Source organism: Chrysemys picta, chromosome 22, assembly GCF_011386835.1.
Source record: "Chrysemys picta bellii isolate R12L10 chromosome 22, ASM1138683v2, whole genome shotgun sequence".
Lineage (NCBI taxonomy): Eukaryota > Metazoa > Chordata > Testudines > Emydidae > Chrysemys > Chrysemys picta.
The window spans coordinates 7745235-7886855 of record NC_088812.1 but is presented as its reverse complement, the minus strand read 5'-3'; the positions used below and the strand labels follow the sequence as shown (position 1 = coordinate 7886855).

At 57.6% G+C, this 141621-nt stretch overlaps 1 protein-coding gene across 1 annotated transcript; it reads left to right on the top strand.

The window, feature by feature from the left end:
* Window positions 1–38222: 38222 nt before the first annotated feature.
* Window positions 38223–136256, top strand: LOC101935740 (adhesion G protein-coupled receptor L1). Its single transcript, XM_065576221.1, is given in 26 exon segments — window positions 38223–39302; window positions 70221–70556; window positions 77721–77900; window positions 85147–85360; window positions 92117–92226; window positions 102826–102843; window positions 111374–112174; window positions 113302–113616; window positions 114139–114242; window positions 114579–114764; window positions 116086–116124; window positions 117141–117324; window positions 118402–118524; window positions 118605–118810; window positions 119237–119407; window positions 120006–120215; window positions 120570–120790; window positions 122394–122460; window positions 123328–123419; window positions 123681–123849; window positions 124114–124242; window positions 124579–124675; window positions 125753–125881; window positions 126376–126393; window positions 127659–127810; window positions 127812–136256. Coding segments are annotated over 25 exon segments (4710 nt in total). The 5' UTR covers window positions 38223–39302; window positions 70221–70408; the 3' UTR covers window positions 128439–136256.
* Window positions 136257–141621: the final 5365 nt, after the last annotated feature.

Here is a 141621-nt window from a genome sequence, read left to right as displayed (position 1 = left end):
CACACCCGGCGGTATGCTAACTAATTGCCACACGTGGCCCTACGATTATAAACCACCATGCACGGCCCTCTCTGGCTCGCCCAAGGCAGGGCTGCCAGGGCCTGTGAACAAAGCCGCCAGAAGCAATGGTGGAAGCTGATCCGCAGCGGCCGTCTCATCCATGCGCCCCTGTGCCGCCGGCGCCGGCTGTTCGCTCTTTGCACCTGGCACCGGGAGACCGATCAGCCCCAGCACACCAGTGAAGTTATTTTGCTGGTAACCAAATTCAGGAAGAAAGACGTTGTCCCCGCACCTGCCTCCGGCGCCGGCAAGAGCAGATACCCGGAGGCACTAATTAAACCCCAGAGCACCAGGGGACCAGAGAGACACTGACGACAGCCCCAGACAGAATCGCTGCTCCCAGGGAAACTGAGGCAGGGAGCAGGGAAGGGACTTGGCCCAGGTCCCACAGTGAGACTGTGGCAGAACCAAAAACAGGACCCAGATGACCAGCTCTCCCCCACTCCCCAGCTCTAACCACTAGGCCCCACTGCTCTCCCTCAGCTGGGACTAAAACCCAGGAGTCCTGGCTCCTACTTCCCTACCTGCCTCCTTTTCTGTAATCTCTGAACCTCTCTCCACTAGAGTCACAGTGCAAGTGCCCCAGCCACGTGCCCAAATCCCACACCAGCTCATCCCGCATCCTAAAACACACCCACCCACACACGCCCTCCACACACACACACAGAACACACACACACACACACACACACACACACACACACATGCAAGCACACACATTCATGCACACGCACCCCCTCACACACACTCACACAGAGACACATACGCACACCCACACACTCAGGCAGACACACACAGAGAGACACGCGTGGACCTACAGACACCCCCCCCACACACACACACAGCTGGGGCCGGTTCTGACTGGGTCTCAGGCTGTGGCAAGAGTGGGAGACTTGAGACAGGACAGCTGGGTTCTCTCCCTGCTCTGGGACGGGAGTGGGATCTAGTGGTTAGAGTGGAGGGGGGCTGGGAGCCAGGACACCTGGGTTCTCTCCCTGCTCTGGGAGGGGAGTGTGGTCTAGTGGTTAGAGTGGAGGGGGGCTGGGAGCCAGGACACCTGGGTTCTCTCCCTGCTCTGGGAGGGGAGTGGGATCTAGTGGTTAGAGTGGAGGGGGGCTGGGAGCCAGGACACCTGGGTTCTCTCCCTGCTCTGGGAGGGGAGTTGGGTCTAGTAGTTAGAGTGGAGGGGGGCTGGGAGCCAGGACACCTGGGTTCTCTTCCTGCTCTGGGAGGGGAGGGGAGGGTCCAGAGGCTAGAGCAGGGAGTGGGGGTTGGCTGGGAGCCCGCTCTGGGGCTGGCTGAAGGATAATGGCCCCGGCCAGGAGAGGTTTCAAGGCTCCAGCCAGACTGGGCTGCTCCAGGGGAGGGCAGTGGGGGACCTTGCCAAGGCCAGCCCAGAGCAGGGAGCCAGCCGCCCCCTCTGCCCTGCTGAGTTAGGCTGATTAGCACCTGCCAGCCCCATCCCACCGCAGGGGCCTAATCGGTGCCGGCAGCACGGCCGCCGAACCCTGATAAGAGCCTGGCAGTGGATGAGCACTGGGCAGCATTGTCAGCAGGGCCAGGGCTGCTTGGCATCTGCCTGCCCGCGGGACGGCTGCCTGCCTTCTAGCCCATCTCGTGTGCCGCAGCTTGACTGGGGAGCTGACAGAGAGCGAGAGGAGGGTGGGGGAGCGTTGGCCCGTGGCTGCCCCGCTGCTGACCCCGCACAGCATATGGAGACAGCTCCACAGGACTCCTGGGTTCTATCCCCCCTCTGGGAGGGGAGCAGGGTCTAGTGGTTAGAGCAAGCAGGGGCTGGGAGTCAGGACACCTGAGTTCTATCCCCAGCTGTGGGTGGGGAGTGGGGTCTAGTGGTTAGAGTGGAGGCGGGTCTAGCTAGTCAGGGCTCTTAGCCCCCAGCCTCCCACCCAGCCCTGGGCTCCTCTAACTCCCCTGAGAAGGAAGAGGCAGGATATTCTGTTATCCAGCCTGGGGAGCTTCCGATGCCCTTCACTCTCGACCCACAGCCCCCTGATCTCCAAGCTCTGGGTTCACTACCCAGCTCTGCTGGTGCCCCTCAATCCTGACTTGCAGCCCCCTGCCAGCCCTGTGCTCTCACTGGGGATCAGTGATTTAACACCGCACCCCTCTGGGACGTGGAAACAGCCGGCGCGCCCCAGCCCCTGCACCGGCGTCCTGCTGTCTAGAAGATTTGCTTCTGTTTCAAAAAGCCCGATCGGCCTGGAGCGGCAACAGAAACCTCCAAGCCGTGACCCCCGAATGCGACTGATGCAGAGACGAGGCTGCAGACAGCCTGGGACGATGGGCTCGCAGAGGTGTGAACGCACCTCGGGGAGCCTCCCAACACGTATCTCGAATCCTCGTCGCTTTCACCAAATTGCTCGGCTTGGAAACATTTAAAAACCAAGGGGGAAAATGGACCGGCTGGGATTCCTCTGTTCAAATCCACTCGTCCTTCACTTTTATTAAAGAATCGCTTGGTAGCATCGAGAAATACTCACAAGGGAAAGGAAAGGCCAGAGGTAGCTAGCCCACTGGAGCCCCGAGCTGGGTCAACAATCCCTCCCCAACAGGGCCCACCTGGCCAGAGCCCGATGGCTGTTACCATGGGTCATAGATTCTCCCTGTCCAGCTACCCCACTGGGCACCAAGACAGAGCCCTCCCTGCCCCCAGCAGCCCCACTCCGCTGGGCACCATTGCAAAGAGCCACCCAACTCCCAATCCCCCATCCACATGGCCTGGCCATTGTCCCTGGTGTTCAGTCGCTCCATCTGCAGGAGCCGGCTCTGTGCCTGGCAGCACCACCCAGGATTTGTCTAGAGTCAGCACGTCTCGGCCCCATCCTCACAGCAAAGGGGCGGTGGGTCATAGAATCTCAGGGTTAGAAGGGACCTCAGGAGGTTCTAGTCCAACCCCCTGCTCAAAGCAGGACCAATCCCCAACTAAATCCCCGAATCCCCCCCCCTCAAGGATTGAACTCACACCCCTGGGTTTAGCAGGCCAATGCTCAAACCACTGAGCTATCCCCTCCTCTCGTCCCTGTCGGGGACTCGTTACATCTCCCATCTCCTAGACAGCAGTGGTCCGGCGTCTGGGCAATGAGGGCATGGAGAGGCTGGTAGCTGAAAGAGAGTCTTGGCCTAGTGGTTAGAGCTGGGACTACGGACTCCTGGGTTCTATCCCTGACTCCAGGAGGGGTGTGAGGTCTAGTGGTTAGAGCAGGGGGGCTGGGAGCCAGGGGAAGTTAGGAGCCAAGACTGCTGGGTTCTCTTGCCATGTGTTAGACTCTAAAAAACCTGTCCGGCCTTTGCTTGGTGACCTCCCCCGCCCATCCTCAGTGTGTGGGACAATAGTGGTGCCCACTCACCCCAATTTACTGGGGATCTGACCCCAGCTGTAGGAACTCCCAGCCCCATGTCTGCCCGGCCCCTGCTCAGCAGTTATTTCTGCCCCCACCCAGCCCCCAGCTTTTTTAAGAGCAGGTTGGACAAACACCTGTCAGGGATGGTCTAGATAATATTTACTCCTGCCTTGAGTGCAGGACCTCTCGAGGTCCTTTGCCTTGCTCATTGCTGAGATGCAGCCACCTCTGGGGTGGGGTGCAGGGGCTGTTTATACAGGGACCCCTTGCCCTATGCTGAGATGCAGCCACCTCCAGGATGGGGTGTGGGGGCTGTTTATACAGGGACCCCTCGCCCTACGCTGAGATGCAGCCACCTCTGGGGTGGGGTGCAGGGGCTGTTTATACAGGGATTTATACCAGGGCGCCTGTGATGAGAATCAGGCCTGATGCCTTTACAAGGGGCTCATGGAAGCTTGTGTGAGGAGGGGGGCCAAGAAGAGCCGCCCAGTTTTCTATGATTCTATGATTCCCCTCTGCTCCTCCTGGAGCCACTTCTCTCTCCACCCCCTAGGCCTGCAGGGCTGCAGCAGGTTCTCCCCTCCCCTGAGGGGTCAGTTCCAGGGGCTTTGCAGGTGGGTGCTGTGTGGGGGGAGGAGCCAAGATCCCGTCCTGTCCCCCTTGCTCACAGGAGGGGAGGGGGGAGAGGGGGGTAGCCGCCCTGAGCTGTGGAGCTCCTCAGCTCCCTCCTCCCCCACTCCCCTCCCAGAAGAATGGGTTGGGGTTGCTGAAGGGAGGGGGAAGGGAAGAGAGAGAGTGCCACAGGCAGCAGCTCTGATTGGCTGCTCAGCCCCAGAAGACCTACAGGTGATTTTCTGAAGCCCCTCCCCGGAGGCAGCTGCACCTCAGTGCCCTGCGAGGGATCCCTGTATAAACAGCCCCCGCACCCCACCCCAGAGGTGGCTGCATGTCAGCGCCGGGCGAGGGATCCTTGTATAAACAGGCCATGTGCCCCACCCCAGAGGTGACTGGATCTCAGCCCAGAGGAGTGCTGCACCCTGCCAGTGTGGCTTGACTATAACTGCGGGGCGGGGGGAGATATTTTCTCTCCTTAGCCTACAAGCCCACCCTTTTAACTGCCCCTCCCCCAGATAAATGGCAAACAAAGGCCAGGGGGAGCAATAGCTCAGAGCATCTTGGACCTGGGTGCCCCGTAATTCCCCTCCCCCCCTTGATGAAAGCCCAGGTATTCCTTTCCCAAGCCCACCCCATTAGGCAGCTTCATCACAGTATTGGCAGCTCGCGCTGTAAATTTTTAATGCAAATAGCAAGCTCCGATCCCGGGAGAGACCCCGTCCATTACCCCCCCGGCGAGCCAGCAGGGCTAGCCCCGAGCCGGAGACTCCGTCAGAGAGAGCAGAAACCTGAGGCCTAGACAGCGTGGGACTCGGGGGGCGGGGGAGGCACTGAGGGGAGTGTTGGGGTGGAACGCAGCAGCTGTTTATCCAGGGATTCCCCCACCTGGTGCTAAAATGCAGTCAGTTCTGGGGCGGGGCGCAGGGGCTGTTTATACAGGGATCCCTCGCCCAGTACTGACATGCAGCCACCTCTGGGGTGGGGGATGGGGGCTAGGATCACTTGCCCATTGCTGAGATGCAGCCACCTCTGGGGCGGGGCGCCGGGGCTGTTTATACAGGGATTTACACCGGGATGCCTGTGATGAGAATCTGGCCTGATGCCTTTACAAGGGGCTCATGGAAGCTTGTGCGAGGAGGGGGGCCAGGAAGAGCCGCCCGGTTTCTTGAGTGGAGCAGGGCAGTGGCACATCCGAGGAACAGATTTTGTCCTCAGGTTTGTCCTGTATCAGCTTCTCTCCAAATTGTGGAGTGACCTGACAGGATCCCGGCTTCGCTGCGATTGGCTGATTTGTGTATCCAAATTTGCATTATCTGAGCTTCTGCTATTATGGGGCATTGGACTGAGCGAACGGGGGTGGGGGGGCAGCCATGGTGGATGGGGCAGGTCATGGTGATGCTCTAGGGGCCCTACGAGAGACAGCAACTGCTGCTGGGGGGGGAGGGATAGCTCAGTGGTTTGAGCATTGGCCTTCTAAACCCAGAGTTGTGAGTTCAATCCTTGAGGGGGCCATTTAGGGATCTGAGGCAAAAAATTGGTCCTGCTGGTGAAGGCAGGGGACTGGACTTGATGGCCTTTTAAGGTCCCTTCCAGTTCTAGGAGATGGGATATCTCAATTTTATTATTATATAATTCAAGAAGGATGCTGATAAACTGGAGAGGGGTCAGAGAAGAGCCACAAGAATGATTAAAGGACTGGAAAATATGCGTCGTAGTGACAGGAGCTCAATCTATTCTGCTTAACAGTGAGAAGACTAAGAGGTGACTTGATCCCCGTCTGTAAGTACCTACATGGGGAAGGGCTCTTCAGTGCAGCAGAGGAAGGTCTAACACGATCCAACGGCTGAATGTTGAAGCCAGACAAATTCAGACTGGAAATTAGGTGAACATTTTTAACAGTAAGACTAGTTACCATTGGAACAGTTGGGGAACAATTGATTATAAGAACATAAGAACGGCCATATTGGGTCAGCCCAATGGGCCATCCAGCCCAGTACCTGTCTTCCAACCGTGGCCAGATGCTTCAGAGGGAATGAACAGAACAGGGCAATTATCGAGTGATCCATCCCCTGTCATCCAATCCCAGCTTCTGGTAGTTGGAGGTTTAGGGACACCCAAAGATGGGGTTGCCTCCCTGACCATCTTGGCTAATAGCCATTGATGGACCTGTCCTCCAGGAACTTATCTGATTCTTTCTTGACCCCGGTTATGCTTGTGGCCTTCACAACATCCCCTGGCAATGAGTTCCACAGGTTGGCTGCGTGTTGTGTGAAGAAATACTTCTTTATGTTTGTTTTGAACCTGCTACCTATTAATTTCATTGGGTGATCCCTGGTTCTTGTGTTATGTGAAGGGGTCAAAAACACTTCCATAGTCACTTTCTCCGCACCACTCCTGGCTTTATAGACCTCTATCAGATCCCCCCGTAGACATCTCTTTTCTAAGCTGAACAGTCCCAGTCTTTCGTCTCTCTTCTTATACGGACGCAGTTCCATGCCCTGATCATTTTTGTTGCCCTTCTCTGCTATTTTTCCAATTCTAATATATCTTTTTGGAGATGGGGGCAAATAGAACTGCACCCAGAATCCAAGGTGTGGGCGCACCCTGGATTCATAGAGCGGCATTGTGATATTTTCTGTCTTATGATCTATTCCTTTCTTAATGATCCCCAACATTCTGTTCGCTTTTTTGACTGCCGCGGCACATTGAGTGGATGTTGTCAGCGAACAACCACAATGTCTCCAAGATCTTTCTTGAGTGGTAACAGCTAATTTCGATCCCATCGTTTTGTATGAACCGTTGGGATTATGTTTTCCAATACGGTTACTTTACACTGATCCACACTGAATTTCAGCTGCCATTTTGTCACTCAGGCGCTCAGTTTTGTGAGATTGGGTAGCCGGGTGGTCACCCCGCGCCGGTCCAGCGGGGTTAAAAACAGCCCATGAGAGGGCTGGGGCTGGGGCAAGCAGGTCCCTGGCTGAGTGGGGCCACGCCCCAATTAAGGCTCAGCTGGTCCTATAAAGGCCGGGGCAGCCAGAAGCCCAGACAGTTCTCTCTCTGCTTTAGAGAGAGAAGGGCCTGGCTGTCTGGAGCTGAGGGGTACCTGAGGGAAGCAGGGCTGAGGGGAGGCTAAAGATGCTGGGGAGCTCTGGCCTGGGAAAAACCCCAGGCTGCAGGCCAAGAGTAAGGCCAGCTAGGTACTGGGGCTGCAAAGGGACAACCCTGGGTAGACAGAGGCAGTAGGTCCAACCCCCCCCTTGCCAGTGATGAGTGGCTGATACTGCAGTCTGCCCCAGGGAGCGGGGGCTTGATAGTGACTGGCAGTGGCCTGGTACTGAGGCGAGGTGGGGATAGTGGGTGGGGGTTCCCCAGGGAGGGGAGACCCAGATTTGTGGGGTACTGCCAGGGGGCAACATCCCAGTAATAGGTGTCCTGGGAAGGGCACGGGGCCAGAGGAGAGGCGGATCACTGGCCTGCAGAGGGCGCTCCGGACCTGGACGAGCTGATTCCCCGAAGCAACCAGTAGGAGGCGCTGCTGGGTGAGTCCGTACCTCTACAGATCCCTTTATAGCTCTTCACAGTCAGCGTTGGACTTAACTAACTCGAGTAATTTAATATTGTCTGTAAACGTTGCCACCTTACAGTTCACCCCTTTTTCCAGATCATTATTATTATGCTGTACAGCACAAGTCCCAATACAGATCCTTGGATGGGGTAACTAATTTACCACTTTTCATTGTGAAAACTGACCATTTCTTCCTACCCTTCGGTTCCTTCTTTTAACCAGTTACTGATCCATGAGGGGACCTTCCCTCTTATCCCATGACGGCTTACTTTGCTTAACAGGCTTTGGGGAGAGACCTTGTCAAAGGCTTTCTCAAAGTCCAAAGATACTATAGCCACTGGATCCCACCTGGCCGCATGCTTGTTGACCCCCTCCAATAATTTTTAATAGATTGGTGAGGCGTGACTGCCCTTTCCAGGAGGCCCTAAGCTGAGACAGCCCCCCTCAAAATGCAACAGGCAGAATGACTAACACAGCCTTTCAATCATTTACAAGTGTGACGTTAGAAATGTTGACATTAAAGGTCCCCATATCGCTCTTATTCAAATACAAAATAAAGGTGGATGAAGAATTTGGAATGGCCGTGCTTTAGTCCTTTAATCTACTCGGTTATAATTATGGATAATAAATGAGTTTTGATGGGGAATACTTATGCCCAGGCCTTGATCTGGCTCTGACATATGCTTTGTTGCACCAATCTCTCTCTCTTCCTTAGCCTGGTTTAGTTAATGCTTATAGCTGACAGGACAAAGGGGACGTCTGTTATTGTGTTGGAGAGGGTTGCCAACTTTCTAATCGCACAAAACCGAACGCCCCTGCCCCGCCCCTTCCCTCAGGCCCCGCCCCAGCTCTGCCCCTTCTCTGAGGCCCTCCCCCGCTCGCTCCACTCCCTCCATCGCTTGCTGTCCCCCACCTTCACTCACTTTCACCGGGCTGGGCCAGGGGTTTGGGGTGTGGAAAGGGGGTGAGGGCTCTGGCTCTGGGGTGAGGCCAGGTTTGGGGTGGAGAAGGGGGCTGGGGCAGGGGGTTGAGGTGCGGGGGGGGATATGGACTCTGGGCTGGGGGTGTGGGCTCCGGGTGGGGCCAGAAATGAGGGGTTCAGGGTACGGGAAAGGGCTCTGGACTAGGGCAGGGAGTTGGGGTACGGGGGGGTGAGGACTCAGGCTGAAGGTGCAGGTTCTGGGGTGGGGCTGGGGATGAGGGGTTTGGGGTGCAGCAAGGGGCTCTGGACTGGGGCTGTTCGGAAGGTGGGAGGGGGTGTGAGCTCCAGCTGGGGGTGTGGACTCGGGGCTGGGGATGAGGGGTTTGAGGTACAGGAGGGGGTGGGGGTAGGGAGTTGAGGTGCGGGTTCTCGGTGGCACTTACCCAGGAAGTGGCTGCCAAGTCCCTGCAGCCCCTAGAGGCATGGGTGGCCAGGGAAGTTCCGTGTGCTACCCTTGTGCCCGCAGGCGCCACCCCGGCAGCTCCCATTGGTTGCGGTTCCTGGCCAATGGGAGCTGCAGAGCCGGCCCTTGGGGCGGGGGCAGTGCACAGAGCTTCCCTGGCTGCCCAGGCATCTAGGGGCTGCAGGGACTTGGTGGCCGCTTCCAGGAGCTGCGTGGAGCTAGGGCGGGCAGGGAGCCCATGGCGCCGCCAACCGCAGCTGCCAGGGTCCCTTTTCGGAAACCGGACCCCTGGCAACCCTAATGTTGGAGCATTTAGAGAAAAGGAAGCTAACCAGCCCCATCAAACACACAAAATGTAACAGTGAACGTCCCCACGCGGAGAAGAGGAGGAGGAGGAGTGAGATGACATGAAGATGTTATGACATAAGCAAAGAGCAAAAGGGATGTACACTGAAGCTTGCGTGGGCATTTTATACGGCGTTAGGTAAGACACAATGCTTAACGCTGCTCGGAGGAAAGCTAATGAACATGGAACGTGAAAAGGTACCAAAAGCAAGTGACGAGGCCCCAAGTTGGAGAAATACTGGAACAGACTGAATGAGGCTGAAGGAGCCACCAGAAGCCAAGACGGAGACGACCATCATGAAATGCAGGGGAGTTTTTCGGTACGCTGGAAGTTGGGTCCCTACCTTGTCCTGTCTTCTGTTTATTGTCCGGCATAAACATATGTTCAGAAATAAGTGACAATGATTCGGTCTGAAACTTTCTAAATAAAAATGGAACCTGATTAAGCCTAAACGGGGTGGACTCCTGACTCAGTTTCCCACTTTGACACCTTACAGAACAATTTGCCAAGGGTTGTGGTGGATTCTCCATCACTGACCATTTTAAAATCAAGATTGGATGGTTTTCTAGAAGATCGGCGCTAGGGATTGTTTGGGGGAAGTTCTGTGGCCTGGGTTATGTAGGAGGTCAGGCTAAGCTGATCACAATGCTCCCTTCTGGCCTGGGAGCTTAGGAACCTATAAGTACCACCCTCAACCTAGGGCAACTCCCTTTGAGCGAGCAGAGGACAGGACACCTATAGGGGATCCTTTCCCCTATGGCTACTATATTAATTATTATAATGTATGTGTATTACCATAGTGCCTGGCACCAGGGCCCCATTGTGCTAGGTGCTGTCCATTATTTCTTAGGTGTATTACGGTAGCACTGGCAGCCCAGCCGTAGCCCAGGACCCCGTTGTGCTGGGGCTGTACAGACACAGAACAGAGTGCACAGGCGTCTCTCGGCTCGTGTGTGACGGAGTGGGGCTTTTTCCTTGTTATGTTGTATGTGAGTCTTACTGTTTTGCATGAATGCGGTGTGTGCCTCAGTTTCCCTGTGTATTGCACCAATGTCTAGGTGGTGGGAATAAATGTGTGTGACTTTTGTGGGGGTCGCTCCAGCCTGCCTGCATGGATGCTATGGCCTTTGTAACCTGAGACCCAGGAGGGGGATGCAACCAGGTGACTCTTGGCCGGGAAGCGAGACAAAGACCAGAGGAGGGGCAATGGGCAGGGGCCAGGCAGCTGGAAGCGAGTCAGTCTCGGCTGACTTGGAGCTCGGGGGAGGCCTGAAAGTCACTGATTTTCTGTGTTAGCAAGTTCTGCCGTACGCTGTGTTCCTGTCCGATTAATAAACCTTCTGTTTTACCGGCTGGCTGAGAGTCACGTCTGACTGCGGAGCTGGGGTTCAGGGCCCTCTGGCTTCCCCAGGAGCCCCGGCTGGGTGGACTTGGTGCAGGAAGCGCACGGTGTGGAAGGGGATGCTGAATGCTCCGACATCAGACACAGGGAGGTCGAAGCTGTGTAAGCTTCTTGCCCTGGAGACAGTCTGCTCAGAGCAGGGCCGGCTCCAGGCACCAGCGAAGGAAGCAGGTGCCTGGGGTGGCCAATAGAAAGGGGCGGCACTCTGTCCGTTATTGGGGACGCACGTCCCAGTCTTCGGCAGCAATTCGGCGGCAGGGACGTCCGGGTCTTTGGTGGCAATTCAGCGGCGGGTCCTTCAGTTCCTCTCTTTCTCTTCGGCGGCACTTCGGTGGCAGCTCAATCAGTGGTTTTTTTGTTTTTTGTTTTTTTTGGGTTTTTTTTGCAACTTGGGACAGCAAAAAAGCTGGAGCCAGCCCTGGCTCCGAGAGGAGGCTCCCGCAGAGTCCTGACTGACTTCGTATGGAGTAGTTCCAGAACATCACCCCGGTGACTCCATGACAACTGGTGGCAGCGATGGGATAAACTGAACCCCATGGACAGGAGCATCCTGCAGTAAGTGATGGGAGCAGGTTACGAAGAGGCGACCATAGCATCCATACAAGCAGCTGGAGCAACCCCAACAAAAGTGGGGAAGAGCAGGCGGTGTGTGTGTGTGTGTGTGTGTGTGTGTGGCGAGCAGGGGCAGGGCCTCAGAGAAGGGGCAGAGCCAGGGCGGGGCCCAAGGGAAGAGGCGGAGCAGGGGTGTTCAGTTTTGTGCGATTTTAGAAAGTTGGTAACCCTCTCCAACTTAATAACAGACGTCCCCTTTGTCCTGTCAGCTATAAGCATTATCTAAAGCAGGCTAAGGAAGAGAGAGAGATTGGTGCAACAAAGCATATGTCAGAGCCAGATCAAGGCCTGGGCATAAGTATTCACCATCCAAAGTCGGTTATTAGCCATAATTATAACTGAGTAGATTAAAGGACTAAAGCACGGCCATTCCAAATTCTTCATCCACCTTTAATTTTTTTATTTGAATAAGTGCGATATGGGGACCGTTAATGTCAACATTTCTAACATCACACTTGTAAATGATTGAAAGGCCACGTTAGTCATTTTGCCTGTTGCATTTTGAGAGGGGCTTTCTCAGCTTAGGGCCTCCTGGAAAGGGCAGTCACGCCTCACCAATCTATTAGAAATTATCAGAGGGGGTCAACAAGCATGCGGCCAAGTGGGATCCAGTGGCTATAGTGTCCTTGGACTTTGAGAGAGGCTTTGACAAGGTCTCTCCCCAAAGCCTGTTAACAAAGTAAGCCGTCATGGGATAAGAGGGAACGTCCCCTCATGGATCAGTAACTGGTTAAAAGACAGGTTTCAGAGTAGCAGCCGTGTTAGTCTGTATCCGCAAAAAGAAGAACAGGAGGACTTGTGGCACCTTAGAGACTAACTATTTGTTAGTCTCTAAGGTGCCACAAGTCCTCCTGTTCTTCTTTTTTTGGTTAAAAGAAGGAACCGAAGGGTAGGAAGAAATGGTCACTTTTCACAATGAGAACTGGTAATTAATTACCCCATCCAAGGATCTGTATTGGGACTTGTGCTGTACAGCATAATAATAATGATCTGGAAAAAGGGGTGAACTGTAAGGTGGCAACGTTTGCAGACAATATTAAATTACTCGAGTTAGTTAAGTCCAACGCTGACTGTGAAGAGCTATAAAGGGATCTCACAAAACTGAGCGTCTGAGTGACAAAATGGCAGCTGAAATTCAGTGTGGATCAGTGCAACGTAATGCACATTGGAAAACATAATCCCAACAGTTCATACAATATGATGGGGTCTAAACTAGCTGTTACCACTCAAGAAAGAGATCATGGAGTCATTCTGGCTAGTTCTCTGAAAACAGCGACTCAATGTGCCGCGGCAGTCAAAAAAGAGAACAGACTGTTGGGGATCATTAAGAAAGGAATAGATAATAAGACAGAAAATATCACAATGGTGATATATAAATCCAGGGTGCGCCCACACCTTGAATACTGGGTGCAGTTCTATTTGCCCCCGTCTCCAAAAAAAATAAATATATGAATTGGAAAAAGTGCAGAGAAGGGCAACAAAAATGATCAGGGCATGGAACTGCTTCCGTATAAGAAGAGAAGCGAAAGACTAGGACTGTTCAGCTTAGAAAAGAGATGTCTACAGGGGGGTCTGATAGAGGTTCTGTAAAACCAGGAATGGTGCGGAGAAAGTGACTAGGGAAGTATTATTGACTCCTTCACATAACACAAGAACCAGCGGTCACTCAATGAAATTAATAGGCAGCAGGTTCAAAACAAACATAAGGAAGTATTACTTCACACGACACACAGCCATCCTGTGGAACTCATTGCCAGTGGATTTTGTGAAGTCCACAAGCATAACTGGAGTCAAGAAAGAATTAGATAAGTTCCTGGAGGACAGGTCCATCAATGGCTATTAGCCAAGATGGTCAGGGAGGCACCCCCATGCTCTGGGTGTCCCTAAACCTCCAACTACCAGAAGCTGGGATTGGATGACAGGGGATGGCTCACTCGATAATTGCCCTGTTCTGTTCAATCCCTCTGAAGCATCTGGCCACGGTCGGAAGACAGGCACTGGGCTGGATGGCCCATTGGGCTGACCCAATATGGCCGTTCTTATGTTCTTATAATCAATTGTTCCCCAGCAGTTCCACTGGCTAGCTATTCTCACTGTTAAAAATGTTCACCTAATTTCCAGTCTGAATTTGTCTGGCTTCAACATTCAGCCGTTGGATTGTGTTAAATTCTCAAACTGGGGGTTGGGACCCCTCAGGGGGCCATGAGGTTATTACATGAGGAGTCATGAGCTGTCAGCCTCCAACCCAAACCCCGCTTTGCCTCCAGCATTTATAATGGTGTTAAATATATAAAAATGTGTTTTTAATGTATAAGGAGGGTCGCACTCAAAGGCTTGCTGTGTGAAAGGGGTCACCAGTACAAACGTTTGAGAACCAGGGTGTTAGACCTTCCTCTGCTGCACCGAAGAGCCCATTGTTAAATATTTCTTCCCCATGTAGGTACTTATGTAGATCAATCTCTGATAATTTTCATATGACTTTATATTGTGCCTCTTCATATAACCTTGTGGTGGGTCTACCCACGTGTGACCTCTGTTTTCATGGGACTTTGTATCAAAGCCTCATTTAGAAACTTTGCATTGCCCTTGGTATAATATTATAGAAGAAAAATTTCTTTTTGCTAGCAGTAGAATAAGGGCTCTCCTCCCCCCCCCCCCCCCACTCTTAATCAATTGCCCTGTTGAATGAATGAGGTGTGGATGAGCAAGGCATGGAAGGCAGCACCTCCAGACAGCCTCAACTGTTGGAGATGGGCTGGGAGCCAGACCCAAGAACAATAAAACGTGTCAAGTGGGCTCATTAAAGACAAGCAGACATACCAACGGCCTCGGGGGTTAGAAGCAAACACCTTCTTTTGGAAACACCCTCTTTGCAGCATTGGGACAACACTCAAAAGAAAGCAGCACAAAGGACCAATGGACACAGACACAGTGTTTGAATCTGGTATAGATTTGCATAAGAGGAAAGCTGCTATAAAAGTGAGGTGTCTTGCAGAGGACCCCGGGTCTCGTCTTGTCAACATGGGAGCATCCATCCAGATCGGCAGAAGCCTGGCTCCACCCCCTCCCCCATCTAACTCACCTGGCCAGTGAAGTTAAGGGGAGCAACTAATTGGTAACAACAAGACGGAGTGTGTTTGTGTGTGTGTGAGTGTAAGTGTAATATATTATATGCATATAATACAGTGTTAATGAATACATGTATTACTAATAAATGTGGCATTTTGTCTTATTCCCCCTGAAAAGATCCTGTGCAGTACTTTAAGTACAACACTTACAGATGGGGATCAAGTCACCTCTTAGTCTTCTCACTGTTAAGCAGAATAGATTGAGCTCCTGTCACTACGACGCATTCCAGTCCTTTAATCATTCTTGTGGCCCTTCTCTGACCCCTCTCCAATTTATCAGCATCCTTCTTGAATTGTGGGCACCAGAGCTGGACACAGCAATCCAGCAGCAGTTGCACCAGTGCCAAAATCAGAGGTGAAATAACCTCTTAACTCCTTGAGATTCCCCTGTTTATGTACCCCAGGATTGCATTAGCCCTTTTGGCCACAGCATCACATTGGGAGTCATGTTCAGCTGATTGTCCACCACGACCCCCAAATCTTTTTCAGAGTCCCTGCTTCCCAGGGGAGAGTCCCCCGACACTCTGTGTTCCTAGATGTACGTTTATGATCCCAGCTTCCCAATGAACCAGATCACTCTGTATCCGTGACCAGTTCTCTTTGTTGTTTACCATTTCCCCCAATTTTTGTGTCATCGGCAAATTTTATCAGTGATGATTTTATATTTTCTTCCGTGTCATTAATAAAACCCTTAAATAGCGTAGCGCCAAGAACAGATCCCTGTGGGACCCCACTAGGAACACACCCACTGAATGACGATTCTCCGTTTACAGTTACGTTTTGAGACCTATCAGTTAGCCAGCTTTTATTACATTTCGTGTGTGCCAGGTTAATTTTATATCCTTCTAGCTTTTAATCAAAATGTCATGCGTTGCCAAGTCATTTGGCTTACAGAAGTCTATTACGTCAACCCTATTACCTTTATCAACCAAACATGTAATCTCATCAAAAAAAGATACCAGGTTAGTTTGACAGGATCTATTTTCCATAAACTCATGTTGATTGACATTAATTATATTACTCTCCTTTAGTTGTTGTTTAATCGAATCCTGTATCAGCTGCTCCATTATCTTGCCTGGGATCCATGTCAGGCTGACAGGTCTGTAATTACTGAGGTCATTCCGTTCACCCTTGTTAAATACTGGCACAACACTAGCTTTTTTTTTTCAGTCGTCTTGAACTTCTCCAGGGTTTCAAGACTTCCTGGAAATCAACTTTACCAGTTCAGCAAGCTTCTCAGCCAGCTCTTTTAAAACTCTTGGACGCAAGTTATCCACACCTGCTGATTTAAAAATGTCTAGCTTTAGTAGGTTCTCTTTAACATCCTCCTGAGATACTAGTGCAAAGGAAAGAGTGTTATCATCTGATATGACTACATCTTCTATTTTTCCCAAATATGGAACAGAAATATTTATTGAACATATCGGCCTTTTCTGCATTATTATTGACAATTCTACCATGTCCATCTAGTAATGGACCAATACCATTGTTAGGATTCTTTTTGTTCTTCATATTTAAAAAAAAAACTTTCTTATTGTTCTTAACACTGCTGGCCATAGAGTGTGTCCCTTTGCTTCCCTTATCACTTTTCTACAATTCCTAGTTTCTGATTTATATTAATTACCAGCAACTTTCCCTTTCTTCCACTTGGTATATATTATCAGAGGGGTAGCCATGTTAGTCTGGATCTGTAAAAAGTGACAAAGAGTCCTGTGGCACCTTATAGACTATGCTCCAATATGTCTGTTAGTCTATAAGGTGCCACAGGACTCTTTGTCGCTTTTGGTATATATTATTTTTTATAGCTGCCTTTACCTTCCTGCTAAACCAGGTCATTTTTTTTTAACCAACACAACCTTCTTCCTCGATTTGTGGCGTTTTGAGCATTTCATAAACAACTCCCTATTATCATTCAAAAATTTCTGACTAAATTCTTCCCCCCCAACTGATTTGGCTCATTTGTTTTCAGCTTTGTGAAAGTGGCTTTTTTAAAGCACCATGTCTGGAAATCATATAAATGTGATCAAGTCAAGCTTGTACCTAAGAGATCATTAATTTTTAGTTCTGCGAGCCATTCCTCTTCGTCTGTGAGGACAAGGTCTAACACAGAATTCGTCCGTGTTGGCTGCAACACTTTTTGAGTTAGGAAAGTGGCATCTAGAATGTTTAGAAATTCCAAGGATGTTCTAGTACTGGCAGCATGAGACCTCCAGCATGTGTCACTCAAACTGAAGTCTCCCAGGACCATGCCGCTTTTCCCCCTACACCTTGTAGGTAGGTGTGAACTGGTCTGTAGCAGACACCAACTAATACCCCCTCTTGTGCACCATGAGGACGTTGATCCAGAAGCATTCAGGAGCGTTTTCTTCCGCGTTATCGGTGACTTAGAACCAGGTAATGCCATGTTTGCCATAGAGAGCCTCTCCCCTTCCCCTTTCGCCCACTCGACCCTTCCTAAATAGGATGATTTTAACATTCCCACCCTGGGAATTGCCCCTCGAGGTTTCAGTAATAGGAACAAATAAATGAGCAATTCTCATTCCTCTTGTTTGTTACCCAGGCTCCTAGCCTTGGTGCACAGGCAAGTCAAGAACTGCGTCACTTCGTGTCCTTTGGTTCCTTTTGGTACCAATGACTGAGCAGTAGAGAAGTCTCTCCCCACCCCATCCCCCGGGCGCTGCGTCATCAGCACCTCCTGGATTCACTGCAGAGACAGTCCCCCTACCTCTGGGGCTGGGCGGGGCTCAGGGTGGGTGATGTGGATTTCAGCCAATTGCTTCTGCGCTCCCCTCTCCCAATCCAGGTCCCAGGCTGATCCTCGGCCCAGCCAGGCAGCCCGGCTGAGAGATTGAGCTAAGCCCAAAGAGTAATTAAGTGGGGGCCGTGGTGGAACCCTGGAGCGGTGACCCCTTGTGCTGTGACCCTGTCCTAGCGCAGTAGGGAGGGGCCTGGCTGATGCAGGGACTGGTGATCTCCAATGCCACTTCCCCAGGCAGGTGCTAGGGGGCGCTGTGCTATGCAGCGTGGGGTGTCAGGTTGGCACTAGGGAGTGCTGTGATGCAAGGAGTGGGGACTCCGTAGGGGGTGCTGTCATGGCCCCACCCCCACCCCGCTGCTGTCTGTAGCTGAGTTGCAATCCCTGGGCACTGGTGGTTATTAATGATCCCATGCAAAATTCAGGGACCTGCCATGGCAGCTAGACCCTCCTTAGGATGCGGGATTGTCCCTTACTTTCTGTCTGAAGCTGTTTCTGTATCTGTTAATCAGCTGCTGCACCCCACCCCAGAGGTGGCTGCACCTTAGCTGTGGGCAACAACTGTATAAAGAACCCCGCTGCGCCAGCCCAGATTTGGCTGCACATCAGCGCCAGGCAAACAATCCTGCTCTACACATACTGTGCTATGTCTGGGGGGGGGGCTAGTTCCTCTCTTCACTATTGGAGTAGAGAGATCAGATGAGGATAGATAAATATATACAAGGGTGTGACTAGATGGTGGGGGGCAGGGAGGGATGGATGGGTGTGGGGGAGGTGGACAGGGGCGTGTTGGACGGATGCAGATTTGGATCTGGCTCCCTTTATGCCCAGCCCCCCAGCTCAGAGAGGGTGGGGGTGCAGATAAGCTCTTCCTCCCCCCCGCCCCACATATGGATCAGAGCCAGGCCCAATCCTCCCCCTTCCCATCTTTGCCCGGCAGCCCCCTCTCCCCCCTTCTCCCCACAGCCAAACCAGCCTGCCTTTCTGGGAAATCGGCTAGGCCAGCAGCGCCCCCAGCAGCCCCCCCCCCCCCCAAGCTGGCTCCAGTGCAACGTCCCTAGGCAGATCTAATATCTAATCCCCTCCCCCCCCACCCCCCGCTTCCCGTAAATCACTCGTCTCTGGACAGCGCGGGGCTTTACACTGCAATGGGGGTGGGGGGAGGCGGCAGCCCCATGCTGGGGAGGGGGCTTGATGGATGGGGCTATTACTCCACAAGGGGGGAGGCTATGGGGGGGGGTTGATTGAAGAGTTTAATTAAAAAGAAATAGAGACATCTCCTGGCGCTTTCAGCTTCTCCCCCCCACACTGCTCCCTCGACCACCGACTCTCCCCCCCCCCCGGCCGCTAACACCCCCCCCGGCCACTAACCCCCCCTGCTGCTTCCTTGGCCACTGACCATTAACCTTCCTCCCACTCCACCAACACCCCCCCCCCACATCCCAAACCACTGACACCCCTGCTCCCTTAGGCACTAACCCTCCTCCTCCCCCCACGACTCTCCCAGCCCTTAACCCTCCCCCCCACTGCTCCCTTGGCCACCGACCCTCCCCCATCCCCAGCCACTAACCCCCTCCTCGCATTTGCTCCACTTTGGTTTTGGGGGCTTTCTTACTATGGGCTTATTCCTAGGCTGGAAGCCCAACAAATGCTGACGCGTGTGTACCCAGCAATGCTGCAGTCACGTGGGCTCTGGTGGTGCAGAGAGATTGCCAGCGCCGGCCACAAACTGGATAGACCATCAGCCCCCGCTAAGCACCTAGCCAGAGACCGTCAGGGGGCTGTGTCTCTTGGGGAGTTGCCAGGATGATGCCACAGGCTATAGGATTTCACCCAGGTACCCCTGTATTGAGCCCGACAATTTGTGTGTGACTAATGCACCTGCCGGAGGAGCAGCCAGTCTGGATTGGAAGACCCAAGCGATGGCGAATCTACCCTTTCCCTGGGAGTTTTGACTCCCTCGGCCACGACACAAACAGATCACACCCTCCTGGCATTGGTCAGGCAAGCGACATGACTTCTGCTTTTGTGCTGCCAGGGGTAGGCCACCTATGGCACGCATGCCGCCTTCTGCACACGAGCTGATTTTCAGTGGCACTCACGCTGCCTGGGTCCTGGCCACCGGTCTGGGGGGCTCTGCATTTCAATTTAATTTTAAATGAAGCTTCTTAAACATTTTAAAAACCTTATTTACTTTACATACAACAATAGTTTAGTTATATATTATAGACTTAGAGAAAGAGACCTTCTAAAAACGTTAAAATGCATTACTGGCATGCGAAACCTTACATTAGAGTGAATAAATGAAGACTTGGCACACCACTTCTGAAAGGTTTGCCGATCCCTGGACTACACGGTTTGTTTCATCCCCTCATCCTCCCTTCCAGACCCGGTTTGTTGTGTCCTGTCTGACACCTAGATTGGGAGCTCTCTGGGGCAGGGTCCACGTCCACACAGCACTTCGCACCTTGAGGCCCCAGTGCTTGATGGACTCATTTTTAAAGACTTGTGCTGCATATGCATCCAGAGAACACCCTCCGAGGTGCAGTCTCAGGTGCCCTGGGACAGTGTTTCTCAAAAGTCATGACCCGGGGGGGAGGCGGCATGAAAGGCAATTGAGGGGGTCGTGAGGGGTTGAAAATATTATAGCAATCTGAAGCAAACACAGTCTGGCTACCAACCCCACACTGGTGGGGCAAGGGTTAAGGAGTTGCTCTGGATGCAGGATGCCATGTCCCCTCCCTCTGCTGAGCATGCTCTCCATGGAGGGAGGGTTCAAAAGGGAGCAGCTTAGCTCAGTCTGGGCAGATCGAGTGGGGGAGCAGTTGGGTGCTGCAGCCTTCTGCAGAGAAGCAACCAGGGCTCCAAGAAGCCAGGACCGGGCCTTACGGCCAAGCCACAGCATGTCTCTCAACCACGGGAGGCTGACCCAAGGACAAGGAATCGCTGAAGAGAGGGGAAGATGCTCCGGGGAGTGACCTGAGAGGGCTTCAAGGGGAACCTCAAGAGAGACACTTGGTGCAGACAGAGGAACAGAAGAGGGCTAGGAAGTGACCCAGAGAACAGGCTTAAAGGTGCATGTCCCTAGGCCACGTATTGGGACCATTGTTTGAAGTACCATAGGTTGGAACCTGATGGAGCAGGGTAGGCCCGGGTTCCCCTACTCCTAGCCATGGACTCTAGCTGCTAGGAGAGGCAGCCACAGACTCTTGCCACTGGGTGACACTCACTGACTCTAGCCACTAGGCAAGGCGGCCACTGACTTTCAGCATAGGGCCACATAGCCCGGAGTGTCACCACCATGCAGTATTGTCGGCCTTGGACACAAAACCCCCTGACACTCCCCCACTTCCTACACACCCTGACCCTTCAAGGTAAGTATTGTCTATCAATGTCACAAAACACCCACAAAGAAATTATCTAGGCTGATCATTGTTACTATGTCAATACACTTTTTTCCTTTTACTTCTATAGTAAATATATGGGCAGGTCATGAAAATTCTTGACTTTGAATAAGATGTTGCCAACCTGAGAACCACTGGACTAGAGTGTCTGTAAGGAGAATAGGATGTTAAGATAGACAAATCAGTAGGCCAGTTGTTGTGTTGGCCTTAGAAGATAAAAGGGGAGAAATGGAACTTGATCGTATGGGAAGCCCAGGAGTTATTAGAAAGTCAGAGCAACTTACATCCTGGGCTAATTGTTATTGCAGAGTGCGGATGTGCATTGATCCCTGACATTTAAATGAAGCCACCAGGCATGAATATCGTCTGACGATGACCCTTGAAGGAGCAGCAGGTCAAAACCACTCTCCGTTCCTAGCTGTCTTTTGGCAAGTGGCTGGAGATAAGGTGACCTCTGAGTGAGTGGCTTTGAATGCCCCCTTTGGCTGGCATTGATGGATGTGAGGGCCGTTTGGTGTGAGCTCTGCCCCTGCAGCATTTCACACCAAACACAGTGATTGTGGGGGTCATGTAAGGATTTACAAGGTGAAGGTGTTAGAAAGGGAGGTGTTTTAATTTGGGTTAAGGATCTCAAAGAAAATGATGTTATGCACATTTTCTTTTCCAGCTGACAAGTGGGCTGTAGTCCACGAAAGCTTATGCTCTAATAAATTTGTTAGTCTCTAAGGTGCCACAAGTACTCCTGTTCTTCTTTTTGCGGATACAGACTAACACGGCTGTTACTCTGAAGCTGACAAAGGGAACTTCAAAAGAATGAACCATATTGGTTTAATCCAGCTTTTCCAAAAAGTTTGGAAACCAGGAAAATGAAACCACTAGTCCAAGCCCACTACGTGTTTTTAAAGACCTACTTTTCCTAATTTATACATCTCTCATGTCCTCTCCTGCCATGGCTCCCCCTTCACACCTCTCCCCACACCTTTTGAAGTACATCTTTCGGCAGATGATCCTCTCTCTTCCATTCTTTCCATCAACAATGCAATGGTTAACATGCATTGAAATGAATGGAGAAATTCATTCCTTAGTGCTGTTGTTTCAGGCTCTCTTCAAATTCAGGCAGTCAATGCAGCAGTTACATTCACTTCACATTATGAAGGTTTTCTTCTCAACCATAACAGCTAGAGACTTTTTAAAAATGAAAGCTGAAATTCTGGAACATATTTGAGAGGTCTGTCTGCTCCAAACCTCCTCCCCCTTCTTAGAGAACTCCCCACACTTTGAGCAGTGCTGGCCCAGCCAAAGCTATCTTATACTGGACATGAATTGAGCAAAGATGGCCTAGTTACTGAATGAGATTAAATAGGCAATAGCTAAAATGCCCCCTTCATATCGCAAAGTCAAGCTACAAAGATTTATAAAATTGATAAGCTAGTTGTAAAAATCCATTCCAAACCTAATTCCCTTAAGTGAATTGATAGACAGTGATAAGTTTCTTGGAGGACAAAATATTTCTTTCGTTCGTTCGTTCGTTCGTTAACTAGAATTTTGAAAATTTCCAGTTTTCAAAACTAACTTGCCTTACTTCAAAATGTTTTTTTAAAAAATCTAGTGGAAAATTTGGAAAGTGAAAATCAGATGTTTGCCGTAAATAAATAAAACCCCAAACAAAGAAACAAAAATATCCAGTCGACTGAAAATCTCATTTGAATTGGTTAAAAATTCCTGGAGATTTTCTTTTTCTTTTTTTCCCCTTTTCTTTTCTTTTTTTTGGGTCGGGGGGAGGGGGTATTGGTTTGCTATTTTCCAGCCAAATGCTGAAACACAATCCAACCCATCAGTTACATATGATCCAACCATCTCTCATGATTTTATCATCAGTCTCACAATAGTTGGTGCTTTTTTAAAAATCCCAGCGGCTGACATTGGGGAATTATATAAGACTCTTGGAGAGGAAGACTGGTCCAGTAGTTAGTGCATTAGCTTTAGAGTTAGGAGACCCGGGTTCAGTCCCTGAACGGGTGGTGACTTTCTAAAGTGCCCAGGGGGTACTAGGCCCTGCTCTGCCCCCTCCCCTGAATGCTGCGTCCCCAGCCTCCTGCATGCTGTGAAACAGCTGATTGGGGGAAGCACTGATCTGCTGGTGCTGGGGGAGTAGCTGATAGGGTGGGTGCTCCGTACCCACCATTTTCCCCTGCAGGTGCTCCAGCCCCAGAGCACCCACAGAGTCAGCGCCTATGGCTCCCTCCTCTGCCACAGACTTCCTGTGTGACTTTGGGCAAGTCACTTAGCCACTCTGTGCCTCAGTTTCCCATCTGGACAATGGGGATAATAGCATTGCCCTGCCTCACAGGGAGATCCCCGGAGAGAGCTCTGATCTGAGGGTTGTGATTCAAATGCAGCCGTGGGAATGTTTGGCTGGGGATGACTCAGAGTGTGAAGGGACCATGGTGATCATCTTGCCTGGTCTCCTGCACGTCAGAGAACCTCACCCCCACCACACACGCTCCTGGAATAGACTGGAACCTCTGCCTGAGTTACTGACGTCCTCAAATCCTGATGTAAAGTCTTCCAGTTACAGAGAATCCACCATTTACACTAGTTCAAACCAGCAAGTGCCCCGAGCCCCCGGCTGCAGAGGAAGCGAAAAGCACCCAGGGTCTCTGCCAGTCTGACATGGGGGAAAATCCCTTCCCAACCCCAAATCTGGCGAGTTAGACCCTGAGCATGTGGGCGAGACCCAGCAGCCAGACACCTGGGAAAGAATTCTCTGTGACTCAGAGCCCTCCCCATCCAGTGTCCCATCTCTGGGCATTGGAGACACTTGCTCATAGCAGTCGCAGATCAGTTACGTGCCATCGTAGGCCGTCCCACCATCCCATCCCTTCCAGAAACTTCTCAAGTTCAAGTCTTGAAGCCAGTTTGGTTTTTGGCCCCCACGGCTCCCCTTGGGAGGCTGCTCCAGAACTTCCCTCCTCTGGGGGTTAGAAACCTTCGTCTCATTTCAAGCCTAAATTTGTTGCTGGCCAGTTTCTAGCCATTTGTCCTTGTGCCAACGTTGGCTCTTAACCGAAATCACTCCTCCCCCGCCCCCGGTGTTTGTCTCTCTGATGTATTTATAGAGAGCAATCAGATCACCTCAGCCTTGGTGAGGGGGACTTTGTGACTCAGTCCTGGGCAGGGAAAGATTCCTGGATCTAAGCCCCACAGAGCCGGAAACGAATTAGGGACCCCCCCCCTTCCAGATCTGAACACCCGACAACTTGCGGGGGAAGGGAAGGCTTGGCTCTGGGCGGGGACATTGTCCAGACGCAGTGCCAGACTCTGAAGCACTGAGGTTTTGGATGCCCATTCAGCTACGGATCTGTGCCCCAGAACAGGGCACACCAGAAATTGGGGGGGGGGGGATTTACAGATTCTAACCCCAGACCTAGTCTGAGCCCAGCTTAGCATGGGCCGTCGGGCTGCCCCGAATTGATTCCTGTCTGACCTGGGGCAGACCCTTGAGAAAAAGAGCCCGTCTGCATTTAGAAATTGGCCAGGATGGGGAACCCACTGGGGTTCCTCCGTGTGGCTGGGGGTCTGGACTTTGCAGCTTGGTCCCAACCTGTGAGGCTGAGGTGAGAGTCGGAACCAGAACCTCAGAGCCCAGCACGGGTCGGGTCTGAACTCAGCAGCTCAAGCCCGTCTGTGAATGGGACAGATGCTTCCCCCTCCCCCTCGGTGACACGAAATGAATTTAGCCCCTTCCCCCCCCTCCAACGCCCTGCTCTGACCTCACTTTTCTGAGCTAACCCTTCCCCAGCATCACCAGTTATTACAGCTGCCCCCTTGCAAAGCCTCCCCGAAGCCTGCCCCCTGGTGGCAGAGCTAGGAACTGAACTGTAGTCTCCTGGGTCCCAACCCATTGCCTTAACCTGAAGACGGGCCAGCCAGCCACCTACTCCTGTGGGGAGCTGGCCTGACAACTCACCTACTACTGACCAGTCAAACCCATCAGGTCACATACATCCCTGGAGTCCCTCCAGCATGCAGGAGCAGGGGGTGGGGGTTGGGACTCAGCACTCCTGGGTTCTGTCCCCAACTCTGGGTGGCGAATGGGGGTCTAGTGGTTAGAGAAGTGGGAATGGGAGTCAGGATTCCTGGGCTCTCTTCCTGCCTCTGGGCCTTGACCAAGTCCCTCCCCCGTGCCTCAGTTTCCCCCACACTGAGCTCCTTCTGGTGCTGAGGGACTTGTGAGATTGAATTAGTTATCATTTGTCAGGTGCTTTGGGACTCATCTGGAGCCCCTGGCATTGTGTGCTGAAGGAGACTCCCCGTTAGCACTTTGCTGGTCTGATTCCCTTCAGTAGGGGTCACCAGTCACACACACACACACACACACACACACACACACACACACACACACAGAGCAGGGCTCCTCACCTCCAACAGGGGCAGCAGTCTCTCTCTCTCTCTCTCTCTCTCTCTCTCTCACACACACACACACACACACACACACACAGCTTTTCTCTCCTAATCTTTCTACTGACAAACCAGATCCCCATCAGGACTCACAGCGGCGCTGACCAGGCCTGGGATTGGGGCCCTGGCCTCTGGGTGCTGGGGACGGCCCCCAGACACAGCCACTGGCAGGTGGCCCTGAATTCCCAGCGGCGAAGGATAAGGAGGGATGGGCTGAGATCAGAACTGTAGCTTAGCGTCAGGGCACCCATAAACCCGTCCCTGCAACTGACCTCTCCCTTCCCCAGCATGGGAATCGCTGGCTCAGCCCAGTGGGCTCATCTTAGCCCAGTTCACAGTGCCTGGGACCAGCTGCTTGGAGGCAGGAGCTTTGCAAGGATCTGTGGAGCCTGCCCCAAAGGGAAATTTCCACCCAAGCCCCAGGAGTTAGAGGAAGACTCAGGTTCCTCCAGGACTCTGGGTCCTACTTTCAAGCTGTTCTAAGTCTGACTGACCCCCACCGAAATGTCCCAAGTTTTTCAGAATCCGTCTCGGCTTTTGTGCTCCGGAGAGAGAACAGAGGGGCCAGTACTTAGAGCAATAACCTACCGTGCGGGAGACCTGGAGTCGATTCCTTGCTTTGCTTCAGCCTGCCTGGGCAAGTCAGTCAATCTCTCTGGGCCTCAGTTTCCTCCTGTGGGGCGGAGGTGGTTTCCCCCCTGCGTATGGCGGTGGGGAGAGCAAGGCTGGAGTTCAGCGTCCAGTTCTGGTATCCGCCTTCTAATAAGGCCGCTGCAAAACAGGCGAGGGAGCAGAAAAGAGCCCCCAGAGCTGGAAAACAGGCCTGCCCGGGAGTGACTTCCAAGAGCTCAAGCTGTTTAGCTGCTCAGAAAGAAGCTGGAGAGGTGACTTGATTACAGCGGCTAAGTACCTTCATGGGGAGAAAATACCTGGCGCTAAAGGGCTCTTGAATCTAGCCGAGAACGGCAGAACGAGAACCGGCCGCCGGAAGCTGAAGCCAGACTCATTGCCGTTGGAAATAAAGCACCGGTTTTTCACGGGGCGGGCAATTAACCATTGGAACGACCCGCCAGGGAGCGGGGTGGCTTCTCCGTCCCTGCAAGTCTCCAAATCCCTCTGGACTGCCCTTCTGGGAGGTGGGTTAGCCACACACAAGCCACTGGGCTCAGCACAGAGGACTGGGGGCCCTTCCTTGGCCTGTGCTAGACAGGGGGTCAGGCCTTGGAATCTACCCCCCGCCCCCTGAATCTGTCCGAAGGGGCTGAGAACACTGGCCACCAGGAGCTGCTGGGAGGGTAAATGCGTTATGGGTGCTTTGCTACTACGGTATGAGGAAGGAGCTCCCAGTGGTTAGAGCACCAGCCAGAGACTGGGGTTCATTTCCCTGCTCTGCCACCGTCTTCCTGCATGACCTTGGACCAGTCATTTAGCCTCTCCATGCCTCAGTTTCCCCACCTGTGCTGGTGGGATAACAGCCCTGCCCTGGCTCACGGGGGAGGGGTAAATACACTGAAGATTGCGTGAAGTGCCTAAATACTGTTCATTCATAGATTGCAAGGCCCCTGAGATCATCCAAGTGGGACCATGTGCAGAAGGCAGGTCCTCGCACTTCCTGGGATTCATTCCCCCTTGAACCGGAGCAGAGCTTTCGAAAAACATCCCAGGGATGGAGGATCCACCACAGGCCTTGATAGATTGTTTCTGGGGTTAATTATGAAAATTGTGGTTGCCATAATTTTCATTCCCACTGCTGAGAGTTCTGGTGGGATTTGAGTCCAGGACCAGAGGCAAGAGCCATTCTCCTAGACCTCTAGTGGTGGTGAGTTCCACAGGAGCCCAAACGTATCTCCCCCGACTCAGTTTTGAATCTTCAACCTTTCAAGTTAATTCGACATTATACCACGATTCAGGGCAACTAGAAGAGCACGAAGCCCATGATTATTCTGCAGCCCTTTATCCCGTCCCCTCCTCTCTAGAATAAACAGCCCCGAGCTCTCTCCTCCCTTATCAGCCCCCATCTCTCCATCACCCTCTAGTTCTGCTACATTTGCTAAGATTTGTAGCAGAACTACAAATCTTGTAGTTTCTGATCCTGCGAGCAGCGTGTGGCACCCGTGCTGATGCTCCGCCCCTTTAAAGGCGAGCGGCAGTGAGGAAAGAAAATGAATTTCTGCCCTGACGTCCTTTCAGACAGGAAATGTCTCCCCCCCCAGTCCCAAATGGTATTAAGAGTAGACATAGCAGCTGCATGCTGTCTGATTTTGCTGGGGGACGCGGTGGGGTGGAGTGGGAGCTTTCCCGGATCTTCCCTACTTCTTTCCATCAGTAGATCTCAAAGTACAGAGGAAGCCAATATCATTATCCCCATTTACAGATGGGGAAACTGAGGCACGGGGCAGGGAAGTGACTTGCCCCTGGTCACCCAGCAGAGCAGACCAGGCACAGTGCCCCGATCTCCTGCATCCCAGTCCTGTTCTCTTTCCACTAGGCCAGGAGGCTTCTCTGCTCTCTTAACCAAGAGGGTTTTTTCTCCCAAGCATGCGCCAGACGTTTCAGTGCAACGGGCCGCAGTGAAAACAACCAGAGGGTTTTGCAGAGTCTGGGGAAATAAATAAACAGCTTCAGTTTGTAATGACCCAATCCTACATCCCAAGCGGGATGGATTTCCTAAGGTATCTCTTTCGGCTGTGAGCTCTTGTCGTTATCCTGAAGGCCAGGGCTTGTTTCTCATGACCTCGGCTTCACCTCGGTGGGGAATCAGCTCCTGGAAGCTCCTCTCTGAGCCCCATCTCTCCAGACTCCAGGGCTCTGAGCTGCTGCAGCCCAGGCTCACTCGTATGGTGCGAAGAATTACGACCACGAGACCCCATCTCTGCCTCCTGCTCCCCCTGCATTGCGGGCTCCAGCTGCCTTAGTTTCCAAATCTTGATTCAGCCAGCTAAGTTCACTGGCATCCAGCCGCCTTTCTCCACCACTGGCGCAAGAGCCTGCTCATCAGATGCGGCCTCCATCTCTTATCTGAAAACATCTCTTTCCCCCCTTGGTCTCCCGCCCCTGACTCTGGTGACCCATGTTAGAAGCATGTGGGGCTTTGTCCCCAGTTAATATCTGTTCCCTGTAAGAGGATGACAACCTACTCTTACGACAAGTGAATGGAGTTAATCCCTTAGCTCAAGGGGCCTTCAGAGCACTCGGTCTCAAGGCCCATCCCTACTGATAACTCACGAGTCAGGCGGGGAGGCATTATAGATTTTTTTTACTTTTCAGCTTTATTACATTAAAAAAACAACAACCCAGGACACTATGTTAAAAGGACATTGAGGTGGCAAAATCAAGGGCTCCAATGTTGGGAAATGCCACAATTAAGGCTGCCTGGTTAACCTTAACTCTGCCCCTGGTGCATATACATTGTGAGACACTTTCACTGGTCCCATGCTATTCTTTTCACAGGGCCCTGTGTCTTCCACGGCACAGGATGGGCCGGGCTCACTGAATGATTGGCTATTCCAGATTTCTTTTTATCCTCATTCAGTATGTGGCCCAAGTGGTGTTTACCATCACCGTGCAAACCCTGCTCTGAGGACAAAGTGACTAATGTCCTCCTGGGCTTCTCTATGGCCTTGCTCTTCACTGTGCTTCACAAACTGTACGGCCCTGCCACTAGCAGGAGCTAAGACACAAGCTTTGCCAAGGGGTTTCACAGCTTTTTGCTAGGCAGCAGCAGAGGTACTGAGACTCAGGACTCCCGGGTTCAATTCCCAGTTCTGGGGCGGGGTGCCCTCTTGGTTACAGACTCTTCTGCCCCCGCCCCACAATCTCTCCCTATCCCCTGCTGCTCCTACCCCCACCCAGCTCCTGCTCCATCTCTTCCCCTGCTGCTATCCCCCCCCCCCGCTGCAGCCCATCCCCCAACTCCCCCGGTTGCTCCTGCCTGTTAGCACCTACCTTGTTGTCCTGCCCTTATGTCCCGTCACCCCCTCTGCTTCTATCCGCCCCAGCCCCCTGCTCTTGCCCCTCCCCCTGTCTAGTTCCTATTCCCCTCCCCCACCTAGGGTGACCAGACAGCAAGTGTGAAAAATCGGGACAGGGAGTGGGGGGTAATAGGAACCTATATGTGAAAAATCGGGACAGGGAGTGGGGGGTAATAGGAACCTATATAAGAAAAAGACCCAAAAATCGGGACTGTCCCTATAAAATCGGGACATCTGGTCACCCTACCCCCACCTCTGCCTATGTCCCCCTCCCAGCTCCTGCTTCTAACCCCGTCTTATGCCAGATTTCCATCCTCTCTCACCCTCCCCGGGCTCCTTACCCCACCCCCCCACCACCCCTACATCTCTTCCCCTCTCCTTAACCTCCTGTGTTCCAATAAGGCAGATTCCCCCTTCCCCTCTTTGCTGCCTGGGCACCAGCGGGGGGCGGGGGAGGGGAGAGGGGTTGGATAGCACAGGCTCCCTGCTCTCAGTTCTGGAACCCGGAGCAGCCAGGAACAGCAATGGCAGGGAAAGTCCGGCTCAGTGCCGTCAGGTCAGGCCTTGGAGCCTAACCAGTGTCTACTGAGCATGTGCAAATGGGGATTTTCAGACACTCCTAACTTGGCCAGATTTGGGTGGATTTTCCCAGGGGTGGCAAAAGGCACCTCCCTGGCCCCAGGACGAGTCCCCTGCCAAACATCCAATCCCTGCTCCCACGCGGGGGGTGCGAGGCCTTCTCAGTGAGACACTCCCAGGAATTCTTTTAACTGGGGCAAAACAACGTGTCTTCCCCTAACCTCGTTCTTGGAAATGGCTCAACAAATTTAGCTGAAACTTTCCGGAAAAATTCAGCCGTGGGCAGACACCCAGCTTGGAGAAATTCAGCCCAAAGGGTCGAAGTCTGGCAACATTACAAACATCTGAAAACAGGTCTCAGAAAGGAAAGTCTCAGCAGCCCTAACTATAGGCACGGCTGGCGCTGTCTATAATTTTTGGACCCTATAAAGACTCCAGTTCACTCCCCTGAAATCCAGCCCAGGTTTTGTGCCATTGTGCCTTCGTGCCTCATGCCCAGAGGAGTTGTCTTGAGGAGGAGGAGGATTTATATGGCAATAGCACCAGAAAGCCTCAGTCATGGAGAAGGACTCCAGGGTGCTAGGTGCTGTACAGTATTTATTAGGTGTATTGCGGTCGTATCTAGGCACCCCAGTCATGGACCAGGATCACACCATGCTAGGTATTGCACATTTATTAAGTGTATTATGGTAACACCTAGGAGCCCCCCTCTTGGACTGGGATCACACTGTGCTAGGCGCTGTACAGACACAGAGCAAAAGATGGTCCCTGCCTGAAGAGCTCCCATTGAGCTGGGGCACCAAGCACTGGATTGGGACTCAAAAGACCAGCATTCTATTCCCAACTCTCCCAGGGACCATGGGCCAATCACAGGCCCTCCCGTGCCTCAGTTTCCCCACCTGTAAAATGGAGATAATGATACTGACCACCTTTGTAAAGCACTCTGAGACCTACTGATGGTAAGACCTAAGAAGTGTTGCTATTCCACCTCCTCTCTGCTCGCAATGCATACCCAGCGAGAAAAGCTATGGTTGAAAAACACACATTGATTAAATAATGTCATTAGCCAATTACATCTGCTAGGTTTCTCCCTGTTCTCTGGCTTTGTCTTCCTTAGCTAAAGTACAGAGTGAAGAATCACTATACACTGATGAGTTTTGTTAGCCAAAATGGCATGGAAAGCAGATAAGAAATCACAGAAAGCAAAAGGGAGATGGTTAGGTGATCGGTGTTTACAATATCAAAACTGAACTCTGCATGGGAAGGTCCCGTTTGTCAAGAGCTAATAAATCAGTTCCATTTGTTCACGGTCTTGGCACAATTCTGTTACACAGACAAACTTTGGTTCCACTTCTATACTGCTCTGGCATCAACATGAAGCTACGGAGCTTTAAACGTAGCTCCAGTATTTAATTCGGGCCAGGGCTGAGCCCCAGAACCTCTAGGTTTGGCAGTTCAGAGCCCCGGCACCTCTGGCCTTGCTGCAGCAGTTATGAAAATAATTTTTTTTTTTTGCTTGAGCTCCAGCACCTAATCGCTTGAGCGTATTTCTTTATTTATCTCCAGTCGAGCTTAACTGCTGATGCAATTCCGGCACTGCCCAGGCCAGTTCCACCAAACAATTCGAAAGGAGAATTTGGAATTTTAGACAAGTTTCTAACCGATCAAAACATGTGACTTCAGTTCAGAAGGGCCATCTCTAGCTGATCCTTCTAGCCAAGTCGTGCCATTTATACAGGCCCAAGTTTATTACACCTTAATCCAAAAATCCACGCAGGCAATCATTTTGAATCTATTCTAATTTCGCTGGAATTTCCCCAATACCGGGTGCTTTTATGCCACTTTAACCAAAGTTTCAGGCGGAGGTAAAATCTTGATCTTACATGTCAGTTCCTCTGAGAAGTTGTCTAGGAACTGACAGCACCCTTTATACCAAAATCTGTGGGACTTCTAAACTGAAGTCTTAGAACTCATGGTTTTTTGCAGTAACTTTTGCTGTAGGGAAGCCCAGTTTCCTATTATAAATTGGCTTAGCTAGGGCTTGTCTACACTACAGGTTATGTCGGTATAACTTCTGTCGCTCAGGGGTGTGAATAAGCTGCGTCGCTGTAGCACTTCTAACGTAGACTGGCCACTAGTGTAATGAGTTTCTCCCAGAGTTCTCAATTAGCGTAAGTTCTAGACATGTGTGAGTGAAGTACAAGCACACGGCCTGCATTCAGACAGCTGTCATTCAGGTCCGGCTTCTCAGCAACGTTATTGGGGGGGAGGGATCGCTCAGTGGTTTGCGCATTGGCCTGCTAAACCCAGAGTTATGAGCTTAATCCTTGAGGGAGCCACTTAGGGATCTGGGGCAAAATCAGTACTTGGTCCTGTTAGTGAAGGCAGCGTCCCTTCCAGTTCTATGAAATAAGTACAGCTCTCTCTCTATATATATATATGTTTAGCTTAACATAACGAAGTCATAGAAGATTAGGGTTGGAAGAGACCTCAGGAGGTCATCTAGTCCAAACCCATGCTCCAAACCCATGCTCAAAGCAGGACCAACACCAACTAGTCGCTACTTAGGGAAACAATACATGGATAAACACTGCTTTGCTACATCTCAGTTGGAGCTGGCAGGGTGGGCTGCCTTTCAGGGTCACTGTTGTAATGACTTGAGATTAGAACTGGGCAAACGTTTTCAACCAACCCTTTTTTCCGGCAAAAAATACAGTCAGCCACAGCAAAATGTTTCGGGAATTCATGCCTCCTCCTTCTCCTCCTTGGCGCTAAAGGTCCTGGAGGTTCTAAGCAATCTGCCCCAACCTCCTGGTGTCAAGGGCATTCAGTCAGGAGACAGCCGATCTGCCTTCCCTCCCCACGTGCTGGAGTCGGGATTGCACTCTGGTTCCTAGACTTGATTCTCCACAGGCTTCCCATAGTTCCCTATTAGAGCTTCTACACACCTGACTCGCCAAGAATTCATCTCCGCACTTCCTTTTCGAAGGTGTTTAGTTGGCTTTCTTTCTTCTTCCTCAGTGCCCAGGTCTCACATCCATAGAAAACAGGTCTCATATAATGGTTGGGGCTAGCTGAAGTTTGGTCTTTTCTCAGTAGCTGTCTGGCATTCATTTCTCTAGAGAAAAGTAACACAGATTCCTACTGCTTCAGATTGTTTCGGGACCCCCCCCCCCAAAAAAAAAACCCTCTAAAAGACAAACTCAGAATGTTTCGTGTCGACATTGTCTAAATAAAATCTTTCCATTCTTCGACTTAAAACAACTTTTCATGTCAAAATGTCCTTTACATGCCTTAAAAAAACTATCCAACCCATTTACAAATGGTCAGAATAGAAACAAACCGTTCCAGTTTTGTGGCAAGGAGCCATTTCGTCCAGCCCTGAAATGAATTTTTTGCTATTTTTCCATTTGCGGGAAATTGCAAAACAATTCAGTTTCCGTTTGACCCAAAAGGATTTCGTTTCAGCTGGAATTGACGGCTAAACGAAAGGTCATTATTTGCCCGGCTCTGCTTGCCGCAGGAAGTTCCTTCGGGTGATTCACTCAAGGTGTACATCTGGACTCTCTATACTCTTCACAGATTTCACAGTGGTCTTCCTAGATTGGACTTTGAAAGACAGAGTTAATCGGATGCTTTTCAGTGACAAGACTTTAGTTGCTACCCAGCAGGGGGCAGTGTCTCTGGCCAAGCCATGATGGTCCTGGTCACAGGGTCTCTGGTCCATGTGTTTTGGTTTCAGAAAGCAACCGGTTGAGCAAAACAGGGCATTTCTGGCAGAGCGCCTGGTTCCTCTTCTTGGCCAAGCTACTGTAAGCCAAGCAGAATGTGGCCCTGGTGAAGATCTGAAATGTCCACCCAAGGTCTGAGTTGTGTCCCTCCTCAGAGAGAAAATGAGTACCTCCTTTGTGGCTTCTTGCAACATTGTGTTTGAAAGACTCCAGTATTGTCATGAAAAAAATTCTCGGTGGGTGTAGGAGCGTTTGACCATCCGTTGGACGTCTGCTGATTAACCTCCAGCTGATTCCCACGAGTTACTTCCTGTGGGCCCCTCTGCAGTGGGCATCTTTGGCCAGCTCTGCACGACTCCGTGCTTTTTCCGTCGGCACTCCTGGCTGTCTGCAGATGGGTCCCGTTTGAGGTTAGCGGGTCTCTTCCCACTCCTGGATGGTTCTGTCTTGGTTTAGTAGCTCCTCATGCAGCCACATAAAGTCATTCGACTCAATTGTTTCATCAACAACAGGAAATAACAATGAGTGAAACACAAAACAGCTCTTCACGCCTCTGTACCAGTATGTGAGGATTCCCTCTGTACCCGTATGCCAGAATTCCCCCCTGTACCAGTATGCAGGATTCCCTCTGTACCGGTACGCCAGGATTCCCTACACCTCAGTGTTGAAGTTAATAAGTTCACTTCCTATATGAAATTCTCTCTGTGCAGCTGCCAATCATACAGATCAGGCTGGATAACGTTTTGATGGGGTCACCTTTAAATATTTACACTTCACCTTGGCTTTTCGACATACTACTTGACTGTATCGGCTTCTTTAATACCAAACACCTTTCTGAAATATATCTCTCTATAGACACACCTCTGATGAAAAGTAGCTACATCTCTAACCGGATTCGTTCAAACTAAGCTTTAACCAAGGTGTGGGAATATATCTATATATTTTATATATATATATGGCAGCTGTGTATCTCAAATGACAACGGGGCGAGCAACAGTCCAGGTCACTTAGAATGTCCAGCTGCAGCATCGCGAGTGGCTAAAAAGTCCAATTCTCGAGTGACAGCCTGTGCCCCAAAGCGAGCAAGCATATGGCGCAGGGCCAGCGGATGAAGCCGGAGCACAGGGCCGATGCTACCATTAAGGCAAACTAGGCGGTTGCCTAAGGCGCCAAGATTTGGGGGCGCCAAAAAGCAGTGCCCCCAATTTTTTTTACAGTGTTCCTATGTGCAGTGTGCTCGGGGAGGAGGCGGAGCAGAGGTGAGCTGGGGTGGGGACCTGCCACAGGGCTCCCCGGGGGGAGGAGCTGCCATGGGGGGGGGGGTCCTCAGGGCGGAGGGGCGGGGCGGGGAGCTGCCGCAGGGCTGGGTGGGGGGGCGCAAGGTGGAAGTTTCACCTAGGGCAAGAAACGTCCTTGCACCGGCCCTGCCGGAGCATACAAGCGCTGCCAGTTACACTTTCCTCTGCTCCCTTCACTTTCGTCCATCTCATCCACCTCTCCTCAGCCTCTTTGTCGTCTTGGTGCAGCACAGCGCTCCAGTGGGGCCTGTGGCGTTATATCTAAGGTATCTTATTGATCACTCCTCTATTGCGAACGATTTGCAATCCTTTTTGGGATCAGGTTGCCTGGGAAACTAAACTTCCCTCCCACTGACTGGGTCTGGTACCGTAGAGGATGCCTTTAGACAGCTTTAATTTCTGATGTAGTTTCTTATATCTTAATGGAGTCCTTCTCAATTGATTTTATCTGGTAATAAAATGACACCTTATGATGCTCACCCAGCACCGCTCGGCTTTCTGTGTCTTTATTACACATTGATGGGCACAAAGTGTATAAAACAGAAGAAAAAGATAACGGAGGAAATTACTTTGCAATTTAGCAGGAGTTTGTGGTTAACCCAGCTGTTATAGTCACCCCACCTACATCTCCTTGAATCCCTTCTCCTGGAATCTGGGCCAGGTTTTCCCTCCAGGCAGCCACATCCTGTACATGTGCAGGTTAGCCTCTCTTCTGGAACATCTGCCCTGCCATATGTCTATGGGGTCACCCAGGACTGGATTATCCTTAATCTCTTCATCCGGAGCCCAATCTCCTGGGATCCAGGCCTGGGTTTGCCTTCTCCCAGCTGCCAGTCCTGTGACTTTGCAGGGTCTATTCCTTAATGGAGGTATCCAGTCCGGATTTTCACTCCTTTTCAGCACTGATCAGGTGTAGTTTTCCCCCATCCATTCCCATGTTGTACAATCCAGATCAGGTTTTATTGCATCCTGGCTGCTACTCAGGGGTATCTGCAGCCTACACTCCAGCAGGTGGGGTCCAGTCCAGGTTTTGTCTCCTCCCTGCCTCCCTCAGGTGTCTGTGTAGGTCTCCAAGGCTGGGAATCCAGGCTGGGACCTGTCTCCTCCCCATGGCCAGCCAGGAGGAGTCGGTTTATTCTTTGTCCATTCCCATGCTCAGAAATCCAGTGCGGATTTTGCCCTTTACCTGCTACAGGTGTATTTCCCATGTCCCTTTCCATGGGTGATACTCGGTTCGGTGTTCTGTGTCCCTCCTCCATCCCCACCAGATGTATTGCTCCTCCCCCCTTCCAGAGATAGCATCCCAGTCCGAGCTTTCCCTCCTTCCCCTTCCCCCCAAGTGTGCCCCTTCCCTCCTTCCCCCTCAATCCACCCCAGCTATTCCCTCCCTGGGTGTGCCCCCCTCCTTCCTCCCTCAATCCACCCCAGCTATTCCCCTCCCTGGGTGTGCCCCCCTCCTTCCCTCCTCAATCCACCCCAACTATTCCCTCCCTGGGTGTGCCCCCTCCTTCCTCCCTCAATCCACCCCAGCTATTCCCCTCCCTGGGTGTGCCCCCCCCCTTCCTCCCTCAATCCACCCCAGCTATTCCCCTCCCTGGGTGTGCCCCTCCCCTCCTTCCCCCTCAATCCACCCCAGCTATTCCCCTCCCTGGATGTGCCCCTCCCCTACATCCCCTCCTCAATCCACCCCAGCTATTCCCTCCCTGGGTGTGCCCCTCCCCTCCTTCCCCCTCAATCCACCCCAGCTATTCCCCTCCCTGGGTGTGCCCCCTCCTTCCTCCCTCAATCCACCCCAGCTATTCCCCTCCCTGGGTGTGCCCCCCTCCTTCCCTCCTCAATCCACCCCAGCTATTCCCTCCCTGGGTGTGCCCCCCTCCTTCCCTCCTCAATCCACCCCAGCTATTCCCTCCCTGGGTGTGCCCCTCCCCTCCTTCCCCCCTCAATCCACCCCAGCTATTCCCTCCCTGGGTGTGCCCCTCCCCTCCTCAATCTACCCCAGCTATTCCCTCCCTGGGTGTGCCCCTCCCCTCCATCCCCTCCTCAATCCACCTCAGCCATTCCCCTCCCCGGGTGTGCCCCTCCCCTCCATCCCCTCCTCAATCCACCCCAGCTATTCCCCACCCCGGGTGTGCCCCTCCCCTCCATCCCCTTCTCAATCCACCCCAGCTATTTCCCTCCCTGGGTGTGTCCCCCTCCGTCCCCCCTCAATCCACCCTAGCCATTCCCCTCCCCGGGTGTGCCCCTCCCCTCCATCTCCTCCTCAATCCACCCCAGCTATTCCCTCCCTGGGTGTGCCCCTCCCCTCCATCCACTCCTCAATCCACCCGAGATATTCCCCTTCCTGTGTGTGCCCCCTCCTTCCTCCCTCAATCCACCCCAGCTATTCCCCTCCCTGGGTGTGCCCCTCCCCTCCTTCCCCCCTCAATCCACCCCAGCTATTCCCTCCCTGGGTGTGCCCCTCCCCTCCTTCCCCCCTCAATCCATCCCAGCTATTCCCCTCCCTGGGTGTGCCCCCCTCCTTCCCCCTCAATCCACCCCAGCTATTCCCCTCCCTGGGTGTGCCCCTCCTTCCCTCCTCAATCCACCCCAGCTATTCCCCTCCCTGGGTGTGCCCCTCCCCTCCTTCCCCCCTCAATCCACCCCAGCTATTCCCTCCCTGGGTGTGCCCCTCCCCTCCTTCCCCCCTCAATCCATCCCAGCTATTCCCTCTCCCCGGGTGTGCCCCTCCCCTCCGCAATCTACCCCAGCTATTCCCTCCCTGGGTGTGCCCCTCCCCTCCATCCCCTCCTCAATCCACCCCGGCCATTCCCTCTCCCTGGGTGTGCCCGCCTCCGTCCCCCCTCAATCCACCCCAGCCATTCCCTCTCTCTGGGTGTGCCCCTCCTCTCCATCCCCTCCTCAATCCACCTCAGCCATTCCCCTCCCCCGGGTGTGCCCCTCCCCTCCATCCCCTCCTCAATCCACCCCAGCCATTCCCTCTCCCTGGGTGTGCCCCCCTCCTTCTCCCCTCAATCCATCCCAGCTATTTCCTCTCCCCGGGTGTGCCCCTCCCCTCCATCCCCTCCTCAATCCACTCCAGCTATTCCCCTCCCCGGGTGTGCCCCTCCCCTCCATCCCCTCCTAAATCCACCCCAGCTATTCCCCACCCCGGGTGTGCCCCTCCCCTCCTCAATCCACCCCAGCTATTCCCTCTCCCTGGGTGTGCCCCCCTCCTTCCCCCCTCAATCCACCCCAGCCATTCTCTCTTCCTGGGTGTGCCCCTCCCCTCCATCCCCTCCTCAATCCACCCCAGCTATTCCCTCCCTGGGTGTGTCCCCCTCCTTCCCCCCCCAATCCACCCAGCCATTCCCTCTCCCTGGGTGTGCCCCTCCCCTCCTCAATCTACCCCAGCTATTCCCTCCCTGGGTGTGCCCCCCTCCTTCCCCCCTCAATCCACCCCAGCTATTCCCTCTTCCCGGGGTGTGCCCTTCCCTTCCATCCCCTGAATCCACCCCAGTTTTTCCCGGCCCCTCCCCTACCCTCCCCTCCCTCCCCCCTTTCCCGGACTCCACTCCGGCTTTTCCTCCCTCCCCTCTCGCTGAGCCCTTGCGCTGAATGAAGCCCCTGGCCCCTCATTGCTCCCCGGTGCCCGGACCGTGCCGTGCCGCGGGGCGCTCCGCAGCCGCCTGGCCGAAGGACGGAGGGGGAGGCAGAGGGGCGCTCGCACCCCACCGTACGTCCGGGCCCGGCGGCTGCCAGCTGCCTGGGGAGAAGCAGGCGTGACCTTCCGGCCAGCTTCCCATCCCCGCCGCCCGGGACCTGCCTCCCAGCCCGGCTCCCCCAGCTCCACCCCGGGGTGCCGGCGGCGGAGAGGCACCGATCGCGGGGCTACCAAGGGGGCGGAAGAGCGCGGAGCTGCGCCGCGCCCCCCTCCCGGCGCTGGGGGGACGGTGTAGGAGCCCAGCGGCTGCGAGGTTCCGGAGACGGCGACCCCCGAAGGAAGATTGCCGAGCAACCCCCCCCGATCCTCCCCCCTGCTCCGTGGAATTGCGGGGTCCCCCCCCACCCCGCAGCAGCCCCGCGTGTGCGCGGGCAGGGCTGGCGGGGCTGATTTCGCTTGCACGCTGGTTCTCCAGCATGCCCGGACTGCCTGTCACGCGTGGATCTAGCCAGAGACGCCCCCTCGCCGCGCTGGAGCGGACTGGGCGCCCGGCGGAGACTTCCTGAGAGCCGGGGGGTTTTGAGGGGGGGATCGGGGTTATTCGGAGGGGGGAGCCGGCTTGGACTATTTTTCTCCCCCTTCCTCTGTTGTATTTTTGTGGGGGGGAGGGGATCCGTTTGGAGAAGCATCCAGCGGGGAGGAAAACAAGCCACCCGAGGACACCCCCCCTCCCCCGCCCCTGCACACTGCAGGGCAGAGGACCCGGAGCGATCCGCGCCAGGTTGGAGCCGACCCCCGAATCCAGCCCGAGCTCGGCAGACGCGACCCACCGGTCTCCATCGCTCGCTCCGATTTCGTAACACCTTGTGGGGGGAGGGCGGGGGGGGGGGCGCGAAGGAAAGCGAAATGTCTCGAGCCGGAGTGGAATAGGACTAGCTGAATGGAGCAGCCCGCTGGAAGGAGAACTGAGGCTGGATCGCTAAAGGTAAGTCACTGGCTTGATTGTTTCTCGATTGCTGTGTGTGTCTGGGGGGGGGGCGGGATCTGACAGCCCCCCCTTCCAGGTAAATAACCGATTCATTGACCCTCTCTCGCTTTGATTCTGTGCTAAACTGCAGGGAGATGGGGAGGGGGCTGTGGGGGCAGGAAAAGGGGGAGAGGGAGGGATGGGGAGATGGGAATGGCAGAGCGTTCAGATCTCTGGAAATATGGACCCCCCCCCAGCGCTCAGATTCCCCCCTCCCCAGCTGGAATCGGGGGGGGGGGGGGCGCTGTCATCTGTTTGGTGTTTTTTCCCTCCTCCTGTTTTCCCAGACAGGGATCGTTTTGCGCCAGTCCCCGGGAGAGGGAAGGGGGGGGGGACACGCTTCCTAGCAGCGATGCTCGCAGGAAGGGATGCATCCAAATCTCCCCCCACACACACACCTTCCTCGGGAGAATTGGTAGGAGGGGAGGGGGGCGCCCCTGTGTCTGATCTGTGGGTGCAGCAGACAAAGCCACCTGCCCGGCACCCCGCGATCCGCTCCTACTGCAGTATTTTCTGGTGTGTGTGTGGGGGGGGGGGCAATTGCCCCTGAGTACCGTAATCTCTGGAGGGGGAGGGCAGGAATCATTCTTCCAGCTCTGGGTGGCTCTCGATCCCCTCTCGCTGCGGGGAGGTGGGGCGGGGGGGGGGCAGGGATAGATGTAGATACAGAACAGCTCTGACAAGGGATTGGGGCAGCCCCCCCCCCATACGTGTCTTTATGTAACGGGCTTTATCGGGGGAGAGGGGACACATTTTTTTCATATGTATCCTTCCAAGATGGTAGGATGCGGGCGGAATGGCTAATAAGGGAGGGGTGGGGGCTGTTGCCAGCCATGGGGTGGGGGAGAGCTGTGCCCAGCACCCAGCCCTGGGGCCAATCCCGACTTGAGGGGGGGAGGGCTTTGAATTGGCCACCCCCTTAAAATGGGGTGGGGGCGCCCCTTTATTCCCCCCCTCCCGGACCGGCCTGTGTGGCTGAAACCGGGGCGGCCTCACCTTTTGGAGCGGGGGAGGGGCCCGATCCTGCTCCCCTTATCCGAGGGGGGGGGGGCTGGTTCTGCTCTCTTCCCCTTCCCCCCCGCCCAGTAAATGGGGAAGGGCCTCCATGGTGCGGGGAAGAGTCGTGTCACCCCTGGGAAGGATTCGGCCCCCTTGGCATGTCTCAATCCGGATTGACGTCGGAGTCCAGCAGGATCCGGCCCAGAGAGAAGTAAACAAAGCGGGGAGGCGGTTAATACAGAGAGATCGGAGCCCCTCCTCCCCCACTGCACCCGCAATTATATCCCCTCCTTTGCCCCCTCCCCAGCACAAAAGCCCTAGACCCCCGTGTACGCCCCCCCCCCCCCCGCAGCCTTGGCCCTGAGATCGGTGGCGCGTCCGACGTGGGTGGGGGTGGGGTGCGGGGGGAGCGACTTCTGCAGCCGTGGCCGTGTCTGTGTGTGGTGGTGTTTTTTTTTTAAAGGATCGAGTCCAAAAATTCCGCCGATGGTGGGGAGGGGGGACGAGCCCTGGGTGGCTTCTTTAAAGCCCCTTTGGGTTTGGGGGGAGAGGGTCCCCGGATCTCCGCTCGGTCCATGGATCCAGTGCACCCCGCTGGGCCGCCTCTGCTGACCTTCCCCCCTCGATTTGGGGGGGGGCAGGAGGGAAAGAAACAGGGCCCATAGTTCCCCCCACACACCCTAAAGCGGGGGATGGGACGCTCTCGGAGGGGGGGGGGGGGAGCTTAGCCCCAAGGCGAGGATGGCTAGCAGGAGGGAGAGAGGGATGGAGGGAGAGAGGGATGGAGGGAGATGGATGAGTGGACAGAAAAACCTGTTACTATGCTGTCTCCGGATTCCCTCCCTCCCCGTGTCAATTTCACTCCCGTGCCAGCCCCCCACCCCCGCCCCAGGTTAATGGCAGTTCCTGGATTTCGCCCCCATCTAGGATCTCAATCCCCCTCCCCCAATTGCAAACGCCGCCCCCCCCTTCCCACCCAAAATCAAATTCGCCCTGGGTTTTCATAATAAAATGGCGATTTGCTGGCGGATGGGGTGGGAGTAATTGCTTCGGGGGAGAGGAAATTGAGTATGGGGGGGTCATCGTCACCCCCCCCACACACGCACACCCTAACGAGGAGAAGGAGGGCATGGGATGTTGCAGGAGGGAGCTGGTTGTGGGGGTTGTCCCTTCCCCATCTGCTGGGGAGGCGGTGCACCCCCCACCAATCTGTGCATGGGGGGCTCCCCCGGTGGAGGGGACCAATGCCCCAAGATGGGCACACTGTTGGGGGGGGGGGAGCTACCCAGTGCCATGCATTGGTCTCTCTGGCTTTCCCATCTTTCCCTCCCTCCCCCCCAACAAAAGCCTTAAAAATAGCCCCTGGCTTCTCCAGCCCCAGGGTGGTGGCCGGGGGTGGGCAGATGCCTCTGGAATATTAACCAGGCAGCAGGGCTCGGACCCTGCAGCCGAGTTTGCTGCTGGGGGGAGGTTCCTTTGGGAGAGAGGTGCTGACTTTTGTCCCACGGGCCTGGCCACTGATCAGCCCCCACTCAGGTCATGACCCCCCCCACAAACTGTCCAGCTCTGGGCAATTTGCTTTCTGCCCTGCAGGAAAATTGTGCGGGGGAGGGGCTGCTGGGCCAAACTCCAGCTGGACCCCCACCCCCACCCCCAGGATGCACAAGGAACCCCCCCCTCCAAGCTGGGAAGTGAATGTAACCCAATAATTTGCTCCTTGCTTCAGAGGTTATTGCTGGGTCTCAAGGTGCCCGCAGAGATTGGGGCTGGCTGACCCCATTGCGCCAGTCCCTGCCCTGAAGAGCTCCCAGGCGGAACAGACGGGGAGAGGACAGACACTTCTTCCCATTTTACAGATGGGGAAACTGAGGCACGGAGCTCGCTGCAGGGACTGGCCCAAGGTCATGCAGGGAGTTAGTAACAAAGCCAGGATGTGAACCCACAAGTCCTGACTCCTGGCCTGGGGTCTTCTTCCCCCATCCCCTCCTACTAAGGCTTTTGGCGTGTGGGGCAGGGAGGGGGCTCCCTGTGGGCTGGGTTGCCCCTCGTGCCCCCAGAGTGGGTCACAAGGACCTTCTTGCTGACTGGGGACCTTGGGGGAAGGGGTAACTAGAGCCTCCCCCCAGGAGGTATAACTCACAGAGTACCACCCCCACCCCTATGGGAAAGTCCCATCTGGCCTGGCAGAGCTGTTTGGGGGAAGGGTGGGGAGGCTCTGACCTTACCAAGCCCCCCTCCACCACATCTGGATCAGTCCCACTGGTTTGTGGGGTGGGGAGAGTTCATAGGAACCGGGATCTGGATCAGACCTGTGTCGGGTTCCACAGAACCAGGGAGGGAGTAGAGGCCTATTTTATCCCAGAACTTTGAGTAGGGAGGTGTCCGGATAAACTGGTCCCCAAGCACTGCCCTTGCTAGTTCTGGAGTCCCAGCTCCAGACAGCCAGGACTCCTGGGTTCTCTGCTCCCCACTCTGCGGGGCGGGAGGAGGGGCTGGGGGGTAGAACAGGGGGAGGCTGGCAGCCAGGACTCCTGCAGTCGGTAGCCAGCGGGGGGTGCAATGGGTGGGCAGCCCCAAACCGGCAGAGGAGTGGAGGTGCCAAAGCAGTGGTGTCTAGCGGTTAGAGTGAGGGGCTGGGGGCCAGGACTCCTGGGTTCTGTCCCCAGCTCTAGGAAGGCAGTGGTGTCTAGCGGTTAGAGTGAGGGGCTAGGGACCAGGATTCCTGGGTTCCGTCCCCAGCTCTGGGAAGGCAGTGGTGTCTAGCGGTTAGAGTGAGGGGCTGGGGGCCAGGACTCCTGGGTTCTGTCCCCAGCTCTGGGAAGGCAGTGGTGTCTAGCGGTTAGAGTGAGGGGCTGGGGGCCAGGGCTCCTGGGTTCCATCCCCAGCTCTAGGAAGGCAGTGGTGTCTAGTGGTTAGAGCACTGGGGTGCTGGGAGCCAGGACTCCGGGGTTCTATTCCTGGCTCTTCCGAGGCCACCCCAGCAAACTCACATGGCTGCCAACCAAAGGGCTGCACTTCCCGACTGACGCATGCCTGCTGCCCCCCCACCCTTTGAATACACCCCCCAAACTTCCTTCCCCTTCACAGATGCCCCCCAGCCCCTCAGTCTTTAGGACTCTCCCTGCACCATGTGACTCCGCTGTGAGTGCCAATCTCTGCTAATCCCTGCCCGGCACTGCCTGCGAGTGTAGCTGGGACCCCCCTGTGCCAGGTGCCCTGTGGCAGCCATAGGACTCCCCCCACCCCCGTCGGGTCACTTTCCCTTGGTACCACGAGCCGTGGCCTGTCATAGCAGGGGCCACTGCACTGCGCCCCCCTCCCGGCGCTGCTCCAACTAGTGGCATCGCCAAGGCACGGCTGAGTCAATCACCCATGAGGCTGCTGGACACAGACAGACCCTGTGGTCCCCTCTGGCCGCCCAGCCTGTGCTGTCTGGTGTTGCCATTAGAGGACTCCCCTAAATGCCAGAATGGACTCAGCCATGGAGGGTTACACTACACCCCTGTCAGGTCCTTAAGTGACAGGGTCTTGCTTTCATGGGCGGGGCTAAGATTGGCTCCTCCTCTTGGGAACTGTCCTCTGGCTGGGGAGGGAGGTGAAAACACCCCCCCCCCACCGCTCCTGTGAGTTGAAGTAGGCAGTGCGTGTGCCCTGCTGCCGCCTCCTACCAATCACGTCCCTGCTCCATGCCTCAGTTTCCCCTCATGGACTGTGAGCTCTTTGGGGCAGGGCCTGTCTTTCACTCTGTGTCTGTGCAGCACCTGGCACGACAGGGGCCCTGATCTTGGTCTCTCTAGGAGCTGCTGTAATAATAATAATTCCAGCTGTGGTGGCGAAGTGTACATGAAGCAGAGGATAAAAGCCCTACTACTGCTGCAGTGAAGGGCAACTCCCCCATTTCGCTTGGGCATCTCGATAGGGCTGCGTTCAATGCCGGACGTTTGCAGTGCAGCCCTCCGAGCCGCATAAGGTGGCACTCGGAGTTGGGCAAACATCGCCACCCCCCTCCCTGCAGGGGGATTTAGGGGCTGAATTTCCAGTGGGAGCTGGGAAAGAGGGGAGCCCTCCAGTGCCCAATGGGTTAATTGAACAAGGGAAAGGAAGCTTGGTTGTCTGGTGCCAGTTCACATGCAGAAATCGCCATCCTGTTTTAGATCAGGGGCCCACCTAGCCCGGTATCCCCTCTGTCACGGTGGCCATAAGGAGCCCCCTAGTAGGGCAATTCTAGGAGCGCCTGGCCCCAGGGAATATTTCCCCAGATAGTAGGTAGCAGATGGCTCAAGGCTGTAGATCCCTGCCCAGTATCTTGGTTCTATTTTAAGCCTCGTTATTGTACCATTGGAGAGTCTCCTATTCTGTATAATTGTCCCATTCTTCTTGGGACCCGGCGTTCTGGTGGCAGTGGGTTCCACAGGCTGCCCCCCTCCATGGTCCTGGGCTCCATGCAGGGGCTCCTGGTGGATTCTCTGGCCTGGAAGAGGTCAAGAGGTCAGACTGGCTGGAGCCTGGAAATCTAGGACTTGGGTTTGCCGAGGCCTTGAGAATTTCATCCCCTTATAAAATGCACTGGGTGTTTTCATCACAACCCATGTCCAGCTGTCCGGCCCGAAGTGTGGGGAGAGGGGCTCCCGTGGGGCAGGCTTTGGTGTAGCAGACAAGCGGGCCAGGCCCCCCAGCTGGTGTCAATCAGCCGCCACACCCGGGTTTACACGGCCTGAGCGTCCGCCCATCTGCTTTTCGTGCTGCATCCGCCCGGGCCGGGGGCTGTCCTCCGGCCAGAGCCTGCGCCCACGACCTGTTGTAGTGAATCCACCCCCACCCCCGGGAACGCCCAAAACAGACATTGCAGAAGGAAAAAAAACCCAGGAGCTAAGAGTCCTCGGCCTGGTCTCAACCGCCTTCTCCCCCGGCCCTGAACCATCGGCACTGGGAAGCCAGCCCCGATGCCCCACACGCCCGGGCCGGGGGGTGGTCATGCCACAGTCAGAGCAGGCCGTTAGCACCCCAGAGCACGGGGAACGGAGGGATCCCAGCTGGATACCAACCCCCAACCCACACCCCAACACCTCGAGTCTTCATGGCCGGGGGAGACGTTTGATGCTTTTCTATCCCCCCCGCCCCCGGTGGCTGCCATCCAGGGCTGGTTCTGCAGGCAGCCAGGGGCAGGAGGGAGGAGACCTTGGGGGTGGTTGGCAGAGGCGGTGATTTTAGCCCCAATTCCTGAACCCGGGGGCCGATCCGCTCCTCCCTTCTTTTCATTGTTGTTATTTAGCCGGCGACAGAGCGGGGGCGTCTGCCACCGGTTTCTGGAGCCGCACTACCTGCCTGGCGCCCAGCTCCGGCGCACGGCGAGAGACGGGGGGGTGGGGGGGATATTTCCCAGTGGGCCTCCTGCGGTAGCGCTGAATGCATTACGGCCACCTCATCTGCTTATGCACACACGTCTCCGGGGCGGGCGGGGGGTGAGCTCCTGCCCCTGTGCCCAGGGAATCACAGGTTTGGAATCCCATCGGGGTGGGGCGCCGGGGGGGGGCGGGATGGAGCATCAGACAGCAGGAGAGAGACAGAAATTAGGGATGGGAGAGAATTGCTGGGCTCTGCCTCTCCACTGATTTCCCCATCGCCATGTTATCGGCTCGCTAGTGCCGTCACACCTGGGTAGGGGAGGGGGTTGGGGGGGCGGCAGCACCCCCTGGCTTGAAGTGCTTTCCATCACGTACCGGGTTTACAGTTTGGTTCAGTGGCTCTCAGCACCCCCACGATACAAATTGTTCCAATGCCATTGCCCCCCCCCCGATCTCTGTATCTATCCATCCTCCCTCACACCCCTCAATCTCTATCTATCCATCCCCCCATCCCGCCCCACACTCCTCGATCTCTGTGTCTATCCATTTCCCCATCCGCCCCCACCCCTCGATCTCTGTGTCTATCCATCCCCCCCAGACCCCATCTCTGTATCTATCCATCTCCCCATTCCCCGCCACACAGCCTTCAATCTCTATATCTAGCTATCTCCCCATTCCCCACCACACCCTTCAATCTCTGTGTCTATCCATCTCCCCATCCCCCCCCACACCCCTCGATCACTGTATCTATTCGTTTCCCCTCTGCCCCCACCCCTCGATCTCTGTGTCTATCCATCCCTCATCCCCCCACACACCCCGATCACTATATCTATCCATCCCCCCCATACCTCCCACACCCCTTGATCTCTGTTTCTATCCATCTCCCCATCCCCCCCACACCCCTCCATCTCTGTATCTAGCCATCCCCCATCCCCCTCCACACCCCTCGATCTCTGTATCTATCCATCCCCCCCAGACCCCATCTCTATATCTATCCATCTCCCCATTCCCCGCCACACACCCTTCAATCTCTGTATCTAGCTATCTCCCCATTCCCCACCACACCCTTCAATCTGTGTGTCTATCCATCCCCCCCACCCCTCAATCTCTGTATCTATCCATCTCCCCATCCCCCCCACACCCCGTCTCTGTATCTATCCATCTCCCCATCCTCCCCCACACCCCATCTCTGTATCTATCCATCTCCCCATTCCCCACCACACACCCCTCGATCTATGTCTAGCCATCTCCCCACATCCCTCAATCTCTGTATCTAGCCATCTCCCCATTCCTCCCTCACACCCCTCGATCTCTGTATCTATCCATCCCCCCACACACCCTCATCTGTTTCTATCCATCCCCCCATTCCCCCCCACACCCCTCGATCTCTGTATCTAGCTGTCTCCCCATCCCCCCCACAGCCCTCGATCTCTGTATCTAGCAACGCACCGATTCCCCTACCCCACCCCATCTCTGTATCTGTCACCCATCCATCCCCATATACCCCCATCTATTGCTGTACCCAGATAGGGTGACCAGACAGCAAGTGTGAAAAATCGGGATGGGAGTGGGGGCTAATAGGCACCCATATAAGACAAAGCCCCAAATACTGGGACTCTCCCTATAAAATTGGGACATCTGGTCACCCTAGTACCCACCCTCAATGTTCTGTTGGAGGGGGCATTGCCTACATCGGAGGGGGGGGTGGAGCAAGGTGTGGGTCATCCTGTTACAGCAGGGAGAGAAGGAAATGGGGGGCTTCACCCCAAATTTGCTGATGGGGGTCCCCCCATCTCTCCTCTGGTGCCCCTAATCTGCTGCCCTCAGGTCTCACACTCTCCCCCCGATAACGCCCGTGGCTGGGATGTGGTGGATCCCAGCTCGGGATCGGATCTCCCGGACACTAGGGGCTCCTTCAGATAGCAGGGTCCGGCAATTTACCCCAGCAAGGGATCTGCCCTATTGACTCCAATGGAGCGATGCCCATGGACCCCAGCTGGGGATCTGGACCCATTGACTTGGGATGAAACAGAGCCTTTCTGAGCTCCTCCCCCCGTCAGTGCCCCGTGGCCCTCCCACCCCTGAAACCTGCCGCTGGCAACACTTAGGTTCCAGCTGAGATCAGGCCCCGTTGTGCTGCCGGGCGCTGCACGGAGCCCGATTTCAGGGGCCCTGCTGTGCCAGGCGCTGCACGGAGCCCGAGATCGGGGGCCCCGCTGCACCAGGCGCTGCACGGAGCCCGAGAATGGGGGCCCCGCTGAGCTGGGTGCTTCACGGACACACAATGAGAGACAGTCCCTCCCTGACCCAAAGAGATTCCAGTTTAAACAAAGGGAGGATTATCCCCTTTTGTAGGTGGAGAAACTGAGGCACGGAGCGGTGACGCCTCCGGTCCAAAGTCACTCAGTGAGTCAATGGCAGACCCAGGAGCTGAACCCGGACCTCCTGAGTCCCAGCCTAGCACCACAAGACCTTCCCTCCTCTTTTTCTGAGCACATGGCCCTGGCAAGATGCTTTAGCCCATTGTCTTTCCCGCCTCCCCCTCCGCAGGCCCATGGAGCAGAGCAACAGGCCCATCTTGCCCGGTATCTGGTCTCCACGATGGCTGGGGCTGTCGCCTTTCTCCCAGCAACTGCTTCAGGCTCTCTGCAGACTCAGGCAGGCGCTGACACCGGTGACCGTGAAGGCTAGACTCCGGTGGCGACATTCAGATTGTGACTCTGAGTGACCCCAGAAGTAGAGGCCCTGGGAGCGGGCCCAGAGCTGGGGATCTGGCCCCGTCGACTCCAGTGGAGCGACACCGCTTTACACCCACTGGGGATCTGGCCCGTTGACTGCAGTGGAGCCAGGGCTGGGTTACGCCAGCCGGGGCCCTCCCTGCTATGTATGTCTAGCGGTTGAGATGAGCACCACTAGACAAATGGCTGAGATGATTCTTGTCTCTCTGCCATTTTCCATCATCTCTCGCCGCTCCTAATTCGATCCTCCTCCCCTCCCCCTCTCCATTCCCCTGTCCCGTCCCCCCTGCCCCTCTGTAGTTCCTCCACACACCCCTCCCGCCCCCTCCCTCCAGCTGCGGCAACCCCTGCCCGTCCAAGGCGGTGGCTAATTGATATGATAACCCAGCGCAGACTTGATTAGGGAGATAATTGGCTGGTGCCGGGCCGGGGAGCACGGTCTCCGTTTAATTTGGTCGGAGTCCGCGGGGGCCGTGAGAGTTTGGAAAAAGCCCTAATCGAATTTCCGGCCCAGCAAACCCAACCCCTGCCCTGGGCACCGCACTGGATTCAGCCACTCGTGCCTGGGCCCAGGAGTGGCTCTGGGCTGCGTGCAGCAGCCCCCTCTAGGGGCAAGGGCTGGGGGGCCAGAGCCCTGGGAGTGCTGCTTCCTGGAGGACGACTCACCTGCTCGGGGACTAGGTGATTGAAGGTTCGAATCCCGGTTCCGCACTTGGGATTTTTCACCTGCCAGCTGTGACTGGCGCAGCTTCAATCCAGCTTCCTTTTGGCTGCTGGTGTGTTGTCCCAAAGCCAAACAAGGAGGTACAGCTGGGGACAAACCCAGGAATCCTGATTCCCAGCCCACCCCCTCCCCTGCTCTAATCATTAGACCCCACTCCTCTCCCAGAGCCGGGGATAGAACCCAGGCATCCTGACTCACAGCCCCCCCCCCCACTAGACACCCCCCCCCCCCGAGCCAGGGGAGAACCCAGGAGGTTCACATAAGAGGATAATAGCCTACTACTGCTGCCAGTGAACAGAGTTCCCCCTTTAGCTGGAGCAGTTGAACCCTGCTGGGACTGCTGGTTCGCATTCAGGGCTTAGATCTTAATATTAAGATCTATTAGGGGGGTGCCAGCCACAGGCACTGAGCGAGAGAGTCCTGGCCTCGAAGAGCTGCCAGCCTGAACAGACCTAGGGTGGGAGGAGAAACTGAGGCACAGAGCAGGGAGGGGCTTGCCCAAAGTCACCCAGGCAGCAGCCAAGCCAGGAATAAACCCCAGGTTTCACGGCCTAGCGTCCCCGCCCACTAGGCCTCGCAGCCTGCCTGCGCTGCTTTGTGCCTGCGTTGTCTCAGCGCTTGGAGGGGTTAAGCTAAGGCCAGCGGCAAACGTAAACACAGCCTCCACCGAGCACAGATCCTGGTGTCCCCCAGAGTCCTCCACTACCATTCAGCTGGTGACGCCGGCCCTTTAAGACTCCATGGGTCACTGAGTGGCAGGGAAGCCTGTGAAGCAGGACAATAAAAGCGAGGGGAGTCCCCGCAGAAGCCAGCCTGGGGGCTGTGTATTAACGATGGTTAATTAGCAGCACGCGGCCCATCGGAGGACCCCAAAGCGCTTCTCGGATAGGACTGAGCCAATCCCTGCGAGCTCAGAGTCAGTGCTGTCGCACGGGGAGGGAAACTGAGGCACGGGATGAGGAAGTGACATGCCCAAGGTCATGCAGCAAGGCACAGCTGGCGAGGGAACCCAGCAGCCCTGATCCCCAGGCCCCCCGCCCCCAAAATCACTAAACACCACTCCCCTCCCAGAGCTGGGGATAGAACCCAGGAGTCCTGGCTCCTCCCACCACCACGACCCACTCGACTTCATTCACATCCACTGTTGGGATAGAACTGGCGGCTCCTGACTCCAAGCCCATCCAGATCTAACCACTAGACCCCTCCCTCAAGGCAGGTGTGGAACCCAGGAGTCCTGCCGGCCAGCCCAGCTCCCTCTATGTATTCCCCTCAGGAGAGAGGCCACCCCTGCCACTGAATCGCAGACCCTGGCCCCACACGGCTGCCCCCAGCTTCCCACACCCAGACGCCACTCGAAGCCTGGGAATTTTCCCACCATGTTTGAGGCTGACGTGAGAGACCAAATTCCCCCAAAGCCCATGAGCCCTTCCTCTCTGAGCGGTACCGGTGTCTAACACACCCCGAACCCCTCAGCCGAGAGCCCCCACACCTGGCCCCTACTAGCTCACTGCTTGAGCTAAAGGAGGAACTCCACCAGCCAGTAGGAGCTGTAGGCTTTTATCCTCGCTGTGGAGGAGCCACTAGGGGGCAGGTTCTGTGCTGGGTTCTAGAGCTTTTCTAAAGCCGCCATGGAATTTTGGGGGTGTCCCAGAGCAGGGGGCACCCAGCTGGAGACCCCCGGGCCTGATCTCTCAGGGTGCTGACACCAATCCATGGTACGTTGGTATGAGCGGGGATGAACTGTGCCCGGCCCCCTGGTGCTGAATGGGGGAGATCACAGCTCAGGTTGGGGATCCCATGGTTGAGGCACCCCAGGATCCTTTACCCTGTGCCCCCCCACCCCCGGCAAAGGGGTGCAGTTGTCCCTGTTCTGTATCTGTAGCCATGATACCATTGTTCAGAGCCATGGCTCCTTTGTGCCCCCGGAGCAAGCTGGCAGTGGAAGGCTGAGCTTGGGAATAGGCTCTGGGCTGGGATCCAGATGATTTGGGGGCAGGTCCCAGATCTGCGCCACCCTGGCTGGGTCACGTCATCGCTCTGTGCCTCGGTTTCCCCATCTGACGAACGGGGCAACTAATCCCTCCTTTGCCTGTTGAGATGGGGACGGGCTCTCCCTTCCAAGCTTCCAGCGGTTGGCTGTGCCGATACAGCTGTGCCGCTGTCACAGCGCTGATGTGGCTATGTTATGTCAGCGGGAGGGAGCTCCCCCGTCGGCATCATAAAACCAGCTCAACGAGCGGCGGTACCGTCTCCCGCCGACACGGTGCTGTGCAAATGACCGCTTATGCCGGCAAAACGTATGTCACTCGGGGGTGGTTTTCACACCCCTCAGCAACAAAAGTTTTGCCGACATAAGTGCTAGTGTAGACATGGTCTTAGTGTGTGCAGCGCCCAGCACAAGGGGGCCCTGATCTCGGCTGGGATCTGTACAGCACCTGGCACAAGGGGGCCCTGATCTCGGCCGGGATCTGTACAGCGCCTGGCACAAGGGGGTTCTGATCTCGGCTGGGGTCTGTGCAGTGCCTGGCACATGGGGGCTCTGATCTCGGCCAGGGTCTGTACAGCGCCTGGCACAACGGGGTTCTGATCTCGGCTGGGGTCTGTGCAGTGCCTGGCACAAAGGGGCTCTGATCTCGGCCAGGGTCTGTACAGCGCCTGGCACAATGGGGTTCTGATCTCGGCTGGGGTCTGTGCAGCGCCTGGCACAAGGGGGCCCTGATCTCGGTCGGGGTCTGTGCAGCGCCTGGCACAATTCGGGGCCCTGATCTCGGTCGGGGTCTTTGCAGCCCTTGGCACAAGGGGGCCCTGATCTCGGTCGGGGTCTGTGCAGCGCCTGGCACAAGGGCCCCCTGATCTCGGTCACGGTCTTTGCAGCGCCCGGCATGGTGGGGTCTTGGCCCATGACTGGGGCTCCTAGACACAGCCCCAGCACAAAGAATCACTAATAATAACAGCCCAGAGAAGGGGTGGGGCATGAGGGGCTCCGTGGGGGATGGGCTCCCAGGCCCTCACTCTGGGAAGCTGTCACGTCCCCTGTGTGATCATTTCAGCCCCGGCTCCTGCAGCAGTTCCCTCGCTGTGACTTTGCTGCGGCTGGGGACGGTGGCGTGGGGCGCTCGTCCCGTCTGCGCTGACGACGGCGGGTCTCTGAGTCCAGCGCTGCCCGCATGGTGTGGGCAGCCATTCGCAATCCAGTCGCGTCCCCGCCCCAGGGCATGGCTCGCCTGCCCACACCCTCCTGTGTCACAGCCACAGGGCCCTGCCATGGGCCTGGCGGGGCCCCCGGGCGCAGGTTCGCTCCCCTGTAGGGCGGGTTCTGGGCCCTGTTGTTGGATCAGGAGCTAGGAAGGAACCAGCCAGATCTGCAGGGTTGTTCCCCACTTCCTCAGTGTTTGTAGGAGCAGTGGAGACTTTCTCCCCTCGTGACTTCCCAGGACATTCATTAGGTGTATTATGGTAGCATCTAGAGACCCCAGCTGAGATTGGGGCCCCCTTATGCCAGGTGCTGGGCAGACCCTGCCCCAGAGAGCTGACAGTCTAAATAGACAAGTGGTGGAAGGTGAAACTGAGGCACAGAGAGGGGAAATGAATTTCCCGAGGTATCTAGCAGGTCAGAGGTGGAAACAGAACACAGGTGTCCTGAGTCCCAGGCTACTGACCCCTGGTGCCTCCTTTTGTGAATGGAGGGAGAATCTCTGTGTCTCATCATGTCAGTTTCAGCCCTGTTGCATCCTGGGGTTTGTAGTTCCCCGGGGTTCCAGGCATTAAGTTTCCAGCAGGATGAGGACAGTGCAGAGGAAGGGCAGAGTTAAGGGTATCTGGGCAACCTTTGAACTTCCCATTTCCACCCTTGACCTGGAGCATATCGTCCACGGGCAGCTCTGAGTTCGCTGCCCACTGCAGCCACCAAGGGGACAGGCATTCGCCCAGTGTCAATCTTCAGTCCCCTCTAGTTGCCACTTGGCACAACAGGACAAGAGCCTACTGCTGCAGCTGGGTGGAGGCACCTATCTGTTAGCTCGTGATGCTGGTGGTGCTTTTGGGGTTCCAGGCTTGCTGACGACCCAAGCAGGGAGCAGCCTGGCATCGGCAGAGCTCATTAGACCCTCTTCCTTCCCCCCGGCCTGTGAGCTGAAAGCAGGGATCCCGACCTCCCAGGCCCTCGCCACCTGCCCCCACCCTTAATGCCAGATTCATTATTTAAAAGCAGGGTGGAAAGAAGAAGGAAAGCAACCTTCATTATCATATCGAGAAAATTACCCCCATCCCCCTAACTAGCAATTTTCCTGCCACATAGTTCAGCGCTGACTAGCCCATTAATTATAGAGATGAAAAATCATTTGGAAACCAGGAAAGGAAACTAATTGGCTCTTCCCCCAGCTCAAACGAGCCGGTGCTAGCGGGAGAGGGGAGCAGGGATCCCGGTCACGAGAGGGTCCCGACGGGGTCTCCTCCTCGGGAAGATTTCTTGAGACTCTCCCTTTGCTCGGAGCAGTCTAGGGAGTATGGCATGTGGTCAAGAGGAAAGAGGGGCCTGTGGTTAAGGTGTGGGGCAGGGGGAGAGCTGGTTTCACTGCCCTGCCTCAGGATGACCTTGGCTGAGTCAAGTCACCTCCGTGCCTCAGTTTCCCCATCTGTAAAATGGGGATAATGGACCTTCCTTTGTCTATTCAAATGGTGAGCTCTTCAGAGCAGGGGCTGGCTCTGACTCTGTGTCTGCAGCGCCCGGCACAACGGGGCCCTGATCTTGGTCGGGGTCTGTGCAGCGCCTGGCACAACGGGCCTCTGATCTTCATTGGGGTTTCTAGACGCAACCGTAACGTGCATAACAACAGTGGATCTGAACCAGCCTCTTGGTTTTAAGACAGCTGGAGTCTAGGTTACCGAGCATTGGCTGAGGAGCCAGGACTCCTGGGTTCTACTCCTGCTCTGGGAGGGGAGTGGGGTCTAGTGGCTAGAGCAGGAGGGGGCTGGGAGCCAGGAGTCCTGGGGTCTTTCCCCAATCTGCCATCGACGTGCTGTGCGCGCCAGGGCCTGCAGCGTGGTTTGCCCGCACCCCACCGGCCCTATTGCCCTGCTCTGTGCCAGGCCCCAGCGCCGAGCGCAGATGCTGACCCCACAGGGCCAGGTCCCAGAGAGGGGGTGGGGCAGCACGTGCCCTCCTCCTGGCCCCCCAGCGACGGGGCATGGCTGGCAAGGCTGATCTCCGCTGGGAGGCCCAGGCCTGCGAGCGCCAGGGTCATTCCAGGCCAGGACCAAGGGGCATTAGCGGAGCAAAGCCCAGGCAGGAGGGGGCTGGTCAGCATGGAAGCGCCTCAGCAGGGCTGGGATAACGGAAGGGGCTGCGGGTCGGGAGTGAGGCGCACCGGCTGAGCTGTGTGTGGGGGGAGCCCCGGGCTGGGGAACAGGGTGCTCCTCACTCCCGACCCGCAGCCCCTCTATCCCAGCCCCGGGCGCCCCTGAGCGGGGGACAGGTCCCTTCTCCATCCTGACCTTCGCTCCGAGGGAAAGTGCTGAAGCGAGAGAACCTAACACCGGGCTGGGGGGGCCGAGGGCTGCCTGATCTCCACTCCCCTCCCCTCCTTGTCTTCCAATCCCTCCCCTGGGGGAGCCGCAAGTCAAGGGCGTCCGTGCTCCTGTTTCATGCTGCGGTGTCCCGTGGCCAGGTGAGGCGGCTGGGGTGATGGCCTGGCTCCCCAGGGGGCGCCGCGTGATGACTCAGCCCCTCGGGGGCCAGGCCTGCAGCTCTGGAGCTGGGGGGGGGGGGCGGGAGGCGGCGCCACGGTCACTCAGTGTCCTTCCCAAGCTGCTGGGGTTTGGGCCAGGGGAGCAGCGCATCTGGGGAGGAGCGCGTCTGGGAGCTGTGCACAAGGGGCCCCCAGGCTCCTGGCCTGCAAAGGGGCCCGGATTCCTGGCCAATGTAAAGGGGCCAGGCTGGGCCCCGCTGGCGTAACGGGGATACAAGCCATGCTCCGTGTCTCAGGCTCTGCCATTGTGGCTACAGCATCTGTAGGGGGCGCTCTCCCCCTCGCCGTCAGTGCTGGCCCCAGCACAGCTCTAGGGGGCCTGCGCTGGAGGGCCCTGGGCTGGGGGCTGCATGCTGAGGTTTGGGGGTGGTAAAGCCAAGGGGTCCCCTCTCCCCTGCCTCAGGGTCTGTCTCAGAAGAGGCCTCTGCCCCCCTGGGATGGGCCCAAGCAGCTCTGCCGTCACTCCGGGGGAAGGAGCCTGGGGGGGGAGATGGCGAAGGAGTCTGGGGAAATGGACCCCAGATGGAGGAATGGCCCCTATTCAGGCCCGGGGGGGGGTCCTGCCCCTGCTCCCAAAAAGTGGCTCCATCCGACCCAGATCAGAGCCCATGTGAGGGTGTTGGATGGAACAGGGGCTTCCCCTGGGGGCTGCGTTCCTGGGGGGATCCCCAGGGGCATGAACAGTGCCAGGGGCTCCCCACAGGATGGGAGGGGCCAAGATCTTGCCGGAGCGCGTCTGTCCAGGCAGCCCCGCCTCCCCCATTTCAGCTCCTTTCTGGGCAGAGCCAGTAATTGGGGCCGGACCCTGGGCCCGAAGCAGTGGCTGGAAGGACTTCAGTGGGCTTGGGCTCCCTCTCCCAAGGTGGAGGCATGGCCCAGTGTGCCTATCTGCCCCGGCATCCCGTCACCACTACACCAGCTAGTCCAGAGGAGGGGGAAATACCAGCCCAGGGGAAGCGACTGCCTGACCCCAGTGTTCAGCTCCTGCCCAGAAGCAGGTTTATATCTGCCCCCCCCCCGCACCTCCCCCACACACCTCCCTGCCAGGTGACACATTCCCCTTCCCATGTGAGCCTTCTTTCTGAACCCGCCGTGACACCCTGCAGCAGGGAGTTCCACAGGTTGATCAAATGGAGGTGCTTCCAGGAGAGGCCACTTGGAGGCAGTGGCTCAGGATACCTGGGCTCTGTTCCCATCTGACCCACTTGCAACCTTGTGCAAGTCCCTGGGCCTTAGCTTCCCATCCATTGTGTGTAAATTATTTGTCAGGGACTGTCTCTCTCAGAGGGGGTCTGTGCAGCGCCTGGCGCAGTGAGGCCCTGATCTTGGTCTGGGTCTGTGCTGTGCCTCCATCCCCAAGGTGCTACTGTGATATAAATAACAATGAGTTTGAAATGTGTTGCCTTTTTGCTGACGTTGTCTTCTCCTGGTTGCTTGCATTTCTGGAAAGGCACCTTTGCTCTGCCTCCATCCGATCCCAAGCGGGGTGAGATCTGGTCCTGATGGGAGGGAGCGTTGAAAATCAGCTCTCTGGAGCTTGGCCTGACTGCTTCAGTTGCGTTGTTGTTTGAAATCTGGGTTGATCAAAAATGCCAGCAACTCAGTTTCCTTTGTCCCGAGATCCCTGCTGAAGAGAGACAAGAAGTCAGGTGGCATTTTTAGGAAGAAAAAAATATCAACATCTCATCGAAAAAGAACATTAAGCTGGCAAAATCAAAGGGTTACAATGTTGGGAAATGCCAGAATCAAGGCTGCCTGGGTAACCTTAACTCTGCCCTTTGGTGTGTCTGCATTATGAGCCGCTCTTTCATGACATCCAAAGCTATTCTTTTCACAAGACCCCTGCCTCATTCAGTGCACAGGACGGATGGTGTTCACTGGATGAGCAGCTATGCCAGCTTTCTTTTTATCATCCTCATTCAATGTGTGGCCCCAGGCCCCATTCACTGCCACCATTCGAACCCAGAGTTACTAATGTCCTCATTGACTTTTCTGTGGCACTCATCCCAGAGGGCTTCTGGGATATGAATTAATTTCTCCTCCCAACACCCTGCGAGACGAGTAGTATCCCCCCTGCCCTGCTGGGAAATGGTGGTGCAGAGAGATTAAGGTCGCCCCTCGCAGTCCCAGCACCCCAGTGCTAGCGGGTGCTGGGATCCTGTCATTCACCTGAGCTCAGCAATCCTGGTCCCCCCCTTAACCACAAGATCCTCTGTGTAATTCCTGCCAGCCCCTGCCTCGGTCACTGCATCTTCCAGCTTCTGCAACAGATGAGCCAGGGTCCTACCACAGCTGCCTTCGCTCCCTGCATAACATGGATCCAGGCCGGGAGCAAGGCCAGCCAGCGCCCTGACTGGGACAGGGCTCCTGTGGGTACAACTGATGCGATTGTGTCACTAAAGAGCGTCTCTTAATGCAGATGCACAAGGCAGCAGTTAGGGGCGCCCGGGTAGCCTCTCTTCTGGTGTTCCCGATTCATGGGTTGCTGCAGGGAGCGGGGTGGAGACTGAGCCGGGGGCGCTCTCCCCAGCTGTCAGTGCGGACCCCAGGGCGGCACTAGGGGGCGCTATGCTGCAGGGAACGGGGTGGAGACTGAGCCGGGGGCGCTCTCCCCAGCTGTCAGTGCGGACCCCAGGGCGGCACTAGGGGGCGCTATGCTGCAGGGAGCGGGGTGGAGACTGAGCCGGGGGCGCTCTCCCCAGCTGTCAGTGCGGACCCCAGGGCGGCACTAGGGGGCGCTGTGCTGCAGGGAGCGGGGTGGAGACTCAGTAGGCAGCACAATCAGGGACCCCCATACCCCAGTGCTAGGGGGCGCTGTGCTGCTGTCTCTAAGTGCAGCTCGGGACGAGAGGTTCCGGTTGCTCCTGGTCATTAGAGATCGGGGGGTGGGGGGGTGGAGGGGGACGAAGCTGGAGTCTCGGTTAAATCCGGCCGGGGTGATGGACAGTCCAGCCGCAGAGAACGGCCCCGGCCAGAGCTGAGAACGAGCCACGATTGTCAATCCACCCCCGTCACGCCCTCTGTCCGTCCGTCTGTCCACCCCCATTGCCCCCTCTGTCCGTCCGTCTGTCCACCCCCATGGCCCCCTCTGTCCATCCGTCTGACCACCCCCATCACCCCCTCTGTCTGTCCGTCTGTCCACCCCCGTCGCCCCCTCTGTCCGTCCGTCTGTCCACCCCCATCTCCCCCTCTGTCCGTCCATCTGTCCCCCCCATCACCCCCTCTGTCCGTCCATCTGTCCATCCCCATCAACCCTTCTGTCCGTCTGTCTGTCCACCCCCTACACCCACTATGTCCATCCGTCTATCCATCCCATTCACCCCCTATGTCCGTCTGTCTATCCGTCCCCATACACCCCCTCTATCCATCTGTGTGTCCACTCCCATCACCCTCTCTGTCCATCTGTCCATCCAGTCCCATTCACCTCCCTGTCCATCTATACATCTATCACCCCCTATGTCCGTCTGTCTATCCATTCCCAGTCACCCCCTCTGTCCATCTCTCTATCCATCCCCATACAACCCCTCTGTCCATCTGTTGGTCCATCCCCAGTCACCCCCTCTGTCCCTGTGTGTATTCATCCCCAGTCACCCCATCTATCTATCTATCTATCTATCTATCTATCTATCTATCTATCTATCTATCTATCTATCCCCATCCACACGCTCCTCACTGTGGGCTCTGGTCAGGGCCCCTCCACCGTCAGCCCCATACGATTTCTGCTCCTCGGTGCTGCCATGACTCACGGGCTGGCGGGGGGGAGGCACCCCCAAGCGCCCATGTGCACCGGTGCCAGCAGCTGCCCGTGGCAGACTGTTAATCATCCCTGTCTGCCAGGGACACTCTGTGAGGGGGTTCTCCAGCCAGGCCCTTCCCCCCCCTGCCCCTCTTCCAGACTGGGGACTCAGCACCCTCAGGACAGACACGCAGAGCAGGGCAGGGACAAGGCAGGAGGACACAGTGGGGGCTGTGGGTTGGGATTGGGGGGGCACCGGCAGAGCTGTGATGGAGGAGCCGAGGCTGGGCTAACGGGGGGCTGTGGGTCAGGACTGGGGGGCACCGGCAGAGCTGAGGGTGGAGGGGCTGTGGGTGGAGGAGCTGAGGCTGGGCTAACGGGGGGCTGTGGGTCAGGACTGGGGGGCACCGGCAGAGCTGTGATGGAGGGGCCGAGGCTGGGCTAACGGGGGGCTGTGGGTCAGGACTGGGGGGCACCAGCAGAGCTGAGGGTGGAGGGGCTGTGGGTGGAGGAGCCGAGGCTGGGCTAACGGGGGGCTGCGGGTCGGGACTGGGGGGCACCGGCAGAGCTGAGGTGGAGGAGCCAAGGCTGGGCTAACGGGGGGCTGTGGGTCGGGACTGGGGGGCACCGGCAGAGCTGTGATGGAGGAGCCGAGGCTGGGCTAACGGGGGGCTGCGGGTCAGGACTGGGGGGCACCAGCAGAGCTGAGGGTGGAGGGGCTGTGGGTGGAGGAGCCGAGGCTGGGCTAACGGGGGGCTGCGGGTCGGGACTGGGGGGCACCGGCAGAGCTGAGGTGGAGGGGTCGAGGCTCGGCTAACGGGGGGCTGTGGGTTGGGATTGGGGGGCACCGGCAGAGCTGTGATGGAGGAGCCGAGGCTGGGCTAACGGGGGGCTGTGGGTCGGGACTGGGGGGCACCGGCAGAGCTGAGGTGGAGGAGCCGAGGCTGGGCTAACGGGGGGCTGTGGGTCGGGATTGGGGGGCACTGGCAGAGCTGTGATGGAGGGGTCGAGGCTGGGCTAACGGGGGGCTGCGGGTCGGGACTGGGGGGCACCGGCAGAGCTGAGGGTGGAGGGGCCGAGGCTGGGCTAACGGAGGGCTGCAGGTCAGGACTGGGGGGCACCGGCAGAGCTGTGATGGAGGGGCCGAGGCTGGGCTAACGGGGGCTGCGGGTCGGGATTGGGGGGCACCGGCAGAGCTGTGATGGAGGGGTCGAGGCTGGGCTAACGGGGGGCTGCGGGTCGGGACTGGGGGGCACCAGCAGAGCTGTGATGGAGGTTTCTCACTCCGAGCCCCCCCCTTCTCGGGATTAGCCGGATCCCATTTCGCCGGGGGAGGCAGGGACATGTCGCTCGTGCTCAGATTTGTGATTTACGCGGCTCGCTGCTAATGAGGACACGGAGAACGGCCTGTTCCCAGCGAATTCGGCTAATCCTCCGGCCGCGCTGCGACGCCCAAACAATGGCAGCGCGGCGCCGACAGGCCGGATCCCCCCTCAGCTCCTTCCCGCCCTGACACCGAGCAGCTCCCTCCAGCCCCGCGCCCTCTCTCTGGGACCGGCAGAGCGGGGCGAGGGGGGAGCAGGGCTGCAGGAGGCTGCGGGTCAGGATTGAGGGGCGTTGGCAGAACGGGAGGGGGTGAGCCTAGAACCCAAATCCAAAATGTGGATGTGCCATTAAACTCCCCCTCCCCCCCTTCCTCTGGCTCTCGTCAAACTCTGGCCTCAGCCTCAAATCGGGGGGTTATAAAGAGCCCCCAGCTGGGGCAGAGGTGGGAGCTGGAGCAAAACTGCAGAATTTCTAATCCCCACGCGCAGCCCCAGCCTTGCCCCCGCCACGGCTCTGCCGGTGCCCCTCAATCCCGACCTGCAGCCCCCCGCTAGCCCAGCCCTGCCCCCCTCCCCCCAGCTCTGGCGGTGCCCCTCAATCCCGACCCGCAGCCCCCTGCTAGCCCAGCCCTGCCCCCCTCCGCCCAGCTCTGCCAGTGCCCCTCAATCCCGACCTGCAGCCCCCTGCTAGCCCAGCCCTGCCCCCTTACCCCAGCTCTGCCGGTGCCCCTCAATCCCGACCCGCAGCCCCCGGCTAGCCCAGCCCTGCCCCCCTCCGCCCAGCTCTGCCAGTGCCCCTCAATCCCGACCTGCAGCCCCCTGCTAGCCCAGCCCTGCCCCCCTCCGCCCAGCTCTGCCAGTGCCCCTCAATCCTGACCTGCAGCCCCCCGCTAGCCCAGCCCTGCCCCCCTCCCCCCAGCTCTGCCAGTGCCCCTCAATCCCGACCCACAGCCCCCCGCTAGCCCAGCCCTGCCCCCTTACCCCAGCTCTGCCGGTGCCCCTGAATCCCGACCTGCAGCCCCCTGCTAGCCCAGCCCTGCTCCCCCTCCGCCCAGCTCTGCCAGTGCCCCTCAATCCCGACCTGCAGGCCCCTGCTAGCCCAGCCCTGCCCCCCTCCGCCCAGCTCTGCCAGTGCCCCTCAATCCCGACCCGCAGCCCCCCGCTAGCCCAGCCCTGCCCCCTCCCCCCAGCTCTGCCGGTGCCTCTCTATCCCGACCTGCTAGCCCTGCCCTGCCCCCTCCCCCCAGCTCTGCCGGTGCCCCTCAACCCCGACCCACAGCTCCCTGCTAGCCCAGCCCTGGGCTCTCAGTCAGTCCGAAGCATTCTGGGGCTGCAGACATTAACCCTTTCTGTGCCACCCACCAACATCTTCCCCACTTTAGTCTTTGCCCCGGACCTGGCTCCCCGCCGAGCTGCGCTGCAGGGCTGGGTTCCGGTGCCCACCTGCAGTGGCTTGTGGACGGTGCCTGGTGGGCGAAAGGCTGGGACCAGGAATGGGTCCCTGAGCTGGGGGCAGGGTCCCAGCTGCACCACGGGGGTGCTGATAACAGAGGAAAATTCCCTCCCATGGGGCCCCGCTCCCGAGGGGCCGAGCCAGAGCTCTCTGCGTGAGGGCTAAGGCCTTTTGCTCCAGCCCCACGGCTGCTGAGTCTGGGGGCAGGTGCGAGGAGGCTGCTGGGAGATCCCAGGCTGTAACCAAGAAGGGTTTGCGCCCCACTGCTGAGGGGTGACACGGGGCTGTAGGATATTGGGGGTACCTGCCCTCTCCCCCAATGCCTGAGCGCTGCTGCCTCTAGCTGCAGGGAAAGATTAAAGGGAACTACAATTCCCAGCAGCCCACTCTCCCTACAACACCTGGAAAACCACAGCCCTGCCAATCACTGGCTGGGAGCTCTGAGCTGGCAGTGTCGCCTAGTGGGTAGGGCTCTGCCTTGGGACTCCGGACTGCTGGGTTCTCTTCCTGCCCTTGCTGGGTGACCTTTAGCAAGACTCTGCCCTTCTCTGTGCCTCAGTTTCCCCTCCATTTAAAGAAGAACAGGAGGACTTGTGGCACCTTAGAGACTAACAAATTTATTAGAGCATAAGCTTTCGTGGACTATAGCCCACTTCTTTTTGCGGATACAGACTAACACGGCTGCTACTCTGAAACCTCCATTTAAAGAGTGAGCTCTTTGGGGCAGGGGCTGTTTCTGTGCAGGCCCTGATTTCAATTGCAGCCTCTAGGAGCTCAAATGAGAATTGCCCTTTGATTGGCTACTGCTTCAAGGCCAGTTAGAAACATGGATTTCCCCGCCCTCCCCCCCACGTGGCACTGTTTGGCAGGAAGATCACAGCCTCATGGAATAGTTGGCAAATACTGAGAGAGAACATTCCCACCGGGCCCAAAGGGGATTGGCTGGACTATGGAGAGTGGGGCCGATGCTGCATGGGCAGAAATTGGAACTGACCAGCAGCCAAAAGTCCTGGGAGCTCTTCACAGCCTCAGGGGCTGCTCCCGGGCCCTTCAAAGCTGTCCCACCCTGTCCTGATGATGCAGGGGAAGGTCTCCGTGCTCAGAGCAGGGTGAGAGGGGATGGGCTCAAAGGATCTGTAAGAATGCCAAGCGGTGGGGGGGTGGGCCGGGAAGGGGGATTAGGAGATTCTGTTCGCTGAAAGGGGGCAGATTCAGAACTGACCAAAGAAAATCCCCTTTTCACACCAGGTGGCGTTAGCCTGTGGAACTTTCTGCCACAGGATGTCGGTGAGGCCGAGAACCTAGCGAGCTTCAAAGAGAGCTTGGACATTTCTCGGAGAAGGAGACTAGCCAGAGTTAATCGGTGCAGCCAGCGGCGTATTGGCAGGGAGATAAAACCTCCTGCTTTGAGGCTTAAGCCGATCTCTGGCTATTAGTGCCCAGGCTAAACCTGATGTGGGCGCAGATTATCTCCCAGCTGCCACTGCAGGGTTCTTACACCTTCCTCTGCAGCAGCTGGCCCCTGTCGGGGGTGGGACGCTGGGCTAGATGGGCTGTTCCGGGCTGGAAATGTTTCTATTCATCTCCACAGGAAATTGATTCATAGGTTCCCAGGCCAGAAGGGACCATTGTGATCATCTAGGCCGACGTCCTGCGTAACACAGACCCTGGGGCTTCCCTGGATTCATTCCCGTTGGAACCAGAGCAGGGCTTTTAGGAAAACAGCCACCTGGGGGCCTGCTAGTGTAGACAGAACCTGCACAGCCCAGCCTCCATCAGGGCACTACAAACCCACCAGGGGTCTTGCTGGGGATGCCCCTAGCGGGTGATGGAGGCTGATGTCACTGCCGAGAAGGTTGGGGGGTTGATGCGAAGGAGAATGGGTGGGGGAGGGGGGCCCAGCAGCTCTGCTCCCAGAGCACGAAGCAACATGACTCTCGTCTGTCCTGTGTGGTTCGGTCTCTCTCTCCAGGGCTAGAGCCGCGTGTGCCATGCACTGGTTTGCTGGGGTGGGGTCTGTTTTATATGCCTGCGCTGCACTTACGGGAGACAGCTGGTTGGAGGAACGCACCCGGCTCCTGGTGCAGGACGTTTGGGCTGGTCCATAGTTCATGTGGCAGGTAGTTCCACTGTCCCAACCAGCCCCTGAGAAAGCTCTGTCTCCTGTAGACATGAGCTTTACCCTGAGGGTAGAAAGTTCCTCTCCACCAAGAGCAATGATCATGCTGGGGTGGGGGGAAACCGTGTGATATTCTAACAGCAGAGTTGGGACACACAGAGATTCCCAGCGGCCAGGCCTCCTGGATATCACAGGCCAGACAATTTCACCCAGTTTCCACCTCTATTGGGCCCAATAACTAGCCCAGTTCCTAGGTTCCCAGGCAAGAACAGCCAAGACCAGAGACTCCATCCCTGGGCCACTTGTTCCAATGGAAAATTCCCCCTCCCTGGTAGAAATTCACGCCCGGTTTGTCCTGTTTCAGGCGGCGGATCTGGAGTAGCACAAGCTGGGTATGAGCGAGCCCTGAACTGGTGATGCTCGGCATAGCCAAACTTGTGACACACTCGTGGTTCACGATAAAAAATGTTTGAGACCAAATAACCAGCCGAAGCCAAATGTATAGTGGCTAAAGACAAAACAGCACAGTATGAAAAGGAGATTTACCCAGGGCCGGATCGGCGCTGGGGGCTGCAGCCCAGGGCCTCGGATTTTGAGGACACCCCCGAAATACCCACCATTCACTGCATTGTTCTTCAGTTCCTCTCTCACAGCATATTCCCCGTGCGCGGAAGATACGCCCCCTAAACCCACCCGTATTTATAGGACACGTTAGCAAGCGCTTTATACCTCATCTAAGACCTGGCCGCCAGGTTGTACCAGCTCCGGAGTGAGTTCTGGTGTGGGCCTGTCTGAGCTGTGTTTTGGCTGCTGGCATGCGGGTACCGGTCCGTGATGGTTGTGCCGGGGGCAGGAGATTCACGAATTTGGTCTTTGCGAGTTTTCCTCTCTGCTTAGGTCCAATGCTGAGCTGGCCTGTTCCAAGGTATTGTGGGAGATACCGGTGAACAGCATTGTGGGAAAAACAATTCAGTTGGCGTAACTGGCCAACACTCATGCCTACAATATTCATGCTGTGCATTTACCGGGCGGTAATGGGGTGCGAGTGCTATGTACGTGTGGTTAACATGGCCCCCGTCACCCTAGGTCTGGGCACCTCCCATTCTGTAGTGTATTTACCTTTCCAACACCCCTGGGAGGCCAGGCAGTGCTAATAGCCCCGTTTGGGGAAACCGAGTCACAGACCGACTCATTGACTTGCCCCAGGAGGCTGCGGCTGGGCAGGAAATTGAACCTGGGTCTCCCACGTCACAGACTCACACTCCAGCCACTGTGTCCCCTTCTTCTCCAAGACGTACTGGCAAATGCTCTGTTATTGCGAGGTGACGCTTCCGGGACCCTGCCGTACCCAGAGCCAGCTGCAGCGTCTGCGTGGTCTGTCGTGAGTGGGTTTCTGGCAGCGCACAGAGGCTCCGGCGTGGCAGGTACTGCACAGAAACACAGTCCCTGCCCCTAGCAGCTTTCAGGGAAACTGAGGCACAGAGCCAAGAAAGGACTTGCCCTAGGTTGGGTCTCGTGGGAAAAGCACAGCGCCCCCTAGACCTGTTCTGGAGGGGAAAGCAGCCCCTTCCAGAGCCCCTCCCCCCTCCTTTTCCTCACTCGCCCACCGAAGCACTAACCCCGCCCAGCGGCCCTCAGCATGTCACAGGGACAAGCGCGGGGGTCGTCTGCTGCGGGTGACAGCCCCGACCCAGGGATCCAGGGACAGGCCGGGGCTGCGAGCAGCCGGGCAGAGACGAGACATAAACACAGGCCGGGCCATGTACCCAGCAGGCCGTTCCTGCGGACAGCCCCCAGCCCCCCAGATTTCGATGGACCCAGCTGATTCACAGCAGGACCCACCCCTGAGTGGCTGCCTGGGAGTCCTGGGCAGGGGCGGATCACCTGATCCTGGTAAAGGTGATTTGGGGACAGTGGCTCTCCGGGCTCTCGGGACCCATGGCTAAGTGTGGGAAGGACGGCGGAGCCGTGCTTAGATTGGGGGAGGAGCTCGGAGTCAGGACTCCTGGGTTCTATCCCCAGCCCTGGCAGAGGAGTGAGGTCTAGTGGTTAAAGCAGGGAAGTGGGAATCACGACACCTGGGTTCCAGTCTCAGCTCTGCCACTCACTTGCTGTGAGACCTTGAGCAAGTCACTCCGGTGCCTCAGTTTCCCTGTCCCCCCAGTGCCGATAAGGCCCCGCGTGCGGGGCTGCTCACTGGCTGCAGGGTGCTTGGAGACCCGTGTGAGTGCTCAGCATTATTCCTGGCCCCCGGGGGCGCCTTAGCAGCTCACTGAGGTGATTAGATGCCTTTCAGTCCCGTTCCAGGAGATTTCATTTCCCTGAGTCATGGCTTTCAGGGGGACGGAGCCGCCGGGTGGGATAGGAGGCAGCTCTCTGATCTCACCATGGGGTCTGTGGTCTGGCCTCAGCTGGGGGGCAGAGGCCCGGAGTTTCCCAGCATGCACCAGCACAGCCAGGTCGGTAGTGGTGCATTGTGGTAAACTCCCCGGGGTGCCCTGCAGCCACCAGGGGGCCAGGCCCATTCCCTGGGCTGTGAACAGCTCCCACCGGTGGTCAGTCGGCCGTAGCCACACGGCTGAAGCAGTCCCCGTCCAGGCTGTGGCCCCTGGTGTGGCCAGCTCGAAATAGTAGCTCTCTGGGCACGGAGTGACCAGCCAGCAAGTGTGAAAAATCGGGACCGGTGGTGGGGGGTAATAGGCACCGATATAAGATAAAGTCCCAAATATCAGGACTGTCCCTATAAAATCAGGACATCTGGTCACCCTATACGGCGGGTCCAGCTAGGGCCTGTGGGTGCAATTGGAGCAGCAGGCAGATGGGACCCCCGGCCAGTGGCACTGTCTCGGCCCTTCCCCCTCCCGGACAGCTCCCTGTGCACCGGGCGGAGGCATCCCAGAATGCATTGCATCTCCCCATGTTGTGGATACTGTGCCCTGCGGTCACTGGCGGAGGATTTACCCAGAATGCATTGCTGCCCCCCATGGCGCGATGGGACCCCTGGGTGTGCGCCCTGCCCACTCGCTGAGCACTGGGGGATGGTGGCTGGCGTGCGGCCAGACCCGCCGCCCCACACGCCGGAGGGGAGCGCTGGGACTAGAAACACTGGGGCGCCTGGTAATGGGGCCAGAACCTTCCTAGCGGAGCCAGGGCCGAGGCCGAGGCCGCCCGCCCCGTTGTGACAGCTCCCTGGTGGTGGCTGCAGCCAGGTGGGCCCTGCCGGGGGCGATGCTCCGGGCCAGAGGGCAGGGATCAGCTGGCAGCAGGGCTGTGCCCGCCCGCAGGCGCGGGGGAGAGCAGGCGGCCCAGCCTGCAAATAGCTCTCGCCCGCTTCCGGGAGAGCCTCAGCGGAACATTATGTTTCCTGCATAATAAGGAGACTAAATCCAGCCCCAGCGACTCCTCACCCTCCCGCGCCGCATATGGGAGCAGGGAGCGCTAGGCCGCCAGGAGAGTATGGGGGGGGCAGCACCGCACCTCCCTTCTAACGGCTGTGGGGCACTCTGCCATGGGGGAGGGCAGCGCCCACTGGCTTGGCAGGGGATAGAGGGGCCGGAGGCATCATCGAGGCGTGCTGAGGGGAGTGGGGAAGGGGGGGCTTTTATCTACCCCTGTTCACCACCCGTCTGTCCCTGTACATCCCCCTCTGTCTGTCCGTCTATCCCTGTACACCCCCCTCTGTCTACTGGGCTGGCAGCCTGTCAGATCAGCTCAGCATGGGGCGCTGTGCTGCAGGGAACAGGGTGGGGGCTCGGTCGGGGGCGCTCTCCCCACGCAGTCAGGGCTGACCCCAGTACTCCAGTGTGGTGCTAGGGGGCGCTGTGCTGCAGGGAGCAGGGTGGGGGCTCGGTAGGGGCCTAGAGGAGGCGGAAGCCGGGAGTCAGGACTCCTGGGTTCTATCCTGCCTGTGGATGGGTTGTCCCATGCGAGGAGGTAAAGGCCTGGGAGGCTGGACTCATGGGAGGGGAATAAGATTTAGTGGTTACTGCAGCGGGCTGAGGTTCTGAACTCCTGGGTTCTGTTCCCAACTCCGCTATTGACTTCCCTCCGTGCCTCAGTTTCCCCATGGCAGTAGGAACCCAGACCCTCTTTACGAAGCCGTTGGAGCTGTCCGGATAGATTATCATACATCACTCTAGTTAAAATGGTGCAACCCCCTCCTGCAGATGCAGTCACACTAGTGTAAATGTGCTTGATTCAGTGTAACTCTTCCCCTTCGGGGGAGCGAATGGTACAAGCCAGTTTAACTGCGTCCACAGTAGAATTTGGATCACTGTCACTATCGGTAAAATAATCACACTCCTAAGTGCCCTGGCTATGCTGGTGCAAACTCTGTCTATAGATAGCCTGGGAAGGATTCGATTTTCATCCGTAAATGTTGGCAAACGTCCATTTCACCGGACACACACGAACCCACGAAAAAACCCCCAGCGATGCTATTTACGAGAGAGGCAAAGTAAGAAAAGTGCCGCTTGCGAACGTTTGATTGAAGGCAATTGACTTTGTGTGTTTTGAGATGTGACATTGACAATGTGCATTTGAATGGTTATAAACCGGTTTGAATCTCAACCTCTGCTGTCATCGGAGAATGATTGTCTTTCACACACCCCCACCATTTCCCACGAGTGTGAAAATTGAAATTGATAAAACTGGGGGAGGGGGGGAGGAAATGGTTAAAAATAAACATTGATATTATCTGTCGAAACGATAAAAAAATGGACTTCTGCCGTAGCCCAGGCTTCGCTGACACCTTCTGTAGTTTGGCCAGAACAAAATCACTGTAAAAACCCAGCGGTAGCTGCGATTGGCACTGGGGGTTTCATTTCAGCTAGCTTGAGGGAGCTAACTTGATTGCAAGTACGCTCCCTGCTCCCTCCGCCACGTGGATTGCTAGACCACGTCCGCTGCGTTGGCTACCCCAGCTTGTTTTTTGGTGTAACCTAAGCTGTGAATTTATTGTTCTATGGGTCAAAATCCCTAGGGGAAGAAGCCCCGACCTGGGACTCTATTCCCAGCTCTGCCACTGGCCTGATGGGTAACCTTGGGTGAGTCACTTTCCTGCCCCCTGCCTCAGTTTCCCTATCTGCAAATTGGTCCTGCCCTCCTTTGTGAAGGGCTTTGAGATCTAGAGATGCTGGGTGATGGGTGAGAGCTAGGGATTACTGTTATTCTAAGAGGGGCGGGGTGGGGCTAGGTTAAACCTACTGTCGTTTTTGCACCAGTATAATCAAGTCACTCTGAGTGATTTGTCCCAGAGATAGTTATATCAGCACAGCCTCAAAAAACCCAGGGCCTAAAACGGGTGTGCACAAGACAATGTGGATTTTCAGCCCATGCAAACTGGTTGAGTAGGAGCAAATTCAACTCAACTAGCTAGTGCAGGGGTGGGCAAACTACGGCCCGGGGGCTGCATCCGGCCATCCAGACATTTTAATCTGGCCCTCGAGCTCCTGCCGGGGAGCGGGGTCTGGGGCTTGCCCTGCTCCGGAGCTCCCAGCTGGGGAGCGGGGTCCGGGGCTTGCCCCTCTCCGCGTGGCTCCTGGAAGCAGCAGCAAGTCACCCCTCCGGCTCCTACGTGTAGGGGCAGCCAGGGGGCTCTGCACGCTGCCCCCACCCTACGCGCCGCCTCCGCAGCTCCCATTGGCCAATGGAAGCTGCAGTGGCGGTGCCTGCAGAGGGGGCAGTGCACAGAGCCTCCTGGCTGCGCCTCTGCATAGGAGCTGGAGGGGGGACATGCCGCTGCTTCTGGGAGCTGCTTGAGGTAAGCGCCACCCGGAGCCTGCCCCCGCTCCCCCTCCTGGGCCCCAACCCCCTGCCCCCACCCTGATCCCCCTCCTTCCCTCGAATCCCTCGATCCCAGCCCAGAGCACCCTCCTGCACCCCCAACCCCTCATCCCCAGTCCTATCCCAGAGACTGCACCCCGAGCTGGAGCCCTCACCCCCTCCCACACCCCAACCCCCAATTTCGTGAGCCCGCCATACAATTTCCATACCCAGATGTGGCCCTCGGGCCAAAAAGTTTGCCCACCCCTGAGCTAGTGCCTCTGAGCTGGTCTAGACTAGATGTATTTTAAAAATGGGTTAGCTCACGTGTTTTAGAAGTCCAGTGTGGACAGGCCAGGTTGTATTTTAGCTCAGGCTCTCTGCTTTGCTGTCCTAGGCTTTATCCTGACTAGCTAATGTGGGTAAAAATACAACTTGCCCGGTCTAAAAGATGTTAGCTAACATGGGTTAAAACGAGCCTTCTATCTCTAGTCTAGACACGCCCTTAACCAACAGATGTTAGCGAACACGTTTTAACAACAGAGATCGAAATTGGGGAAAACAGCTTTAATTGGAAGGGCAAGGGTGGGGGAGGTGTTGCTTCTTTAACAGAGACTTCTTTTCTCCCAACTGCTCCTCGGGTGTTTGAGTTCAATAAACATCACCAATACTAGATGCAAACTCTGCTCCTGGTTTATCCATGACATTGGGGGCTCACTTGCACCAGTGTAAGGGGAGTGTGAAACTGTTGTGTTTCACGCACACCATGCCCTGATGTAAAGGGGAAAAGCCGTGGGAGAGTCAGACCCTGGGATTTTAAACAGCTCAGATGTTTTTTCAAACCCTCTCGTTTCCCGATGCGAATGAGCTGCGGCATGCGTGGAATCACTGCTCTCAGAATCCGGTCTGATCCCTCGTTTTCCATAGAGACGCCCAGAGTGGACGAGACTTGAATTTCAAGCAGGAAAACCAACCGTTTCAGGCTTTCTTTGCCCCGGATAAAGGAGCAGGGATGACCCTGATTTCCCAGCTCAGTTCCAAGACCCCTTCAATACACGGAGCTGTAACCAATGGCCCGGAGCGGTCGATTGTCCCATGCCAGGACGCCGGGCTAGATGGGCCCGCTGGCACCTGGGAGAGTACATTTGCGGGGTGAGGGCCCGGCTCTGCAGCTGGGCCGGGATGCTGCTGACAAGGGCTCGGCCAAGGAAATGGGTCATTTCTCTCTGGGCACCCCCAGATCCGGGGGCAGGGTGGATGCAGGTGGGTTTGATTTTGCCTGATGAGCAGCCAGGGGCTTGATTGCTGATTCCAAAACCATCCCGCACCCCCTCTCTTTGTCCCCCTCCCCCCTTCGCCTCCCCCTCCATCCTCCAGCTCCCCCCAGCCTAACATGGAGCTGAGTGTCGAGGAGCTGCGAAGATGAGTTGTTACCATGGAGCTGTGTCACGGGTTCTAGAGTAAGGGCCTTTGTCAGTAAAGATCCCACTGCCTAAGGGGAGGGGGGCTTGCCGGGAAGCCAGGACTCCTGGGTTCTCTTCCCAGCTCCAGGAGGGGAGTGAGGTCTGCTGGGTAGAGCTGGGGACGAGGGGATGAGAGCCAGGACTCCTGGGTTCTCTTCCCGGCTCTGAGAAGAGAGTGAATTCTGCTGGTTAGAGCCAGGTAGTGGGGGCGCTGGGAGTCAGGACTCCTGAGTTCTCTTCCCAGCTCCAGAGGGGAGTGAGGTCTGCTGGGTAGAGCTGGGGACGAGGGGATGAGAGCCAGGACTCCTGGGTTCTCTTCCCAGCTCCAGGAGGGGAGTGAGGTCTGCTGGGTAGAGCCAGGTAGTGGGGGCGCTGGGAGTCAGGACTCCTGGGTTCTCTTCCCAGCTCCAGGAGGGGTGTGAGGTCTGCTGGGTAGAGCTGGCAGGGGGGGCTGAGAGCCAGGACTCCTGGGTTCTCTTCCTGGCTCCAGGAGGGGAGTGAGGTCTAGTGGGTAGAGCCAGGTAGTGGGGGCTGAGAGCCAGGACTCCTGGGTTCTCTTCCTGGCTCCAGGAGGGGAGTGAAGTCTGCTGGGTAAAGCCAGGTAGTGGGGGCGCTGGGAGTCAAGACTCCTGGGTTCTCTTCCCCGCACTGCCACTCACTCACACACAGGGTGAGCTGGCGTAAGTCCCCCCTGCCCTCCCCGGGAAAACAGGGAGTGTGATCTGGAGCCCGCCACTAAAGAGCTCGGCGTGGTGAAAGGACCAGCGGGAGAGCTCCAGCAGGCTACCAGGGCCGGATGGCTGGCCACTCACCCAGGGCTGGCCGGTGGCCGATAGCACGGTCTGTACCGCTGCGGCTTTGCTGGATCGTGTGCTCCGTTCACGCAGCATCTCCCCACCCCCTGCTTCGCGGCATTACATCGTCCCATTAATTGAGGCTTTTAATTGCAAACCCTGGTGGAGCTGCAGGCGCGAGTCAGCCTGGCAGGCTGTGCTGTGCCCGCTGGCCACATGGCGAGGGCCGCGGTGGAGGAGACTCTCTCGCCCTCAGAGGAAGGATTGTGGGTGGAGCCATGATCCACAAGGGCCCCTCCCCCGGGGGAGGGCATATCCAGTGCATGTCCCCCAATAACCTCTTCCCGATGTAACTGGGACACCTAACTGTTGCTAAGCAACACTGGTTCTCCTTGGCTACCCCCTAGAGATGGTGCCACCCAGCCTCAGAACCACGCAGCTGGGTGCCAGAGCCCCCACACTGCAGAAAAGCCCATGGGGATTCCCCCTCCACCCCCCGTGAGGCTCTGGTGGTGGGGGTGGCAGTTGGCTCTGCTTGTTTGGCCAAGATTAGCTGCCCTGCTCCCTGCATACATGAGTCCCATGTGGAATCGGGCTGGGATCGGGGGGCGCCATCGCACCTGTCACCTGCGAGAGACGCCGTGGGTTTGAGTCTCAGCACGGAGCCAAAGTCATTTCTAGTCCAGAGACTGGACGTAGACTGTCGGCTCTTGGGGGCGGGGCCGGCTTTGTGCTCTGTGTCTGTGCAGCTCCTGGCACAATGGGGTCCTGATCCGTCACGGGGGCTCCTGGGTGCTACCACATTACAAATGAATAACAATCCCTGACTCTAACCCATCCTTTTTCATCAGTCGGGCTCCAAGCACTTTACAAAGGAAGGTCAGTAGCATTATCCCCACTTTACAGCTGGGGAAACTGAGGCACAGAGCGGGGAAGGGACTTGCCCCAGGTTACTCAGCAGGCCAGCAGCAGAGCCGAGAGTAGAGCCCAGGGCTCCGGAGTCCCAGTCCAGTGCTCTCTGCACTAGGCCACGCTGCCTCCCTGAGAATAATACAAAATGGCGCCAACTGAGCTCGGCACCCGTTGTGCCAGGGGCTGTGCAAACGTAGCGAGAGATGGCAGCATTGCCAACCTCGGACGTGAACCGGGCCCCCAACACTGCGAGATGGGCTTAAAATCATGAGATTTGTTTTACAAAATAACATGAATTCAGGTTTCTTTTTTTCTCCTCTGAAGCCAGCTTTTCCCTGCTGCCCCCAGGGCCACAGGAGCAAGGGTTCTTCTGACTCCAGGAGCTGGGCCTTGAAACCCCCCACCACCATGGTACTGAGGCAATGCCAGCCCCTAAGAGCCCCCTTCCCATAGTATCTGAGCCCCCCTGTGCGGTAGGGCAGGACTGTTATCTCCATGTTACCTATGGAGAAATGGAGGCACAGAGAGACTCCCGCAGGGGTCACACAGAATATTTGCAGCGGAGAGGAGCCTGTTTCCCCATAGCCCATCTTAGTGCTCTAGCTGCCTTCCTCTCTAAGCCCAGGACCGTCCTTCTAACAGACCGAGGGAGGATTTGCATATTGCAGGAGAAATAGGGGTACAAAGCAGTGAACTGATTCACCCGGCCTGCTGGTGTCAGCAGTGGGATTTGAGCCCAGATTTCCCGCATCCTGCTCCAGTGCTTTACCACATGACCACGCTGCACTTGAGTTTAAAATCTCCTCTCAAATAATTCCCCTCCCACCCCCCCGTTCGATATTTACATCCTTCAGCTACTCCCAGACAATTATCGGAGCGCTCCTTAGCCGCCGTCTAGCCAAGCTAGTCGTATTTAGTTCTTTTAATCTCCCCTTGTAATTTAATCCTCCGAGACCCTTAATCATTTTCGCTGCACTGCTCCAAATTCCCTCTCATTTGACGGCAGCTTCCGTGCCCCGGAGCGCAGAGGCAGGATCCAGGCCGGAAGTGTTCCTGGAGAGGGGGTGGGGACCGTCCTGCCCACTGGGCACTGGGATACGGCGTGTCCTAAAATAGCCCCGGCCCTAGGGGTTGCTGCAAAAGGCCCAGCCAGTCTCTGCAGGGCTAACAGGTCGTGACCCACTGATGCAGGTTGGGCTTGTGGGTCAGATGCTGGGACTCACGAGAGCTGAGCTCGATTCCTGCTCTGCCACTGACTCCCCATGTAGCCTGGGGTGAGTCACTGCGTCGCCTGGTGCCTCAGTTTCCCCTTCTGTAAAATAAGGGGGACTGATCCTTCCCTTTGTCTGTTTCAATTGTGAGCTCCATGGGGTAGGGGCAACCTCTCGCTGTGTCTGTGCAGCGCCAGGCACAAGGGGGGCCCTGACCTCGGTCGGGATCCGTGCAGTAACTGGCACAATGGGGCCCCCCACATCCTGGTCACAACCTTAATGCGGATAATAATTGTGTGTCTTATGCTATAGAAAGGAGCCTCCTGTGTGTGCAGACTTGGCAGCCCCGTTGCTTGGGCGCTGCCCAGTGGATGGGCTGTGGGGAGTTTCCAGGGAACCGCTGTTGCTGGGTCAGGAATCCAGGGCTCCGAAGGCCGATAAATCTGTTGGCGCTAGAGCAGGAGATTTCCAGACGCTTGTTCATCTCGCTGCCCTTTGCTGGGGCTTTCCACGGAGCTTGGGAGGCACCTTTGCGAGGAGACGCTAAACAGGGACATGGCACAAGCAGGGTGTGGGGGGCTGAAACCCACTTTGTGGCCCCAGGCTGGAAAATTGGTCTTGGGTTGCAGCCAGTGTATTGCACCCTAATGGAGCTGGGGCGCTGTATAAATTGAGCATTGCAGCCAGCTCTGGGGTGGGGCGCGGCTGTTCTTTGACAACCGTGCAGCCACACTGTACGAGACTCACCTGCCCAGCATTGAAAGGCAGCCACCTCTGGGGTGGAGCATGGCAGCTGCTTGGCAGCACACACAGACACCACTTGGGGATCATTCACCCAGCACTGAGGTTCCACTGCCTCTGGGGTGGGGCTTAGCAGCTGTTTAGCTGTCACACAGTATTAGCACAGGGATCCTTCACTCAACCTTGAGATGCAGCCACTTCTGGGGTGAGGCGTGGCAGCTGTTTCACTGCCACCCACCATCACTGTCAGACACTTTAGAACAAGAACAAGTGGCTATTCCACGTGAAGAAGCTACAGGAGGGAAATGAGGTGACCAGGATTGTAGAATTAACGCTAGAATTTGGCCCGGACCCCTCAGTTCCTGCTCCGACTCGCTGGGAAAGGGCTCTGATGCAGGGCCCTCATCTGAGCGATTCGCCTGGCCCTAGCTAGGTTACCATGGTGATCACTTTGCCCCACAGCGACCCCTGCAGTAGCGTGAGGGTCCAGTTCTGGTTCTTCCTGATAACGATCAGGACCCGACTTGCATCTAGCAAGGGTCTCAAAGCATTTGCATCACCAAAACCTTCCAGGTCGTCTAAGCATTGGGCCCACCCTCATTAGTTCCGTTCTACACATGGGGAAACCGAGGCACAGAAGGGAGCAAAGCACTTGCTCATGAGTCACACCAGGATGTGGCAAGGGAACCCAGGAGGCCAGATGCCCAACCCCACCCCCGACCCTGCTGTGACCACTAGACCCCGCTCCCCTCCAAGAGCCAGGAATAGAACCCAGGAGTCCTGGCTCCCAGCTGCCCGCTCTAACCAATAACCCCTACTCCTCTCCCCGAGCTGGGGCTAGAGCCCAGGCGTGCCACACACCAGACCCTCCCTCCCGGCTGATCTGCCATAATTTGGCAGTTTTAGATGTAATTAGGCAGTTTCTTAAACCGCGGCGTCTTCGCCCAAGAGACCGAGCCGCCTCCTGGAGAGACCAGGAAGCCATAATTAGGAGAGCCTTGGAAAGCTCCGTTCACATGTGCTGCCTGCGCTCCAGCCCCAGCTCCTGCAGACGGGCGGGAGGGAGAGATGCGCGGATGGCACAGCCTGGGTCCTGCTGGCCAGGGCCCCAGTCCACGGGGGTATCCCAGTGTCCGGGATCCTTCAACAACCCAGCGGCACTCAGCCTGGCCTGTTCTCACTGCTCCGTCCCAGCCCTCTCCCGGAGCCGGGAAAAGAACCCAGGAGTCCGGACTCCCAGCCCTCCAGCTGTAACCACTAGATCCCAACTCTGGCTAAGCAGGGATGAGCTGGGACCGCAGATGGTGGGGAGATCTGCAGTCTGTCACTAGGGGGTGAGGCCAAGGGCTCAGCAGGGGGCGCTCTCCCCTCGCAGTCAGTGCTGACCCCAATGCCCCAGTGCAGCACTAGGGGGTGCTGTGCTGCAGGGAGCAGGCGGGGCTCAGCAGGGGGCGCTGTGCTGCAGGGAACAGGGGGGCGCTGTGCTGCAGGGAGCGGGTGGGGGGCTCAGCAGGGGGCGCGCTCCCCTCGCAGTCAGTGCTGACCCCAATGCCCCAGCGCGACACTAGGGGGTGTTGTGCTGCAGGGAGCAGGCAGGGCTCAGCAGGGGGCGCTGTGCTGCAGGGAGCGGGTGGGGGGCTCAGCAGGGGGCGCTCTCCCCTCGCAGTCTGTGCTGACCCCAGTGCAGTGCAGGGCTGGGCTGGGGGGGGAGAGGCTCATTTGCCATCTCCCCGTGCCCAGGGACTGGGAGATGAGTGGCTAGGATGTGCTGGCAGCAAGACCTAGCAGGGGGCCCCCTCCTTCCCAGCACACGCTGTTCTTCCCAGGCTGTGATATGGGGGGGGGCTGCAGCAGGGCCCCCCCTCCCAGTTCCCCCCCCAGCCGGCCTCCTTTGTTCTCCACTGAGGGGCTGGGAAATTTATGAGGGGCTCAGACACCCCTCTGCCCGCCCGTGCCCCATGCCCATTGCTACATGTTGGCATCCCTGGCTTGGCTCATCCCTGGGTGAATGACTAGAACCCCCTGCTCCGAGGGGGGGGGGTCTGCTGGGGCCGCCCCCAAGAGCTGCCTGTCTCTGACCTTCACCCCATCCACCCCCTCTACTGCCCAAGTGTCCCCCCCCAACCCTAGTGCAGGGCTTTGGGGGCCCCCATCCCCATTCAGTGCTATGAGGCCTCCAGCAACAGGTGAGGCGGGGGGGACACAGCTCGGGAGACAGAGCTCTAGTTTTCCGTGACTATAGAAGCTCTGAGCGCCTAACCCCCACCCCCGCTGGAGTTGGGAAGGGCTGTTCCTCCCATATCAGGGATGGAGAAACTGAGGCACAAGGGGGACTGGACTCAAGTTCACTCAGCAGAGCTGGGAGTAGAACCCAGGTGTCCTTAGTCCTTACTCATCTTCCCCTCCCCTAGGCAGGGATGGAACCCAGGAGTTCTGACTCCCAGCCCCCCTGCTCTCCACACTAGCCCCCCCTTCCTTCCCCTCCCAGAGCTCGGGGGGTGGGGACGACCCAGGAGTCCTGTCTGAAGCCAGCTCTATGATCCAGCACTCTGCTCTTTGCCCAAGGTGGTTCCACCTTCATGGCTCAGCTGTTCTCCCCCAGGGCCCCCCTCGAGTCGCCAGGGTCCCCCGGGGCCACCGAGCTGCTGCGCTGCACTGGAGCGGTGACACTGATGAGCGCAGAGGCCTCGGCCGAGCCATCGGACACGAACCTGCAGGGGCTTTGCCAGCCGGGGCACTGGAGCCTGGCGCGCAGGTGTCAGCACTGCCCTGGGGGAGCTGGCATTACCCGCATGGCTGGGCCCCCGGCCGGCATCCCCGGGGTGCAGCACTCACCACTAAGGCACAGGAACCCCAGAGCTGGGGAGGGAACCCAGGAGTCCTGACTTCCAGCCCCCTCTATTACCACTACACCCCACTCCCCTCCCAGAGCTGGGCAGAGAACCCAGGAGTCCTGGCTCCCAGCCCCCCCTCCTCCGGTACCCCTCCCCCCCACTCTTCCACGCATCTCCCAGAGCTGTGTCAGCCCGTTATTAACCCTTCCCGTGCCAGGGCTTGCCCTAGCTGGCGGTGGACTAGGGAAGCCAGTGGGGCTGGGTGTTGTCAGTCCCTGACCTGGAGAATAGAAGGTCCGGGGGGGGGGGGGGAGGCGTGTTGGCCCTGGTCAGAGGAAGGAATTCCCCTCTCCAATGGTGGTGCTTTTGGGCTGGGAGATGGAGAAGGGGGGCTCTTGCCGTGCATGGGATGGGGTGAACCTGCAGCCCCCCCCCAGCTTGTTTCATGGCTTCTCCCCCCTCCCTCCCCCAGGCTCGCTGTCTGCCGGATCGTCCCTCCTGTGTGATGCCGGGAGAGGCCCCGGGCTCGGGCCGCTGAGAGCCGTGCCAGGGAGCGAGCGTGCCAATCCCCCGGCCGGCGCCATGGCCCGTCTCGCCCACGCCCTCTGGAGCCTTTGCGTCACCGCCATCCTCGTCACCTCAGCCACACAAGGTAGGACGGGGGCTCCACAGCGGGCGGGGGGAGCAGGGGGGGCAGAGGGGGTCTGGGGATCTCCAGGGGGCGCCCGATCCCCAGCTGCACCTGGGATGTGCAGATAGACCCTGGGTTCCCCCTGGATCTGCAGCCTGCATTGCCCAGTGTCACCACTAGGGGCTGTGGAACAGCCTGGGCCCCCACCCTGCAGTGCCCCCCAGAGGGGAGACGTGTCCCCCAGTGCTCACAGCGACAGGGAAAGGGGGGCACTGCAGGGCTGCGAGGGGGAGCGGAGGGACACTCCTGGCTCTTTTTGGGGTGGGGGGTTCTGGTCCCATGGGGGTCTTGGCTACTCAGATTTTACCACCCAGCTTTAGGGGCTGACAGGGTGTCACGGAGTGTGGGGGGACACGGAGTGTGGGGGGACACCATGACTCTCAGCCAACCAGTAAAGCAGAAGGTTTATTTAGACACAGGAACACGGCCCAAGACAGGCCTTGCAGGCACAGACAACAAGACCCCCTCAGTTAGGCAGAGGTGTCACCTGGCCCCAGCCCCTTCCTGGGTTCTCAGGTTACATGCTCAGGTATCTTCCCTCAAGGCCAGTCTCCCATCTCCCAGTGCAGACCGTCCCAGCCACACTCCCCTGCAACCTTCCCAGGCCAACACTCCCCACTCAGCATTCAAAGACCACATTAAGAACAGTCCCAGTTCATCACATAGGGCCAGTGGGGAGAATATTGCCGGGGGTGCCCCCCAACTGTGCAGATCCCCTCGGCCCGACCCACAGCCCCTGCCCTGGTCTCCCCCTCTCCCCAGCTCTGCCGGTGCCCCTCAATCCCGACCCGCAGCCCCCTGCTAGCCCAGCCCTGGGCTCCCCCACCACAACCCCTCTGTAAGGAAGAGGCGGATGCAGTGAGGAAGATTCTCTTGTGATCCACGACTGGCACAGGGGGGCCCCGATCTCGGTCAGGCTCTGGGCAGCACTGAGGGTTGACAACTTTCTAATCGCAGAAAACTGAACACCTTTGCCCCGCCCCCTGCCCCGCCCCACCCCTTCTCCGAGGCCTCGCCCCCCCTCACTCCATTCCCCCCTCCCTTTGTCCCTTGCTCTCCCCCCACACACACTCACTCGCTCATTTTCACAGGCTGGGACAGGGGGTTGGGGTGTGGGAGGGGGTGCGGGCTCCGGGGCGGGGACAGAAATGAGGGGTTTGGGGAACATCAGGGGGCTCCGGGCTGGGGCAGGGGTTTGGGGCATGGGAGGGGGTGAGGGGTGCAGGCTCCGGGCTTACCTCTGGGGACTCCCTGGAAGCGGCGACAGGCCCTTTGGCAGCTAGGCGGAGGCATGGCCAGGCGGCTCTGCGCGCTGCCTCTGCCTGCAGGCACCGCCCCCGCAGCTCCCATTGGCTGCGGTTCCTGGTCGGTCTCCACTGATCTTAGTGCAGGTCAGTGCAGAGCCTGGCACAAGGGGGCCCTGATCTCGGTCGGGATCTGGCCAGAGCCTGGCACAAGGGGGCCCTGATCTCGGTCGGGCTCTGGGCAGAGCCTGGCACAACGGGGCCCTGATCTCGGTCGGGATCTGAGCAGAGCCTGGCACAACGGGGCCCTGATCTCGGTCGGGCTCTGGGCAGAGCCTGGTACAACGGGGCCCTGATCTCGGTCGGGCTCTGGGCAGAGCCTGGTACAACGGGGCCCTGATCTCGGTCGGGCTCTGGGCAGAGCCTGGTACAACGGGGCCCTGATCTCGGTCGGGCTCTGGGCAGAGCCTGGCACAACGGGGCCCTGATCTCGGTCGGGCTCTGGGCAGAGCCTGGCACAACAGGGCCCTGATCTCGGTCGGGATCTGGGCAGAGCCTGGCACAACGGGGCCCTGATCTCGGTCGGGATCTGGGCAGAGCCTGGTACAGCGGGGTCCTGATCTCATTCAACACCCTCAATACCCTCCAAGCTGTTACCATGAGTCCCTGGCTGGTATCTCTGACTCTGCTGTTCAGACAAGGGTCAGTTATTATCATTAAGCTCTTGTGCCTGTGTTGCCCATGCTCTGCTCAAGGACGATCTGGGGGCGCTGGGTTCCCGGTGCGGGTGAGTCCTGCTGTTGAGCTGTTAACCCTTCGGGGTGCAGCTGAGCAGGGGGAGAGCTGGCGGGGATCAGAGGGGGCATCTTTGGGGGGCTCCCATGGGGGGCTCGAGATCCCCAGATGTTGACATTACCTGCGTTGTTCCTTTCCTCTACTCCTCCATCCCCCCTTTCCGGACGACACCCGTGAGGTGCTCGCCCAGGCCTGCTGGAGTAGGAGCTCTGGGCATGGCGTCAGAATGGGGGCAGGGCGCCAGGCCAGGAGACTTCAAAGAAGGCACTGGGAGGGGCACATGGGACCCAACGGTTAATCTGGTCCCTTCCCAGCTTCGATCGGGGCGTTGAGCAGAGGAAGCTGAATGCAGGGGGGCGGGGGGAGGGAATATGGGAGAGGGGAGAGCGATGACAGGCTGCAGCCCAATGTTGGTTACAGCTGGCTCAGGGGAGAGCAGGAGCTGGGCTTAGTGGAGTTCCTCCAGATTCACACCCCAGGGAAGCTTCAATCCGGCTCTGTCCCTGAGGCGCCGAGGTTCCTGGGTGACATTAATGAGAGCCACCAGGTCTGGTGGTCGGGTGAGTCAGCAGCGCAGCTCTGTGTAGGCAGCCCAGCCTCAGTCACACTCACTGCCGGCTGCGTAGGGAAATGTCAGGGAGGGAGGAGGTGGAAATCAGGGTAGTGGGGGATGATTCTGTGCTCAGAAGAGCGAAACGGGGAGCCCTGGGGCCCCAATGCGGGTGGGGCAAGGGATAGACATAGGACAGGTCACCAGAGAGAAACATCCCCTTCCCCTAGATGGTGTCTCAGGTTCTGGTGGTGTGTAGTGGATAGAGGGTGGGGGGGAGTCAGGACTCCTGGGTTCCATCCCTGGCTCTGGGAGGGGAGTGGTGTCTAGTGGTTGGGGAGTGGAGGCTGGGAGTCAGGACTCCTGGGTTGTATCACTGTCTTGCTGTGTGACACTGGAAAAATCATTTCCCTCTATGTGCCTCAGTTTCCCCATCTCTTTAGATTGGGGTAGGGACTATCTCTTGCTGTCACTGGGGAAAACCATGTTACGGGAGCGGGGGGGGGGGCTTGTTAAGAGGACACAGCAGAGATGGAAGTGCATGGAGGGGGCTGCAGCGCTCAATACCCGCTGAGTGCGCTTTGCACGGGACCCTTTGCACAGACTTACGGCTGCCCCGTCCCACCCCCAGCCCATGGGTAGCATCGTCATGGTCCCCACGCCAGGGGGTGGGGGAGATTCCTGTTTAATCTGATCATCTCAGCGCTATCTGCTTCCGTTTCTAAAGTTAGATCCGGGAAGATACGGCGGGGGGGGGGGGCGGAGGGGAGAGGGGGGAGATTTAAAACAAGGACTCTACTGTGAGTGAGGGGGGCTGGGCCCCAAGGCTTGGCTTGCCCCCAGCCCCATGGGAGAGCAAAGGCAGAACATAAGGCTGATTGGACTGATCCACCACAAGGGGGCATCGCTCTGGGAACTGAGCTAAGTCGTCACTATCACGTCTACAGGGGATGTGGCCATGGAGTGTTCCTGTATCCCAGGGGCAAAGTGTGTCTCAGATATTATTGTTATTCCCATTTCAACCAGAATCATTGGAGAATCCCCCCCTGGCTGAGGGCAGTGTAGGGCATAGGACACACAACAGAGCAGTTCATATTGTGCCCACCAGAGGGCAGTGTTGTGCAGACACAAATGCATGCTCCCTAACCCCTATGAGCCCATGGACACACAGCCCAAGGCACACCCATGCACAAGCACATACACATAAGTACACACACACACACACATAACCAGGCAAATGGACACACACACATGCATGCACAGGTGTGCACAGACAGGTGATGCCCAAATGGGCACACAAAACACACTCACTTGCACATACAAATGGCCAATTGCACACACACACCTTTGCACATACAAACATGCATCCGCACACACAAACACACTTGTACACATACACACCTTTGCACACACAAACACACGCTCCCCCACCCCCACATCACACACATAAAGATACTCGCATGCCCCAGCCTGCCCCCCCGCCCATTCACCCGGCCTGTCCCCCTTTCCCCCGTCAGGCCCCGCGCTCACCACAGGGGCCGTGCCAGAGACGGCTCCATTCTCCACTCCCCTTTGAGGGGCAGCTGCCAAGGTCGGGGGAGCGTGAGCAAATCTCCCATAATGCACCTGCCATCCCTTTAATCACCTGCCTGGCTCTGTGTCCTGCGGCTCCCGCTTCAGTCCCTCGCTCCTGGCGTTTAAAGCCCCGGCCTCGCGCTCAGCAGCCAGGCACCTTTGTGCTGTTCAAAGCCGCCGACGCGGGGAGATGGGGGGCTCACACCATGGCCCATTGTCTGCATTGCCCTGCCCCCTGCCCCGCTCCTCAGAATGCTGCAGGGCCTGACGGCCGGACCCATCCTCCACCAGTGCCGTAAAGGGGCTGCACATGGCCCCCTGAGAATCCCACCCCCCGGTGCGGAAATGGTGTAAGGGCCCCACACCTGCCAGCCCCTGGCATAGGGGGCAGATCGGGGCGCCCTGCGCTGTGGCTATTCTCTGCCCCTGGGACAGAGCCCTTAGAGACAGGAGCACTGGGAATCAGGCCCCAGGCTTCAGGAAATGGGATGGGGGCAGTTGTCGGAACATGTGGCAGGGATCGCAGACGACAGGCGTTTGGGGCGGAGGTTGTTCCAGGGTCCCCATCAGGGGAGGTGGCTGGGATGTATCACACTAGCTAAATGCACTGTGCTCCCTCCCCATCCGGGCAGCGGCTGGTCCACATAGGGGATAACAACCTTCTTCCACTGCCAGCTAACAAAGCTGCTCTTTTAGCTCACATGGTAGGAGCTCACATGCTTTTAATGCTGGCGGTCCCAGGTTCAACCCCCTCCTTCCCCATTGGCCAGGGTGGGCCCCATCCCCCTCCCTGTCTGCCCATATTGGGCAGGGGACAAATCCCAGTTCAGAACGTCCCCCATGACAGGAAGGGCCAGAACAATGTGGGGGAATTTCAGGCCAACCAGCGCCTCCTGGTGGTGGGGTTTGGAACCAGCAGCAGTCAGGGCTCCCCAAAGTCCTGGCAGAGGGAGGCTGGTCTCCTTGGTTTCCTGCCCGTACCACTGCCAGGGCACGAACTGCCAGCCCAGCTGCACCAACCTGGAGCGAGGGGGCCCCTGCCGTGTACTGCCCTTCCCCTTCTCTGCTCACAGCGCTGTGCGGCAGCAGGACACCTGGGTTCTGGCGGCAGCTCTGGGAGGGGAGTCTAGTGGTTAGAGCGCGCCCCGACTCTTAGACCTCCCTTCACCCCCCAACTGTGTGTGTTGGGGGGGGATTACATAGGCAGCAGCCATGTTGGTAGCCAGTCCCCACCTTCCCTTTGGGGGCACAGCCCCCCTCCCTCAGGGAGCCTCCCAGACCCCCCCAGCAGGACTTGAACCCACAGCCTGCAGCGCTGGAAAGGCAACACCCTCCCCAAGCAGCCACTGGAGGCAGTGCCAGGCGCTGCCTCCAGGGGGCAGCAGCATATGTCTGTGCAGCCAGCCGCCCCTTAAGGCAGCGCCCCCTGGTGCATGCAGCAGGCATTGCATCTGCTTCTTCCTGTTCTGTTTCATTGGCCTTAAATGCAACCAGGCTGTTGTCCCATTGGGGAGATGGGCAGTGGAGAGATCTACAGTCTGCCTCAGGGCCACACAGCAGTTAATGTAAAGCCGGGAACAGAACCCAGGCCCCCCCCAGTCCCCCTGCTCTAACCACTAGACCCCACTCCCCTCCCAGAGCTGGGGATAGAACCCAGGCCCCCGGCTCCCAGCCCCCCTGATCTAGCCCCTAAACCCTACTCCCCTCCCAGAACTGGGGATAGAACCCAGGCCCCTGGCTCCCAGCCCCCCTGCTCTAGGCCCTAGACCCCACTCCCCTCCCAGAACTGGCGATAGAACACAGGCCCCCGGCTCCCAGCCCCCCTTCTCTAGGCCCTAGACCCCACTCCCCTCTCAGAGCTGGGGATAGAACCCAGGCCCCTGGCTCCCAGCCCCCCTGCTCTAGCCCCTAGACCCCACTCCCCTCCCAGAGCTGGGGATAGAACCCAGGCCCCCGGCTCCCAGCCCCCCTGCTCTAGGCCCTAGACCTCACTCCCCTCCCAGAGCTGGGGATAGAACCCAGGCCCCTGGCTCCCAGCCCCCCTGCTCTAGCCCCTAGACCCCACTCCTCTCCCAGAGCTGGGGATAGATCCAAGAGTCCTAGTTTCCTCTTTAAAATCCCTCTGGGTGGTTTTAATTCTCCTCTCTCCTCCCGGCTGGTCCTGGTCACATGGGAGATGGGGGGGGGATTCGGAGGGATTGCAGGGAATTTGCTCAGCACATTGGCGAGACGTCGGCTCAGCCGCTGCCTGGAAAGTGGGTCACGGGCGGTGCGGGGAGCTGAGCGCGTGGTGAGAGACGTCTGGATCTGGGCAAAACATCCAGCCACACGTGAGCCTTAAAATGCAGCCCTGGGGCAAGGGAGCAGATTCCCTCCATGAGGGGCCTGATCCTGTCACTTCATATGGGCAGCTCCACCCCTCACTCCACCCATTATCTGGGAAAGATAGAGGATCTTGCTCTTATATTATATGGATTACGGTCGCGCCTACAAATCCTAACCGATACTGGGCCCCGTTGTGCCAGGTGCTGCACAGACACCCAAGGGACAGCCCCTGCCCCAAAGCCTAGCTAACCAAAGGGTGGGGGAAACTGAGGGACAGAGAGGGGACAGTCACCCAGCAGGTCAGTGGCAGAGCCAGGAATGGAACCCAGGTGTCCTGAGTCCCACTCCAGTGCCCCACTCACTAGACCACACTGCTACTCAAACACTGGCACCGTCCTCGGCCTGTGAAGTCCTGGCAGGTGTTTCATTTGGACTCCGGTCCATGGGAACTAGGCTGGACCCCACAGGTCCCCTGCCACCACCTGCTCTGACCACTAGACTCCTCTCCCCTCCCAGGGCTGGGGATAGAACCCAGGAGTCCGGGTTCCCAGTGCCATGATCTGGCTGCTCACTCCATGGGCAGGTGTGGAGATGAATTACGATGCCACCTGAGCTTCAGAGGGTGGGGAAACTGAGGCAGTAGATGTGTGTGGGGAGGAGGAGTGGGGAGGTAACCCACCCACGCCTCTCACCATCTCCTCCTGTCTCTCTCCCCTAGGTCTGAGCCGCGCCGGGCTGCCCTTTGGCCTGGTGCGGCGGGAACTGGCCTGCGAGGGCTACCCCATCGAGCTGCGCTGCCCAGGCAGTGACGTCATCATGGTGGAGAACGCCAACTACGGGCGCACGGACGACAAGATCTGTGACGCCGACCCCTTCCAGATGGAGAACGTGCAGTGCTACCTCCCTGACGCCTTCAAGATCATGTCCCAGAGGTGAGCGCGCCGCAACCGCACCCCATACGGCACCCCCAGGCCAAGGGAACCCCGTCTCTCCCTGGGTGCTCAGGGCTGTCACCTTGTTTCCCCCCTGCCTCCAGCTAGAGGAAGAATCACTTGTGTTTAACTGGGTGCCAGCTCCTCACCCCCCACCCAGCCTGTTAGCCCCCCAGGTGCACCCCAATCCCTGAGCCCCTGTGACATCACTGGCTACCCCCCGAAATCCCCACGGGGGCAGTGCACACGCCAGCGTGTTTGAGTCACCTGCCCCTCAGCAGTTCCCTGCCCTCGCAACCTGGAGATCTAGTGAAAGTGAAAACAAGCCGGTTTCTGAGCTGGGGAGCAAGGGTGGGGGAGATCAAAGGTTCCCCGGAGAACGAAACCGAGACACACGGGCTAGAGGCTTCACGTAACCTGAGCAGGCGAATTCGCTGTCCAGAGCCATCGTCTGTCTGTCTATCCCCATCCACCCCCTCCACCTATCTATCTATCCCCATCCGCCCCTTCTATCTATCTATCTATCTATCTATCTATCTATCTATCTATCTATCTAGGACCAATCCTATTCAACTTATTTATAAATGATCTGGAGAAAGGGGTAAACAGTGAGGTGGCAAAGTTTGCAGATGATACTAAACTGCTCAAGATAGTTAGGACCAAAGCAGACTGTGAAGAACTTCAAAAAGATCTCACAAAACTAAGTAATTGGGCAACAAAATGGCAAATGAAATTTAATGTGGATAAATGTAAAGTAATGTACATTGGGAAAAATAACCCCAACTATACATACAATATGATGGGGGCTAATTTAGCTACAACGAATCAGGAAAAAGATCTTGGAGTCATCGTGGATAGTTCTCTGAAGATGTCCACGCAGTGTGCAGAGGCGGTCAAAAAAGCAAACAGGATGTTAGGGATCATTAAAAAGGGGATAGAGAATAAGACGGAGAATATATTATTGCCCTTATATAAATCGATGGTACGCCCACATCTCGAATACTGCGTACAGATGTGGTCTCCTCATCTCAAAAAAAGTTATACTGGCACTAGAAAAGGTTCAGAGAAGGGCAACTAAACTGATTAGGGGTTTGGAATGGGTCCCATATGAGGAGAGATTAAAGAGGCTAGGACTTTTCAGCTTGGAAAAGAGGAGACTAAGGGGGGGATATGATAGAGGTATATAAAATCATGAGTGATGTGGAGAAATTAGATAAGGAAAAGTTATTTACTTATTCCCATAACACAAGAACTAGGGGTCACCAAATGAAATTAATGGGCAGCAGGTTTAAAACAAATAAAAGGAAGTTCTTCTTCATGCAGCGCGCAGTCAACTTGTGGAACTCCTTGCCTGAGGAGGTTGTGAAGGCTAGGACTATAACAGGGTTTAAAAGAGAACTGGATAAATTCATGGAGGTTAAGTCCATTAATGGCTATTAGCCAGGATGGGTAAGGAATGGTGTCTCTAGCCTCTGTTTGTCAGAGGGTGGAGATGGATGGCAGGAGAGAGATCACTTGATCATTGCCTTGTGGTCCACTTTCTCTGGGGCACCTGGCATTGGCCACTGTCGGTAGACAGGATACTGGGCTAGATGGACCTTTGGTCTGACCCAGTACGGCCACTGTTATGTCCTTATGTATCTATCTATCTCCATCCACCCCTTCTATCTATCTATTCCCATTCACTCGTTCTATCTATCTATCTATCTATCTATCTATCTATCTATCTATCTATCTATCTCCCATGCCAGGTCCATATGGCATCTGCCAGTGAGGGTTGCAGGCATTCCACACAACCCCACCCCCCCGCACCCCATGCTGTACACCTCAGTAGCCAAGGGGCTGTGTGGGGAGGGGGTGCTCCAAGGCCGGCTGTGCTGTGGGGGGGAGATGGGGAGCAGTGAGATCTGGGGGCGAGGGCTAGGGGTGGGTGGAGTCCAGCAGAAGAAAGAGCAGGCAGGCAGGCATTGGGCGGGCACAGGCGGCGTGTGGTCTGAGGGCACACTCCGATTACTGTACCAGCGTTTCTGGCTTTTCCAAAGAGGGTTTCGTTCCTGAGTACCGTGTGGCCAATTCCTGGAACCACAGCCCAGCTGTGTCTTCTCTCCCTGCAGCACTGTCCCCCGCCCCCAGCCTGGGACAGCCCCCAGTCTGGGACAGCCCCTAGTCTGGGACAGCCCCCAGTCTGGGACAGCCCCTAGTCTGGCACAACTCCCCCACCAGCCTGGCACAGCCCCCGCGTCTGGCACAGCTTCCCCCCAACCTGGCTCCATCTCCCCCCCCACAGCCTGGCACAGCCCCGTGGAGAATGGCTACCTGGCTGGCAAAGGGGCTGTCTGGTGTAGGGAGGACCCATCTCTGCAGCAGTGAGACAGCCACAGAGGTTGAGGGAGCAGGGTCTAGTGGTTAAAGCGGCAGGGGATGGCTGGGAGTCAGGACTCCTGTGTTCTATCCCTAGTTCTGGAAGGAAGTAGGTGTCACACTGTCTAGAGCAGCTCACAACGGCAGGTGCCAACCTCAGCGCAGACTGTCGCAAACAGGGTAGACCCCTCAAGCTGGTGGTGTGTGGTATAATGAGATTTCACCCAGCCAGTAACAACTGTGAACTCCCGGATCAGTCGCAGACAGTCCCCTTAGCCTCTCCAGTCTATCCTGCCACCCAGACACACGGGACTGAGTGACAAATGGTCACTCACACCAAAAATCACCACACTCAGGTTGCTTCTAGCCCTAAGAGACCAGTCACTGATCCCAGATGGTTGGTCCTACACCAAAGACAGTGCCTGTAGCCAGGCCTGGACCAAACTAGCTAAAGGTTTATTAACTAGGGAGAAGGAATCCGAGTTAGTGACAGAGTAAAGCAAGCGAACAAACACACACCAGTGAGTTACCAGCTCGCTCCTGAGAGTTGTCGTGATCTGTCAATTCCACGTGTCTCTCAGGGCGGACCCAGGGGGCAGCCCCTGGGGATCTCTGGCTTCAGTTTGCTTTCTCTGCCCCCCCCCACCCCCCCGAGTTCAAACAGCCAAAGAGATGGAAGATTTTCCTGTGGCTTTATTTGATTTCTTTCATTCAGCTTCCAAGCAGCATTTGCCAGGTGCCATTAACCCAGCCATTGTACTGCGATGGTCCTTGATGGTCCGGCTGATCCAGCTAGCCCTGTTGGATGGGTGGCAGACCAAGGCAAACATTTTCACAGTTATAAAGCAAAGTCAGGACTCCTGGGTTCTATCCCCGGCTATGGGAGGGGGTGGTGCCTAGTGGTTAGAGCAGAGGGTGGCTGGGAGTCAGGATGCTAGCTTCAATTCCCACCATTGGGCCTGTGTGAGCCAGACTCCCAGAAGCCCTTGCAGCAGGAACAGGAGTGTTGCAGGGTGAGGTGGGTGGAGAGATCACCACCTTCCTCCTCCTGGCAATGCCCCCTCCCCCGCATCCCTGCTGTCAGGGAGCTCCAACAACCCCCCCCCATACCCGCCCCCCCGATCCCTCCCTCGTTAGCTCCTGCCACCTGCTCTCCCTGGCAAGGCTGATGCAATCGGAGAAGGGGTGGACGGGGCCGTTCCCCGGGGCCGTCGGCTGCTAGAGCAACCTGGGCTCATGTCCCCGGGACCCAGGCAGGGCTCCCCCGGGGCAGGGCAGCTGCCATCTCATTAGCCACGGCTGTTTGCCAGCGATGGGCAGGGAAGGGAGGGGGGCCCTCTCCAGGCTCCCACCACCTGCTCCCCCAGCTGGTTGGCACCAGGCAGCTCCCAAATCCGCCCTGGCTCCAGCCTTGGCTAGGGCTGCGGGAACTTCCTGGGGGTCAGGGTGTGGGAGCAGGACTCCGGGGTTCTGTCCCCAGCTCTGGGAGGGGAGTGGGGCCTGGGGGTTAGTTCAGGGGGGCTGGGTCCCACACTTTTGCTGTGGAGGTCACAGGAGACTTTGAACCCCCTTTCTCCTGTGCCCCTCTCCCACATTTGATACATCCTGCAAGGGGCTGGTCCAGATGTCTGTTCATTTCCACTCTCTCCCCACTTCTTTCCTCTCCCTTCCATTAGCCGCCCGCCGCGGCCTCTGACAGTAGATGAGTTGGCCAGTCCTCAGCTATGACCTGGGCGGGGGGAACAGAACCCCCCACCCCCACCCTGGCATAGGCAGGTCAGGGGTTCAGCAGGCTGCGGAGGGGGGATAAATGGAGCAATGTCGCCCTCCCGTGGCCGTTCTCTGCAATTACAACAGCATGCTTGACTCCCAGCTGGGGGGGAGCGACTCCGGGGGCTCAGCTCCATCTGCCTCTGGACTCTGCTCGCTCCTAAACACTGACCGCTCCCCCCAGGTCTCCCCCTTCCCCCACCATGGCCCCCTCTTGGACCTAGGCCATCAGACTGGCCAGGACACCGGGGTTCTTTCATCTTTGACACCAGAGGTACCCTCAGGTTAACGTCTGGTCAGAGAACTCCCAGGAATCACCCCCCAACACACAAGGGATCTGCACCCTGGGGCACGGGCACCAGGAGTTTCCCCCCCAGTCTCCCGAGGGGTCCATGCCCCAGGGCACAGGCGCTAGGGGGAGGAGGGAGTGGGTCGTACCAGCATCTTCTCCCTCCCACTGGGAGAACAGAGGGAGTCTTTGAACCCTACTTAGCTTTACCGAGTGACTCCCCCGGCCCATCCCTGTTCCCCCTTTGGGGGCTGCTCACTGGGTCCTGAGCCCCAGGGGAGTCCCAAGCAGCCGCGAGCTTAGAACCCCCAAAAGGAAACATGTTACCTGTTACCCTGCGGGACTTCCTGCCACAGGAGGCAGCGTGGCCAAGGGGAGCTGGGCAGGGTGGGCCTGAAGGAGGGTTCCTAATTCCCCCCTTCTCTCTTTATACCCCTCCTCTTGCTGTCCCGCCGTTCCCGCTCCCCCTCCCGCTTGCACGCTTGCCTCGTTCGTTCTAACATCCGTTCCTTCTTTCCCGCCCCGCTCCTCTTTCTTTCTTTTGTTCTTTCTGTTTCTTTCTTCCCTTCTGGCTTCCTTTCATGCTGTTCTTCTGTCTCTCTCTCTCCCTTGCTTTGTTCTCTCCGGCTCTCTGCTGGGGGACTGAGCCGGAGAGGCCGTTAAAGGTGAAATACCATCAGGGAAGCAGGTCTTCCTGGATATTTATTACTCCAATCTTGGACACTCAGCCTCAGCTTGGAGACAATAGGGAGTCAAACAATGAGGGGCCCCCAGCCTGGGGCTCTCAGCCCCCCAGGAAACCCCCTCCACAGAGCTCATGTAGTTTGGGCAATTATCCTGCAGTGCTTGCTGGGAAAAATACCCCCGAGCCAAACCTCCCCCTCACCCACACCCGGCCTGCCACAGAGACGTGATTGTAACAGGCAGCGTGGCAGTGAGAACCCACAGCCCTGGTGTGTGTGTGTGGGGGGGGGGGGTGGGTTGCATGGGGGAGGGGATGTAGATGGGGGCGTGCTGACATGGGCATGTGGAAAGGGGGGCTTGTGCATGGAGGGGGGTGCAGGTGTGTGGAAGGGTGGAGCAGTATGTAGTAAGCGCGTGGGGGGGGTGAATCTGCACACACGAGCATGAGTAGGTGTGTGTGTGCGGTGGGGGGGGTTGCGTGTTTGGAACACAGGAATCACCCTCCCGAATGAGCCCATCTACCCTGGTCTCCCGGCTCCAGCCACTCACATCAGCTGCTTCAGAGGCTGGTGCAGGGAGCCCCCTAGAGGGCAGTGATGGAATAACAAGCCTAGATGGGGCCTTTTACCCCTTTGCTCAGTGCCCGGGGTTCCAGCCCTGATTTCACACTTTTTCTCCTGCCTGGGATGCTCTGGTGACCCAGCCATGCCTGACCTGTCCTGCTGCGTTTTTGGCCCCTGCCTCATTCTGTGGCAGTGGGTTCCACAGGCCAATTCTGCCCCCTAACTAAAGCAGTCCCTTCTTTCAGCCTGGTCATGGTGCCCTGGGCCCCGTGTTCTGATCAGGGCCCAGCAGAGGAAATCGTTTTTACTCTGGGCTCAGGCTGAGATACTCAGTGGGAGGGGGCGAAAGGCGAGACAGCCCTGGGGATTGTCTGCCCTGGATTGAGACACCATAGACACCTCCAGCCGGGCAGATGTACATCACGCCTTGCAGACGGGGCTCATTCGGTGCCATCTCCACATTTCACAGCTGTGGAAACCGAGACACCGAAACGGGAATGGGTTTCTGCACGCCGATTCTGTGTCAGGGCTGGGAAGAGAACCCAGGTGTCCTGACCCCCAGTTCCCTCAGCCTCACTCTAACCCCTAGGCACCACTCCCCAGATGTGGGACTAGAACCCAGGTGTCCTGACCCCCAACCCTCCTACTCTAACCCCTAGGCGCCACTCCCTAGACATGGGAATAGAGCCCTGCTGTCCTGACCCCCAGCCCTCCCCGCTGTAACCCCTAGGCACCACTCCCCTGAACTGTCCAGACTCCCAGTCTGAGGCTTGAATGTGCTGCCTTTAGGGCAAGACATAAAACCAAGGCCCTGACCCCCTGCAGGTCACTGAAGACAGCCCCCGCCCCCTCCCCATGTTTCTCACAAGAATCAGGACATGAAGCCCAGCTTCCTGGCCCCATCCCAAGGCCAGCCATCTCCTCGTCGCTTCCTGACATCCCTCTCCTGCCCAGCCCTGCTCCTGTTTCAGCCAGGGTTCTGCACTGCCCTGACACACCCCAGAGGTGGCCGCATTTCGGCACCGTTATGTAGCATCGCTACGGGACTGTCTTTAATTTATCGGCCCCCGGGCCCCCTCTCTCCCCCAGGTGCAATAACCGGACGCAGTGCGTGGTGGTGGCTGGATCGGACGCCTTCCCGGACCCCTGCCCCGGAACCTACAAGTACCTGGAGGTCCAGTATGACTGTGTCCCATACAGTGAGTCCCATTCTCATTGCTCTTTACAACCGTGTCCGGGTCCGATTTGTTCGCTTCCCTCCTTGCTGTGAAAAACCTCCCACCCAAAGCGGGGGGAGACCCCCCAGAACCGGCTCCCTGATCCCTGGCGCTGGGGGGTGGGGAATGACTGGGGCCAGGGCTAAAGGATTTGGGTGCCTCGCTTTGGCTCCATCCTTTGGGGGAGAACATGCCACGGGAGGGGAGGGGGAGGAGATGCTAATGGAGGAGATTCCCCCGCCCCCTGCTGTCCCTGCTGGCCCCCGTGTGGTGCTAGGGGGCGCTGTGCTTCAAGGAGAGGGTGTGTGGGGCTTGGTAGGGGGCGTGCCCCCCTCGCAGTCAGTGTGGGCCCCAGGAAGTAATAGAGAAGCCGGCAAACCCTGGGGTGCTGGGGAGGGGGGGCGTATCACGTGTCTCGCCGCCGAGGCTGCTGGACACAGACAGACCCTGCGGTTCCCTCAGGCTCTCCAGCCGGCACTGCCCAGCGTCACCCCTAGAGGTCGCCTCGCGTCCCAACCACGCCTAAGGCTACCCTGCAGTACCCTGCCCATCCCAAGGGGGCGCTGAGGAGCAAGGCTAGGATGGGGGCCTGCCCTGCTTGTTCTGGGGTGGGGGGGGGATTGTACCTGTCCCAGGAGGGGGCTGAGTGGGGAGAAGTGATTGGCGGCCCACGTGTCCCCATGCGGTGGGAGGGGAGTGGGGTCTAGTGGTTAGAGCGGTGGGGGAGGGTGGAAGTCAGGACTCAGGTGGGAAGGATCCTGGAGCTACGTTTGAGGAGGGAGCATCTTTCTGGGGCAGATTTCTGGCAACGGGGGCCCCTGAGCAGGGCTGGGTTTGGGGAGCACCTGCCCTAGGCCAGAGTGGGGGGAGAGCCGGCAGATAAACACAGAGGAGCAGAAGGGAGATCTGGAGTTGGGGAGGGAAGAAAGACTGTGTGTGTGTGTACATGTGTGTGCTCCGCATGTGTATGCATGTGCTCCCTATGTGCTGTGCGTGTGGATGCGGGCACATGCGTGTGTGCTCTGCCTGTGCGCACACCCCTCTGCCCCCACTCAGTTCCCCTTCCCAACACACACCCAGCAGCGACCGGAGCCGCACGTGTGTTGGAACCGGGCCAGACTGACAGTCCCCTACTCCTCTTGGGCCTGGGAAATTCCCTCCTGAGGAGCAGGTCCTCCTGCATGGAAACAGGAAGTGGGGTTCAGGGAATAAACAGGAAGTCAGGGTTGGAAAAAACAGGAAGCAGGTCTGGAAAAAACAGGAAGTCCCACCTTAGCAGGCTGAGCTGGCTCTGTGACAGTTCCCTGGCCTCCAAGGGAGCCAGGTCTAGGGTTGCCAATTTTGGCTGGACGTATTCCTGGAGGTTTCATCACATGACATAATATTTAATTACAAATTAATCTTTAATTCCTGGAGACTTCAGGACAATCCTGGAGGGTAGGGCAACCCGAGCAAGGTCCCAGCATAGGAAGCAACAGGAGGCGCTCGGCCCCCCCAAATCCTGCCCCCACTGGGTGCCCCAAACCCTAGGTACCCCAAAGGGATCCCGGGAGAGTGACCCCAGCTCTGGGGTGCATGGTGCGATCTTTGCTCCAGCTCATCCATGCCCACTGGGGGTCAAAAGAGAAGGAACAGCGGGGTGGGGGGGTTTGAAGCCAGCGCTGCTGTCTAAGGGAGCCGGTTTTGGGGCGCCTCTCTCCCTCTGGGTCTACAGCAAACACCCCCTGTCCTCTCTCTGCCGCTTTGTGTAGCGCGAGCCAGGGCATGTCATTTCAGGGGTGGGGGGCGTTGCTTCCTGTTGTTTGACGCACTGTCTTTTTCTGGGGGGCTGGGCTGGGGGGAGGGGAGCCCTGGTAACACCCCCTTTGGTTTCTCCTCGCAGACAGAGCCGGAGCCGAGAGGGCGTCAGAGTCCAGCGCATCCTCTTAACCGATTTAACTCCGATTCCTGTTCCTTTTCCTTTCAGCTCTGCGGGGGACGCGCCCAGACAACCTCCCTCATCTCAGGATATAACTGACTCTGCCCCCCAACAGCACGGGGGCACCCCGCTGAGACTGGGCTGGGATCTCAGACGGGCTGGGCTGTGAGCGGGATGGGGCTGGAGAGAGGGCTAGGCAGGAAGGGTGGGGGGAACGGATGGCAGGGGGGAGCGACGGAGCATGGAGAGGAGAGAGCTGCAGAGATGGAGGGCTGGAAATCGGAGCCTGCCAAGCTCCGCTGATTTCTCCCAGCTAAGGGCCTGGCCCTGAGGTGCCAGCTGAATGAGTTTTCACGCACACACATGTACAGTTGCACACAGATGCAGGTGTATACATTGCACATGTGTGTACACTGCACACACGCATGCACACAGATGCACACGCCTGTACATTGCACACATCTGTATCCTGCACACACACATGCACACAGATGCACATGCCTGCACATGGCACACGTCTGTATCCTGCACACACACATGCACACAGATGCACATGTGTGTACACTGCACATGTCTATACACGGCACACACACATGCACACAGATGCCCCTGCCTGTACATTGCACATTTCTGTAGCATGCACACATACGCACACACCTGCATAACGCACATGTCTGTACGCAGCACACATGCATGCACACTGATGCACATGCCTGTACATTGCACACGATTGTATCCTGCACACACACATATGCACACCCCTGCACATTGCACATGTCTGTATCCTGCACACTCACACGTGCACAGATGCACACGCCTGTACATTGCACACATCTGTACACAGCGCACACACATACACCCAGATGCACACCCGTGCATGTTGCACATGCCCAAACTCACACCCGGTATCCGAGAGGCAGAGCATTCCTCTCCCTGCCTCCTCACCATGTGGCTGCCCGTGTCAGCTGGGCCAGATCCAAGGCGTTGTGATTCGGTGTAGGGTTTATCCCTCGCCTGTTTACACCAGCTGGGCCCCTCTGCCACTCCCTGATTTCCATTCCCATCTGCCGCTCCTTCCTTGGGAGAAATGTAAATTGACATGTCTCCCCCCCCCCACACTCCCACCCGCTCATGCAACACATTTCAAGGCGACATACGCGCTGCCCAAATGCTTGCCGGGTGGCATCGCTGCAGTGGATTGGCCACCCCTCTCCTCACATTTCAAGGCGCGGCTGTTCTCCCGGCGCTGGCTCGGTGCCCACCATCTGCTCTCCCCCGCGCTGCCACTCACCCAACAGCCAACGTCAGCAAGGGACAGGCGAGGTTCAGGGTGTGGGACTAGCGACGAGAGAGAGAGCGGGGGTGGAGCTCAGCGACGCTGGCATGACGGTGCCGAATCCGGATCTGGCTCTCGGTTACGCTGGGGTGTAAACCCGCAGTGGCTCCCTGGATGTCCAAGTCTGCTCCCACCGTGGCCAGGGTGGAAAGCAGGAGTTAGCGCCACCAAAACCGGCGCGTACATCCAGAGTAACTCGGATGAAGCAAAATCCTGCTCTCATGGACACCAAGGAGTAAATCTGACATCACTCTCTGAAAAGCAGATTCCCAAGTGGGGTAAACTGATGTAGCTTCATTGACTTTAATGGCTCTATGCCCGTTTACACCAGCTGGGTATCTGCGCCTCTGATTTCATTGACTCGGGTGTGTAAATCCAGAGCGAGCTCACCGTGGGTCTGGCAGGCCAGGCCAGGGAGCGGCTTTCTCAGCTCCAGAGCCCCCGGGCCAGGGTCAGAGGCACCTTCTGGGCCTAGCGCTGAGGCAGAAGCCAGTTGGGAATCACTGGGAAGTGGGCGCGTTGGCCCCAGGGTTTCCCATAGGGGAAGGAGGATGGCCAAGGCGGTGGGGCCGACCGAGGGATCTGGGGCAGAAGGGGCCAGATCCAGAGCTGGCGTAAAGCGATGCCACTCCATTGGCGTCACTCGTCCGCTCCATCCCTGCTCAGGAGGGTCCAGCCAGCCCAGGCCGGGGACCAGCCCATCCTGGTGTCCCCAGCACAAGGAGCTGAGACCCAGCTGTCAGAGGGGCCCCGGCGTCTGCTGTTCCGCATTGCGAGGGTGCAGCCCTCCCGGGTCAGACGTGGGGCTGGCAACCTCCGATATGGAACAGGCGGGTCCTGGGGGGGAGACCCCAGGGTAGCCCAACAGGGCAGGCTCATGGCTGGGATGTAAGATTCACAGCCAGGCCTTGAACCGGCATCACACCCCCCCCTCCCATGAGCGCCCCCCGCTGGAGGAAGTCAGCGGAGCCGCTCCTCGACCCTGACTAGCCCAGGGGTCAGGGTCAAGCTGCTAGTGTGAATCAGGCTGAGCAGGGCCTTGAATTCGTGTCGTCATCTGCCAAGTGACGCCTCAGCCACGGGGCTCTTGGCCCTTCTGGGAGCTCGCCCGAGTAACCGTCCCGCCCAGGTTTTCATCATAACCGAGCCGGGCCCGTGACATGGGCTCATTTTGACCTCTCTGCATTTTTGAAGTGGGAGGGGAGAGATTTGGGGGAAAGCTTTGAGCCAGCTTGGCTGCGTGTGCGGGGTTTGGGTCTCTGCCCGGCCCTGGGCGTAACACCGCGGGGGTGGGCATCGGCCCAATGCTGGGCACGGGGGAGTGCAGAAGGAGACAGCACAGGCCAGTGATCTAGGAGTCAGGACTCCTGGGTTCTGTTCTCAGCTCTGAAAGGGGAGGGAGCCAGGGCTAGATCCCAGGAGGCCAGGCCCAAAGATGGGCACCACCACGGCATTGTGGGAAGCAGCTGTGATTTCGCACAGCTGCATGCCCAGCCCGTGCCCCCAACTCCCACTGCTTAACCACAAGGTGGAGCATGATGGGAGTCGTGCTAACATGAAGCAAAGCATGATGGGAGTCACGCCAACCCTGCTAGGCATCATTCAACTCACCACGACAAAAGCGGGCTTCCATCCTGGAGCACGTCTGGCACCTTCTAACCCACAGTGCTTTGCACCAGGCCGGGATAATCAGCAGCCAGACCGTCCAGTCCCATGCAGCTCCTCCTCTCTCTCTGCGCTCCATGTTGCCCCCCTGTGGTCTGTCTGTCCCTTCCTGCTCTCCCGAGGGTGCCCCGGTGCTGTTGATCTGTGGGGGTCAGGGCAGGGCAGGGGTGCAGAAAGCGGGGAGATGGGGGAGGGGGACGAAGGGTGTGTGTGGAACTCCCCGCTTTCTTCCTTTGCAGCTGCCTCCGTTCTAACCAAACGGCCTATTTTCCTTCTTCAGGTGCCAATTTTCCTTGTGTTAATTGAATGCCTCTAATTTTGGTTGGGTCTTTTTTGTTTGTTTTTTTCTTATCTATTTAATTTATTTTGGAGGGGGCAGGATTATAAAAATATAATTGTTATAATTGTGCAAATAGAAAAAAAAAACACAACCCTTTTTCTCAGCCCCCCCCCCCCCCCCCCCGCCTCTCTCTTTTATTTCCTGTCACATTGTTTCTTTCCCTTCCTTCCCCCGGGATCTCGAGGGGGCGCCTCTGTTTTTTCCACAAGGGATTTGTTAGTCATTGACAGCAGCTGTGTATATTTCAGGCCAGGCCGGGGCTGCCTTTACTCAGTTGGGTGAGCAGTTATTCACTAGTTTATTATTACAGCAATGCCGGGAGGTCTCAGCCAAGATCCAACCCCCCTCCCCCCCTTTGTGCCGGGTGCTGCACAGACGGAGAAGGAGACGGCCCCCACCCCCACACACACCGTCCGCTTTACAGCATCACCAGCCCTGAACGGTCAAAAATCCTAGACCCCAAAAGGTGAGATCAGCTTAGGAATCATTTGATTTTAAAACCGGAAGGAATCCTGGCTCTGCCTTTGGGAGCCTCCCCATCTCATTTCTCTGCAGCCACAAGGGCAACCTGTCAAGGGGCAGATTCTCTGGTGGGATTGGGCTGTCGGGCCGGCCAACATAGAATATCAGGGTTGGAAGGGACTTCAAAGCAGGACCAATCCCCAAATGGCCCCCTCAGGGATTGAACTCACAACCCTGGGTTTGGGGGGGGGGGGGGGGGGAGGGGCAAATGCGCAAACCACTGAGCTATCCCTCCCCCACATGACAGGGGCTGCCCCAGGGCTCTTCAGAGCTACACCCCCTGAGCTAATGAGCTCTCTGGCCTGGCCGTAACAGACTCGGCCATTAGCAGAGCGGCACCGGGAAACCTGTCGCCCTCAGCCAGCACCTGTGCGGACCAGCCGACAGTCTCACCCCAAGTTTTTCATATTTTTTATCCACCCGTCATCACGGGAGCCGGCTTAGGGTTAAGTCCCAGGTCTTGTGCAGCTCCATTGGCAGCAAGGCAGTTCCCCCCCCCCCCCCCGACCCCACAGCATCCCCAGGGTGGGGCACCGATTTGCCTCCCACCCTGGCACAAATGCGTGTGGCTGGAGATTTCTACCCGGCTGGTTTGCTCTTTGCCGCTACGGCCTGTCTCGCTAAAGCCCCTGCTGGGCGGCTCGGCGGATGTTAATTTCCGGCTGGAGCTGGTTTTTCCCCGTCCCAAACGCTATTTTTAACTCGCTTCCCCCTGTGTTTAATATCCCCCCCCCGCCAGTTCCCTTTCCACAAGTTCACCAGCTTGGCATTAGTGCTGCGCCGGGCCCAGGCCAGCCCTCGGGGCTCCCATGGAGCAAGGCAGGGGGCCACCTTGCTCCGCTCTGCACCGCCTTAGCCCCGTGCCCTGGCCGGCTGTCAGCGCCGCCCCACAGACCTCGCCGCCAATGGCCGCAGTCCTCTGCACTGGGGAGAACGGCTGACCCCAGAGCCAACCGGTGAGGGGCAATGAGGGGGTGAGAGTCAGACTTTAGCACTGCTAGGTTGTCGGTCTGTCCATCCCCATAGATTTACCCCTCTGTCTGTCCATCCAGCCCCATGCATACCCCTCTGTCTGTCCATCCAGCCCCTCGATCCAGCCAGCCCCATACACACCCCTCTGTCTGTCCATCCAGCCCCATGCACACCCCTCTGTCTGTCCATCCAGCCCCATGTACACCCCGCTGTCTGTCCATCCAGCCCCATGCACACCCCTCTGTCTGTCCATCCAGCCCCATGCACACCCCTCTGTCTGTTCATCCAGCCCCTCGATCCAGCCAGCCCCATGCACACCCCTCTGTCTGTCCATCCAGCCCCATGCACACCCCTCTGTCTGTCCATCCAGCCCCTCGATCCAGCCAGCCCCATGCACACCCCTCTGTCTGTCCATCCAACCTCATGCACACTGCTCTGTCCATCCACCCATCCATCCATCCATCCACATGCACACCCCTCTGTCTGTCCATCCAGCCCCTCGATCCATCCATCCAGCCCCATACACACCCCTCTGTCTGTCCATCCAGCCCCATGCGCACCACTCTATCCAGCCAGCCAGCCCCATACACACCCCTCTGTCTATCCATCCAGCCCCATACACACCATCCCATACTCACCCCTCTATCCAGCCAGCCTCATAAACTCCGTATCTACCCTCAAACACTCCTTCTCTGTATCTACTCAGCCCCATACACAGCGCTCTGTCTATCCTCACACACAGCTGTATCCATCTGTCTATCCCCTTTCACTCTCTCTGTCTACCCAGCCCATACAGCCCTCTGTCCGTCTGTCAGGCTTCAGTAACCTCTGTTGGGATACAGTTCCCAAGGAGACAGGACCATAAGCCCAGCCCAGGCCCAACTCCTCAGACCCCGCCCCCCCCCCCCCCCCCCGGTCCTTCGGGTCACATCTCACACCCAGGCCTGAATACACGTGTAGCTAAGGAGCCCCGGCAGGTTGGGGTGTGAACCCCGGTGTCCATCCTGGCCAAACGCCAACCTGGAGAATTCCCTCCTAAGGACCAAAAGTGGTGCCCCCTAGAGGGGAAAGACCCCCTGTCCCATTCCCTGCCCCCCAGAGCCACCCTGGGGTCAGATTGGAGCCAGCTCCTTTCCCCCCTCCCCCCCGCAGAGGAGGAAGTTTCCATTCAAAGTGTAGTTAAAAAACAAGTATCAGGGGGTAGCCGTGTTAGTCTGTATCTACAAAAACAACAAGGAATCTGGTGGCACCTTAAAGACTAACAGATTTATTTGGGCATAAGCTTTCGTGGGTAAAAACCTCAGATGCATCCGAAGAAGTGAGGTTTTTACCCACGAAAGCTTGTGCCCAAATAAATCTGTTAGGCTTTAAGGTGCCACCAGACTCCTTGTTGTTTTAAAAAACAAGGTCATTTGTATTTAGTCGGAGCCAGAGCTCTCGGCAGAGCACCACGACCGGTGCAGCTCACACTGCCCCCTGGATCTCGGTGGAGCTGTGTGCTGCTTCCCCAAGCTCTTCAGTGGACCAAGCAGACATTGGAGGGCTCTGTGGGCTCTGAGCTAGGAGGGCACCAGTCCACTGCTAACAGGATCAAGAGGGCAGCGTGGTCTAGTGGCGAGAGCACTGCACTGAGGCGTAGAAGAGCTGGCCTCTATTTCTGGCTCTTCTGGGTGAGCTGGGAGGAGTTGCTTCCCTGCTCTGTGCCTCAGTTTCCCCACTGGTATACGGGCGGGGGGGAGAGGGGGTTTAGGACGCTGACCAGGAGTTATCGTCACAGGGTGGAGGCATCAGAGAGCAAGGAGCAGATGGAGTGTGGTCGAGGGCAGTGGGGCCTGGGAGGGTGCAGGGGATGGGGGGCAGGCCCATCAATCATGACAGAAACAATCCCAGTTTACAGAGCACAGAGGGTTTGCCTCGGTGGGGTAGGAGCTTTCAAAGGCGATGAGAAAGGGAACCTGGATCCCCAGCGCGTCTGGGAGTGAGATACGGGCGGTGGGGGGGGAGGGGCTTTAGGACAGGGACTTAGGGATGTGATGGGTCTATGCCTAGGAACTGTGCTGCGTAGCATGTTAGAAATACACCTTTATAGACAGCTGAATGGGGGCGGGGTGGGTGGATAGATAGCTAGGCAGTGGGGGTGTACAGAGAGAGAGAGAGGTGTATAATCCACGGTGCCCCCACATCTTGAATATTCCCTGCAGTTCCGGTCACCCCATCACAAAAAAAGATATATTAGGACTGGAAAAAGTACAGAGAAAGGCAACAAAATTGATCAGGGGGATGGAACAGCTTCCGTACAAGAAGAAAGTAAAAGCACTGGGAGCGTTCAGCTTACAAAAGAGACGACTACGGGGGCACGTGATAGAGGGCTGTAAAATCATGGCTGGTGTGGACACAGTGACTCGGGAAGCGTTACTGACCCTTCACCTAGCACAAAAACCAGGGCTCACCCGATGAAAGGAACAGGCAGCAGGTTTAAAACAACCTTAAGTACTTCGGCAAGCACCGCACAGTCAGTCTGTGGAACGTGCTGCTGCGCCTGTTGGGAAGGCCAAATCGGTTGGAGGTGTCCCCGGAGGATAGGTCCATCAATGGCTATTAGCCAAGCTAGTCAGGGACGCAGCCCCATGCTCTGGGTGTCTCTAAAGTAAGCTTCTGATGGCCAGAAGTTGGGACTGGATGACAGGGATGAGTCACTTGATAATTGCCCTGTTCTGTTAATTCCCTTTGAAGCATCTGGATCCAGCATCTCTCAGAAGACAGGACACTCGGCTAGCTGGACCATTGGGCTGACCCAGCATGGCTGTTCTTATGGGATAGATAGATAGATAGATAGATAGATAGATAGATAGATAGATAGAAGGGGCGGATGGGGATAGATAGATAGATAGATAGATAGATAGATAGATGGTGGGTGGATGGGGATAGATAGATAGATTAGATCTGATCATCTACTCAGACCTCCTGCATGACCCAGACCAGGGAATACACCCATTTAGATCTAGGGTGATGAGTGGGCTGATATTGACAAGAGAGCATTGGTGTCAGCTTGAAGCTACGCAACAGAAGATCAGCAGTTGAGGGTGGGGGCGGATGTCTACGGGCCACCTGGGCCTCTTAGTTCAGCTGAGATCCCAGAATCCTGGTTCCTTTGACTGATCAATCAATCTGTCTATTCCCATACACCCACTCTATCTATTTACCTGTCTATCCCCATATACCCTCTCTATCTAACTGCCTATTCCCATACACATCTATCTATCTATCTATCTATCTATCTATCTATCTATCTATCTATCTATCTATCCCCATACACAACCATCCATCTGTCCATCCCTATCTATTTCCTACTGTCCTTTCTGTTCCTGGGGTGCTCAGAGTTTTGCATTTGTTTTTTTTTTAATTCTTATAATTTTGGGTTGTTGCAACATTTCTTATTATTTTATTATTTGCATTGGGCGGGCGGGGGGGGGGCGGGTTCTTGATGTTTCTCTTTCCAAGGGCGTCGCTGCTGGAGCAAAAAAACCATTGAATCCTAAAAACAAATCAAACCTGATTTATAAAATCCTCCAACAAAAATCCAACACACGTTTTTCTCTCTCTCTTTGCCTAAAACAAGCAACAATTTTAACAATTAAAAAGGGCGGGGGGTGGGCTCTGAAAAAATGGGGGTCGGAAGGGTGGGGCGGAAAAAGTTGCGATAAAGAAAAGGTTTCTTTGGGGCGGGGGGGAAAAGCAATTTAATCTCTTCTCTCTTTTTTTTTCTTCTTTCCTTGCACTTTTTTTTTTTCAATCTATTTTTTTTCTTCTTTCTTCCGATGCTTAAAGTAGAAGTGGAACAAAAAGGTAAACAGAACATTACCACTGACCCCCTAAACCTAACACCTTGTTATATTCTCTGTGGCCATATTAAATGTGAATTCCGTCTCCTCTGATCCTACCCCGATCCCTCTTTTCCTAACTTACCTTTTTCCTCCCAGAACCTTCCCTCTCCCCATCCCCCCCCCCCAATTTTCTCTCTCTGGTCTTGTTAATTCCAATTGGCCTCCCTAGCTAAAATACAGGCCCCTTTCGCCACCTGCCCGATGCAAAATACAAGCCACCAGCTCCAATCTGGAAAGGATTTTTGTAACCAAACTGGAATCCAAAGTCTGATCCATGATTCCTTGGCTCGTCTGCTGGTGGGGGGCTGGGGGGGCAACCATTAATGTCTGCTCGACTTTTTACCTCCTTCAGGGGAACTAGTCATGGGGGCTTCCTCTCCGTCTTTTTTTAATCATTCAACTGAGTTTCTCTGCTCCTCTATTCATGTTTCCATGGCAACCAGTCGGGTATCTACCTCAGTCACCGGCTTTCTCTTTCTCCTCTTGATTTCGGTTCTGTCTCTTTTTTATGATTATTATTTCCTAATTCCTTCTTTCCCCCCTCCCTTAACACGGAATTTTAAAAAACGTGGTTCATATGAGCGGGGAGGGAGCTGACAGGTCAGATGGGCTTATTGATTGATTTAAAAAAAATATTCCGTCAATTTGATTTCAATTGGCAAATTCGCTTTTTGACTCCCTCTCCTTCGTGGCCAGGCGTTTGGCCAAGGGAGGGGTGGATATCCATGGATTTGGGTGCTTACATTGGTTCAGCATGGGCGTGCAGCTATCCCTGTTTGGGACAGCGCGTGACCCTGTGCGTGAATCCCCATGAAGTCAATAGGACTTTCACTCCCACTGAAATTTATTTCATTAATAGTAGTATTATTTATTATTACTGATCATTAGTACACAAGGAGACTTCAGACATTAGAACAGAAGCACATGCTTAAAGTGAAGCACCTGCTTTACCATGGTGCCGATTCAGAATTCTTTCCCACACCCCAAGCAGGAGCTCCTAAACCTCTCGGGTTCTTTTAGTAAAAGCCCGGTTTAAAGTGCCCACTTTCATTTTCTTTGACTTTGTCTCATTCCTCCCGGCTTGTCCTCTCTGTTAACCCCTGGAACGCTCTGCTAACGAGACGACGCACAACTAAAAAAACCAGCCCCGATTTGTTTATATATATATTTATGTCTACACACACATATATATATATATATATATATAGACTAGCTTTTTAACACTAGCAATAGTAATCTGTTGGGTACGTTTGTTTGGTTTTTGTTTGTTTTTACTAACCACTTTAATATGGAATTTTATGTTATTTATTTTTATTCTTTTTTCGTTGCTTTATTTCTTTTCTTCCGATAAATCCAGGGTTTGGGATTCTTATTTTTTTCCTGCCTGTTAAAAGAAATTAAATTAAGCAAAAGCTGCACTCATGGTCTTTAACTCGATCTGTTATTGCCAGAAGGGGCGGGGATGCAATTGATTTTATATATATATATTTTTTTTAATTTGACCATCTTGGACCTTTGTGGAGGGTTCTAGTTTAACGTAAGTACCAGGAACGGCAGGGAGAAAACGAGATTTTTCTAACGAGCATTGGGGCTGTCAGAGGCAGCAGTAGGAAGCCAGTAAATTAACAAATTGATAATTGCTCAAGAGACAACAGCAAAAAAAAAAAAAAAAAAAGCCAGGCTTGATTCTTTCCAATCCATGTTTTTCTCTCTTTCTCTCGGCTTATGTTGTATTTCCAAATGCACTGGGGTGGGCAGGGCGGGGGCGGATCTATATTTATTTTTGCTGGGGGGCTAAACATGCTTTTTTCCCACAGGTCCAGCAAGGATCCCATGGTTCTGGGGCGTTAAAAACCTTCCTGATGTGGCTTTTTTTGTTTGTTTTAAGTTGATTGCTTCCTTGTCCATTTCGGCCCCGGCTGCCTCAGACTGTGGACAGCCCACTCCCATCCCCTGTGCGCCCAGGAGGGATAGAAACCAGCTAACCCCCCCTCACCCCATCTTTAACAATGTGTTTCTCCTCCTCCTCCTCCCGCCAGGAGCCCTCCATCCATCCCACCTCACCACCCCCAGCCTTGGCCGTGGGGCCAGCCCGGCTGAACCTGTGAGTCTCAGAGCGGAGTTTGTGATCAGCGAGAGCGGGACAGGAACGGGGTCAGATCACACAGCTGGGGCTAGAGCCCCCATCCTTGAGTAGCAGCATGGCCCAACCCCCTGCCCCCCAGCACCCGCGCTAAAGAGCAACACTGCTGGTTTGCACTAGCTGTCGATCTTTTATCCGCCCGTGGCCTGTGCCACAAGAGGGCAACGCACGCAACCGCACACACGTACTCAGCCATGCATGCGCAGCACTCAGGAGACCCTGCACACATATGTAAACATGCATGAACATGGGAACACACACGCACATGCCAACAGGTGAACACAGATGTGCCCACCCCGATGCATGGCCATGCACACACACAGGAACACGCATGCAAACATGCCCACATACATGGGAGCACATATATGTACCCATGCGCACACACTCTCTGATTGCATTGCCCAGTGCAGCTCTCCCTCGACTCTCAGAGCAGGGAAAGGCCTAGGGCTGCCAAGGGCATGAGGAGGAGCCCAGAGGGTCCCCGCAGGTGGAGCTCACAGGTTCAGGCGGAAAGGTCCCACGTCCCGCTCCAGCTCGTCCTACCAGGCTCCGCCCCCCCCTGGCTCGATAATGACCTTCTGTGCTGGCAGAGGAACCCCGGCTCGGATCCCGGCTGGAGACCCACGTGTGTGTGCGTGTGTGTGTGTGTGTGTGTAACACACATCGGGATCAATGGACACACCAGCCATGCTAATGCAGGAGGGATGTGTGTGGGGTGTGTGCTGGGAGAGACACCCCCAGCATGGGGCCTGGACCTGCCTCCCCCCGGCTGTAATATTCCATGCGCGGGGGGGGGGGGGGGGGGGAGAGACCTTGAGCAGGTTAGCTCAGACCTCAGCCCGATGCTCCGCGCTTTGGGGGGCGTGGGGAGCTGGATCGGGGTCGTCCCGCTGAGTCGTCTGGAGTAGATGGATTGTCATCTCCCCAGCTTTCCCCTATCCTCCAGTTAAATGGGAGTTTGCAGCTGAGCACAGAGAAGGGTCAGTGGTGACTTGCTCATAGCACATGGGGAGAAGGGCGCCAGGGAGGAAACGTGGCCCAGTGGTTAGTGGCTCGAGATCTGGGCTCAGCTCCCGCCAGACTCCCTGTGTGACGAGGGCAAATCCCTCAGGCTCTTTGCTTTGTGTTGTGATAGCCCCCAGGTGCCCCAGTCACAACCCAGGGCCCCATTGTGCCAGGCGCTGTACAAACCCACAACAGAAACTAAGAAATAACAGCACTTGCCTCTCACAAGTGTAGTGTGAGGATCGATCTATTAACAATTGTGCGGTGCTCAGATACTATGTGAATGGGGCCATAGAGTGTAGGTAGAGGGGTGATGTGTGTGGGGATGGATGGAGCGAGCAGGGGAATGAGGATGGCTGGATAGAGAGGTGAGGTGTATCGGGATAGGTACATAGAGGGGAGTGTACAGGGATAGGGATAGATGGGAAGTCTGGGGATGGATGAATAGGTGTAGGGATAGGTGGGGGGTGTATAGGGATGGATGAATAAAGGCATGTGTAGAGGGGTATATGTGGGGTATATGGGCATGGCTGGATAGAGGGGCATATACAGTGATAGGCAGGGGCTGTCTGTGGATGGATGAATAGAAGGGCATGTACAGGGATAGGTACGGGGTGTATGGGGATAGGTGGTTAGAGGGGCGTGTACAGGGGTAGGTAGGGATGGTTGGTTAGAGGGGCGTGTACAGGGGTAGGTAGGGATGGTTGGTTAGAGGGGTGTGTACAGGGGTAGGTAGGGATGGTTGGTTAGAGGGGTGTGTACAGGGGCAGGGAGATGGGGATAAAGGGGTGTGTACAGGGGTAGGTATGGATGGTTGGTTAGAGGGGTGTGTACAGGGGCAGAGAGATGGGGATAAAGGGGCGTGTACAGGGGTAGGTAGGGATGGTTAGTTAGAGGGGTGTGTACAGGGGCAGGGAGATGGGGATAAAGGGGCATGTACAGGGGTAGGTAGGGATGGTTGGTTAGAGGGGCGTGTACAGGGGCAGGGAGATGGGGATAAAGGGGTGTGTACAGGGGTAGGTAGGGATGGTTGGTTAGAGGGGTAGGTACAGGGGCAGGGAGATGGGGATAAAGGGGCGTGTACAGGGATAGGTAGGGATGGTTGGTTAGAGGGGTAGCTCAGAGGCAGGGAGATGGGGATAAAGGGGCGTGTACAGGGGTAGGTAGGGATGGTTGGTTAGAGGGGCGTGTACAGGGGTAGGTAGGGATGGTTGGTTAGAGGGGTGTGTACAGGGGCAGGGAGATGGGGATAAAGGGGCATGTACAGGGGTAGGTAGGGATGGTTAGAGGGGCGTGTACAGGGGTAGGTAGGGATGGTTGGTTAGAGGGGCGTGTACAGGGGTAGGTAGGGATGGTTGGTTAGAGGGGCGTGTACAGGGGCAGGGAGATGGGGATAAAGGGGTGTGTACAGGGGTAGGTAGGGATGGTTGGTTAGAGGGGTGTGTACAGGGGTAGGTAGGGATGGTTGGTTAGAGGGGCGTGTACAGGGGCAGGGAGATGGGGATAAAGGGGTGTGTACAGGGGTAGGTAGGGATGGTTGGTTAGAGGGGCGTGTACAGGGGTAGGTATGGATGGTTGGTTAGAGGGGCGTGTACAGGGGCAGGGAGATGGGGATAAAGGGGCGTGTACAGGGGTAGGTAGGGATGGTTGGTTAGAGGGGTAGGTACAGAGGCAGGGAGATGGGGATAAAGGGGCGTGTACAGGGGTAGATCTGAGACCTTCAGGGGCCTTTAATCTAGCGCTGGCTCTGAACAGGGGGAGTCCCCCGGGCCGTGCTGTGTCTTAGCAGGCCCAGTGTGAACCCTGCAGTGGGAGCAGGGAGTGAGGAGCGGAGCAGTGGATTCCCCTGGGGGCAGCGTTGGTGGGGCGGACAATGGGCGTCGTGTCCAGTTGCGGGGACATCACTGGAAAGAGGAAGGGGGGCAGGGAGAGATGCCAGGACGACTGGAGGCTGGAAACCTGCCTTGGTGAGAGCATGGAGGAGCTTCAGCTCCAGGCTTCTGGGAGAGCCGGGCCGAGGTGACTCACTCAGCCACGGGCAGCGAGCAGGGGGCTGGTCAGAGCAAGAACCAGCGTCTGGAAGCTGAAGCTGGGGAAATTCAGACTGGAAACACAGGGCTTGTTTTTAGCTGTGATGGGGAATTAACCGTTGGCTCAATGGCGAAGAGGCTGCGGTGGGTTGTCCATCACTTGAACTAGGACATGGACAGCTATCTAGACAGATAGATACTGTGTATAGGGAGAGATGGGGGGTGGTGAATGGGGAGAGATGGATGGACAGACTGGCCCCAGGGCAAGCAGCAAACCCAGGTATGGAGCCCAGGGGTCCTGAGTCCCAGCCCGCCTGCTCCATTCACTAACCTCGCTCCGGGAGACTGGTTTGTGGTTAGAGCGGGAGGGGCTGGGAGCCAGGACTCCTGGGTTCTACCCCCAGCACTGCCACTGAGTCCATGTGACCTTGGGCAAGTCCCTTCCTCTCTCAGTCCTTTCCCCTGTCATTAGACGTGAGGTCACAGGGCAGAGTTCGCTGGAGCCTGTGCCCAGCGAAGGGCTATTTATTACCCACAAGGCTGTGGGTAATGAAGCATTGCAGCAAGCCAGGGAGAGGTGCATTGTGGGAAGGGACGCTGGGGTGACCATGCTTCAAGAGGTTCAGAGACCTCCCCGGGTCCTGTCGCCCGGTCCCCTCATGCCAAAGGGCATGTTGTGATTCTCATCGGTCCAAACGCCCACAGCAAGGGGCAGGCAGCAGGTGCAGTGACCAGGAGGCAGGAGGGGGTTAATTCCTCTGGGGGCCAGCAGGGGGCGATGTTGCTGGCAGTCTTGTCCCACCATGGAGTTATTGCCGGGAGCTTCCCCCTGCCACACGTGCCAGAGCCTGTCGTGTGGCTGCAGGGCGCAGGGCTCCCGCCTTGGCGTAGCCAATTGGACTGGAGCCTGCTGGCACCACGGGCACTCGGCCCATCCTGCGCGCTAAACCCAGAGCAGAGGATTCGCTTGGCGCTGGATCGTGCCCCTCCAAGGCCTGGCGATGCCCAGATGGCTGCCAGCCACGGCCCTTTCCCCACCCCCCCACGCCACAAGCTGGTGTCTGCAGCGGGCGAGGGATAAATGGGCCCCGTCTGGGGGAGGCAGATGGGAGACGGGCTGGGCACGGATGGGGAGGGTGACGTGAGGCCCCCAGGACCAGCCGCCCTACCCTGACAAGGTGCTTGAACCCCCCCTCACACTCCCACCCCCAAGGGAGGCGGTGCCATTCCTACTGACTCCGCCTCCTGTTGACTCTGTCTCCCCCTCTGGCCGCCTGGGGGTCTGCGTCCAATCACGCCACATTTGGCACCTGCGATCTCTGCAGTGGATTCTCTGCTCTGGCCCGTGGCTTCATGTCTTTCCTTGCAGCGCTAACCCACCCCACCCGTTTTCTTCCCCAGCCTCTCTCCAGCTGCCCTGACACACCCAGAGGACGGTCGCTCCTGCCCCCTCCCCACACCTTCCCTGCTCCGTTTTCCTCGCTAACAACTTTTTCCTCTGGGCTCAGAACCTGAGATCCTTCCAGGTCACATCTGGGTGGGGAGGGGGGGTTCTGCTCGCTGTCTCACCCCACCCCCTGCCCTCCATCTCCCCCGGCTGTCCCTTCACCACCCCATGTGCACCAGTTCTCATGACTCATGCTGATCTGAATCAAACCTGGCTGTTAAGGTCACTCCAGAGACGTCCAGGGTGGGGCGAGATGTGGGAGCGTGGGGGGCCTGGGGCTGGGGGTGGGGAGCAGACCAGACTGCTTTGATCTTCTGTCCTCCTTCCATCAGCTGTTCGTCCCAGGAGGGAATCCGGCACCGTCTGCTAACCCCACAGCTGCTGATCCCAGAATCTTTCCAAGGGGCAGGATCTCTCTGCAGGGCTCTACACTAACCCTTCCCTGCCCCCCAGGGCCACGGGACAACCCCTTAGCCCCCCCACGCCCAGCGAGACGTCTGCTGGACACAGGATCCCAACCGGGGCTCTGCCGCTATTCCTTTTGAATTGGCAAAATGTTGGATCTTTTGCTTTGCTTATTTTTCATTCCAACCGTGTGTCCCCACCCTCAAATCGGTGTCACTCCAATCAGTGTGTAGGAACAGGGGCTAGAGGGGGGGGGACACGCGTCCATTACCCCCTCATCCCGCCTTCCGAGGGGAAAGGATTTCTCGCCTGAAGAATATCTGGCGACAACGGGAGAATCTGGAAGAATGTTAACCAGAGGGGAGTGGGATCTAGTGGTTAGAGCGGGGCTGGGCGCCAGGACTCCTGGGTTCTATTCACAGCTGGGGGAGTGTAGCCTAGTGATTAGGGTAGGGGGCTGGCCGTCAGGATTTCTGGCTTTTATTCCTACCTCCTCGAGGAAGTGGGATCCTATTGGAGGGGCTGGAAGTCAGGTCTCCTGGGTTCTATCCCCAGCTCTTCCACTGACTTCCCTTTGAGGGAAGTCACTTTGCTCCTCCGTGCCTCAGTTTCCCCACCTATTAAGATTCAGATTATAGTGCTGACCTGGCTCCCAGCCAGGCGGGAGAATCAGCTAAGAGCTAGGCAGGGTCCTTCCAACCACCAGCTGATCGCTCCCTGCCTTTTCCCCAGCATTCTTCATTTACCGGAGCTAATCTGGGGTCCCTCCGAGAAACCCTGTATCACAAAGCCGGGGACCAGACTCTGGGCAGTCATCGGCAAATGGGCTCCATTGGACTCCATGGGATCCTGCCCAGCCGAGGGTCTGCCCCTCCCCCCAGCCCTTTCTGACGCGGTGACATTTCACCCTCCCTTTGTGCCAGTGTAAATTAGTCGCCCCCCGTGCAGGGTGGCAGGGACCCGGCCGTGCCCCATGGCGCTCGGGCTGGCTGTGAAACCAGACCCGGTTCCAGCAGGGCCGGCCCGGCCCATGCCACGTCCCTCGACAGCTGGGGCGGCTGACCCCTGCTCTCCGGAGCAAGTGCCCACGCTGCCTTTACGCTGAGATCGGGCAGGCCACACCCTTCCAAATTCTTTTCTTTCTTTAAATCTGGGTTCCCCCCATCCCCTGTCCTTCACAATGCCCCCCTGCCTTCCCACGCCCCCCCCCAAAAGTACCCTCCAAGCACTCTCTGCCCAGTAACAGAGATGAATCACCCATGACTGCAGATGATCTCGGAACCGAGCGTTGATTTTCATTCCTCCAGCCGACAGCCTGTTACAAATTTATTCTTTCTTCTCTTTTCTCTCTTTCTTTCTCTCTCTGTCTCTCGTTCTATCGCTCGCTCGCTCTCTTGATCCTCCTCTTCCCCCTCCCACTTGCCCCAATCTCCCTCCCCTCTCTGCTCCCTCCCCCCCCCAGTATTCGTTTGCCCGGGGACCCTACAGAAGGTGCTGGAGGCCACGTCCACCCACGAATCAGAGCATCAGTCGGGCGCCTGGTGCAAAGACCCGCTGCAAGCCGGCGACCGGATCTACGTCATGCCGTGGATTCCTTACCGGACGGACACGCTGACAGAGTACGCCTCGTGGGAGGACTACGTGGGCGCCCGGCACACCACCACCTACCGGCTGCCCAACCGCGTGGACGGCACGGGCTTCGTGGTGTACGACGGGGCCGTCTTCTACAACAAGGAGCGGACCCGGAACATCATCAAGTACGATCTGCGGACCCGCATCAAAAGCGGCGAGACGGTGATCAACACGGCCAACTACCACGACACCTCGCCCTACCGCTGGGGGGGCAAGACCGACATTGACCTGGCCGTGGACGAGAACGGGCTGTGGGTCATCTACGCCACCGAGGGCAACAACGGGCGCCTGGTGGTGAGCCAGCTCAACCCCTACACCCTGCGCTTCGAGGGTACCTGGGAGACGGGCTACGACAAGCGCTCGGCCTCCAACGCCTTCATGGTGTGCGGGGTGCTGTACGTGGTGCGCTCCGTCTACGTGGACGACGACAGCGAGGCCGCCGGCAACCGTGTGGACTACGCCTTCAACACCAACCTCAACCGGGAGGAGCCCGTCTCGCTGGCCTTCCCCAACCCCTACCAGTACGTCTCCTCCGTGGACTACAACCCCCGCGACAACCAGCTCTACGTCTGGAACAACTACTTCGTGGTGCGCTACGCCCTGGAGTTTGGGCCCCCCGACCCCAGCACGGGTGAGCGTGGACCCCCCCACACACACACTGGGCACCACCAGCCCCTCGGGGGGCAGGGCTTGTGAGAGAGCTGGGAGAGCCGCCCCCAATGGTGGGGTCACAGCCCGGCCCCACCAGTGGGGGAACCCAAATGTCTCCTCTCCTCGGGTGGGGGAGGGGGCGCAGCCCTTCAGAACTTGGGGGCTTGGGGGCTATTCGGAGGGAGGCTTGTAGCAGTGCGGGGGTTGGATGGAGATGTCTGGGGGTTGCGGAGGGCTCCTGGGAGGCCTCAGAAGGGCTCCGAGCTCTGTGTGGAGTTCAGGGGGTGGAGGGTCTCAGGGGGATCCTGTGAAGGGGTTTTCGGGAGGCTGTGGGGGGCTCCAAGGGAGTCAGAGGCATGGGGGGCTCTGTAGGATTTGTGGGGGCTCAGAGGAGGCTGTAGAGGGAAATTGTGGTGGATCATCATTGGGGGGTGGGTCTTATGGGGAGGGGCCCACAGGGGTCATGGGGGGTGTCTCAGGGACTTGGGTGTGTGGTGTCAGGAGCCTGGGTGGGGGGAAGGTCTCATGTGTGTGTGGGGGGGTCGCAGGGCTGTTGGAAGGGTCAAAAGGGGGTGGAGCCCGGGGGCGGACAGAAGGGGTCCAGGTGAGGGGCGGGTGGGATTACCAGGGGGCATATGGGGACCAAAGGGGGGACATGGGGTGTGTGGGAGGGGAGGGGGGAGTTCAGAGTTGTGCATGATCGTGTCTGGGGGAGGGGAACCAGGCATGTGCACAGGGTCCAGGGAGCCAGGGGATGTCCGGATTGGGGGTTCCCATGGCTCTGAGTGGAGATGGGGGGCTTATGGGGGTGGTTCCCAGGGCTGTGGACGGGAGTGGGGGACTGGGGTAGAGGGTTCCCAGGACCATAATGGGGGGGGAACTGGGGGCAGGTTACCAGGGCCATGAGGGTGTGGGAGACTCAGGGGGTTACCAGGGCTATGGGGGGTGGGGACTAGGTGGGTTCTCAGGGCCAGAGGGAGGGAGGGGGAGGGGAGGGTTCCCAGGGCCATATAGTGGGCAGGGCACTGCGGGGGTTCCCAGGGCCGTAGGGAGGACGGGGCACTTGGGGGGTGTCTGGGTCTCTAACCTCCCTCCTCCCGCCCCCAGGCCCCGTCACCTCCACGCCGCTTAGCACCACCACCACCGTGCGGCCCACCACGGTCACCACCACGGCCTCGCCCGCCGCCACCACCACGGTGCGCAGGGCCCCCCTCACCACCCACCCCATCGGCGCCATCAACCAGAAGGGCACGGAGCTGCACCCCATCACGGCCGCTGCCCCCAGCACCCGCAAGCCCCCCTCCTCCAACCAGCACGTCTCCCCCGAGCTCTTCTGCGAGCCCAAGGAGGTCAGAAGGGTCCAGTGGCCGGCCACGCAGCAGGGCATGCTGGTGGAGCGGCCCTGCCCCAAGGGCACCAGAGGTAACGGGCGGCTGGGGGGGCAGTGGGATGGCATTGACCCCCCCTCAGAGTCTGCCGACCAGCTGGGAAGACAAGGAGAGTGGAGTCTAGTGGGTAGAGCGGGGGGGGCTAGGTGCCAGGACTCCTGGGTTCTCTCCCCATCTCTGGGAGGGGAGTGGGCTGTAGTGGTTACAGCAGGGTCTGGGTGCCAGCCAGGACTCCTGGGTTCTCTCTCCTGCTCTGCCCCTGTTTCGCTGACCCGAGCAGCCTGGGGCTGAGTCCGTGGTGTGGGAACTGCATGGCAACTCCCAGCCTGACCCCTAGAGGGCGACGTGGCCACACAAAGGGGGGAACTGCTGCCCCTTCAGGCACTGCATCCGCCCCAAAGCAGAGACCCCCCCAAAGCCCACGTACCCCTTAGGGGGCGTGGATGGGCCCTGCCTACACTGGGGAATCTGGGGCTGGGCTAAGCTGACAGGGGGGCCCCCGGCCGTCTCCCTTCTCCCCTTCTCCGGTGCCTCCCGCCTCTCTCTCTGCCCGCAGGAATCGCCTCCTTCCAGTGCCTGCCGGCCCTGGGGATCTGGAACCCGCGCGGCCCCGACCTCAGCAACTGCACCAGCCCCTGGGTCAACCAGGTGGCACAGAAGGTACCGCGGCCCCCGCCTTTCCCCCACCCTCCTGTGCCCACCATGCCTACTGTGCCCTCCATACTCGCCTCTCTGCTTTGGGGGGTCACCACTCATAATCTATGTGGGAGCTGGGGGGCATCACTCGTACCCTACAGAGTGGGACCCAGGGCATGGCTTGTACCCTACAAAGAGCCTGGGGGGAGCATGGTTCCTACCCTATGGGGCAGGATCCGGCAGGTCGCTTGTACCCTGCGGGGGCAGGGCAAGGGGGCACTCCTACCCTGTGTGGGGAGAACTGGGCCTGGGACCCGGCTCCCCGGGGCTGATCAGGGTCTCTTCCCCCTGTCCCGGCAGATCAAGAGCGGGGAGAACGCGGCCAACATTGCCAGCGAGCTGGCGCGGCACACGCGGGGACCCATCTACGCCGGCGACGTCAGCTCCTCCGTCAAGCTGATGGAACAGCTGCTGGACATCCTGGACGCCCAGCTGCAGGCGCTGCGCCCCATCGAGAGGGAGTCGGCTGGCAAGAACTACAACAAGGTGCAGGCGACTGGGAGTCAGGGCTCCTGGGTTCTGTCCCTGACGGTGACCTTGGCTGAGTCACTTCCGCCATTCTGTGCCTCAGTTTCCCCATCTGTAAATGAGGATAATGCTACCTGGGCAACAGGCTGTAGGGAGGTGTCCATGTAGATTAGCTCTGGGGTGCCCAGGCTGTGGGTGCTCTGGCAGGGCCTGTGTGGTTAACCCCCTAAGGGGGAGCCCTATGGAACCACCCCACCCCCAAAGCCAGGGCGTCTCTCACATCCCATCACACAGAGAAAGGTCTATTCCTCCGTGCCAACCCCTGCAGCGTCCCCACGCGGGGCCGTTTCTGTATGTTGATATCCTGACTTCTTAATGGTGTCATCATGATGTACGATGACGTTAGGGGTCCTTGTGATGTCATCACCTGGCTCCGTGACCGGAGGGCGCCCACCTGTGATGTCATCACATGGTGCCGTGACGGGAGGGCGCCCACCTGTGATGTCATCACACGGTGCCGTGACGGGAGGGTGCTCCTCTGTGGTGTCCTCACATGCCATCGGGACGTGAGGCTTCCTACTGGAGCCGCCTACGTTATGTCACGATGTGCTGACGGGTTTTGTGACACTGCGTCACATCACGAGATGACAACTCTTCATCCGACGCCATGACGTGGTGACGTTCCTTCACGAGCGGCTGTCCCACCGTCGCGGGGGGCCAGCCCGCTGGGTCACAGTGTGATGCGCTCTCTTCAGGGGGTCGTTCTTCTCACCAGCCACTGGCAGCCGGCTGGCTTTTGAAAGCCTGGGCCCCCCACTCACTCCAGGGGTCACAGCTGGGATTGGCGACAGGCCCCATTGCACTCAGCTAGTTACCCAGTGGTCATGGGCTAGTTATCGAACAAAGATTGGCTAATTTTAGCTAGTTAGCCAGTAGTTATTGGCTAGTTATTGGCTAGTTACTCAGTGGTCATTAGCTAGTTACCCAATGGTCATTGCCTCTAGTTATCAGCTAGTTACCCAATGGTTAACAGTTAGTTACCTAATGGTTATCGGCTAGATATTGGCTAGTTACTCAATCATTAATGGCTAGTTACCCAATGGGTATTGGCTCGTTGTCAGTTACCCAATGGTTATCGACCGGTACCTGTGACTGACACTGGGGCTAGCAGGGATCTGATGCAGGAAGCGCAGATTTGGCTCCAAGGCCCCAAGGTGGGAACGTATCCCAGAGAATCAAAGCCCGGACCCTCGATGCTGGGATCTGGCCCTGACCGTTCCTTCTTGTCTGTTCCCCGCTTCCCTCCCTGCTCTGCCTTCCACGTGTCTGGCGCCTTCAGATGCACAAGCGAGAGCGGACCTGTAAAGACTACATCAAGGTGAGTGGGGGGGCTCCTAGGCTCCCCAACACTAATCAGCTGGCCCCCGAGATACATAACTGATTGCAGGAGGGTCACTCCGGATTTACACCACGGAGTGAGAGGGGAATTGTGATGGGAGCCTGGGGTACAACCTGGAACTGTGGGACCGCTGTGCCCCCTTAAGTCTCCAGCCTGGGCTGTCTCACACAATGCTTTGCTAGTGACAAGCAGCAAACCCCTCCAGGCGCTCTGATCACTCAGCCATGTGGAGCCCCACCCCCAGCTAGACTGTGTGAAAGCTCCCTGAGCCACTCATGAATCGTACAGAGAGAGGCACCTGCCCGTCACCCCAGACCCCGGCCTTGCACCGCAGCAATATACCGTCTGACACCGCTCAAGGCTCCCTTGGACAGTGCAAGCTCCTTGATCAGTTCATCACTCCAACCAAAGGGTAGTGGAGTCTGCAACAGCCCCTGTTAACCTGAGCTGAGATTCCCCCAGCACTTCACCCAAAGCCCCACTGTTTTGGGTCAAATGTAAACCAGATTTGTTAACTACAGGGAGACCGATTGTAAGTGATTAGAAGTAGCAGCCATAGAGCTCGACGTTAGTAGCCGGCATCGAGATCCAAGTTTGTTATCTAAGAAATAAAAACAAATTTTCCGTCTAAACTCTAGAGACTGAGCAAGATTGTCAGTCTCCCAACCCCAGCTTGGCGGAGGTGGAGCCCCCGTTCCAGGGCTGGCTATTGGCCAAGAGAGACACCCACTCACCCCCCTAGCCCTGAGCCAAGGGGGCACGGGGAGGAGGCCGAGTGGTTGCTCCGATTGGGGTGGGGGTAGCTCTGGTGCCCTGGGGCATCGGGGCAGGCAGGCTGGGGGGCGAGAGAAGGGGCTGCGGCTGTAGAGGGGAGCTTGCCCCGCCCAAGGGAACCCCGGAGTCTGTCTGAGAATCCCATCCCCGGCTCCCCTCTCGGGTGTGGGGCCCAGCGCGGGGCTGAGCCGTGTCACACACACATACCTGCCCGCCCCCAGGCTGTGGTGGAGACCGTGGACAATCTGCTGCGGCCCGAGGCGCTGGAGTCGTGGAAGGACATGAACGCCACGGAGCAGGTGCACACGGCCACCATGCTGCTGGACATCCTGGAGGAGGGCGCCTTCCTGCTGGCCGACAACGTCAAGGAGCCCGCGCGCTTCGTCACCACCCGGCAGAACGTGGGTGAGTGGCTCCCCCGAAGCCCGGATGCCTGGGTCCTCCAGGGATCAGTGGGAGTAGTGATGGGGGGGGGGCAGGAACGCTCATCCTGGCCCAAAAAGGCAGAGACCCCAATAATCGCCTTCTATCCCCAGCGTCCTCGTCCCCAAGAGGCAGAAGGGAAAGCTGATTCTGGGTCAGGCCTCCCACCTGGATGCCTGGGTCCTCTAGGGTTAGGGAGGTGGAGGGGGATCCGCAAGGCCGATCCTGGCCCACAGTGGCAGAGACCCCACTATCCCCAATACCAATAGGCAGGTGGGGAAGATGAGCTTGGGCTTGGCCTCTTGCCCGGATTCCTGGGTCCTCCAGGGATTGGATCGGTGGGTGACCTTGATTCACAGCATGGTAAAGGGGGGTCTGGTGGGTGTCTGGGGCAGCTGGTGTTTCTCAGAGCAAACTCCACCCATGTGCGGGACAGATGTGCGTGCAATGCATGTGCAGGATGGATGGATGTGCGGGACAGATGTGTGTGCAATCATGCGCAGGACGGACGCGTGTGCAGGATGGATGCATGTGCAATGTGTGTGCAGGACAGATGTGTGCGCGGGTCAGCTGCATGTGCAGGATGGATGCGTGTGCAGGATGGATGTGTGTGTGTGATGCATGTGCAGGACAGATGCGTGTGCATGAAATGCATGTTCAGGATGGATGTGTGTACAGGATGGATGCATGTGCAATGTGTGTGCAGGATGGATGCATGTGATGAGTGCAGGACGGCTGCGGGTGCAGGATGGATTAATGTGTGGGATGGATGCTTGTGCAGGACGGATGCGTGTGGGGGGCGGATGCCGATGCAGGATGGAAGCATGTGTGTGCGATGCGTGTGCAGGGTGGATGCGTGTGCGGGACAGATGCATGTGCATGCGATGTGTGTGCAGGACGGCTGTGGGTGCAGGACAGATGCGTGTGCGGGGCGGATGTGTGTGCAGGGCGGATGCAGATGCAGGATGGATGCATGTGCGTGCGATGCGTGTGCGGGACGGCCTGGCTGCATCGCTGAGGTAGCACGCCCCCCCCGCCCACACGGCTCTCCCCCCACAGTGCTGGAGGTGACAGTGCTGAACACGGAGGGGCAGGTGCAGGAGCTGGTCTTCCCGCAGGAGTACGCCAGCGAGAACTCCATCCAGCTCTCGGCCAAAACCATCAAGCAGAACAGCCGCAATGGTGAGTGGGGGCCAGGCCCCCGCCCTGGGCATGGGGGGAACCCCAGGGAGCGGCACTAACCACCCTCCTCTCCTCCCCAGGGGTGGTCAAGGTGGTCTTCATCCTCTACAACAACCTGGGCTTCTTCCTCTCCACCGAGAATGCCACGGTCAAGCTGAGCGGGGAGGCGGGCGCCCCCAGCCCCGCCCTGGTCGTCAACTCGCAGGTCATCGCCGCCTCCATCAACAAGGAGTCCAGCCGCGTCTTCCTCATGGACCCCGTCATCTTCACCCTCTCCCACCTGGAGGTGAGACACGCCCCAGCCACCAGGGGGTGATGGGCTGCTGGGGCACTGCCCCCAATGCCCTGGCTGTGCCCCGTCCCCATACACACCCCAGCCTGGCACCAAGGGGCGCTGTGCTGCTGGGGTGCTGCCCCCAATGCCCTGGCTGTGGCCCGTCCCCATACACACCCCAGCCTGGCACCAAGGGGCGCTGTGCTGCTGGGGTGCTGCCCCCAATGCCCTGGCTGTGCCCCGTCCCCATACACACCCCAGCCTGGCACCAGGGGGCGCTGGGCTGCTGGGGTGCTCTCAATGAGAATCTGGACGCACGAATTCCAGTGTATCCCTCTGTCCTTCTATGCCCCCCCTCCATACCTGGGTCCCCTGTGATGCTCGAGCTCCCATCACCTCCGTTGTCACTGACACGTCCCCCCCGGCTGCTCCCCACAGGCGAAGAACCACTTCAACGCCAACTGCTCCTTCTGGAACTACTCGGAGCGCTCCATGATGGGCTACTGGTCGACGCAGGGCTGCCGCCTGGTGGAGACCAACAAGACGCACACGACCTGCGCCTGCAGCCACCTCACCAACTTCGCCGTGCTCATGGCGCACCGCGAGATTGTAAGGGCCTGGGCTCGGGAGCAGGGCGGGCACTGGGGGCACCTCGGCTGGTCTGAGCACAGCGTCACCCCCCCAGGGGCTGGTCGGTGTGCACTGTCCCCTCCCTCCCGCAGCTGGTCTGTGCACGCTGTCCCCGCCCCTCCCCAAAGAGACTGGTCTGTGCACAGTGTGTGTCCCCCACAACGGCTGGTCTGTGTACACTGCCCCCCTCTAGTGGCTGGTCGGAGGATAACAGCCTACTGCTCCTTTAGCTCAAATTGCAGAACGTCCCAGCTCCAATCCCAGCTGATGGCTCCGGATGGGGTGTGGGGGGGAGGGTGTCGGCAAAGGGGCAAAGAGGAAGGAGGGTGCTCAGGAGGGGAGGCATTGCTGGGGGGGTGCATCTTTGAATTGTCCAGGTTAGGAGGGGAGGGGGAGAATCCCCAGGGAGATGGGGGGGCACCAGGAGTGGGGAAGATCCCTGGTAAGATGGAGGAGGGGTGCCTGGAGGGGAGCACCCCAGGGTGCTGGGGTGAGCTCCGGCTTTGGGCAGTGGCTCCCCCGCAGCACAACAGCCCCGGGGACGCCCGTCCTAACCACCCTTCTCCTGCCGCCCCAGTACCAGGGCCGTATCAACGAACTGCTTCTGTCGGTGATCACCTGGGTGGGCATCGTCATCTCGCTGGTGTGCCTGGCCATCTGCATCTCCACCTTCTGCTTCCTGCGCGGGCTGCAGACCGACCGCAACACCATCCACAAGAACCTCTGCATCAGCCTCTTCCTCGCTGAGCTCCTCTTCCTCATCGGCATCGACAAGACGCAGTACGAGGTGGGGCCCAGCAGGGGGTGCCCTGCCCTGGCCCTCACGGCTGACCCCAGGGCCCCAGCGTGGCGCTAGGAGGCGCTGTGCTGCAGGAATGGCCGGCCCCGCATTCATTCCGCCTCCCCTAAAAATTCCCTGCAGTTTCATTGTGTTGTCCCCTCTTTCATGATTGTGTTGCTGTAAGGCTCTTAAACAGGCCCCGCACTCCACCCCAGAGGTGGCTGCATCTCAACACCAGGCAAGGGATCCCTGTATAAACAGTCCCCACGTGCCGCACCCCAGAAGCGGCTGCATCTCTGCACTGGGCGAGGGATCCCTGTCTGTATCGCTAACCCCCTTGTCCCTCTTCCCCCTCCCCAGATCGCCTGCCCCATCTTCGCGGGGCTGCTGCATTACTTTTTCCTGGCAGCCTTCTCCTGGATGTGCCTGGAGGGCGTGCACCTCTACCTCATGCTGGTGGAGGTCTTCGAGAGCGAGTACTCCCGCAAGAAGTACTACTACCTGGGCGGCTACTGCTTCCCGGCCCTCGTGGTGGGCATCGCCGCCGCCATCGACTACCGCAGCTACGGCACCGACAAGGCGTGAGTGCTGGGGGGAGGGGCTAAGACACTGATGGAGCGGGAGTGCTGGGGGCGGGGCTAAGGCACTGATGGGGTGTGAATGCCAGAGGCGGGGCTAAGGCACTGATGGGGCGGGAGTGCCAGAGGCGGGGCTAAGGCACTGATGGGGTGTGAATGCCTGGGGCGGGGCACTGATGGGGTGGGAGTGCTGGGGGCGGGGCTAAGGCACTGATGGGGTGGGAGTGCCGGGAGCGGGGCTAAGGTACTGATGGGGTGTGAGTGATGGGGTGGGGCGGGACTAAGACAGCAATGGGGCATGAGTGGTGGAGAGTGGGGCTATGGCACAGAGAAGGCATGAGTGCTAGTGGGTGGGGCATGAGTGCCCAGATGGGCGGGGCTATGACCCCAACGGGTGTGAGTCCCAGCGGCAGGTTGGATAAAATTTGACATAAAAACAAATTAAAATCTCATTTTTGAAATTAATTCCCTGTTTCTCTATAAAAACAAAGCTATTCAAAATTGAATTTGAAATTGACAAACTGATGTTAAGGCCTAAACTTATTCTGATCTATTACAATAATTGTAATCAAATTACAAAAATAATAGGCAGCAGTAAACGTTTGCTGCCAAACTTTAAAGAAAGTCAAAACCCCTGAAGTGGTGGAAGTCACTGGCTCAGCACCTGGAACTGGAGTTTGTTGAAGAACTAAACCAGCTCGTGATAGCAGTAGCCTTATCTGTGTGCTTCCTTGCATTTTATCCAACGAGTTCAGCTCAGTTCATTCAAAGTTGAAAACCCAACTGGGAGTTGAAAACGCAGGAGAGCTTGTTTTCCTTTTCCGATCTGTGAATAAAACCAAGTGTGAGAGGATGAGATCTACTAGTTCTAAAATCTCGATGCGCAGGGTGACCTGAAACAATCACTTTGATTCACTAACTGCGGATAATGCTCCCTTCGTTTCATAAATTGATTTGGTTTAAATGGAAACCACGGTTTGAGAAATTCGCTTTTTCCCCAGCACGTTTAAGGGAGTTTTATTTAACTAAATCATGAAAAGCATTTTAAAAATTGTGCCTTTTTAATTGAATTCCAATTTCCAGCCCAAGGCAGCTTGACACAAATCCCGAGTAAAAAATGACTCTGGTGAATAAGAAATGCGTCATTCACCATTTTCTAACATCATACAAAAATGTAAAAAGCAAGACTCTAAAGAGACGCATGTGAAGCTATAGACTTGCTTCAATAAATTCGGCTAGATCGAGCGAATCGTCCTGCTTAGCAAGCCCAATGGAGTGTAACAGATACATTTAAATGCAAATCAACATGTGTTAAGTGTTTCCGTCCAATGAGTCTTCACCGTCCTTTAGGAAAATACCAAAAAAGTACAAACCCATATGCCCTGGTCAGGGCCAGGGCACTGGCATTGATGTGGCATGAGTGCTGAGGCATATGGGGGAAATCCAGAGTGGTCCTTGTGCCCCATAGCTGTTGGGTGGGCTTCTCTGCAGTGCCCAGCTTCCTGGGGCAGCCCCAGAAGGGGTGAGGGAGATTTGGGTGTCCTCCCCCATGGGGCCACCAAGTCAGCTTGCCTGTAGCTAACACTCCCTCCCTGACTTCCCACAGCTGCTGGCTCCGAGTGGACAATTACTTCATCTGGAGCTTCATTGGCCCCGTCTCCTTCATCATCGTGGTGAGTCCAGAGGTGCTGTGGGGGGAACGCAGAGACGTCCCAGCGCCCGCAGCGTGACAGGCTGCTCCCCCAGCCTCAGGCAACCCCCCAGGAAGGGATCGGCATCATTATTCCCACTGCCAAGGCGGAGCTAGAACCCAGGAGTCCTGGCTTCCAGCCCCACCTGCTGTAACCACTAGACCCCACTCCCCTCCCAGAGCCGGGGCTAGAACCCAGGAGTCCTGGCTCCCAGCCCCACTTGCTGTAACCACTAGACCCCACTCCCCTCCCAGAGCCGGGGCAAGAACCCAGGAGTCCTGGCTCCCAGCCCCACTTGCTGTAACCACTAGACCCCACTCCCCTCCCAGAGCCGGGGCTAGAACCCAGGAGTCCCAGCCCCCCAGCCCCTCCCATCAGCTCCAGCCACTGGCCCCTCACACCACAGGGGGCGCTGTCCCCTAACTCTAACCCCAACACCCCAGCCCAGCCCCAGCCCAGAGCTCTCAGTCTCATTGGCCTGTCTCTGCCCTGTCTGTGAAGCCCCTCCCAGAACCCACTAACCCCCACTGGGGGATACGTGGCCATTGGGAGCCATATCCTGGCTCACAGAAATGGGCCCCGTACAACAGGAAAAGAAAGCCTCCCATAGCCCTTCTCAGAGTGGGGCAGAGGGGTCACAGCACGGGGGGAGGGCCGGAGACAGCCCCTCCCAGAGGGGTCGCGGGGGGAGGGGCAAAGACACAGCCCCTCCCAATGTGGGGCGGCTGGGGGAGTGATTGCACGAGTGGTTGGGGGAGAGGAGGCCTCCCAGCCAAGGGGGGCAGGGGGCGGAGGGGCAGGGGGCGGGTCTGTTGCCGAGCTGGGGTCTCACGGCTCCCCTGCCCCCAGGTCAACCTGCTCTTCCTCATGATCACGCTGCACAAGATGAGCCGCAGCACGGCCGTGCTCAAGCCCGACTCCAGCCGCCTGGACAACATCAAGTGAGTGAGGCCAGGTCGGCAGGCACTGGGGTCCCCCCACTGACGCCCCCACCCCCGGGAGGAGCTGGGGACACACTGCACTGGCCACAGCCCCGGCTGGACAGGCCACGGGTGAGCCCCGAGGTGGCTGCATCTCAGTGCCAGGCGAGGGGTCCCTGTATAAACAGCTCCCATGCCCCACCCCAGAGGTGGCTGCACCTCAGCACCGGGCGAAGTGTGCGGAGGATGCCATGGGTAACTCTCTGTGTCTCTCCCCTGCAGGTCCTGGGCGCTGGGCGCCATCGCTCTCCTCTTCCTCTTGGGACTCACCTGGGCCTTCGGCCTCCTCTTCATCAACAAGGAGTCCATCGTCATGGCCTATCTCTTCACCACCTTCAACGCCTTCCAGGGCATGTTCATCTTCGTCTTCCACTGTGCCCTGCAGAAGAAGGTCAGGCACTGCCCTCGGCCAGGAGAGGGGCAGCGGCAGAGCTGGGGGCAGCCCAGGGCTGGGGTCGTAGGGGGTGCGGTTCGGGAGTGAGGGGCACCGGCAGAGCTGGGGGGTCCCAGGTCTGGGCTAGCAGGGGCTGCGGGTCATGAGTGAGGGGCACCGGCAGAACTGGAGGGGAAGCCCAGGGCTGGGCTAACAGGGGGTCTCCCAGCCCAGTGCACTAACCCCGGTTGTCATCCCCCCCCTTCTCCCCCCCCCCCGCAGGTGCACAGGGAGTTCAGTAAATGCCTGCGTCACGCGTCCTGCTGCCTGCGCAGCCCCCCGGGGGCCACACTCGGTTCCCTCAAGACTTCAGCCATTCGGAGCAACAACCGCTACTACACGGGCACGCAGGTACGGGGGGCAGAGCCCTGCCTGGGCTGTGTGTGTGTGGGGGGGGAATGGAGCCCTCCCTGGGCTGGGGATGGGATCGGAGTGGCGGGGCAAATGGGGACAGATGTACAGAGCCCCGTCCTAGGGCTGGGGACAGATGGACAGAACCTTACCTAGTGCAGGGGGTGGGATGGGGGGCTGGGGACAGAGTCCTCCCTAGGGATGGGGGCGGGGTGGGGGGAGGTGCCAGACTCTCTCTTAGGCAGGGCTGGGGTCTCTGGGGTGGGACAGGCAGCCAGGGGTGTCAGTGTCTGAGCTCCCCCCACCCCCGACAAACACCCCCCATGTCTCTCACAGAGTCGGATCCGGAGAATGTGGAATGACACCGTCCGGAAACAGACGGAGTCGAGCTTCATGGCGGGGGACATCAACAGCACCCCCACCCTGAACCGAGGTGAGGCCCCCCCCACCCAGCACCCCTTGTCCAGCACCCCCACCCTGAACCGAGGTGAGACCCCCCACCCAGCACCCCCTGCCCAGCTCCTCCACCCTGAACCAAGGTGAGACCCTCCCACCCAGCACCCCCCACACCGAACCGAGGTGAGACCCCCCCACCCAGCACCCCTTGCCCAGCTCCCCCACCCTGAACCAAGGTGAGACCCCCCCCACCCAGCACCCCCACCCTGAACCGAGGTGAGACCCCCCCACCCAGCACCCTCACCCAGTACCCACACCCTGAACCGAGGTGAGACCCCCCCCACCCAGCACCCCTTGCCCAGCTCCCCCACCCTGAACCGAGGTGAGACCCCCCAACCAGCACCCCCTGCCCAGCACCCCCACCCTGAACCGAGGTGAGACCCCCCCAACCAGCACCCCCTGCCCAGCACCCCCACCCTGAACCGAGGTGAGACCCCCCCCACCCAGCACCCCCTGCCCAGCTCCCCCAACCTGAACCGATGTGAGACCCCCCCCACCCAGCACCCCTGCCCAGCACCCCCACCCTGAACCGAGGTGAGACCCCCCCAACCAGCACCCCCTGCCCAGCACCCCCACCCTGAACCGAGGTGAGACCCCCCCCACCCAGCACCCCCTGCCCAGCACCCCCACCCTGAACCGAGGTGAGACCCCCAACCAGCACCCCCTGCCCAGCACCTCAACCCTGAACCGAGGTGAGACCCCCCACCCAGCACCCCGCCCAGCTCCCCCACCCTAAACCGAGATGAGACCCCCCCCCACACCCAGCACCCCCACCCTGAACCGAGGTGAGACCCCCGCCACCCAGCACCCCCACCCAGTACCCCCACCCTGAACCCAGGTGATACCCCCCCAAGGGCCCCCACCCTGCTCTCTGCAGCCCCTGGACTCTCTCCCTTGCTGGCTTCAGATCCCTGCACTGCCCCAGCCAGCCCTGCTCAGCGTGGTGTGCTGGGTGGGCTGGGTGCCCAGCGGTGCGGGGGGATACGTTCCCCATTACCCCTTGGCCTCAGGGGCCCTGCAGGGGAGCTGACACCTGCCTCTGCTGCCCGTGCAGGGACCATGGGGAACCACCTGCTGACCAACCCGGTGCTGCAGACCCGGGGCGGCACCAGCCCCTATAACACCCTCATCGCCGAGTCCGTGGGCTTCAACCCCTCCTCGCCCCCCGTCTTCAACTCCCCAGGTAAGACCCCCCGCCCCCCTCATCCACCCCCAGGTGCGAGGACACACCCGGTCTGGGGACATCCCTGGAGGGGACCCACTTACTGGGATCCCACTTTCCTTCCTGCTCGGTATTTGGGGGGAGCCCTGTAGGGGTGTGGTGTGGTCCCCTTAAATCTTCTCCCAAGAAGGGAGTTCTCGAGTCTTGTGCCTTTCTCAGCAGGGGGCGCTGTGAGGAGCGAGACAGGAGCACTGGCTGTGGGGAGGGCTCCTGGCTACTCCAGCCCCGGCGTCTCCCAGCAGGGGGCGCTGTGGGGAGCGAGACAGGAGCACTGGCTGTGGGGTGGGGTCCTGGCTACTCCAGCCCCGTCGTCTCCCAGCAGGAGGTGCTGTAGGGAAGCACAGAGAGGTCCATGGGCAGGGGGGGCAGTGTTTGCTTTTGGGGTGCTGTCCCTGCCTGCCCTATAACCTTCTCTCTCTTGTCTCCCCCTCTCCACTCGCTGGCGCCACCTGCAGGGAGCTTCCGAGAGTCCAGTACGTCCCTCCTTTCCAGTTCCATTTCGCAGTAATGTTTCCTTCATTGCTAGTTTGACTGGCAGGCTGGGGGTGGGGCAGAGCCAGGACACGACGGTGCAGGCAGCCAGGAGCTGGCGTGAAGCCTGGTCTCTCCAGCAGGGGGCGCTGTGGGGAGCAAGGCGGGAATGCTGGCTGTGGGGGGAGCTCCCAGCTACTCCAGTCCCGGCCTCTCCCAGCAGGGGGCGCTCTGGGCAGTTCTATAATGGGGTTCAACTCTTGCATTCACTGCCTTGGACAAAAGAGGGAGACTCTGAACAATTGTCGCTGGGACCGTGTCTTAATGGCCTATGGGAACGCATCTATATCGCCCTCCTGCTGGGCTCGATTATACCTGTGGTCCCTATAGTCCTGTATCGCCCTCCTGCTGAGCCGTATCGGACCCCTGGTCCCTATAGGCCTGTACTACCCACCTGTTGAACCAGATCAGCCCCATGGTCCCTATAGTCTCATATCACCCTCCTGATGGACCATTTTGGTCTGTACAGTCCAGTATCTGACCAGCAGTCAATACTTGGTGTTTCAGAGCAAGGCAGCCTTGCCCCCTATGATGCGCCGGAGCAGCAGAATGTTCTCTGTGAGCAGGGACGGGGGGGGCCCCCAACTCGGGCGATGGGTCCCCCAGATCTCAGCACTCGGGGTCCCAATGTTTTGGAGCTGGAGGCGGGAGGAAAGGGGTCCACTATCTCAGACCCTCACGGGCTTGGTTGCAGGTTGGGGGGTGGCAGGTATGTGTGTTAGGGGAGGCGCACGGGACTGGATTGGGGAGTCAGCCCCCCCACCCAGCAGGGGAGTGGGGCTCTGCTATGTCCGGCCAGCTTGTGCCCCCCCCAGATCTGGGGGGCTGGGTTCTCAACTCCCATCAGAAAGCCCAGCTCAAAGCAACACCTGGCTCTGGCTGAAGATGGGGGTGTATGGGGGGGGGCAAACCAGCCATGGGGGCGTATGGGGGGGGAACCAGCCGTGGCCCATTTCCACCCCTGAGGCTGGGTCCGGCCTGGCACCGCTGATGAGTCTTGGATCAGACACCACATGGGAGCTCTGGGCCAATCACCCCCATGGCGGTGATGGGGGGGTGGGGGGGGCGACCTCCGACCCTGCCACACAGCCCTCGCTGAGCTCCCTGCTCACGCCTACCCCCTGCCGTTTTCCACTAATTCCCCGGTGCCTCCCTCCCGCCCCCCACTAACTCCCCCTCTCTCTCTCCCCTGCCCCGCCCCCGGCAGAGCACCCCCTGAACAACAGCCGGGACGCCTGCGGCATGGACACCCTGCCCCTCAACGGCAACTTCAACAACAGCTACTCCCTCCGCAGTGCTGACTTCCCGGCCGAGGGCGCCAAGATGGCCGACTGCCGGCGCAACCTCAGCGACGCCGCCGGCCTTCGAGAAGATGATCATCTCGGAGCTGGTGCACAACAACCTGCGCGGGGGTGCCGGCGGCACGGTCAAGGGGGCACCCCCTCCAGGGGGAGCCGGCCCGGCCGAGCCCAGCAACCCCTCTGGCCCGCCCGCCCCCCCCAGCGGCGGCGGGCCCGGCGAGGAGGAGGCGGCGGCGCCCGAGGGCCCGGCCCTGAGCCATGAGGAGAACCTGGAGATCGAACTCATGTACAAGGCCCTGGAGGAGCCGCTGCTGCTGCAACGGGCTCAGTCGATCCTCTACCAGAGCGACCTGGAGGAGTCCGAGAGCTGCACGGCCGACCTGACCGAGGGCGGAGACGGCCAGGCCCCCTCCCCCAACAGGGACTCCTTGTACACCAGTATGACCAACCTGAGAGACTCCCCTTACCCGGACAGCAGCCCCGAGGCGGTGGGGGAAATCCTCCCCCACACCCAAGCCATCAACGAAATCTACTACACCAACCGGCCCGCCCTGGTGCCCCGCAGCCAGCTCCAAGCCTACTACCAGGTCCGGAGACCGAGCACTGACGGCTACTTGGTTCAAGCCGGCTTAGAGGGTCCAGTGCCGGAGGGAGACGGTCAAATGCAGCTGGTCACCAGTCTCTGAAAGCCAGGAGCGGACTGAGGAGCCGTCCTGAGCCGCCGACTCTCCCCCCGCCTCATCCCACCTTTGCCAAGAGGAGCCCCTCCCCCCGGGCCGTGGCCTGGCGTTTTTAATTTTTGCCCTGGGATGCTGAGAGAGAGACGGGTGGGCGCTGCAGAAGGACACAGGCCAGGGGAAGGAGGAGAGGTGGCGTGAATCTCCTCTGGGAAGGGGGGCCGTCTTGTCTAGCGTCCTCCTGCCCACCTGGCGGAGAGGGGAGGGTGGAAATCGGGGGTTGCTGCTTTTGTTTTTGAAGGAAAGGAAGGAGGAGGGGCGGGAAGGAAGGAATGAAAAAGGCACCGGGCCGGATGACAGGATCTCACTTTTTCGTTTTTTAAGGTCATCCCTCTTCCGTTTCTTTACGTTGGTTTTGTGGGGAGAGAAGATCAAAAAGAAGTGGAGCAGGGAAACCAATTTTCTTTTTAAGGCGTGTTAAGAAACGGATCAGAACCATGGGGGAGGGGCCGGCTGGGCCTGTATCAGAGCCCGAGAACAACCCCCCACACGCACACCGGCACCCATGTATAGGCCATCCCTGCTCCCCCACGTATGCACCTTGGCGATGTCAAACAGGGATCCGATTGGTCCGGAGAGAGAGAGGCGGATGGAGCATCCTCCTATGGCCTCCACTGTCTTCTATACGAACTTTGCCAAAAACCATAATCTGTATAGATATATAGAGAGCTATAAAGAGAGAGCTATATCAAGAGAGAGAGGTGGGGGTGGGGATTGTTTGGGGTCTGGATAGAAATTATGTTGAATCCGGTGCTGACCTTCCAGTATTTGTCAGCTGAGGGAAACTGAGGCACGGTGGGGAAGGGACTCTTAAAGTCACTCATTGACAGGGTTTTGAGTTCGGTTCTTTTTTATGCCAAGCCATCAGCAAAGTCTGCAGGAGACCGGGAGAGAGGTGCAGTTTTTTTCTTTCAAAAGCATCCTGGGCACCAGGAAGGGCTGATGCACAACATTGTTTCCAGCGGAGGAGGAGATGGCGCTGAGGTGGCCATCTTTGATTTGGATTTTTGTTTTCCTTTGCTGTGTGGCACGCACACACACACACACACGCCCTTCCCAGCTCACAAATCAAACACACATCACCGTCCTTCTCCGGGAGCTGGCAGAGGAGACCGTGAGCCGAGGGGTTCTTCCTGGGCCGTCAGTGTAATTGTTCAATCCACATTCCCCACTCTCGCCTGCCGCTGCCCCACTTCGGTCAAGATGCGCACGCCGTTTTCCTATGGCTCAATGGGAAGCTCGGAAACTCCTGCAGCTCTTGCCCCTTCTGCGTTTTCCAACTCTGCTTTTATTTCCTCCTCTGAAGACATGCAGAAGTCAGGTGCCTCGTGGGAGCTGCTGTCTGAACTCGGTTGGGTCAAGATGAGGCTGGGGAGGATTTTTTTGGGGGGGCAATTTGACAATTGAACCATTTTCCCGTCCAAATCAGTCGGATCATCTCTGAGCAAAAGAACAACAGAAACCCAAACGGCACTTTTTTTTTCTTTCTTTCAAAGGACAAAACAACAAAAAACAAAAATTTCTCCCTTTTCAAGCACAACTCTGAATTCTCTCGCCCTCTTCTTCCCGAGAGAGACCATGGGAGCCAATATCACATGAATACGTCATTTCGCCGGGGAGGGGGGGAGCTTAGGGTGGGGTGGAGGGTTAATTCAGGGGAGGCGGGCGGGGATACAGATTGAAATGCTGTAAATATGAAATTTCAAACAAACAACAAAAAGGGGAATTGAGGAATCCCTTGAAAAATGAAACAGGGATTTAAAACAAAAAAATACAACCAATCCACCACAGTCCCAGGGAACAGTTTGTGTCCTGGAATTAAAATATATATCTATATATCTATAGATATATACTGACCTCTGCTCCAGCCCCATTGACTGTTGGGGGGGACAGGTGAAGGGAACAAGGAGACCCCCTCCCCTTTTGACGAAGACAGGGGAAGGGATCGCAAAAACTAAGAGCAGATTTTTTACAATCAAAACAAAAAAAACAACAAAAAAATTACTGTTTTTGGCACAATTTTTATGTAATATATACATATAATGCGTCATTTCTGTGACTTTCTCAACATTCCCTTTTCCTGCTGGATAAGGTACTTTTTTCATACATCTTGACATGGATCGGTCATTTTCTCACTCACTGCCACTGTGGAATTGTGGGTAAAAAAAAAATTACTGTAAGACCCAAAGATGCTGTAACTGTAGGTTAGGAAAATTGTTTGGGATTTATTTTGCTTTTTTTTCTGGCCAGGGCTGTTGGGTGTCAGGAGTTCTTAAGTCTATGGTTATTTACTTGCATCCCTCTGGGCTGGAAGGCATTTGACGGGGTCGAGTTGAAGGGGCAGGTGGGCGTGTGGTTCAGCTTCATGGAGTGCGGAAGGGTTTCGCTTTCTGGTTCCTTTTCTCCCAGCCTGTGGAACTACTGGAGAGCGTGTGAGAGATCATGGGGGGTTTTAGAACGATCCTGGGCTTCAACGGCTGGGATGTAGTGACTTAAACATTGGATAGAAGGGTGGAGACATAAGGGGCAGGATCACTAGCTGGTATGAATGGATGTTGCGCCATTGGCGTCCATGTAGCTATGCTTATTGACACCCCGCTGGGGATGGGGCCCAAGGAGTTTGGGAAACTCAAGCTCCCCCTCCCAGTGGCCAGCAAACGCTTTGGGTGAACAGTAGGGTGTAGGTGACAAATGGGTGATATTTACAGTGTTGCCCTTGCCAGTGGTCTCTGGCCAGACACAAGGCCGGCAAAGGGCTGGATAGGCCCTGAGAAGCTTTTTCCAGCTCTAGGTCTTGGTGGGGATAGATGGACCACCCACTAGTGTCATTCCCCTGCCCCCATGCAGAGCAACCAGCCCTCGACCACCAGGGCCATCGCTGAGAGCTGAGTGCCCGTGAAACTCAGGGGTTTCAGTGCAGCCATCGTCCCACCTCGCTGGAGCAAAACCCACAGGCAGGATGGCTGGCAGCTCCCCGCCCAAGCCAAGTGGCCAATAGGACAGCTGAGGCATGCAGGGAAACTGGCCTGCAAAGTCTCCTGGGATACTGAGGGCTGCTTCAGTGGCTCCGTTGGAGCTGTATGCCAGGCCACGGGACCGCCCCCCCCCCCCCGGGTTCTCCCCTGAACACCGCGGCTTGCACCAGAGTCAATGCAGTGTCCAAGTCTATTACTCTAGGACAGTATTTCCCAAACTTGGGACACCGCTTGTGTAGGGAAAGCCCCTGGCGGGCCGGGCCAGTTTGTTTACCTGCCGCATCTGCAAGTTCGGCCGATGGCGGCTCCCAGTGGCCGCGGTTCGCTGCTCCAGGCCAATGGGAGCTGCTGGAAGTGGCGCGGGCCGAGGGACGTACTGGCCGCCGCTTCCAGCAGCTCCCATTGGCCTGGAGCAACGAACCGCGGCCAGTGGGAGCCACAATCATCCTGACCTGCGGACGCGGCAGGTAAACAAACCAGCTCGGCCCGCCAGGGGCTTTCCCTACACAAGCGGCGTCCCAAGTTTCGGAAATATTGCTCTAGGATATTTGAGTGTTTTATTCAACAACCGATGACTTACCCCGCTCATTCCCCCCTCAGCCTCCTCCTTTTGTCCAATGCCCAGCAGAGCCTGAGACGAGAGGGTGGGATGGGGGTAGCAGCTGCACAATCCCTTTTGCACCTCTGGGATAACACAGCACAGCTTCTCCAGCCATCCTGGCCTTGGCATGGGAACAGCTCCAGCTCCCATTGCACTGAGGGGAGCCATTCCCAGCCATCCTGCAAAGGGAATTGCCCATCAATCCTCTGATGGGAACTGGTCTGGGGTCTGGTCTCCAACCCTCGCCTGTACAGTCAGGGCAGTCACGCGTTTGTAGGACATTCCTGCCTCCCAGTCTGCTCCGGGAGCCTGCATTTCACCCTTCCCGTCACAAGTGCAATGAGTTCGTTAGCTGAGCCGGGCTCAGCCCTGCTGGACGGTGGGTTTTTCAAGACGCTGGGGGACGTTTAAGCAGCAGGTTTGTTTTCTTGCTGGGTGTTGCATTTGGAGGCTCTTTGAAAGCTGAGGGTGGGGGCGATTGGAGCCATGTGACTTTTGCGCCTATGAAATCTTTGCAGGGCGATTGGGGGTTGGGACGGCTGCCTCGCGACGCCTCCCAGGGAGCAGCCGTCCAACTGGGGCTCGTGTCCATGTCACAGATGGATTTGGTTGCATGGGCTGTTGCTCTCCTGGGGCTTAACGCCCAGATCCATTTGGAGGGAGAGGTCAATTCTGCACCTCCTGTTCTGGGGGGTTGGAAATTCCTCTGCTCACAACCCGGCAAACCAACCAGCCTTATGCCCTCCCGTCTCGCACGTGGCTGGTGCCGCCTGGACGTTTCTTCGTCCGAGGTGCAGCCCTTCAGCAGACCTAGCCCCACCCCAAAACCAAAGACATGCCCGACGGAGTGAGGGGCTGGCTGCCTCCGGCTAGCCCTAGTGGGAGCCAACAGTGCTCAGGGAGGGGGGCTCCCGGGTTGGCAGGTTATCGCGAGGGTGGGTAGAGCATGGCACGGCCCAAACTGGAGCCCCTCAGCAGCCCAGCTGGGCTGGGTCCCATTGGCCTGAACCCCATGAGCTGTAGCTGGATTAGTGCATAATCCCAGTTCTTCATCGCCTTGCACTTAGTGCAGCCTTTACCCCCAGTGCCCACTGCGACCTGTGGGAGTGGCATGTGCCCCCTGGCACTCGTAGCCATGCCCTGCGCCAGCAGAGTGAGCTGAAAACTATTGGTGGTTTTCCTCCACAAGGCAGGAGCCCAGATAGCGCAGTGATGGGCTCCTCGCGTGCTCTGGCCAGAGACCCCAGGGCCAAAGACCCTATGCGGGGGGTTCCCGGAGCTGGGGTATTGCAGGGGGGTGCAGTCGTGTCTCGGGGGGTTACTGGGGTATCGCAGGGAGGTGCAGTCATGTCTCGGGGGGTTACTGGGGTGCAATCGTGTCTCAGGGGGTTACTGGGGTGCAACAGGGGGATGCAGTCGTGTCTCGGGGGGTTACTGGGGTACAACAGGGAGGTGCAGTCGTGTCTCGGGGGTTATTGGGGTGCAACAGGGGGGTGCAGTCGTGTCTCGGGGGTTATTGGGGTACAAAAGGGGGATGCAGTTGGGTTTTGTACCAGAGTGGCTCTAACGTGGCTTCCTATCCAGGCCCTTGAGCTGATCTGGCACCGGTGCCCCTCCCCCATTTTCTTTAGGTGTTGCTGACGCCTGCGGGACCCTTGTCACTTGGCTGCTCTTGGGGGTTGGCCGCAGCTCCCCATCTCTGGGCGGGGCTTTAGCAGGGACCCTCCTTTCAATGCAATTCCCCGGCTCAGTGCATTTGACCGCGTCGCCCCCTGGTGGCTTGCAGCGGCTCTAACCGCCTCCTGCTGACCCTCAGTAGCATGTATCTGCTCTTGGGGTGGGGGCGGGCTCTGGGGTGAAGGTCTCTTGTTCTAATCCCAGTGGTGATGGCAGCGTGGTCTGGGCTTGGACCCATCAGCCCCCCACCTTGCTGACTGACGAGCCAGCTCTGATCTAAGGGAGGGCAAGGGGGTGTCTGTCACTGGGCAGTCAGGGGGACCCTGCCTGTGCTCCGACGTATCAAATGTTGCTTGCTCTCTTTGTACATGGCTCTTTTCATTTATCGTGGGGGGGAGGATTAGCCCTTCTGAGAGTGGGATCGGGGGTGGGGGTACAGTGTATCGGGGGGGTTGATTTGTGGGGGTGACCTCCCTTTAATCCCCTCCTCCCATCTCCCCCACTAGCCCCCACACCCGCCAGCCTCTTATTTCATGGGTGGTAGCTCCTGGTAGGACACTCACCGTCAGGGCAATCGCTCGCCCCAGTTCGGGGGGCTCCTCCCTTGTGCTCCCCCTCTCTTGCTGGTAAACTGGCCCCCAGCCATGGGGAGCCCTGCTCTCCCGGCTCAGCCTGCCCCCCATCTCTTTGGGACTAGTGTTACGCTGAGGGCCTGGGCCAACTCCCAGCTCCAGCGCCTTTAAAGTCGGGGAAGGGCCCTTCCCTCATCCCCCAACCCATCCTGGCTGCCCCCCTCTGACCCAGGCCCCTAACCCCTTCCCAGCCCCGAGCTGCAATTGAAGCCAGAGAGCCACAAAATCCTGCTGCCATCCGCACCGCTGAATGAGCCCCCCACCCCGGTCATCCATGATCCCCCCCCCCCGGTCAGTCCACCCCCTCAAACGCCTTTATTGATTGGGAAGGCGGAGCTTCAAGCTCTCCAATCAGCTTCTAACTCCAGCTCCGTCCACCTGTGAGCAGCCTGTGCCTCACCTTTCCATCAGAGATCTCCTCTGTGATTGGCTAGCTGTTAGCCAATGGCTAGGAAGATGTGCTTATTTGGTGACTCCATTTCCCTTGGGGTCATGGGCCAAGTTGGGATGGAGCAGCTGCAGCCCCACAGAGTCCACAGCCCCATGAGGGGGATTAGAACCCATGACCTGCTGAGCCCAAAGCCACCTGTGCAAATTCTACACCCAGCCAGTAGGGGGCGGTGGTGCAGGCACCACCATATTGCAGCAGGGGATGGGGGAGATGCTGCTGCCCATTGCCTGGGGACAAGGTGTCTCTGAGCCCTTCCCTCGCCAGGAGATGGCATAAGGGGGGGGATTAGTCACACCACATGGCCAGCCACCCATGGGGACCCACCTGGGGCTCTTCAGGCACCCAACCCTCCCCGCCTCCTTGAGCTGAGGGTGCAGCTCTCCCAGCTGGGAGCTAGTAGAAGGTTGTTGTCCTCATTAGCGGGTGCTTCCTGTGCCAGGCCCTGTGGGTTTAGCTCCCCCTTTCCCATCACACCCCTCGTTGGCCCAATCCCACCACGTGTGACCAGGGCTGCCCAGCGGGTGCCTGAAGAATAGCACCGCCCTGTTGCCTGTTGGGTCTTGGGACAGGCCTTCCATGGCAGCCACAGCTGGGGAGGAACCTGTCCAGATTTTCTGGTACCCTCAGCACCACCTGATGGTGACTAGAGAAACTCAAATACCAAATAACAAGAGCATCAGATCTACACAACCCAACTGAGATCGGGGCCCCCGTTGTGCCGGGCGCTGCGCAGACCTACAAGACACACACACACACCTCAAAGACCTGACTCTCTAGATAGCCAAGAGTTGGGGAAGGGAAACTGAGGCACAGAGCGGGGTGGTGACTTGCCCAAGGTCACCCAGTAGGGCAAAGCTGGAAACAGAACCCAGCCTAGTGCCTCATCCAAACTGCCCAGCCCCGGTTCCCATCGCCAACCCGCCTGGAGCCGCAGTGCATCCTGGCTGGCTGAAAAAGCCAGAAGAATCCCTGTGCCTTTAGACGTGACCTCGCCTCCCGCCCCCCGCGTCACCCCAAACCATGGGCCAGTGAGATCCTCAGGGCTGCACACGACGGGCAACTATCTCCTGTGGGGAACTCAGCTTCCTTTGTGCGCTGGGGCCTGTACTAACCTCGCTGCGCGGCGGTGGTTCCGATCTGTCTCCTCCCCTGTCCGCGCTTTTCGCTCCTTCTTTTCCTTGGTTCTTTCCTGCTCTCTCTGTCTCTCCCTTGGAATTCCGTTGCTCCTTCCTTCCTCTATTCAATATGCCAAACCAATTTTGGGTCGAGTGCATTAAACAGAACAAAAGACAAAAAGAATTATAACAATAACGACGATGCAGATCATTTAAAAAAAAAAGAACAAAAAAAAATACAAAAAAAATGGCAACTATTGTTGAGTTACAAACGAGAAATTCAAACAATAAAGGAAACAAGAGTTCTTGGAACCAAGGGGCCGAGCGCTGGGTGGTTTTGTTCTGGTGGGCGCGGCAGGCGGGGCGGGGGGTCGAATGGCGCGGCGGGCAGGGCAATAAATGCCTGGGGACAGGGATAGTGCCAGGGGAAGGTGCCAGGGAGTGGGGGGTGATGCCAGGGATCAGGGAGGGGATGCTTGAGGGGGTGGGGTGATGCCAGGGGGCACAGGGGTGCGTGATTGGCTCTTTAGGGTTATTCCTCCCCCACCCACTCTCTGTTCATTAGCCCCTTCTGTGTCAGCCCAGCATCTAGGGAGCCCCCTAGTGGTGGCCTCAGGACGCTGCTGAGCCAGAGAACAGCTCGGTTGGGTCAGGGTCCATCAGCCCCCAAGACAGAATCCACCTTTATGGTCACCACCGGGGAGTCCTGGCTATTTCCACCACCAGGGGGCGCTGTGCACACCCACACCTCAACTCACCGACCCAGACAGACAGCTGTGGGGGGATGGGGGCTCGGGGCACTGGGAGTCCCCATCACTGTGGATGCGAACGAACGTGGCCCCCAGGGGTCAGCGCCCTGCATCGCCTCAGCCTGGTTCTTGTTTCCAGAGGCCCATTGGGAGCTGGCAGCCCCTCGGCTCCCCCCACCCCCACGTTCTGGGAGCCCGTTTCTGTGGCCCTGGCAGCCCCGGTGCCCCACTGCGCAGACCATGGGGGCAGCTGCCACCTCCACACACCCTGGAGCTGAGACCCCCTCAAACTCGTTTCATACCAGGCCCAGGCCCTGTTCCCTGCCCTGGGGCTGGATCAGAGCCAGCGCCCCCCAGAGCGGCAGGGCCCTGTGTCCCATTCCCGCCCCTGAGCCAGGCTGAATTTGATAACAGTGATTAGATTGGGGATGGGGGGGGAGGCTGGGAGTCAGGACTCCTGGGTTCTATCCCCAGCTCCGGGGAGGGGGAGATGAGACTGCGCCAGCCCCCTGCAGACAGCAGCTCACTTGCACCGGAATCAGGCCTGGCTTGGAACTGGGAGACTCCCAGGGAATTGGGGGGGGCATAGAGACTGCTGCGGGGGCGGGGGGCAGTGTGTGAAAGGCCTTGGGGATCTCCATCCCACCTTTCCTCAGCCGGCCAGGAGATGGCAGCAAACCCCAGCGAGCAGGACCGGCCCTGCCAGGGTGAGCCAGGAACGGAGGGATGGATCAGATACACCCCCAGCCCTGGGCACGGCCAAGCTAGCAGCCCCCCCACGCTGCTCCCGTCTCCCCGTCCCCTGAGGCACCCGCGGGGGCAGATGTCAGGAGCCGGGGTCCGGGGTGGGGAACTGGCCTGGCAGGATGAATGGGGAGAGGATGGCAGGTCCGTATGTGCCGCGTCCTTCTGTCCTTCGGGGGTCTATCCCCACTCTAACCCCCAGCCTCCCCTCCATCCAGTGTGTCCCTGCCCCCCGCCCCAGCCAGCAGGCAGAGGGACCTGGCCAAACTCCCCAGAGCAGAGCAGAGCATGGCCCAGCGTGGGGGTGTGGGGCTCAGCCCCCTGCTTGGCTGCCTTGGGGGCAGAGATTATCCCCACGCTAACCTGGCACCAAACTGGGGGGGCGACTCGTTCAAACCATGGGCTGGGACTCAGGAGCTCTGGGGTCAGTTCTTGGCTCTTCCACTGACTTCCCTGAGTGACCTGGGTCAGTCCCTCTTCACTGCAGGTTATCGTCCCTGGTTCAATGAGGAGCTCTTTGGGCAGGGACTGTGTGTCTGTGTGTCTGCGCAGCGCCCAGCACAATGGGGCCCTGATCTCTGTTCTCATCTGCCCCCTGTCTGGAGAGACACAGCAGGGTTCTGGCGCTGTGTGATCAATTCTATTGCCCTCTAGTGACCAGGACGGCTGTGTGGTTAAGAGACCTACTGCTGCAAGCTGCTGAGGGAGCTCTCCCTTAGCTCAGCTGGGTTGAGACCCGTCTCAGTCCCATTGTGGTCTCCGACTGGAGCTGTTATTTGTTTTCTTCATTTCCACACTGCTCTGTGTTGTTGCTACATGGCTGTTCAGCAGCCCCTGCCCCCCACCCCAGAGGTGGCTGCATCTCAGCGCCGGGCAAGGGATCCCTGTATAAACAGCCCCCGCGCCCCACCCCAGAGGCGGCTGCATCTCAGTGAGCTGAGAACTGATCCCTTTATAAACAGCCAGAAGTGGCCCCTAGGTGCCGCGGCAGCGCTGGAGAGTTCTGAATGTCCCGGCGAAGAGCTGACCCCAGGACAGCCCAGGCTGGGAGCAGCAGCTGGGGCCCATTGCCCGTCGCAGCTCCGCAGCCCATGACAGGCCAGCGCTTCTGGTCCATGGGCCAGGCCCCCGGCTCGGGTAACTCTGTGTCACCCCCCTGCAGCTCACAGCGCTCTGTCCAGAACCCCGCTGGGGCCCTGCTGCATGGACCCTGATGGAGAGACAGCTGATTTCCACCAGCTGGGGCCCTGGCCCCATTGACACCAGTTTCGACCAGCAGCGACCCTGGCCCGCTGTCTGCCCCCATCCCCACAGCCCGAGCGCTGAACTTCGCTCCAAGATTGGCCACAATAAAAACAGCTGGCTCCTTGGATGGAAAAACGATTCCCGCCGCCCCCCGCAGCCCATGGTCCCTGCATCTCTACAGCGAATTGCACAATATTTACTGGGGTGGGGGAGCAGGGCCAACTAGAAATGACATCGCAGTGCGGGGAGCAGCAGAGCGTCCCTGACAGCAGTATGCCTGCTGCACTCCACCCCGAGCTAAAGGAGTCGCTCCCTCAGCCAGCAGCTTGAGTTGGCTGTTAGCCTCCATGGGGTGCAGGCACTGTGCACCCCCGTGTTACCTCAGCGCTGTGACCCCCGTCGGTCTCCAGCCATTGTGGTGCAGAGCTATCCCCAGCATTTGTGGCTCTCAGGGATCTCCCCACCCCAATCTGGACCCTGTTCTCCAGATCAGGACCCAGGTCTCCACCCACCTCCCAGGAATCACCCCACTGCTCGCTCGGGGGGCAGACCTCCAAATTCCTCAGCAGGGAGCGGGGCTGGGGTCAGGTCCAGAGCGGAGGATGCTGGGGAATGCCCTCTGGCCAGACACAGAATGGGAACAGTTGGGGAAAGCCCCATCCCAGAGCCCAGGCCAGCCTGTCAGCCTGCACCCTGCTCCATAGGGACCCCCGCCCACATCCATGAGCCACGCCTCCATGGCCCCCACTTCCCCACTGGGGCTGCTGCCCAGGGGCCCCATTGTCAGCCACAAAAGAAGCAGCGTTGCAAGGTCAGACCCCTTCGTACCAACAAGCTGACCCTCTGGGCTACAGGGAACTCGCTGTGGGCCATATAGGGCATATGGCACATAGGTGGCATTCTGACTCTGTCCAGAAGGGGGCAGACTCGTGCTCTCGCTCACACCCGCAGGGTGTCACAGCAGCTCGCTGAGAGCCAGACCAGAAAATTCCCCGTTGAGCTAAACAGCCTCCCAACACCTTCCAGCCATCCAGCGCCTCCCCTTAATTAAGAACCGCTCAGCAGCCAGCCCGGGGGCAGGGTAGGAGTCAGGACTCCAGGGTCCTTTCTGCTGCTTTCTGAGCTCCCCACCCCCCACCAGCGTCTTTCTCACGTTTCCTCCCAGGCATGCGAAATCGCCAACTCAGCAAAAGAAAAAAATAAACTCTGAGCGGAAAAAGCTCTTGTGTGGGTGAAGCTGGTGTGACGCAGACGGGAAGGGGAGGGGAGGGGGCTGAGGAAAGGTGGAAGTGCCAGGTCGCCCTCTGGAGATGTTTGTGTCTCTCCTTCGACAGGCACATGCACCTTCCCCTTTCACTGCAAAAGGGTTCTGGGGTCAATGGGCGTCGCTGGTGTCAATGGGCGTCGCTGTGTTGCAGGGTGGGCTCTGGGGGCACTTCAAGGGACGCCACAGGTGCTGCTGGAAAGGCTGTTGGGGAAGAGATTGGGAGGGCGCTGTGCTGCAGGGAGCAGGGTGGGGTGAATGTCTCCTCATTAACCCTTCATCTCCTGGACAAATCCACATGCGCCGTGTCAATCCTGTTGTTTCTCTTGAGGGCTATTTTCAGGGGCGCCTGCCTGGCTTTGCGCTACCAGCCAGTTCCATTCAACCTGGACTGCAAGTCGACAAGGGATTCTGCTTCACTCCCTGTCTTACTATGCTGTAGTGTGTGGCTGTTAAACAGCCCCTGCGCCCCACCCCAGAGGCAGTTGCATCTCAGCACTGCGTGGGCAATCCCTGTGTTTATAGGATTTAATGGACTTTGTGATTCTCCCTGACCGCCCCCCTTCTGGCAGTGAGTTGCACAGTCTGCAGCTCAGCAAGTTCAGCCCCGGCGCATCTGTCCCCAGAATGCCCCCCCCCCCAGCTTCCCCCCCAGTGCCCCAGCCAGCAGCCGCAGGTTGGCTCCCGACGCCAGCTGAGCCTGCGACCTGATCCCTGCCTGCCTGGCTTTGTGTAGCTCCTTGGGCGGGAAGGGCTGAGAAGGCAGCTCACCATTAACGATTGCCCTGCAATGATCAAACAGCAGCTGTGAATCACTAACGGTCGGTGCAGCGTCCCCAGCTCTCGCCAGCCACACGACTTCACCCGTCAGCCCTGCAACCCTCTGATTGGCTGCCCTTCTCCACTTCCCCCGCCTCCTGGGGAAGGGCAGCCAATCAGGGCTGTTGCAGGATGCAGGCTGAGCTCTCTCCCCCTCCCTTCAAAGGCTAAGAGGAGTTTTGGGGTGCGGGAGGGGAAGCAGCGGACAATATTCTCATTGGGCGGGAGGGGGCAGGAAGAGCCCAGTCACTCAGGGCAGCTCCATTTCCCCCTTCCCCTCCCATGAACAATGGATCAGTCCGCTCTCCACTATTTACCCTCTCCCCTCCTGTGAACAATGTGAGTCAGTCCACTCTCTGCTCCTCCCCCCCTGTGAACAATGGGTCAGTCCACTCTCTGCTCCACCCCCACCCCCTCTATCCTTGCAGCCCCTGGCAGGGGAAGGGGCTGTAGAAGGAGCCCCTGGAGCTGCAGATGTGGGGCCGGGCGGGCCCAGAATTCATTGATGACAATGCTGGAGATTGAGACAAAGCTGGAAACTTCTGCAGCATGAACAGCCAATGAGCTCCTGCAGTGGGGCAGAATCACCAGTGTTATTGCCCCATATACACACCCTGGGGGGCAGGCGGAGTTCACACCCTGTAACTGCCTCACAAAACACACCTTGGAGGGAGTTCACACCGTGTAACTGCCCCCACACACGCCTGGGGGGGACAGGGGGAGTTCACACCCTGTAACTGGCCCCACACACACTGGGGGGGGGGGACAGGGGGAGTTAAAAATAACAAAAGACAAACCCCCAAACCACAATCTCATCGTTTTCTACTAAAATCTCCTGATTTGGGGTTTGTCTCACTTCA